This window comes from Eleutherodactylus coqui, chromosome 3 (assembly GCF_035609145.1).
Source record: "Eleutherodactylus coqui strain aEleCoq1 chromosome 3, aEleCoq1.hap1, whole genome shotgun sequence".
Classification (NCBI taxonomy): Eukaryota; Metazoa; Chordata; class Amphibia; order Anura; family Eleutherodactylidae; genus Eleutherodactylus; species Eleutherodactylus coqui.
In genome coordinates, this window is record NC_089839.1 from 290,113,131 (window position 1) to 290,255,496 (window position 142,366).

The window sequence follows — 142,366 nt, forward strand, 5'->3', positions numbered from 1 at the left end:
TACTCCTCTTTTTTTTTTTCAGACATTAAATTTTTTTCAATTATTTCCTGCGGTCATTTTGTGCGCGCGATAACTTTTTTATTTTTGCGTCGACGTAGTTGAGCAAGGTCTCATTTTTTGCGGGATGTCCTGTAGTTTACGTTGGTACCATTTTGGAATACATACGACTTTTTGATCGCTTTTTGTTGCATTTTTTCTGGGAGACAGGGTAACTAAAAAAGTGCATTTCTGGCGTTCTTTATTTTTTTTTCGGACGACGTTCACCGTGCGGGAAAAATAATGCGCTACTTTGATAGTTCGGACGTTTACGGACGCGGAAATACCAAATACATAATTTTAATTTATTATTTAGATTTTTTAATAATAGATATGACAAAAGGGGGTGATTTAAACTTTTACAACTTTTTTTTTTTTTTTCAATTAAAAAAAACTTTATTGATTGTTTTTTTTTTTTACATTACTTTGAAGTCCCCCTGGGGGACTTTAAGATGCGATGCTTTGATCGCTCCTGCAGTATGACGTAATGCTATAGCATTACGTCATACTGCTTTTTGACAGGCAGTCTATCAAGCCACCCTGTGTGGATGGCTTCATAGGCAGTCTGTTAAGGCAGCCCTGGGGCCTTTCATTAGGCCCCTGGCTGCCATGACACCTGCACGGCTCCCCCGATCTCACCACGGGGGGGCCGTGCGGGACCCCCGAACATCGTTCGGGGGATTTTAATGCCGCTGTCAGAATTGACAGCGGCATTTAAATGGTTAATAGCAGCGATCGGCCGCGCGGCCGCTCGCGGCTATTGCCCGCGGGTGTCAGCTGTTATAAACAGCTGACGCCCACACTGTATGAAGAGAAGTTGCATCACAACCTCTTTTCATACATACCCCGCGGCCACAGGACGTACCGGTACGTCCTGGAGCGGGAAGGGGTTAAACTTTATTGAACTTTTATTTTATTTTTTTATAGTTGCGATGCAAAAGTTCAATCGCTAGGATAGTACACTGCATTACTTATGTAGTGCATTCTACTAAGCCTATGACAGCAGTCTGTTAAGGGCAAGGGGCATAACTATAGAGGGTGCAGGGGATGCGGTTGCACCCGGGCCCAGGAGCCTTAGGGGGCCCATAAGGCCTCTCTTCTCCATATAAGCAGCCTAGTACTATGAATAAAGCATTATAGTTGGGGGGGCCCTGTTACAGATTTTGCATTGGGGCCCAGAAGCTTCAAGTTATGTCTCTGTGCAGCATGGTTCAGGTATGGGTACGGGTACAGAAACAGATAGAGGGGGCCCCAGCTCACGTTTTGCCTCAGGGTCCCTGAGCCTTTAGTTACGCCCCTGTTAAGGGCCATTTACACTGGACGATTATCGTGCAAAATTATTTCCATGTGAAGCACTGGGCGAGACGTGACAAGTAGCGGTGACGTCACGCACTCGTGCAGATTGTTTAGACAGCAGTTGTCCTGTGTAAATGGGGCAAGACTCTATGGGCAGGCCTAATACAGTTATATGGCGGACATGGAGGCCTTTGTCAGGCTCCTGGTTGTCATGGGAACCCATTGGTACCTTGCAATCACATTGTGGGGTGCCGATGGGTGACCGAAGGATCCCTCCTGCCATCTGCTTAAATGCTGGCATGCAAGGGCTTAAACTCGCAGGATCTGAGGTTTCTCTGCATCTGGTGGTTAGAGCAGGAGCCTGGCAGTCAGTCAGCCAAGTCGCTGCCACCATTAAAAAGATATATGTGCAGGTTAAAAGTCCATTAATGCGGTCAGTAAAAAAGCGTATCGTCCGTCACAAAGGTGTTTAGGTAGTTATAACCTGAACTGATCAATATCTTGCTCTGCTACCAAAATGCTATTATACAATCCGCAAATCGCGGTCCATGTCCGTGCAGCAGGCCTGTGTGTTAGACGCTACGCCTCAGGCCTCTCACACAGGCGCGTTTTGAACGCCGCTTTAATTGCGGTATAACACTTCCATTAAAATCAATGGGGCCTCATAGACATGCGCTCAATTGCAGCGCTGGACGGCGCTTTCCAATGCCGCGATTTTCGAGCAGTCTGCTCTAGATTTGTCCATTTAGCGCACCTCATCACCAATCACAATGATGGGGTGCGCTAAAACACGCTGTCAGCCGCAGAGAGCAATGTCCGAAAGCAAAGGTAAAATCGCAGCAAAGCGCCATGTTTGAAATTGCGGTGCTTTGCCGCGTTCGTGTGAGAGCGTCCTTACTAAATATTTTTGAAAAGTCAATGGAAGCCGTTTGTTCTGCGGCCCGTCTGCAATTGACATGGCGTACAGGCTGCAGATTCCACGGGAAAGCAGGAGTTGGGCAAAACCTTTTACTGCGCATGTGTGGCGGACGACTCTTCCGCACACATACGTAGTAGAGAAAAAAGACCTGGACAGGTAAGCGGGGTCAGTGCCCGCGGGCAGGGCCGGGTCCTGCAGTGCTCGGGTGAGGATATGGGAGAGCGCTATACATTTCGTAGAGGTGGTGCCCGGCATACCAGCTTAGTCCTATTTATTGGAATTGGACTGAGTTGTTCTCACGTCACGTTACGGACCTGACGAGAAATTGCCGCGCTCGCCAAACGGCGCAAACCACTTTAATCTATCCAAGGCCTCATTCACACGGCTGAGTGCGTAAGACACTGCGTGGATCGCTGCGTTTTACTGGCCTGTGCAGCCGGCTGTCGCTGCGTATGGTGGCGATAGAGCATTGCGCAAGACGGCGTATCTGACGCACGCTGTAATAAGCGTGTGACTCGTTTCAAGCTTTCCTTTCTAATTCCCCGTTCTCTCAAAGCAGCGCTGCGTATGCAGTGTATCGCGTATAGACGGCGCTGCATACGCTACCCGTAAAGTATAGGGCTGTTACTGCGTGATATGCGGTGAAATAAAGCATGCTGCCATCTTTTTCGCGCGGTATCTACACGCTAATGTGAATGGATCAATGACAATTAATGTACTTTCATTGACTCCGATCACTGCGTAATACGCGGTGAAATCACGGCCGTCTGAATGAGCCCTAAAACACAATCGGGACAGAGTTTTTTTAGGCTGTAAACAATGTTCCTATTCGCTGACAGCATGCAGAGGTCTTGAAAATCGTGGTTTTTGGGTTTTTTTGCTTTTTGTTACGTTTCCTAAATTTGATAGGATGATAAAGGTTACGGATATGACCGTGGCGTCTGCACGCTAACGACTAAAGTTTCCGTACGCAGATTACAAATGTGTGTAACGACACAGAAATAGGCTTTATTGATGAAGGTTATCGGCCATGTGGGGTAGAGACACTTCAGCATACTTTTCTCCTGAGGTAAATGTTCAGTCAGGATACACATGGGGAGGATGGGGATTATTTGAGGGACTCCTTTATTTGCCCCTGTGCCCGGTGAGGTGCCCCTGCTCCCCCTCAGCTGAGGTGATTACTCTCTGGGAGCCGCTGACAAGACGCCTCTGTCACTGCCGTGTGTGTTTTCTGTCACACAGCGCAACATACGCAGAGCGCTCAGCCCGCACAATACACGGCCGCACTGCACGCCGGGACTCGTAGTCCCGCGCGCTCCTCCCTCTGATGCCCAGCCTTACCCGCTCAAACTTCAACTCCCATACTGCCCCGCGTGCCGAGTTCCCGGATGTCTACCGCGCCGGAAGAGAAGACAGCCTCTTTCCCAGCCATCTTTTGGCTTCACTAGCAAGCGAGCTCAGCGCTCCAGGCCTCGTAGAATCGGAGGACATCCACCTCTTTAGGGGCCATCATGCCCGGGCATTTGCAGGAAGGCTTCGGCTGCGTCGTCACTAATCGTTTCGACCAGCTATTTGACGACGAATCCGACCCCTTCGAGGTACTGAAGGCGGCGGAGAACAAGAAGAAGGAGGGAGCGGGGGCACCGGGCCAGGGGGCAGGCAAGACGGCAGCCCAGGCCGCCAAGCAGCCCAAGAAGGAGTCTCAGAAGGACCGTAGGAACCCACTGCCCGACAAGAAGGAGGAGGCGGCGCCGCCCGTGGCCCTCAAGAAAGAAGGTAAAGCGGGCGTTCGGGGAGCGCGGGCCTAGTAGGCCTCTGCGGCGCCCCCTGCAGGCGGGGCACAGCGCTCTGCACACCTCCATGTGCGGGCCGCGCTTACAGATTCGGGGCGCCATTATGTTATTAAGGGGTCAGTACTCTCTAGCGCCCCCCAGGTCGGGTAGGAGGCCGGGTGTCGGTGTCCCGGGTCTGCGCCCCGCACGTGTTGCTGTCACCCTGCCCTGCAGGAGGGTGGATGGCGGGAGATGATGGCCGCTCACCACGTGGTTGCTGGAGGGGGGAGGAGGCTCCACTGTCACAACATGGTCGGGGAGCACGTGGTCAGGGCCAAATTGGGGATCCCTGTGGGTGCAAGGTGGGGATCACCTGGGGGGAGGGGCAGGTTTGGGGTCCCACGTGTGCGGCTCTTTTGTAAAAAGTTACATTGGGAGAAGTTTGCTGTGAGTTTTGATACTTTTGTATCAGATGACTGTTGGGTCTACAGGAGGTGCGTGACCGGAGACGACTTGTCCCGATAGTTGTGACACCCCCCACCCCCACCCCCCCCAAAAAAAATACTCGCCGGCCCCGCCCACAAAGAAAGGTTTAACTTCCTGTCTACCCCGGAGTGAGATTGACCTACACCTAGACTTTTCGGGGTAGGCTGCGGCGGCGTCACTGGGGGCTGACCATAGTCGTGCCCTGCGATGTGGGATGTCATCGGCAGAATGTTATCGGTTGGACGTTGCGACTTTAGTGTCGTGGGACAATATTCTGACGCGCCGGCTCCGTTGGTGAAAGCAGCGGGCATTTGTAGGGGGCGTTCACTCTCTGGTGTAGGTGCGTGCAAAATCCGGTAAATGTTTTGAACTGCTGATTTTGGTGCGGGTTCACACCAAAAACTGTCAAAATCCTCGGATGTGGATTTTTTGACACTGGTTTTGCCCCGAATCCACAGCAGAATTCACTATTTCAGATATGAGGCACATTCTGCACCAAAAGTGGTTTTTGCTGTAGAATTCGGGGCCATTTTTCCACTGCTGCAGATACTCTGCGGTTCCGGCCCACGCGAACGCCGCTGGGGCGATATTTTTAAAATTTGTTCTACTTTCCGTTCGATTGTCCACCCGAAAAAATGCAACAAAAATCGCGCAGTTCTAGAATCACATGGACTTTTTTCCTTTACTCGGTCAGAGTGGGAAAAACATATCGGCACATCCAACGTTTGCCCGTTCACGCCAGCGGGCGAGTCTTAAAATGAATGCATTGAGCTGGTGGGATCCGGTAACGGCTGTGATAATAGGGACCAAAAAATAACAGAACCAGGAAATGGAGAGCCGCTCGCTGACCGCCTTGCGTTTTTTGTGCACGTAAAAAGCGAATATGAATTGGGGGGGGGGGGGGTTACAAGAAGCATTGCATCGGTTTTTACGGCGTGCCGCGTGAATACAACCCCGGGGGGGGGGGGGGGGGGGTTACGTGGCAGAATTTTACACCAATATTTTTTCATATAGATTTCGCCTCTAAAAGCGGTGGCTGGAATCGGGCGGCTGGGCTCTGGCTGTGTAGATGGACGGCGGCGGATTTTACACTTTTCAGTGGGCAAATTCGCGTACGGAAAAAGCCTGCACCGTGTAGACTCCAGCTTCCTGTGAGTGGGATGTATAGATTTCTGGGAGAATGCCACTGCAAAAATCTGACTTGTGGATATTCCCCTATTCTGCCAGTGACCTGCAGGGGGCACATCATTATGCATGGGGCACTAGTAGGCCTGGGGATCAAATGTGATTTGATTCGCCACTTTGGAGCCCCGTGACTCTTCTCTTCGCCAAAATTGGTAAATTACCTTTTTTTGCCAATAGAATGGCGGGCGCCACACCAGCTGACTCTGTCCCAGCAGCGTTAAAAAGCTGCATAAATGCAGCCGCGTGCATTCGATGCAACCTGCAGCCAATCATGGAGAAGGAGGCTTAACTTTCTGCCCACCGCCGCTAGGCAAAGCAGGAAGCCGCTCTTCTCCAACATTGTGGCTCTACCCCCGATCCAGCAGACGCTCCAAGGATCTAGAGTGGACTAGCGTAAGCGATGGCGGGGAGAATAGGGTGACGACTCAGCAGCGTGAGAGTTAGTAGCCACCCGGCCCGCGGTTAATTAGTATCCCTGTCGACCGGGCTGTCACATTAGTTAACTTTTTTACATTAACTGGTCGCGTCTATCGGTGTAAGAAATGAACGGACGCTGCCGGCGCATCTACCCTAAAGGATCCTTAATCGGCCTGTAATGAGGTGGAGATGGCGGTAGGACTTGGTTAGTACAGAGCTGGAGGACCTTTCATTGCACCAAGGCTGTCATGTGCTGGGAGGCTCGGCCAGGGCTGGTGTGTGCGGCCGCCTGCAGCGTCGGCTAACTTAATATAGGGAAACTAATATAACCGCTGCCTCGCCCATTTACTTATCACCACTACATGACAGCGCCGGCCGGCGACACAGATCAGCCATCCAGTATGAGGCCGGCTAGCTGCTGATTTCCTGCAATACTCTGCAGGCCTGGAATCCATGATTGCGTCTTTACGTCCCCTTGAGGGACAAAAAGTGTTCAAAAAGTAAATAAAGAGAAAAAAAAAAATTTCCCCTGCAAGCGTATTTTTTAACGAAAAATTGTGTATTGTTACATCCATAATTAGTACTACAAAAATATGCCCGTTACTGCGCATAGTGAATGGCAAAAATGTATTTAAAATGCCACAATTGCTATTTTTTAAATGGTACCGATGTAAGCCAACTCCTGCAAAAAACAGACCTTGTTGGTGGGAAAAATAAAAAACTTGTGTAAGTCCTGGTATGCGGCAATGCAAATGCAAATTTTTTTTTTCCAGGTTTTGTTGCGGAAAAGTCACACATGAAGAAAACTATAACTTGTATCACCGTAATCCTGGCGATCCGCAGAATAAAGGATTTGTCAATCTTTATACTTTTAATGTGAACAAGGTTAAAAAACCTTGACAGAAATAGTTTTGTTCCATTCTCCCCCCCCCCCCGCCCCCCCAAAATTAAGTTTTAATGAAAGTTAAACTATACATGACACGTACCACAATCAAGGCCTCATGCGGCTCCCAGTTCATTTAGCAACCAAAAAAAAAAATCATAAATCAAAATCTCATATTTAAAACTTGTGATAATCGCCTGGGCTCCATCCTGCTGAAGTCCCCATGTAGATACCCCCCCCACCCCCCATTCTGATGTCTAATTTTGTAGTCTGGAGGGGGAGACGGGATCAGATGTGACACGAAGGCTTCCCTCACACAATGCGCTCTTTTTTACCGCAAATTAACGCAACTTTTTTAGCGCCGCGCTACTTATGTTGAACGTTTCAATTGTTTTCAATGGCGCCCCTCAGACAGCCGATCAATTGGGGCGATTGTCGAGCTGAATTTTTCTGTTTTTCGGCGTTTAGCACACCTCGTCAGTTATAAGGAGTGCTAGAAGCTGGTGTCGGCCGCAGCAAAATAAAAGCGATTTGTAGCGATTTGCCTGTGCGAGGAAGGGCCTAAGTGTAGTGCTAGGTGCAGGAGCTGGCGGAGAGCAGTGCAAAGGCAAGGAGGTGCTCTTATCACTATGGGCACTGTAAAAAAAATTATATATATATATTTTTTCCCCTAGAATACCCCTTTAATCCACAGCAATATTCCAAGTATCTTGAGTACTGCTGTGGATTTTCCTGCGGATCCAGCCCCATTCAATAGGGCTAATCCACGTGCGACATGTTTGACATTGTTTCAGTGTCAAGAATTGAGTTGGAATCTTTATTTCGTGACAAGGGTTTAAAAATTCACATGTGGAAAAACTCAAGCTGTATGAACTGTGGCGCAGATTGCTAAAATGTCAAGGGGTTTGGAATCTGCTGTGAAATTACACCATGGCACTTATTCAAAATAATGGGTGAGCCTTAGAGGATCCTTTTGGTCAGGGTTTCTCATCTCCAATCCTCAAGGCCCCCCAACAAGTAATGACTTAAGGGGTTTGTCCAAGTTAAGGGAAACCCCTGTTACTGGGTCCCCCATGGTATAAAATTAATCACTAATCGCTCCTCTGTAGATCAGTTGCCGGCAGCTCCATTCTCTCAGTGACATCACTTGGCAGGCTGAGTCCGTCTAAAAACAAGCTGCAGCAGCCAATGACAGGGGTCAGCAGAGTTCTGTCATTGGCTGCTTCAGCAGGTTTATGGGACATTGCAGCTACAGAGAGAGGCGAGTAACTGTTGATTTATATACCATGGTGATGGGTTTTCCTTAATTCGGACAACCCCTTTAAGGATATTCTACAGAGCGGTCCCGGTGGCTTTCTGAGGCACTGATAATGACATCACCTATGTAACACCTCAAGAAGGGGGACTTAAGAATTGGAGTTTTGAAACACTGCTGTAGAGGGAGGGAGGTCGCTGGGCCAAATACATCCTTAGATCCATAATGCATTGTTCCGATCCGCTAACGGCATGAGTTCATCTTGCGTTTCTTGGCAATATTTTACATTGCAATGGTTCCACCAAAGAGCTGAAGCTCATGGTTGGGGGTTCCTGAATAGGTGAGACAAGACAGCCCCTTTAATATTTTTAGAGCCCCCAAACACCAGTACCGTACGATTCAAGTCATGCGATGCAACTTTTTTGGTTCATGACCTTCATATTCTTCCATGGAAGTTTGTTTCCACTTCATAAACTTTTATGGTAGGTGACTGTTTCACATAAAGTCGGCGTTGCACACGTTGGCTGATGGGCCTTCCATGTCCTCCGATTTCTGCTGACTAGTAGAGCCTTGATGATTTTAGTGCTGCTACTTACCTTTATGTTGCCCAGCCTTGTACATACATGTTCAGGTGAGGTTTAGAGGTTGGATGGTGCATTCTGCATCGGCATAACCAGTAAACTAGGTTGTGGCGCTTATAGTTTTAGCAGACGTGGAGTCTTTTTATACTCAGCCGGTCCCCTATTTCTGCAGCGTCCCAGCGGCGCACAGCAAGCCTGATTTTTCAGATGGCACATTGCTGGGGGTCTCTGCAGGAACAGGGGATCGGGTGCACTGAGTAGGGGGTTGGACCCGATGACCCTGGAGGTCCTTTCGAACTCTATCAGTCTTTGAGTTCCTTGGACTCTATGGCACTGGCCTAAAGCATGAGAACCTTAACCCATGGTGCTTACAGTTAATGGCAGGTTCCCTGTAACTGCGGTACCGCAGGCGCCTCCTCTCATCCGTATAGCACCGATCTTGCAGTGTATTTAGAAATGAAGTATTGCAGTCCTTTAGATACAGTCGTCTCAGGTTTTCCCAGTGTCTGTACGGTGTTGTAGGCCCCTGGCAGTGCTTGCTGGGTGTGGAAGCCATTGTTCAGCTTGCAGCGCGTCTAGTGTTCAGGCCGCCGTTGGTGACCACACCCAAATATGTAACTTTTTTTTTTTTTTAAGGTAATAATTGAGCTCCCTGCATTACACCCTTTTTGGCTTTATTAGTCTGTGACTCTTGCTCATGTGGGACTTGTTCCCAAGTTATAATTGGCACGGCTTGCCTACATTTGCAGCACTTTATAGGCTGCAGCAGCTGTCGTCAGCAGTAGTGGCACCAGGCGGCTATTCTCAGGCCCTTGTGGAAGGCCAGAACACGCTGTCAATCAGGACGGGTTGCTTACCCAGAAGACCTGGCAGCGGGCTGGTGACCTTATTCTGTTCAGATACCTCTGTAACTGTAGTACGGTGGTGTTTAGCTGAAAGCGGCTTGTAATACTACACCGAAACGTGCACAGGCTGCGAGGTCAGGTGGGGGAGGAAACACCATAAACTTATCACTAGTTGTAATGCAGTGGATAATACTTGGTGCCGTGTCTCGTTAGAGACTACCAGCTAATAACCCTGAGACAGCTTTGTAATGTCCCTTTAAGGCTGCTTTACAGCAGCTATGATAACACACTTGGGGGCATTTTACATTAGCAGATGATCGGGGACAAACATTAGTTCACCTGATCATCGCCTCGTGTGAAGCTGCCGGCGATCAGCCGACAAGTGAGCAAAGCTTGTTTGGGGGACGATCTTTTACATTATCTGTTACTGACAACATATCGCTGTGCAAATAACGTACCGGACAATAAAACTGTATAACGATCATAATAAGTCTGGCTGCACACAAACTATGCGTGTTCCTGCAGCGGACCCCGGCCAGAGATTACGCATACTTGCTATTTCTGTACTGCGGATGACCGCAGACTTATGGCATCGGTCATGCGCCGTACAGATTTTTTTCCCCTGAATGTTTGTATTTCCCACGATGATGCGGGTACCTGCAGCCTATCAGCAATGTCAATTGCGGATGGGCTGCGGCTCAGACGGCCTCCATTGACTTCAATGCAGGCCGTCCGCACGGAGTCTGCAGCAAAATAGAGCATTTTGCAATTTTTTTCTCCACTCGCGGAATATGCGATTTGTTTCCGCGAGTGTGAAGGGAAAAGTTGTTTTCTTTTTTTTTAACATACCTTTCCAATGCATGCATTGCGGACTCCGACCGTGAATTCTGCAGTAGATATCCGGTTGTGTGAGACCAGCTTAAAGGTACTTGTACACAGTGCAACTGCCAGGAACATAAGTGCCAGTTCAGTGACGTTCTTATGCTTTTACACAGGCGTGATAGTCTGTTACATAATGGAGGCAGACCGCGCCAGAGATCTCCCCCAGCCACTCGCCTCCATTCACTTTAAACAGTAGATTAAACGGAGACAGAAGCCGCTCAGTAATCGTTGCGTCTCGGTGACTTCTCGCTCAGTGCCCTGTCGGGGCAGTCTGTACTCTGGTCGACAGTCGCCCTTAATCGCTCGATTGAGTAACTATCTGCCCATGTAAAAGTACCTTAACAATTGTTTGGATGCCTACATTGGCGCTGATTACACCATGTCAGACTGCATTCACATGTGCAGTTTTTGTTAAAGTTTTTCAATGTGGGTTTTGAAGCAAAAACCAAGAGGGGAATAAAAAAAGTTGCAGCCGTCCTTTCTTTTCTTTTGTGATCCTAATCTGGCTTTGGCTTCACAAACTGAATCAAAAAAACCTGCTTGTGTGAATGCAGCCTTTATAGAGCTGAGCGAGCACCGCTAAAACATTGATCAGTGCTCGTTCCTGGCACAATATCTGCCAGCGTAAAAGGGCCCTAAGGCTGCGCCGACATTCCCACTAGGATCCTCCGTAGCAGATTGCATCATCACAGTGCCTTTATGTGATAATGATGGGCATCATGAGGGTAAGCTGATGGATTCTGTTAGTCGCAGGTACATTAAGCGCTATTGGTGTCCATCATGTGATCTGGCGCTGCTGTCACTTTCATTTTTCTTATGACCGTAAAAGATGGAGATGCAGACACAGCTGTGAACGAGCCCTGTGGCAGAGTTCACATCTGCGTTTGGCCATTCTGTCTTCCTGCGCCATTATAGGCGCATCATATTGCACCTAGTGGCCAACAAATTTTTGTAGTTTGAGTGATTATTTTAGGGACTTGTCGCTTGAGCTATTCCCCCTTTTTATGTCTACTAATGTTTTAAATGCACAATATTTAACTTTTTTCCCCCCCAATTTTTCACTTTTCAATCTGGCGTGGTCGCCACTGTCCTTTGACACTCATCCACCCACAAATATCTTAACTTTTCCAATAGCCTTTGTATGTGACTTGGCTCTCGGCTCTGTCATTGACGACTTGTTGACATGTGGTGTTTGTGTGTGACAGGGATCAGGAGAGTTGGCAGGAGGCCCGACCAGCAACAGCAGCAAGCACCACAGCAGCAGCAGCCGCCGCCGCCTTCACAGGCCCCACAGGGTGAAGGGAAGCCCACCGACAGAAGACCCGTCGAGAGGCGGCCACCTCGGGAACGCCGCTTTGAGAAGCCAGCTGAAGAAAAGGGTGAAGCAGGGGAATTCTCCGTGGACAGGTAAATCTTGCAGCTTCACAAGCTTTTATGGAGGTAGTTATTATAGGTGCATAGAACAAAAGACATTTACTTGGCAAATAAACATGGGAGCTTCAGAGTATTAAATGTGCGCTGCAATTTTTGTGTGCCTCCATCTAGCTGCATATTTGTATGTTTGTACTTGTGCAGTCTCTTTTGGAGGCCATGTCTATATCGTATTACATGCAATGCTCTAGTCACAGCAGCAGAATTTGTTTTACATGTAACTGCTCAGGGCAACTTAAATCTTAGGCTGTTTGCATCAGCTTTTATGCTCTCAAGCAGTGTCTGTAAACTTTAAATTCATCCTACTGTAGGCCTCTTGGTGAAAGGCCACCCCGTGGTCGTGGTGGTCTAGGAGGAAGAGGACGCGGCCGTGGACGTGGTATCGGCAGGGGCGATGGCTTTGACTCTCGTGGCAAACGTGAATTTGACAGGCACAGTGGTAGCGACCGAGCGTAAGTAGACTTTGCTCTTCATTTCAACTTTCCTTTTGATGATTATTATGTTTTCCCAATTAACTTTCGTCCCCACTGACCATATAACTCATTTTGGTTAGTTCTTCACATTTCAGTGGCACGAAACATGAGGACAAGAGGGGCGGCAGCGGATCCCACAACTGGGGAACTGTGAAGGATGAACTAAGGTTGGTTGGGTTTGTTAATGGAAATGTTTGCCAAAAGTGAGGAAGCAGGGGAGTGGGTGGTGCTTTTACCTTTAGAGGTGTTGGACGTATCAGACAGACAGCACTTGGGTGTATTGAGCGGTTTTGCACTTTAATTGAAGGTCTGATTTACTTTTCTTTGCATGCAAATGGAAGATGGAAAAATGTGTATCTAGCATCACCTATTCCAATACATTGCACTACTTAAGCATTTTTCCATCTCCCATTGGTAAACTTTTTCCCAGGGAACATTGCTTGGCTTATAGTTCACCCTTCGCCATGTTGGTGATCTCCACAAGGAGAAGCAATACCTCCCTAGAACTTGTTGCTTGGAAAGATATGGAGGTTTAAGACTGTGGTTTGCAAATACCTTTGTCAGTAGTGCAGATAAATGACGTTCACATTAAGGCCGGCTGCACATGGGAAGCCGGATTCCGCAGGCGGAAATCCAGTTGTGACTCTGTCCAGCGATCTTGCGAATTCTGTATTGCAGGTGACCGTGGACGCTCACCGTTGGTCATGTGCAGTACAGATTTTTTTAAAAATTAATTTGCATTTCCCGTGCCGTTGCTAGACGATCCAGGTACCCGCAGCCCATCTACAATGATAATTGCGTATGGGCTGTGGGTCTGATGGCCTCTATTGACTTCAATGGAGGCTGTCCGTAACAAAATACTGCAATTTTTTTCCTCTCTGCTCACGGAATATGCAATTAGTTTCTGCGCGTGTGAAGGAAAAAGCGAAGTTATATACCTTTTTAATGGGTGCGATTTGCTAAGAATCCTCCGTTTATACGCTGACCGCGGATTCCCAAATAGGAATTCGGTCATGTAAAGCCGGCCTAAGCCAATGTTATATGGTTTGTGATGTCACCTTCTATATGGATTCTGTGCTGTCTTCATCCTGACTTCTGTGCAGTGTCACACTGATAAGGGCGGTGTGTGCAGCCAACATATTTGATAAGCTCCAGCTTCAGCCTATTTAAGCCAGTCTGTTGCTAGTTGTAGTTAAGATAACAAGACATTAGTAGTTTGCCCTTTTGCCAGGCCGTTTGCGCTTAATAAAATTGTATACAAAATTGCAGAAAAGTCAGTTCTTAGAGCAAGCTTGTTACGTTGCCAAAAAGCTGCACGTTTTACCCTTTTCATTTGATGAAATATCCAGCAGAACCTTCTAAACGTTTTGAAGTTTAGTTTCAGTATTTGCAAACAGCAGCCTATTGCTAAGGATCATTCACCACTTGCAGCTTCGTGGGGTCTGGTATGAGACCAACAACGGTTGGCTAGAATGGATCAATGAAGCACTAGGGCTGCTTCACAATATTTGTGCCGGAACCTGGATGCCCACTGATGGACCCAGACGATCAGCAAGTTATGACATTTACTAGGAATATCTTCACTTGCAAAGACTAGAATACCCTTCAACCATTGTGTCCTGTAGATGCAGGTTTTACCTGTCTGACTCCTATAGTTATGTGCTGCAGAGTCGGGGACAGTGGATCGTAGCCCAGCAGGCTGAACAGTGTGCTTAATGCTATAGGGGAATATGATGACCCCATTTAGAGACGGATCCTTCTAGTAGGCTTTATTCGTAGGGAAGTTCTGACGGTGGATTCTTAGCAAATTGTGGTGTGTGTTTTATACCTATGATTAGACAAACAGGTTTTTAGAAGGGATATGTTTAGATCTGTCCTTTTTAAAGTAAGTTAACCTGCACTTGATTATTACAGACTTGTAGCTCTAATATGTAGGTGCATCTAGTCTCGAATCCTTGGGATGAATTTTATTACAAACCTGTAATACGGTTGTGTAGGTGAGGCAAAAGTTCAACCTGGTGCCAAATAGCTTACAGTTTCACCTTTAAGTGGGATGTATTCCTAGTACAGTAGCTTTCTCTATTATCTTGGCAACGCTTGAGATTCATCTAATGATTAATAGTTGTATCTAATGACTAATCCAAAGATCAGAAAATGCAGTGTTTTCCCTCATTTGTATAATTTTCAGTGAAATGGACCAGTCAACCGTAACGGAGGAGACACCTGAAACCGAAGATCAACCAGCCGCCGACTCTGAAAACAAGTGAGTGTTTACATAAAATGTTTTTGTATGCACAGCAGAAAATGGTTGTTTTTTTTTCTTTTCACAAAAAAGAACAGCCAAATATTAGAAATGTGTAAGACAGTACTTTTTGTTAAAAACAAACACAAAATGGTGTGTGATGGAAGACAAGGTGATTTCACACGGGGCTGAATATTCCATAACAGCATTGTGAAATATGCTGTCTTGGAAATCTGCACATCAAAATGCGGACTTTAATGTCGAACTGCCAGTAGAATTCTGCCATTTTCAGTTCCGCATTGTTGGTAGCGCAGACTTTAATGCTGAATAAAATTTGTTCATAACATTGTTGTAGAATATCTCGACCCATGTTGAAAGTACCCTCAAGGGTGCATTCACATAAACAAAAAAAACGGACAGTTTTTCATGCCCTCTTTTTGGGGATTTGATAAAATATGAGAAATATAAGGGAAGAACTTTTTCCTGCTGGATCCACTTCTGGTTTTGGTTAAAAAGAAAAAAGAAATATTGAAGGAAAAGTTTTTTTTAAATGACCCTAAAGTGACTTATAGCATCACTTGATCGAGCCCCCCAGCGTTCCTGAAAATAAAGGGACTGCAATGCCAATTAAGCTCTGCACTCCCTTCTAAGTGTGCAGCCTGGGTGCTGCTTTGCAGGGCCGTGAATTTCTTTTATGGTTAAGGTTTTTTAAAATGTTTTCTTTAGAGATACATTTCAGAAATTAGTTATGGGTTTCATTATAATCTTGAATGGTTTAGTATAATCTGGCAGTAAAACTAATAAGCATATCAGGATTTATTTTCTTTCTGTTTGCTTTATAAAAACTGAACCTCTCAAAAACTGACCACCTGATGTTTCCGCTCTCTACTAACCAACCTCATCCTGACATCTGCATCTCAATGTGTGGCACCATAACTCCCAGACAGCACGCCCGCTGTCTTGGGGTCATATTTAATCTGGCCTTTACCCCCTACATCCAATCTCTCGCCCGAACATGTCACCTGCATCTCAAGAACATCGCAAGAATCCGCCACCTTCTCACAGTGGACACACTAAAAACTCACTGTTGCCCTCATAGACTCTCAGCTTGATTATTGCAACTCGCTTCGGATCGGGCTCCCTGCACTAGACTCTTCCCTCTTCAATCCATCCTGAATGCGGCAGCCAGGCTCATCTTCCTGTCCAGCCGCTACTGGGACGTCTCTGCCCTGTGCCAGTCACTGCACTGGCTGCCTGTCAAATATAGAATTCAATTCAAACTCTCTGCCTTCATCCATAAAGCTCCCCACAGCTCCGTGCTGTCCTACATTGCCTCCGTCATCTCAATCCACCACCTAGCCTGCACCCTCCACTAATGAAATCCGATTTAGTGCCCCTTTAATTCGAACCTCTCATCCACCTCCAAGACTTCTCCAGAGCAGCACCAGTCCTCTAGAATGCACTACCCCAAACTGCCGGGGCAATCCCCAACACACAAAACTTTAGGCGTGCTCAGAAAATGCACTTCAGGGAGTCATGCCATATCCCCTAAACCAAACCCCTCTGTACCCCGCTTGATAACATGCTCCCTGACCTACTGACTGCAATCCCTGCTAGCCACCATCAACCACCCCCTGCAGTCATACCGATTCAGCCACCACACGGCTTCTTAAGTCTGACCACTGTGTATGTGCATAGCATCCCTCACTCTCTACCTCGCCGTACTGTGTAAATCTCCAGCTCCTTTACCTTCTGTATTACCCCACTATTTGTAGTATGTAATATCATTGGAGCAGGACCCGCACCCCTACGGTTTCCATCAATTGATTACTATGTAACAGTGGTTTTTGTATCTGTTCTCCCTTGTGTTGTAAGCGCGGCAGAATATGTTGGCGCTATATAAAGATTTATTATTGTGTGGTCTGTACCATATATATATATATATATATATATATATATATATATATATATATATATCCTTTTTTTTTTTTTTTTTTTTTTTGATTTCAGTAAGATAGATTTCATATTTAGAAGACATTGATGTGGATTAAGCTTTCTATCAAGTTGTAACCTCTAGTTGGTCATACACCTATTTCTTGATTGTGTAGTATTGACACATCTAAATCTCCTGCTGTTGGTCCTGGCTTCTGTTTTGGTAGCCGGCGATTTATGCTGTCTGAAGCTTTCCATAGCTATGGAAAGCGCAGCCGCGGGATTCAAATCTCAGCATGCTGCGATTTGCCGCAATTCTCTGCGGTGAGTCTATCCGTCAGATAGGCTCAGTGCGGAGTACCATCAGCTGTCTCCTGCTCCCTGGTGGCGGCTCCTTCGACAGAGATCTGCTGCGGGATACTGCTACCCCCTGTGGACAAGGCAGCCTTTTATAGTGTTGTGTATTTTTCTGCCTGATGGTGACTTCAGTACCTTTTTAGGGAAAATGAGGCTGAAGAGGTAAAGGAAGAAGGGCCCAAAGAAATGACCCTGGATGAATGGAAGGCTATGCAAGACAAAGAGCGCGCAAAAGTTGAATTTAACATTCGGAAACCAAACGAAGGTGCTGACGGCCAATGGAAGAAAGGCTTTGTCCTCCACAAATCCAAGAGTGAAGAGGTAATTTATCATGTAATCACCACATTTGCTTGTTTAAATCTTAATGGTTTGGAGGAACATTCAGTTATACCACTAGTAATTTAAAGAGTGGGAAAACCTATTACCACAATCAATCCATTGTGAACGAAGACTGCAAAGACATATTTCGAATCCATTATCTCTGGTTGTGTGCATGTTTCTTGAAATGCTGGCTTTGGTATACAGCAGAGAAAAATCAGACTTGCTTTGGTGGGGTTTGTTAGTTGCATTGCTAATTCCCCCTAATGTCTGATGTCTTGGCACAAAAGGGAAACGCTTGCATACAAGAGCGCTACAAACCCTTTTGCTTACTCATATATGCTGTTACTTCCTGGGCGATGTATATTTGTTATAATTACACAGGGTAACATAAAAGGGTTCACCTATACTAGTTTAATTTTGCTGATAAACTATTAACAGCTCAGAGTATGGGATTGAGATTTTCTGGAGTCTGGTGGTTAAATTCAGCAGTGGTCATGTTATCTTGAAAGCTTATTTTTTTGTGTGTTACTCATGACTCCAGTCCGGAAAATATTGCTTCTGCCACAAAGCATAACATTTAAGCTCCATTTACATGCAAAGATGATCGCTCAAAATACAGTTTGACAGTTTTGAGCGATCATTTTGCATAGCTACTAATGGGCACTAATGCCTATTAGTAGCCATTTAGCTTCATTTGCATTTAAATGAAGCTCCCTTCTCCGTATGCAGATAACAGCAGGATGGTCTGTTATCTGCATACAGTTCCATTGTTCTCCAGTGGGACAGCAGCTGAAAACAATGTTACCAGTGCTCTCGCATGGAATCACAGCGATCAGTCCCTTCTATAAGCTGGCTAACCAAACTATGGTTTTTATGCTGAACTAAAAATCATTGTTTGGTCGAAAAGCTAACAATGGTAACATTTACACGCAACAATTATTGCTCAAAAGACATAATTTGTACACATTTTGAGCAATAATCGTTGTGTGTAAATAGGCTTTTAGACCTTTTCAAGGGCCAGTTCACCAATTTTTAAAAGAGGGTTATTGTATTAGCAAAAACTCAGCTCTCCCCCCACACCTCACTCATCATTCTTTTCAGAAATGAGACCAGTCTTGGCCATGGGAAGTCTCGTATTCCGGTTCCTCCTGACCTTGAAAAGAGCTGTTGCAATACTAGATAGTCCTTGGCTAATAGTGACGGGGAAACAAAAGCAGGCCCTCCTTTTTTAAATTCTATATTGAATATTATAATCTACGAGAAAACCCTTTTAAAGCAACCCTCCGGACCTGGACAAACTGATGACTGCACCAGCTGCTCTGACTACTTGATGCTTCTCCAGTCACATAAGGGATTTTGTTCCAGTTTTTTTTATATGGCTGCGAGTTGGCCAGGAGATAAATAGTTGGACTCAGCCAGCTGTCAACCAAACTGAGACTATAGGGGTACTTGATGACCATTTTGGACCTTTCATAGAATGATGTACAAATGTAGGGTTGCTTTTTATTTTACAGTTTAGCAAATTATCCATGTTTTATTTTGTACTTTTGATAAGAGGAGTTTGGTGAATTATTTTAATAACAACCTACAGAAGTAATATTTATATGGGCTTAAAGGCTTGACGACTTGGGTGGAGTTATCCTTTAAGTGCCACCATCATTACAGTGTGCTTCACCTGACTACACAGATTTTTGATGTATTGGTGACAAACTACTCCATGTGCATCCTGGTTTGTAGTAAATGGCGCAATCTATAATGCATGGTTTGGAGAATCCTGTAATTTTGCCCATGGTTGTCATGAGTTTGGTATTTTGTGTCAGTGAAAAGCATATATAATTTGTAGCGTCGGCAACATTTGTACAATATACAGAACATCAGAAGGGCTTTTTATGTCAAGCTTGGAACTGTGGTTACTTAGACTACTGCACATGGGTGTTTTTAGAGAATGTTCCAGGAAAGAGCAGCTTTTGTGGATGTGAACTAATGGTGCCAGTTGTTGTTTGCATTGGCTGCCCTGCTGCTGTTTGCATGAACTGGAGGAGTGTCTTGCAATAAATCCCTTGTAGATTGTGATTGTTTAGTTGTATCCGCAGCAAGGCGCATGGGCACAGAAACCATCCTGCAGGTGTACGGTTTGTTTGTTCCAGCCTTATCAGGATGTTCAGTTGGGACAGGCCAAATGCCCACGGACGCATTATCGCTGCAAAATTCGCAGTCAGACACCCGCCGCGAATTCCGCAGCAATGTCCTTCCATTCATAGACATGCTGTGTTCAACGATTCTCCCCTGCCCATGAAATCAACTGCGATATTCTGCTCGCAGGGGAGAATCGCAGCATGTTCTATCTTGTGCGGAAAATCGCACGGACAGCTTCCACTGCAGTCAATGGAAACCGTTCGTCCCGCAACTTCAACTGTGAGCACTGCAGAAATATCGCAGGAATCCGCGTCATGCACTGCGCATGCGCGCTGTCTGAGACACTCGTGGCGGATCCATACAGGTGAGTATATAGGGTCGCTGGGGGGGGGGGGTGACGGGTCTTATTCCGCTGCGAGATTTCGCAGTCTGAATGTTAACCGGCCGTGGGCATGAGGCCCTAAATGATCAGACTTGGGGATTCCTCATCTGTGAATGTTGATATTCACAGGGGGGCAAGTTTTAAATATTAATTTTTCTTTTGTCTTTGGTAAATGCTACAGATTTTTTTTTTACCCCTTTATTGCTTTAAGGATACCTTTCAGGAAGCCCTTAAGATGATATTGCTGGGGTATATAACAAGCAGGGATCTAGACATTAAAGCTACTCGCTGGTCCTTGAATGGAGTTTTCTGGTGCCCTCCACTATTGCCATACTGCCATCAAGTTCCATTTTCCTGGGTTCCCATCTACAGTCTTTCAAGAGGTCTGTGCTGCTGCTTGAACCACCTAATGCACACTGAGCTCTCGCTCCGTATTCACCAGTCTAAGACAGTACTAGCTATTCTGATTTAGTTTTGCTCTCGTGAGCAGAGCCGGCCAATCTGAAAGTGGCTTAGTTTAGCACATTGACAGTATGCATCGAGTAATATAACTCTCCCTCCTCCAGTCCGCAAACCGAATCTCCTCTGGGACCAGAAGATTACTTTTTAAATGTATTTATAGGCAGATCTTGGTAATCTTAGGCATATGAACAATGCTATATTGGACCAGTTGTTTGATACCTGACTGCCAAAAGCTCCTCAAAGCTGAAAACTAGGCAGTGTCTTGCTTTTTAAAAACCTTTTTTTTTCTTTGCAGGTTCACGCAGAGTCTGAAGGTTTGGATCATCACTTCCGCAAGCCCGCAAATGACATCACTTCTCAACTTGAGATCAATTTTGGAGACCTTGGACGCCCTGGCCGTGGGCGTGGTGGTGGAAGAGGAGGCCGCGGACGCGGTGGAAGGCCCAGTCGTGGGGGTAGAACTGACAAGGTAAATGCGTTTATCCTGTATTATATTAAGTTTTCAATGTGTTGCAGGTTTTTTTTTCTTTTCTTTTTTTAATTCTAAACCGCCATAATAACATGTCAGATGGGTCTTTATAAGTTGGAAACGCTGGCACTCTTCTGATTACGTCAGAAGTTTCCTAAATGTATTAGAGCTGCTCCCAGTTCTGTCCAATAGGGGGTCCCAAGCTGGGGGCATACTACCTATGTCGCTTCGGATATAGGTTATCTTTGGGAGATAACCCCCCTTTAACCCTCTGCTGCGGATTGTGTCTTGCTGTGATATATATATATATATATATATATATATATATATATATATATATATATATATATATATATATATATATATATATATATACATATACACACACACATACACACATGCATGCTTCTGACCTGGTCACCTTATAACTTGACTTTTTTTTCTTTGTTTCAGTCAAGCGTCTCTGCTCCTGATGTAGACGACCCCGAGGCTTTTCCAGCTCTAGCGTAAACTGGATGACTAAAGTCCCATCCTGGCGCCCTTGTTGGCCCCTCCCTTCTACGAGGCTTGCATGCTTAAGGATCCTAAACAACTACAAAATTAAAGACTGTTGATCATACCATTCACACCTATGGACTGAATTTTATCTGTTTTAAAAGAAAAAAAAAAAAAGGACTTCTCTCGCTACACAGAAGCAACCATACGGTAGTTGAGTTTTGTATTTAGATACGTACTGGTAGCAGGGACGTTTTCATAATTTTTCCAGAGATTATGCATTCTTCATGGATACTTTTTTGTATGGCTGCTTGAAAATATGCGTTTCCAAACTTGAAATATAGGTGTGAAAAGTGTGTACCAGTTAAAGCTTTCACTTCATCTGTGTTTTTATTCTCAAGTGTTTTTTTCCTTAACTTTTTTTTTAAGCTGTAGTTTTATGCTAACACAATAGTGTTTTTTGTTTTTTTTTAAATTTCTTTCAATTTAACCTTTTAGATTTGGCATATAAGCCACATGCCCTGCTTAGTTTGTAAAAGGAAAAGCTGGTTAAATTTTAATTAACTTTTTTTTCTTTTTTATACCTGATTTCAATTTGGAAAGGTATGCAGTGGTGGTAGTGATTTATTTTTTTAGACTTGAACAAAAAAAAAAATTATAGGTTACATGAATTGAGAACACCAGTGTGTGTTTACAAGCAGTCTACTGGAATTTTAGCCTATTTGTGTCAGTCCCATTTTTTCATTTTTTTTATTTTTATTTTTTACTTTTTTTGTCAAAGCGCACAATAGCTTTAAATCTTCAACGTGAAATGTGCAGCTGAATTTCCTCGGGGATGGGACATGAAGAAAACTATTTACATTTGCAAAATCTAAAGTATAATCCAGTAATGAATATTGAGTAATTTGCTGTTTTTGCTGCAACCCTTGTATTAGGAAGGAGGATTTTATAAATGGCAGAGGCTGTTGGTGACTTTCTGTCCTCCCAGACTTGTATTATATTAAAAGGGGTGAAGAAAAAAAAAATGATTCCCCTTCTAAATTTTTACCCCACATTGTCCTATATTTTCAGCTTCCTGGTTTTCACTGGTTGACAAATGAATGTTCCTCTCTTCAGGGGATGTTATACAAATTCCACTCCCTTTTTTTTTAATTTTATTTTTATTTTTAGATTATTTAAATTGCTAATATTGAGGGGGGAAAAATGACCACTTCGAAAACAAAAAAAAAGGACATGAAAGAAAAATACAAAAAAAAAAATATACAAAAAGAATAAAAAGATAAAAAAGTTGTCTACAGTGTTTAAGGATAAGATACTCCTATTATTTAATATTCTTTTTACACTTTTTAGCAGGCTATGAAATTTGTAGGTTCTTATCTGCATAGTTTAATTAAAAACAGATGATATCGCCCTATTTTTATAAAAGCTGTACAGTCGACAAAGTATCCAGAACCGTCGAGCACCACGAAGCGTGATCGTAAATGTTCCTGTGCCCCTTGCGGTTTTCTACTTTGCCGGATGTGCCCGGTCGTTCCAGCGCTGGCAGGGTCAGTGGTATTTTTATTCAACTGGCTTAACTGAAATTATTTTTTAGGAGATTTAATTTACTATGAGGCTACAAACCAGAGGTGTTAAAAATGACAGTGCATTTACTTATAAATGAGATGAGCCTGCATAAAATAGGGCAGTTGCCAGCAGTGACTGCCCTAGGGCGGAGTGGGATATTTTACTGCTTTTGTCTGTACTCCCCTTGGGTATAGTTGTGTGCCCTAAGAGAGGGGTGTTACTCCTAGGGTGCTTCTGGCCGCTCGTCAGGTCTCCCTGGTGTATGTGCTATTCTGTATCCCAATTGCTGCTTAGAACATAGTTAAGGCAAGACTCAGTTCTTTACTATGAGACGGAAGGCTTGAAGATACAATACTGATTAACTCCTTTTGAAGCGATCTCCGGTCCCGGACAAACCAAGATGGTCACACCACTGCTTATTGGTTGTCTTAAGAAATTACACACTGCTCATGTGAGCAGCGCCAGCCAATCAGTAGCGGTGTAGATTCTTGCACTGATTGCAAAACTACCAATGTACTGTACTGCATCAGGTAGTCAAGAGAAGTGGCGTGGCTATCTTGATTTCTCCAGTAACGGAGGGTTGCTTTAAGGCATCATGCACTTGGGTATTGCTCATCTGTAGATGCAGATCAATGGATGTTACACGAAGAGGAAGAGCATAAAAGTAGAGAAATGTGCACTCATTTTTCTGTCTGTCCTGCTGCAACAATACCATGTCTAATGCAAATCACTGTTGCAATTTTTCCATTTTGATACTTTACGGGTGTAGTTCATTACTTGGTATCATAAATGGTGTATAATTTCCGCAGCAGATTTAACGCGCAATTTCCTCTTGTGTACACCATTGAATGATGGCTAAACCCTACTACATGTCCTATACAGGTCCCCCAGCAGCAAGACCCTCGCTAGCAGTTATGAGGAGAGCCGAGCCGTTGCACACTGTCCACTGAAATCAGTCGGCATTTATGTAACGTGCAGAATTGAACGGCCTTCTACTGTGAGATCGGGGGACCCAACTTAAGGGGCTTTTGCTTTTAGGGCACTTGAAGATGAGATGTCCAAAGCGGTCATCCCCTTTACAAATGCGCATAATAAACTTTATATTTCCTCAAAGCAATCTGATCCAGAGGCGGCAGCCAATAATAAAGTAGCTTGTAATATGTTGTGAAGTTTGCCGGTGTGCAGCTCTTTCTGATGTGAATCTTCTTCTGCCTGTCTGCCAAATACTTTACCCTGTGGAAGCACTGATTACTCTATTGTGGTTTCTGTGGCCGCAGCAAATTCACTTTTATTTTTACTTTTTTAGTTTTCTTTTAGAGGTTCTTAAGCTTAAATGCAAACCGGTAGCCCCGATTCTCCCGTGCATAAAAGAAGCCCTTGCTCTACAAAAAAAAAATCTGAAAAAAAAAAAAATCCTATAGCCGACAAAGATTCCATCTGACTTAGTTGATGATGTTTCATAGTTGTAAATTTGCCTCAAGTCCATTTTGTGTGAACTGAAACTGTGAACCAACCTGTCTTTGATGGATGCTTATTGAATTAAAGGTTAATTTTCATGCTCTTGCCAGTCTGACGGGAACTGCTGTGGCAGCGTGATTATTCCTGCACATCGACAACGTGAGGCCTGGTGCGGTCAGCTTCTTGATCCCTATGACAACACTTATGTAGCTTGTTCCAGGACTTGTGTACACAGGCATGAAAGTTTGACTTCAGCTTTTGTAATAAGGCAGAATTTACAAAAATGGAACAGAATAAACCAGTCCAGGTAAGAGGGTTAAAAGAAGCGGGCTACGTTATTTTGTATATCTGTCAATGCTAAGAAAAAATAAAATCGCTCTGTATTTATGGCCATACTCAAGTGTTGAGCTCATTATCTCTGAGATGAGAATTTCCCTGGAAACCTAATTTAATAAATGCTGGTCTGAAGCCTAAAGCTGAAATACCAAGTAGCGGTGACTGAATTTGTTTACCACTGATCTTAACCAGTGTGCGGGAAGTGTCAGCTCATGGCGGCGATCTTCATGTGGACAGGATGATTTATCATCTGTATGACCCGTGAGAGTGTGAAGGGGTGGCCATGATTGATAAGTTAAGGTACCTTTTTAAACGCCCAAATAATTGCTTGAAACGGTGATTTTTGTTAGTATTCTCGTGTACATGAAGCCACCAACGGGGCGCTGAGTGAGAAGTCACTTAGTAGTCGCTTCGTTTTAGCTCCCTGAAATGGCGACTAGCGAGCAACGCTTGACTGGGGAGCTGATCAGTCTTTGAACGACTGCCCGTTTGCAGCGAATGGAGGTACGTGGCCAAAAGAGGACTCTGGCACTCTGCTTCCATTCACTGAGCGACTGTTGCTCGTGTGGGATAGTTGTTGGGGTGGCTGCTGGGCGCTTACGTATCCGATAGTTCCACGTAAAGGTATCTGTAGTTGTTGCAGCTTGAAAATTTAGCTTTTTATCGTTTGGCTGGGTTTGGTTGTTTTTTTAAGTGTTTACATGAATTTTAGGTTTATTCTACATCTCTGCTCACAAGCCACCCTTCTATAGAGCGAGGTGGGAGCTTTAGTTTTTTTGTCTTTTCTTTTGGACGTCAGGCTAGAATCCACCTTGGAGTGGGGGGGGGGGAGGGTGGGCTTCTGTAGCTGCAAAATCTTGAGCCGAGCATCCTGATCTGCTGGGCCGAGTATTCAGCGGCTGTGGTAGGGTCACAGAACTATAGTGGCTGCAGGCGGTTTACAGTTACGCTGTAAGCCCATTTATACCTGGTAAGGATATTGCTTCACTCATTGTGTTCTGTAGGTACATACAATCTAGAAGTCACATGACTGACTAGAAGTGGCAGAAATCAAAGGAATAGAAGTGATTCATTGTTACTACATAAACTTATAAAGTTGTACATTTTTAAAAACATTACTACGTGTGCAAAACAACTTCTGAAATCCGTGCCCCATGAACTTCTTAAAGAAGTGTGAATTTTTTTAGTACATCTGCGTGGAAAAATCTGCAATCTCCCACAAAAATAAAGTCAATTTTAGGATAACCTGCATCCGCTGTAAAAATCCACATGAAATATCTGCACATGGCGTGGACATGAGGCCCAAAGGTCCAAAAAGGGAAAAGTGTGTGTTTTTTGTGGGTGTGGGGTTTGTTGAAGTATATAAATCATGTGATACAAGAACCTGCAGAATTTTATGCAAAAAAAATGAGGATTGTCTAGTTACCCCTCCTGGCTTCCCACAGCTCCAGCACCTCGACTCCTTTCTTCATGTTGGATTTGTTTACAGCAGCAGACAGCCGGTCATAAACCTCAACTTTTGAACGCTGAGGCCTGTGATTGGCTGCTGCAGGCTGTGACTTCCCTGGCTGACTACAGCTTGTAACCACTGGTGGGAGAGCTAGAGAGATGCAACACGGAACTGTGGGGAGAAGAGCTTATACTGTCACTACTTTTAGGCATGGGGAACAGGAAAAAAATGCTAAATTTTGGCAGCCCAAATTTTTTTTCTTTTACACCTGGGTCTGTTTTCTCGTACGCTCTTTTTACTTTAAAAACACATGAGGAAATACTTCTATCACATCGCAAGTCTATTTTTGTAATACAAAATCAAAACTTCAAGTTATTTTTTTTATTGGTCTTAATGTGGAATATATATACTGTGTGTACACACACACACACACACACACACACACACACACACACACACACACACACACACACACACACACACAATGTTAAAAAGTTTTCCTGAATTCATAGTTTTGTTTTTTAATTTGTAACTTTACACTTAGGATTAGCATATCCAGAGTTAGTAACTTTTAAATTTTGTCCATGTATATTGGCTTCTGTGGTACATTGAATATATATATATATTTTCTTTGTGTGGTTTTCAACTTGCCGCAGGATTCAGTAGGACCCCCTGTTATAGGTGAACATGGTGCCCCTGTAGTGACATGAGTTGCTAACAGAGCTGATTGGCTGTGTTCTGCTGGCGGACACCCAGCGATCACATCTTACCTGGGTCCGGTACAAACAGTATTGAGTTCTATATAAACTGCAGTAGAGAAGAGAGAAGTGGGATTTTTTTGGGGATCATTGTTGGCCCTGAATTGACAAGACATTTAAAGGGTTACGTATATATGTGTGTTTATATAATATAAAATATACATACATATATACTGTGTATGTAGCGGGCGTGCGAGCCAAACCCACTGCATGCAGGTGGATATCAGTTCTGTTTGACCTGCTATCAAAGGGAACCATTATCACCATATAGATAGCTGTACGAGTGACATAAAGGGGTTACATTTTGACCATGTTATGGCTGCAATGGCTAGGAGTGCTCTGCTGCTGGTATGTATGGACCAGTTTGCTCTAGGTGCGGTTCATCATTGGTCCATATGCTGGGAAAGTTAGACCGATATCGTGTTTGCAAACCTGCGATTGCGATGCATTTTGCAGGAAATATACATTGCAGCACATGGGAATTTCATGCGTATCATTTTGATAGTAAAAATTTAAAAAATTGCACCCATGAAGATTGCATTTACATGCAAGTGCGATGCGTTTTTTTTTTTCTTTGTTCCCTTAGGAAATGATTGGTGCCATTGCTTCATATATTTTAATTTCAGTACAGTTGTAAGAAAATCACTCCTGTAAATGAGCCCATTGTGAATGTGTTATTACAATGCATGCGTTCTGCGCCTCACAATCGCACACAATTCATGCGTTTTTCTCACCCCTGTAAATACGGCCTTGGTGTTGATACCATTGTAGTTCTGTCTGTAGGCTGAGTTGTCGTTCCCAAGGCTCGCTCTTCACAAACGGCTGAGATTTTGGCCGAGCAGCTTCTCTTGGTGCCTGTACTATCAAACAATATTGGCCGGGAATAACCTGTACATAACGGCCTGTAACCAAATCATGTTTTTATTACACAGATTTAATGTAATGGGTGCAAACATGCAAATCTATTCTTCCTCATCTAGTATGCAAACTGTCTTCTAAATCGGTGACAGATGCGTGGATTCACGAATCCACTCTTAAATTTGATGCTCGGGGCTTATTCACACAAGCAGTATTCTTGTGTGAGTTGTGCGATGCCCACAAAACTCGCATGAATATGAGCGCCATTCTTTTGACTGGATTTATGCACGCATCATGTTTTATCTTTGGGCGTCCCCTTACAACGCCCTGCCCATTTTTTCAATGGGACCTGAACCCCATTGCATGACACTCACAGGCCGGGCGATGGGAGTGTGGTGTGATGCTTCCCATTGAAGTCAGTTACACAGAAGTGATGCTATACTATTGTTTTTAAAATCAAAAAAAGGTTTGCGCTGCCGTGGAAAACGCACGCTGGCAAGCTTCTCGGCCCAAAATTTGGGCCAGTGTAAATGTAGCCTGATAAGTCTGGTCAGGAGACCTACAGTCGGGCTCCGTCACCTATCTGTATTGTGGATGCAGAAATTCAGCTTGACTAGACACATCTAGTCTTGGGCTGACTTCACATGGGCGGAAGCGAATTTGCGTGATGGGTGTTGTGTTTTTGCACTCGCAAAAAAAACGAAAAACATGCAATCATGCTCCAATTGACTTAAGTGAGCAATTAAAGGGGTTGTCCTGCGGCAGCAAGTGGGGTTATGCACTTCTGTATGGCCATATTAATGCACCTTGTAATATACAAGCGCGTCTAATCCAGGCAGAAGAAGGCATTTGGTTGGCGCCATGGAGACGGGGACGCCAACACCGGAGGGGGTAAGTTTATAACTTCTGTATGGCCAATATTTAATGCACGATGTATATTACAAAATGCATTAATATGGCCATACAGAAGTGTATAACCCCACTTGCTGCCGCGGCACAACCCCTTTAAGATACATTTAATGTGCTATGCTTATGCGCAATACACACAAAAATAGAACATGCTACATATTGTTATGAAATGCATGTTGAAAATACGCTCATGTGAATAAGCCATTAAAATGCTATGGCCTCATGTCCACGGGTGGCTCGGATTCTGCATGCGGGAGCCTGTAGCGAAATCCGACCCTGCTTACCCATCCGGGTTTTCTTATTTTCTTCACTGCGGATACGTATGGAAGCGCCGTCCGGCGTGCTGCCGCACGGTCCGTCCACAATTCAGTTGCGCATCAGACGGCTTCCGTTGACTTCAATAGAAGCCGTCTGTGTGGGAACCGCACTGAAATAGAGCGTGCTACCATTTGTTTTCCGGACCAAAAGGTCCACAAAGCAAATCCGCGTGCTTTAATTCATGTGTGGATGCCCATGCTTCCCTATGGGCGGCTTGATTTGCGGATCCTGCAAATCAGATCCGCCCTTGGACATTGGGCCTAAGGCTTATTTTAATTATTGTTACATTGCAATCAAAAAGCAATCGCAGTGTTATGTGTAATCTATGTCTTAAATAGGGCCCTTCACAGATATAGATTTAAAAGGTAAATTTTATTAGAAATTACTTAAAACCGAGGGCAAACATAAAGACGCTTACAAACGTAAAACATTTTATGTTTGTAAGTGTCTTTGTTTGCCCTCGGTTTTATGTAATTTCTAATACAATTTACCTTTTAAATGTATATCTGTGATGGGCTACATTGCAATCAAACTTTTAATTCACCGATTACCCTAAAACATGCGGGTTTTCTTCACTCTGTATTGTGTTGGTGTGAATAAGCCCTTACCCTGGCGTCACATGAGTATATTTGCGCATACAACAGGCAGAGAATTTAACACATTGATTTCATTGGGTTCGTACACGTTTCTGTCTTTTACACATGCATTTCGACAACAAAAGATAAAACTGTCTATCTTTCTGTGTGTATGACCACCCAAGAACCCCATAGAAGTCAATGGGGGTGCGCAAATGTGCCCTCAATACGCAAGGAGATGCGGGAAATAGTGCGTAATTCCACTGGAAAAAAAGCACATCTGGAGCTCATTCGACGAATTAGCCACTTCAGTCCGCGCATGAGAAACCACGCCCTGCAGGCAGAAAAAGCACGCAGAAGAGAGCAAACCCTGTGTGCTGAGGCGTGTGCTCATTGAAAGCAATAGGCGAAGAGAGCCTATTGATTTCAATGGGTTTATTCACATTTCCATATTTTGTGCACGCTGTACTTTCATGTGCATTTGCGCACCAAGGATCCCCATAGTCCCATTTCTAAAAATCCCATGTACTTGTCACCAACACAGGACTATGAAGATTATTAAAATGGATTTTTGGTGATAGAAGTTTGGTGCATGTATAAAGACTTTAGGAGGAAAAAAATTCTGTACACCTAAAGCCATTCAAATGTGTTTTTTTGCAGGGGAAAAGCCCCATTTACACACTACTATTATCGCTCAAAATTTGTTTAAACAATGTCATTTGAGCAATAATCGTTGTGTGTAAATGCTACTACCATCGTCTACCTTTCAGACGAACAATGATGTTTGGTTGAGCTTAAAATCCATTGTTCGGCCGGAGAGCTGATAGCAGGTAGCTTTTTCTCTTATGGGAGCGCTCATAACATTGTATTCAGCTGCAGTCCCTAGGCAGAATAAAAGAGCTGTATGCATGAAACAGACCATCTGCTGTTCTCTGCATACAGCGCAAGGAGGCTCATTTCCATGCAAATGAAGCTAATAAGCTGCTAATGGGTATTGGTGTCCATTAGCAGCTTATGCAAAACAGTTGCTCAAACTGTTAATCATCCTATCTTTTGAATGATCATCTTTGTGTATAAATGGGGCTGAAGGTGAGGAATCTCTCACTTCCTCCTTTTTTTTTTTTATACAGGGACTCGGTGGTAATATAATTACTTGTCAGTAGGTGGCAGTATATTATCAAGGCTTCGGTCACACATAGCTGAAATCCTGCACATGATGATAATCTTTATTTGTATAACACAAACTTATTCCGCAGCATGTCAGATCTGCGGCAAAAACTGCACAACGTCCCTTGCTCTGGATCCACAGACTATTTTAACCTTTCAGCTACAGTGATTATTTAGGCCGGCTGTCCACGGGCCTTGCAAAGTCCCACGGCAGATTGCCGCCGCCCGGGAGCAGGAGCCGCTGCCGAGTCTCCGCCGGTCAGCCCTATCCAATAGGCTGGCCGTGGAGAATCGGGGCAATTTCCAACATGCTGCGAATTGCCCACCGCGAGCGGAGAATCGCAATGATTCTCCGCTCGTGGACAGGGGCCGGCGCTTTCCATAGCAATGCTATGAAAAGCTTCAGATGGCGTGATTCGCCGGCGGCAAACCACTGCCGTGGACAAGGGGGCCTTAAGAGCAGCAAGTACAGATACTTAAAAGCGCTGCTCAGCGCTTGCATACGGAACGACAACTGAGCGCACTTCAGCATCAGGGATTTTTGGGGCTGAATCGGAGTCCAAATCTATACCAGTCATGCGGTTTTGGATGCGGAAATGCTACAAGTGTTTCCGCTGTGTGTGAAATAGTGTGTGAAGTTTGTAGAATATGTTCTTTTCCAATGATAAATAATATATCTATGACATGGGATTCAAACTGTAGAACATAAAAAAATGGCTTTGGCAAAAAAAGTTCCCAATTTTTCCAGGTTTTTACCTTCTCGTCTAAATGGGGGGGGGGGGGGGGCTTCTGGACACTGATCAGCTTATCCCTTATCTAATGGATTGCTTCTGGTAGGACAGCTTCTGATGTAATCTAGGGTGCGCACACTTCTGAAACTTTTTTTTCATGTGTTGTAATACATTGAAGTGTAAATGCGGCGGTTGTCTGTAACCATGGCGCCACATCAATCTGCATAGAAGCTGTATACAGAATGTCTGGATGTCGTTAAATAGTTGCAGTTGCTGTGAAAACAACATTGGTTGTAAAAGTTCACAAGCCTTTGAACCATTTTAAACAAGGCATGGATCTCCTTGCACGGTGCGTGGAAAGTTGATCTCTACGGTGTCCAGTCTAATTGTGTTAGCAGTCCTTTCTCCTGCAGTCAGAAATATTTGGGGATGCAACAGGTCTTTTTCTTTGTCAGGACCCTCCATGATGGTCAGCATATTCGTTGGCAGATAGTCCACTGTATTTTCACAGTTGACCAAGTAGGCTGATGGCTTTACACGGCTGACTATGGCGTTCAGTAATCTAATATCTGTGTGGATCTGGAAGTCTGATGGTTTAATTTCATAATGGGCCAAGTAGTCGGCTGGTGTATCGTGGTGGACCAGGTAATCAAATGGGTTAATATTGCGGTGGATCATAGAGTTGGACAGTCTAATATCTTGGTGGACCTGGCAGTCTGATGGCTTCATTCCATGTTGGGCCAGGTACTCTGCTGCTTTAATATGAGGCAAATAGTCTGATGCTTGCATGTTGTGGTGGAACAGGTAGTCTGGTGGATGATCAGCTTCTAGGAATTTCTGCACCCCACGCTGTTCCCGGTTTAAGGTCTGGGCCGGTGCAATTCCTGCTACGTCCTCCCTGAGGGTTCGGATGTTCTCCTGAGGGATCCCAATGGCTACATTGTTTATTTTATAACTAAATACAGATGCCAGGAACTCCTCTTCTTCATTAGTTATCTCTTCTATTTCTAGTGTCTCTGTTTCATCGCTGTAGTCAGAGATACTTGATGCCACTTTCGTAAGAATCTCCCTTTTTTCCTTCAAGAAATTCAAACAGGACATTAAATTGTGTATGCAGTGTTGATACATAGATTTAAGCTACATCATCGCCCTTCTGTATTACAGGATGCTAGCTAAGCACCTTTGACAAACTCTACGACTGTTTCCAGTAACGACCACCAGAGCTGTGAATGCAGCTGTTATAATACAGTGAAAGACAACATGTCTTATAACCCTTACACTCTTAAAGGGCTTGGATGGAGCAGAAGTGGAAGCCGATCCTGCTCTTTACACGGTGGGTGCCAGCCATCTCAGTAGCTGTTGCAGGTGGGTATCACTCACCCAACATTTTAAATGCCCCCATCAGTGTTTGGGGGTTCTAAACAGTTCCCCTTGTGATGATCACGAGGTGCCCCTGGGATTCTCATAACAGCCCAAGACCTTATGATGGCCCGCATGGCTGCCATGTAGTTCTTCCTCTTTGGACGAGGCTGTGGTCTGTCTTAATACACTTTGAAAAAAAAAAAAAACAAGCACCTAGCTGAGTTACTATTTTGCTGCAAATGTGGCATGCAGTTACATATCCGGCTTCATTCACACGAGAGTATGTTGGCCACGCTTTCACGGCCCGGCCGGCCAAGATAGTGCATATGGTGCGCATTTCAGCTGGGCGCTTTTACGCTGGCTAGGAAAGATAGTTCAGGAACTATCTTCCTGGCTGGAATACTGTGGCAGGAGCTCTCATAGACTCCTATGGTAGCTGCCGGAGAAGGGAGGTGGGAGGGAGTTTAGCAGCGTGTCTCCTAAACTGCTAACCCCTTCCCCCCTCCTCTCCGCCCCTTGCCGGCTGTTTGCAATGGGATGGGGCAGGAGCTAGTTGCTAAGCTCTCGCCCCCTCCCGTTGCTGGCAGCCGACAAGTGGTGAAGCTTAGCACATTAGCTTCCGCCCTGTCTCCTCCCCTTACTGAGAAAGGACGGAAAAGGGTGAGGCAGTTTAGCAGAGCAATCCAGGTTCGGCGTATATGCGCTGGGCCATCTAAACGGGCACACTAACAGGTTTGTGCGCCCCTTCACGCCATTTTCGGTCGCACTGTGGCACAGACTACTGAAAACCGCCTGCGCCCATGTGAATGAGCCCTTAGGCAGAGATGCTTGTGATTAGAGTAGTAGTGTGATTAGATGAACTGTCTTGTCACTTGAGACCCTAAAAGTGGTTCCCCCCTTGACCTATAAGAGGCTCTCGGAGGCTCCTTGTGTGTATTGACCTCTTCTCCTGCTTGTGTGGAGCTTGTTGGCCACTAGACGCCTCTACGATGCAGAGAAGAGATTTCACCCCGTTACCAGAGTCTGAGAGGGGCGCATTATTGGGATGTGAGAAGCTGGATGGTCATATCGATGAACTGCCCCCCACCGGGCTGTTCTGACCAGACTAACCAAACGTGGAGTAATATGCCGCAGGATGTCATACGGCGCCTGCATGCCTCCATCTCTGCTCGTATCACATCTTGCATCCAAGCTATAGGCGGCCCAACAGGGTGCTAGAGTCTCCCTTCAAGGGTTCAGGTTTCTGCAATAACTTGTCCTTTTGGCTCTGATATTGTAATCCGTTATATCAACGTTAGTCCAGCTTCACATGGCTGAGAAAATCGCACAAGATTTTGTGTGTTGCAAGATGCAGAAATATGAACCCCATTCTTTTGAATGTGGTCATGCATATTAGCGATGTTTCCCTGCATGGGGGAAACAAATGACAGGATGTTCTATCTTGTGTGTGCTCTTGTATCGCAGTACCCATTGTTTTCAATGGGGCTGAGTGCAGCATCGTACCATGTGCAAAGTGCGGGCGATGCGATGTGAGATCTTCACATAAAACCCCCTCGCATCCTTGGGGCTTTCACATGGATGGCAAACGCGATTTACGGCCCGATATCGCGCTTGCCCGTGAGAAGTTCGCCTTACAAGTCACACATGCTTGATTTTTTTTTTTTGGACAATAAGTGCAGGGGTATTGCAGTGTATGATGTAAGCCATGAATCTGAAGTTCATGTTCCCTATGGGGACTTAAGATGAAAGTTTTGTTTGTTTTTTTTAATTGTAAAGAAATAAGGATATTAAAGCTTAGATTAAAAAACCCTTTTTCCATATTTATAATAAAAATCAAAACAAACCCAAAACGTCTTCGGTACTGTCATGTCCCTAGAAATTCGATCTGTTAACATCCTCCATGATGATCATTGTTAGAAAGAAACTCACAGCACAATTGATCTTTTTTTTGGTTTGTCACCCTGTCTCCAAGAAGAAAAAAATGTAATAAAAAGGATACCCGTAGAAATGACAGCCCATCCCACAAAGATCAAGACCTCGCACATCCCCATCAACGGAAAGATAAAGCTATGGCCGTCAGAAGATGGGGCAGCAAAAAATCCGAAATCTGGTATCCTTGTAATCAGACTGCCCCCCTGGAAGAAAGCCATGACGTCATTTTTGCCACAATGTGTATAGTATGAAAACATGGTAGAATGGTGGTTTTTGTCTTTTTACGTTTTACTCCACTTTTAAAAATTTCAAAGTGTCTCAGTACATTATATGCTACGTTACATAGTACGATTGTCCAGCAAAGAAACAGGACTCAGATGGCTATGTCAACATATTTATTTTTTTCTAAGTGGGGAGGGGAGGGGAAACAAAAAAGGCAAAAAAAGGATGAGCGAGTATACTCGCTAAGGCACGACTCGGCCGAGTAATGTGCCTTAGACAAGTATCTCCCTGCGTGTCCTTAAAGATTCGGGCACCGCCGCGGAGCGGGGAGGAACGGAGGGGAGATCTCTCCCCTGCTCCCCGCCGCGACTCACCTGTCAGCCGCAGCGGTCCTGAATCTTTAAAGGGGTTGTCTCGAGGAAGCAGTGAATTTTTTTTTTGCCCAGTCCCCCTAATTAAGCATACATTACTAAGCCCCCCTGTAAATGACTTTTCTAGCTGGTTTGTACTTACAGTTCCAGCGTTTCAGCAACTTATAAAAATTTTCCCAAGATGGCCGCCGGCTCTTTTCCCATCGCTTGCTGTAGCCCGACGTGCGCGCTCCCCCAGGCACAGCGGCAGCCCCCCCCCCGGCTCATCACTTACCTGGACGGCGGGACAGCTGCGTGGCTCTGCACCTTCCTCTAACAGAGGATGGTACAGAATGGCCGCTCCAGCGCGCTCCCGAGCTGTAGCGGCGAGCACACTGAAGCGGCTCGTGCTGAAAGGAGAAGACCGGACTGCGCAAGCGCGTCTAAAAAAGCAAGCTGCCAGCGAATTTAGACGGAACCATGGAGACGAGGACGCTAGCAACGGAGCAGGTAAGTGAATAACTTCTGTATGGCTCATATTTAATGCATAATGTATATTACAAAGTGCATTAATATGGCCATACAGAAGTGTATAACCCCACTTGATTTCGCGAGACAACCCCTTTAAGGACGAGCAGGGAGATACTCTCTAAGGCACATTACTCGGACGAGTAGTGCCTTAGCGAGTATACTCGCTCATCCTTAGTCTTAATCCCTAAAGGGCTTTTTCCAGGCAGCGACCGCTACCTGTACCTGGATACACTAGATGCGGAGAAGAAGCCGTTGCGCCAACCCCGGTGTAGTGGTGGGTGCTTGTAATTGTAGGCAGAGCTTCCATTTATTTCAATAAGCGCTGGGCCCACCACTACACCGGGGTCAGAGCAGCGGCTTCTGCTCTGACTTCAGCTCACCTTCCCTACACAATGATCTCCGCCGCGGAGCATGCCCACAACACACTCACAGAAATCATTTTTCGTACTACATTAGTGAGTGCTACAAAGCTACTTATCACCATACCTCACTTGCAATGTACTCCTTGGCCCACTTGCAGTTGGCAGGGTCAGGAACGGGCTTGCTGCACCACTGCGGAAGGATACTTGATAACAAAAACTGAAGCCTAAAAGGGAATATATACATGGATGTAGTGTTTCTTCAGTCGTAAAAATCCCGGCCTGCTCCTCTCAGACTGCAATTAATGTCATAAAGTTGCATAAAACATTTTTTATAACTTTTTCCCCAAACAGCTAAACCTCTTGTAGATGGGCCAACGAGCCTCCCGTTGTGCCGATTGGCGAAGCATCTTGCGTGCCGCTCGTTTACTGCCATTTACATATGGCAGATGACTGCCTGTATATGGACAAATGAACTCCCAGCTAAAGTCAAGCTAATGGGAAAACCTGTTAATGCCTACAGCTATCATTAGTTTGTTTCCTGGACCAACATCGGAAATGTACACTGGCTCCGACCTCCTAAGAAGACCGATCCTGAATAGGGGTCCTGTGTTCCCATTGTCCTCACTGTGGTCTTTTACTGCACCTCCTGCATTGGGAAAAAGAATAGTGCTGGCTACGCAGGCGCGCTAGTGCTCCACTCGCTTTCAATGCAACTGCGGAGATAGCCGGGCAGCACCCACTCCAGTATTTCTATCAGCCCCATTGAAAGGAATGGGGTTCCGATTGTGCATGTTTGGCCTGTATTCCATTCACTTTGATGTCACTGCAGAGGTAAAAGTAACCGCCACATTGACGGTCACAGCGGGACACAGGAGTCCTGTTCTCAAGATGGGCGGGGATCTCAACAGTGAGACTCCTGCCAATCCGCAAGTTATCCCCTATCCTGTGGATTGGGAATAACTTCTAATCTTAGTACAACCCCTTGTAATAATAATGAAAAAAAAACTTCAAAAAACGCAGCAGTGTGAATGGGAAGCAATCCTAAACAGCAGTCGGGATGAATAGCGTAAATGCATCAGGGGTCACTCACACGGCCGTATTTTATCTGTGTATTACCCAGATTTGCATTCAGACCTGGGGGAGAAAAACAAAACACAGCATGTCCTATTTTGGTGCGTATTACGCGTTGGCATAGTTTATGGGTGCATAAAATACGCACGTTACAGGTGTATCTGCTGCGTACTAAGTATCACGCAGACAGTATACGACCGAGTGTTATCTGGATGAGTGAATAATAGGGATGAGCGAGTATACTCGCTAAGGCACTACTCGCTCGAGTAATGTGCCTTAGACGAGTATCTCCCTGCTCGTCCCGAAAGATTCGGGGGCCGGCGGGGAGCTGCGGGGGAGAGCAGGGAGGAACGGAGGGGAGATCTCTCTCTCCCGCCTGTTCTGCCCCGCTCCCCGCCGCAACTCACCTGTCAGCTGCGGCGGTCCCCGAATCTTCAGGGACGAGCAGGGAAATACTCGGCTAAGGCACATTACTCGAGCGAGTAGTGCCTTAGCGAGTATACTCACTCATCCCTAGTGAATAAGGAAGAAATAATATATATATATTTTTATTTTTATGCATTTGTTGCTTTTTCATTCAGACTACTTGGTGGGTTTTTGACACTTGTGTTCTTATGTGTTTTTTGAATATTTCACATTCATGCATTTCTGTGTGTTTTTTGTCATTTGCAGTGATGCATTTTTGTTGCTTTTTTCTAAAATTAATATTGAGATTAAGCTGCGTAACACAATGCCTCAAGAGTATTCCTCTCCCTCATTTCTCGTGTCTGTCGCTGAATGCCTTTCTCTTTCCTTGCACCTCTGTGTGATCTACAAGTAGTATCATCCATGTGCAACTGGTGTGTGTTTGTATGCTGCGCGCAAATGAACATGCCAAGCGTGCAGAAAGAGCACAGTAAAATGCAAGCGCAAAAAAAGCCTAGTTCATAGTGCAAAAATGTTGCGCTAAGGCACACGTACGTAATTACACTTGCGGTCACGTGAAGCCGGCCTTATTAAGTAGATTTTATCTATTTAAATTAGGGGTAAAATTTGCTTTAAAAACTGCATATCACATGCTTATTTTGACGCTGATCTACACCAAAGCCCGCGACATACAGGTGTAGCCTAAAGGTGGTTTCATATGGGTGATAAAATCGCGCGATGCGAGAATGGGAAGAAAAACAGATACATGAGACTTATGCTTTTCAATGCTATCCTTCCCATTAGCGATGTTGTGAGAACAAAAAAAATCTCAGCATGCTCCATCTTTCAGCGATTGTGCGTTTTTGTTTTTTTTATCTACCATGTTTCTCTATGGAGCCTCCTTTTTGTCACATCGCAATGCACAAACTTGCGTTGCAGAGTGTTGCGAATTTAACATTAGAAAAAAAAAAAAGCATCGCTGTTGCTCAAAAATCACAGAAACAAGGATGTGATTTTGCCACGATTTTCTCGCGGCAAAATCACGATCGCCCGTGTGGAGCTAGCCTAGAGGTAGGTCGATCCACATAAGGTCAATTTGTTACCAATTTCTGAAACTACATGAAGTCCTTCCACAAATCTAAATGGAGCGGTTCCTATAATTGGCGGTGTAGTTTCGGCATCGCCGCCTCCAACCTGCAGCTTCCGTGCTTATTACGTTTTCTCGCTAATTTCATGCTGTATTTTTCACTATGGGAAAACCTTGAGATTTGGGTGAGGCTATAATTTTACTGTGAGTCATCAGAGATCGAGTCCTGATGTGTTTGTTTTTCTTTTCTCCAATTAGACGGGTCTTAAAAAAAACTCACACTTACGTGAAAGGAGACTAAAGCCAGCTTCACACAGGTGTAGGTGCATTTGCGCGCTGCTGAGCGCCGTGTATTTGTAGATCGAACGATGCTTTGATGCGCAAGCATCGGCGTATTTTACTATATATATTGGGCTGTGATTACTGATGAGCAAGCATACTCGCTAAGGGCAATTGCTTGAGCGAGCATTGCCCTTAGCAAGTACCTGCCCGCTCGAGAGAAAAGGTTCGGGTGCCGGCGCGGGGGAGCGGTGAGTAGCGGCAGTCAGCAGGAGGGAGCGGGGGGGGGAGGTAGGGAGAGATCTCCCCTCCGTTCCTCCCCGCTCTCCCCCGCAGCTCCCCGCCCGCTGCTGGCACCCGAACCTTTTGTCTCGAGCGGGCAGGTACTTGCTAAGGGCAATGCTCGCTCAAGCAATTGCCCTTAGCGAGTATACTCGCTCATCACTAGCGGTGATTCATAGCCTGATAGCGCGCTTTCCAACGTGTGAATTCCCCGCGAATTCAAGGCGTTTTATGTCAAAACCGCCTCGCATCACTTGTTCAATAGTAGACCTTGCATCGCGTGCACCTAGCATGTGGTGCTATGCTACCGCCGGCCCCATTGTAAGCAATGGGAGATGTGATGCGAAGCAGGGATAAAGAACATGCCACGATAGGTTTCCTGCATAGCAGTGCATTACAGTGCGGGAATACATCGCTCATGTGTATGGCCCCATTCAGAAGAATGGGATTCATATTCGTGTGAGACTTATGTGTCTCGCAACACAAACTCATGCGATTTTTTTTTTTTCTCCCATATGAATCCGGCCTTAGAGTTGATCACACATATACAGCCACTCAGTAGAAATGGGAGTATGGCTAACTGCTCCAGATTTCTTAGCACTGCCAACTCCCCAGGTGAAAATTAGGTTTCTTTTTCTTGGTATGGTTGAGGAACGCTATCTTTTCTCCTTAGGCTTCTTTTCCATGAGCGTATATCGGCCGGCCGTGAAAACGCTATGTTGGGAGAGATAAAATTGGTGAACGGGCGCACAAATCAAACGTTTGTGCACCCGTTCAGATGGCATGGGTCCTGGCACATATGCGCCGAGACTACCATGCCGTTGCCCCTTTTCCCTCCCTCCCTATCGCAGGCTCACTTGTCTTCTTCTCCCCGCTGACTCTCTGCAATGAAAGGAGCCGGGGCAGAGCTAAGCATTGGCCCATCCCGCCCCACCTCCTCCCATTGATGGCTATGGACAAGGGGCGAGGAGAGGGCGGGAGCTTAGCTCCGTCCACGTCCCAGCCCTTGTCCACAGCCAGCAAAAGGAGGAGGTGGGATGGTGCTTAGCTCTGCCCCTCCCACTGCAGAGAGCCAGCGGGGAAGAGAAGACAGGTGAGCCTGCGCGGGGGAAGGAGAGCAGAGGGAGGGGGTTTAGCAGCCACACTGGTAAACTCCCTCCCACCTGTGGCCGCTGCCATGGGCTCCCATAGGAGCCCATGCAGCGGCTGACATATTCTGGCCCAACATATAGCTCCAGGACTATCTTTTGGGCCCGACGTAAAAACACCTGGCGCTATATTGGTCTGGCCGGGCGCTTTTACTTCTTAGGAATACGGCCATGTGATCTGATGCATTGGAATCCAATGCATCAGATCACAGCGTGAAAACAGCCGGCTGATATACACTTGTGGGAAAGAAGCCTTAGAGAGAGCATTTAGAAGGTAAGTGAGTGAGGAGACTCCTATAGGTAAAATGCAAATAAGAGACATGGAACAATACCTCTGCAGCGCCACCTATTGGGAGGCAGTATTCTGATGAGGGGCAAACACCCCGAAACAGCTGTCGGTGTATGGATTCTAACTTGGCTTTCAATTCCCAGTCATTGTTATAAGGCTTGTATAAAGGGTCTAACATAGACTTGCAGGAATGCGGCCTTCCAATAGGTGGTTGATTGATCACTGAGGTTGGACCTTCATCTGTTCTACTTTTTGTCCATTTGAAGTAAAACAAAATCATTTTGCTAATTTAAAAAAAAGCAGAATGATGGAGCAACTGATATTCTCACCTCTGCTTTGCAAACGGAATGCTGAACAGAAAGCCGACAAACAGAAGGACGACTACAAACACAACGACCATCGTGATGTCTTCTGAAACTAGAAAATGAGATGAACAGATAACTGCAAGGAAACCAAACTCCTGGATTGCACACTATGAAAGTATATTTGAAGTGTGAGGAGAAGACGTCAGTAAGTTATGAGACAGTCAAGTAATACAATAAATCTAATGTGTTACTGATCTTTCTTGCCAAGTCAAAATTTCCTTAGGAAGCCTTGATGTAGGGACTTTTATGTCACTATTTCTGAAGAACATTGTTTTTCTTTTCTCGTTTTTCGTTTAAGTGTCTCGCACCTTTTGATTAGGGAGCAGTTTGGAGGTGGAAATACCACCATTGTTGATTGACTTTTGCATAGTTTGAAATTCTATATGATTTGTCTGGTATTTTTGTATATACCAAACTTTTGCAGATGCAGCCAAGCTCAAGAAATTATTCAGATTTTATTTTTCTGTTATTTGCTACATGAATCACTATTTAGTCAATGACGTTGCATAGGCATTAGTGCATTTTATCCTGGTGGTCTAGGGTAGTGAGGAGGGTCATTTCCTGCTTTCTTGTTGGTTCTGGCTAGTGAAGAGGGTTAATGCCTACTACTCTGGTGCTTCAGGGTAGCAAAAGAGGTTAGTGCTGCCTCCCAACACTAACCTGTTTCCCTTGGTGGTTCAGGTTAGTGGATGGAGATAATGCCTGCTTCCCTAGTAGGCCAAGGTAGTGGAGGGGGTTAATGTCTTCTTTTTTTTTATTTAAGTAAAAATATGCATTATGAAATGAATCCCATTAATGGCTACTTACAGAGATACCCCCCCCCCCCCACCTTCATTAAATAACTTGCACTTTCATCCAAGCGTGTGCATGTAACTGTGTGCTGATCAGGAGCGTCTGACACCTAACTAATGTGTCTCGACAGCTTTGTGGCTTCTCCATGATGTGTAAACTGGGCAAAAAGTAAAGATGATTAATACAGAATAGTAAATAGAAGACCTCTGTGCATTCTCACCATCAGCCTGGATGTATGCAGATATTAGAGGACTTCGAGGACTCTCTCCGGCTTCATTCGAGCTCGTCATCTCCAAAGAGTAATGGACGTTTTTCCCAATGTTATCTATCTCATACTGGTAAAAAAGCGATTGGTTGGAAGGTACTGGAAAAAAAACAAAAAAACAAGCAGCATCCATGTGTGTGAGGATTAAAGAGATATTACATCACACCCGCTAAAAGATACAATCCTGGTAATGGAGGAAATTATTACACAACTCAAAGGTTTGATGGGATTTGATCGCATAGAGGCGGAAAGACACAAAGAAGGAGGAGCAAAAAAATTATTTGTGAAATAGAAACCTTTCTTCATCTCCCACTTTACGGATACGGAAATGGCAAACATTGTGACACCTTTATAATATACAGCGTGGTACCCTGGGGAAGACTTAAGGGGTCTCTGGGCAGGTTAAGACTCCTTACAATGAGCGATGGAGAAAGTAGAGATGCTGAGTATGGAGACAGGATCTTTGGAAGTGCTATTCTTTTCTCTCCCCCTACCTCTCTTTTCTTTTTTTTTCTTTCCTTTTTTCCCTCTTACTTACACTCCCCAACTTTTCTGCGAAAGATGAATGTTCAGCTCTGGATTAGAAGATACAATCATAAAGGAACTGTTCTTTTTAAGGTTACCATATGAATATCGGTCCTGAGAGACCAAACTCATATATGTAAATAAAATATTGGTCCTTTGTGGCTTTCACTGATCTTGTGGCATTACATATAAAGTTTTGTATGTTGCCCAAAAATTTTGAAGAAAAATAAATAAAAAGTTTTAAAAACAAAGCAGATACTACCCCAGGATAGGCTATAAAAGTCTGATTGGTGGTGGTCTCACCACTAGCCCCCCCCTCCCCCACTTCCTCCAGAGAGCTCTTCTGCTACCCTCTACTCCTTACCCCCCCCCCCCCAGCAGAGCTTGAGTGAAGCAGTATGTACACTTCTATTCCATTCATTTCAAATGGACTGCCAGACATAGTCGAATACATACTCTCAACTATCCAGCAATCCCGTTGAAGTGAATTCAGCAGCAGCGCTCATGGTTGGCCTCCAGTCCATTTAAGGTCTTCCTCACAGGGGAGCAGTGAGAAGAGGGGAGCACAGGACCCCTGTTCTTAGGATCAGCGGGAGTGTTAGTGCTGAGACCCCACAATTGCCTACTCTGTGGATAGTTGATGAAAATTGATTCTGTTACAACCACTGGATTCCCACCAATCTAAAATTAATGGTCAACCATGAATGTTATAGTTCCAGAAACTATTCTCACCTCTTTCAAGCCAGTTTTATATAACAAACCAGTGGGAAATATAGAAATAATTCTTCTATTTGTGTCCTGTCAGATCATTCTTTCCGTCTAAGGCCGCAAGCACAGTATCGTATTTCGGCTCTATGCCTATGTCTATATTATGGAAATGCGTCCTGGTGTGACTGCAGCTCTCCTGACCAAAACGCCAAGCATCCGTTTTATTATGATGCTTAGAGTTTGGGCCGAGACGCACGTCTTTATTATGGACACAAATAAGGAAGTTGGAACAATACCTCCGCAGCGCCACCTATTGGATGACGGTATTCCTTCAAATCAATGTTCGACTTTTTAACAAGTCTGTAAAATAATGATTGAGAATGGGAAACCAAGCCAGAATCCATACACAGACAGCTGTTTCGGGGTGTTTGCCCCCTCATCGGTGTGCAGTAGGTTTCTGGCTTGGCTGGTGAGAGGCCTGTGACGCGGGTCAAGAGGGGTGTTGTGGACGAAAACACTAAGCCAAAATATAGTAAGTGTGCTCCCGGCCTTAATGCAAGTCAGTTGGCTGCAGCAGGAGCCCTCCCCCAGTTCTCTCCAGTAGACCTAGCCCAACTCGTCCCCAATCTTGCTATATGTCCAGTAGCAGAGTAGATGTGAGGGGACACAAAAAATGAAAACAAAACATTTTATTCAGCATTGTCAATCGTTCTAAGCTCCTCTGTTGTGGAATTTAATTTTATTGGTTACTTACTCTTAAAGACCTGAGTCGTCTGTGCCCTCAGATATATGCTGTAGTGGGTGATACACCCCAGCCGTAGCTCAGCAGAAATCTCCTTCCATGTGACTAGTATAGCATTTTCCTTGTGAACTTCATACTTAAATTGAGGAGCAGTCAGGGGAGCTGTGGACCCAATAGAAACCAGAAGAGCACGGTCATATCATGAAAGTGTTCTGTATGTATCAGTGATCTGGTGAAACCATACAAGCCAGAAGCTATGCAAACAACCCAACTGTAAGAACTTTATTTCCTCCTGTTTCCTGTTGGTCTGTTAGTGACCAGCTACTAGTTAGTTGCCTCAGCATTAACCACTAACGATTTGCCTATAGGCACAGATTGTCTGGGGGCCTTAGCATCCACCCATTAAAGAGGTCTCCAACGTAATATTTTTTTATATAGTTTTGACCCCCTCTGCCCAAAACGATATTTTAGCAATATACTCACCGAAGCATTTTAGCACCACAGCATCCGAAAGGTGGAGTTCTATAAACTGGTATTGCAGGCTTCTTATGTAGAAGCCCTGGTTTGTTTATAAGACATCCCGTGTCGGTGCCTCCTATTGGCTACATGGGTAAGCAACTACCGAACCGCTGCAGCCCAAATAAAAAGACCAACCGGAAGACCAGAGCAGCATATACACTTCATCCCCCCACTGCAATCAATGTTTTTATTCATCTTAAAACCCCTTTAAATAGCCACACCGTTTAGTAATTTACTTGAACCCGAAACATAGAAAATATCCTACTCCCTTAATTGCCTCCTTTTTTTTCAACCCATTTTGTCTTGTATTGCAATTAAAACTAAATATAAATATAATGAGATCCCCCTTATGTAGCTCCGCCTTGTCCCCCTCTAGCCTTCTCACTGCTCTATGCTTTGCTGTGAGACAACAATCTGCAGCAGGAGCCTCCCCCCTACCCTATCTGCAGGAAGATTAAACCCTGCCTTGTCCTGCTGTCAGTTCAGTAGTACATTAGTATAGTTGTCGTTCGTATGTTTTTGTGCAGAGCGATGATTGTCAATTAGTTGTTTGAAATATTGTTCATAAAGGGGATCTTCATTGTTTGCAAGCTGTTCAAATACAAATCACTGTGACCTTACACCACACGTGTCAAATCTGGCCCGCCGCCTCATTTTATGTGGCCCGTCAGCCATGCAACATCCTAACAGCTCTTTCACATGGGCGCAGCGATTTTCTGAATTTGGGATACCATCGGCTAGGGAGAGACAGTTTAGCTCTGGGGTCCACTCTTATTATTGGATCCACTCTGATTACTGTGGTCACTTACTACTGGGGCTCCTGTGGGGGCCACTCTTATTATTGGAGCCACTCTGATTACTGTGGTCAATTACTACTGGGGCTACTATGGGAGTCACTATTATTACTGGGGTCAATATCACTACTGGGCATACTATGGGGTTTCCTATCACTATGGGGGTCACTTACTACTGGGGCCACTATGGGGACCCTATTACTACTGAGGTCACTATTACTACTGCGGCCACTATGGGGGTTGCTATTACTATACTGTCTTACAATTACAATCGGCCCTTTGAAGGCACCCATAATGCTTATGTGGCCCTTTGTGAAAATGAGTTTGACGCTCCTGCCTTACACCAATGACTTCTGATCAACCAGCAGCTATTTTTTGGTAAGCTGAAATCAGACGACTAGCGATTTATGGCTTGGCACCTTTTTTGGCCATGTTTACACTGAATTTGCTCTTTTGAGTGATTAATTCGCTGATAGTCATCGCGTGTACAAGTACCAGGAATCAGCAGAGCAAGAATGAGCATAGAAGAAAGCTCCCAGTATAGTGCCCTCCAGTGACCATACAGGAGAATGCACATAGTCAATCTGCTTATACTGTATATCATGGAAGTTTGTACTGATATAGTCGAACATGTTACTGCTGATGTATAAATGCCATATAATAAGATAATGCCTGCAGTCGTATAGTCACACATACTAATACCTGTCTGCCTTGTTGAACCATGTGCCATTCCAGGAAGCCCAGCTCTTCTTTCCCAAAGCAAGTAGACATAGAGACGATAACATATGTGGGGCTTCAGGTGACCTGCATAGAAAAGAACTTGTAATAAATAATATATCCAAATAATAGGATACAGAGTTCTATGGCCAATCCATTATAAAAGGATGCTGTAAGGTACTAGGAAGAAACTGATTAGAGATGAGCGAGCGTACTCGGAAAAGCACTACTCGCTCGAGTAATTTGCTTTATCCGAGTATCGCTGTGCTCGGGTCTGAAGATTCGGGTGCCGGCACGGAGCGGGGAGCTGCAGGGGAGAGCGGGGAGGAACGGAGGTAAGATCTTTCTCTCCCTCTCTCCCGCCCGCTCTCCCCTGCTCCCCGCTGCGACTCACCCGTCAGCCGCAGCGGCACCCGAATCTTCAGACCCGAGCACAGCGATACTCGGATAAAGCACATTACTCAAGCGAGTAGTGCTTTTCCGAGTACGCTCGCTCATCTCTAAAAATGATCTATATTAAAAGCAACAATACATACAAATGCAGGAAGCATAAAAGACTAAAAGCCCAAAAGAAAAAAAGTAGATTTCAGAATTTTTAAAAATACTTTCAAAATAATATTAGCAATAGTTTTGCATGAAATTAAAGATCAGTGGCGCCTGCTAGTGGTGGCAATGGTTACCTGATATAATTGCTGATCTGTTACTTTTCGGGACTGTGATCCATTTTCGAAGGCTTTCTCCTGTAGGATCCTCCCACGCTACTATTTGATCTTCAGCTGATTCAATTCCAGGGGGCAGTTCCCAGCGGACGGTGATGCTTTCTGAGCCACTGGTTATGGCGCTGACATTTGTTGGAGCTGGTAAACCTTAGGCGTTCATTAAAAGAATACAAAAAATGAAGGTAAGCAGCGATTATACCTATCTAAAAGTGATAAGCAGCAGGGTACATGGCGGACTTACCTGCCAGGCTATGAGAGGTGACTCTGATGGATGTTGGAGGGGAACTTCCCATTGAGTTATGCGCCGACACGGTTATCACACACCCTTCTGGGTCAATGTTTCTGCTCAGCCATGTGTCTGTAGTGTTTTGTATGTATGTAGCATGACGCCCATTATCCTGGAATATCACTTGGTAAAATTGTATCTGACCCCTGAATTCCGATAAATTCATGTACTGGAAGAAAAAAAAAAAGGCAGGGTAATGGCGTCATTATGTAAAGAAATGTGCAATCATAATTACCAATTATATTATGTGAAAGGCAGGGATTAAGGATCAATGGTGTAAGAGCTTGGCAGAAAATAAAAAGCTCATTGGTATCCCATAGTTATGCGGGACCTAATACACCATGTTGACAAAAGTATTTGGACGCCCACCATTCCTGTGCTGTTAGGCGAAGGGGATGTGCAAATCAGATGTGTGCGTATCAGATATAAAGAAGAGTATCACACAGGTATATCCCAGTCCAGAAACCATCAGGAGGTGCAGAGAGCACAATGGGGTCTGGTGGTGGGATGCCACATGAGCAACCAAACAATATGGGACATCGCAGCAATTTCAGACCTTCCAGAGTCCACAGTTGACAATGTTACTCGGAAATGGAAAACATCCAGTGTATGTGGGAGACCTCGTAGACTGACAGAACATGGACACCAAAGCCTTGTACGAGCTGTGAAGGCATCACACACATCGTCTGCTGAAACATGTGAAGGGTTACAATGGACGAGCGGTTGCACACAAGATCAGAGCAGTGAATGCACAGAGACATCTACAATGGTGCTTAGAGCATTGTTCTTGGACTGTATAGGAGTGGAAGCAAGTGTTGTGGACAGCTGAATCACAGTACACCATCTGGGTTTGGCGATTGCTTGGAGAATGGTGCCAACGTGGTGCATCGTCCCAACCTGCTTGGAAGGACCAGGGCTATTGGTTATAGTGAAGTCCATTCTCCATGCCAGTGGGTAGAGAGACATTCTGGATAATGTGGCAGTACGTACCCTCTGGCATTACTTTGGATAGAGGATGACTAGATTTTTTTTTTAACTCCCTAAATACACAGGTAAGGAAGATGGAACAATCTCTGCAGCGCCACCTATTGGAAGGCAGCATTTGTTGCAATCCTTGCAGCACTGTTACCTTCCAATAGGTGGCGCTACAGAGGTATTGTTCCATCTTCCTTATTTGCATATTTCCCAGAGGAGCAAAGATGGCCTTATAAGTCTCCTCACACACCTCCTATGTGTCTCCTCACACCTTCTAGTTGCACGCCTCAGGCTAGTTTCACATGGGCGATCGCAGATTATGAAACCATTGGTTTCCTTCCCGTCTGCGATGTTGAGAGAACAAATAAATTGTGACTGCTCTATCTCTCTGCGATGTGCGATTCTTTATCTCCCATGTTTCCCTATGAAACCTCCTTTTTATTGCATCACAACGCATGAAACATGCATTGCGGTGCGATTTTAGCTTCAGAAAGCCCTATTGACTTTTAAACAATTGTGCGATTTTATCGCGGGCGGCAGCGATGTAAGATTATTCTCATAAATAAAAGGATCACTGACGCTCAAAAATCACGGGAACAAAGACACGATTTTCACGGCAAAATCGCGATCGCCTGTGTAAAACAGCCTGAGGCCTCGGTCACATGGGCATTTTTTCCCGCGATTTGCGGATCGCATAACAGATGCGCATCCGCAAATCGCGTGACCGGGGCCGACGATTCGCTGAAAAAGCTGCACCTAGCAGCGTTTTCAGTTAAACCGCCCCGCACTGCCCGCTATCCTCTGCCACAGCTGTGCCTGTGAAATCTAAGCCCTACCCTGAAAATAATCCATAACTATAGAAAAAAAATTTAAAATAATAATACATCATCTTGGAAGCGCTGTCATCTCCGGTGCGTCTTCTTCAATGAATGGCTAAGCGCTGTCTCTGATTAGTCACGTTGCTCAGTCAATCAGAGGCAGCTCTTTCAGGAGGCGGGGCTTTTTCAATTTCCAGCCAGAAGAGAAGCTGAAGAAGAGTGCCTGGGACCTGCTAGAAGACACGCCGGAAATGACAGTGCTTCCAAGGTGATGTATTATTATAAAAAAATTTTCTCTACAGTTATGGATTATTTTCGGGGTAGGGCTTATATTTCAAGCCTCTCCCCCCCCAAAAAATCCTTTCTGCAGGGAATCCCCTGCCACTGACGTCGGCCCCATTGGAAACAATGGGCGAGATTGCAAAAAGAATGTTCTCTGGACTGGTGTGTTTATACACTGACCTGATTTCTGCAGGAATCGGACAGCTTCCGTCGCACTGCAGTCACCAGACTTGGAATTGCAGGCATTGAAGTGAATGGCAACTTTCCTGATAATACCAAGCCTGGCCACTGCAGTGGGAACAGAGCTGTCCGCTTCCTGCTCAGTGCATAAGTGCATTGACTCAGAGAACAGCTTATTGGTGGTGGTTCCATATGGCGAGCTCCCACAGATCTACTATTGATGACCTGTCCTAAGGATGGACCATCAATAGTTGGCCAACCCCTTTGAGATAACCCAGCTGATGTTATAACACTATGGGCTGACTGGGCAGGGCACAGTGTTTTAGGTTGTACAGTTTTACCTTCCAAAAAATGGTGATTGTTTGATTGATCCTGTACCACATCACAATTTTTTCTTGTGGAGCTGATGTAAAAGAAAAGAAAACAAAATCAGATAGCGGAATCTACATTGCGGGGAAGAGAGAAACAGAAAATTATCTAACGAGGCTAATGAGTAGCATCAGATTTATCCGGCCATGTGCAGAGTTAGGGCTTATTCAGACGACCGTATATTGGCTCGGTTTTCACGCCGAGCCGATATACGGTGTCCTCATCTGCAGGTGGGGGGGAGGATGGAAGAGCCAGGAGCAGGAACTGAGCTTCCTCACCTTCCCCGCCCCTTGCCACTATTTGCAATTGGAGGGGCGGGACAGGGGCGGAGCTAAGCAGTGAGACTTAGCTCCGCCCCCGTCTCGCTCCCTCCTAGGGGGAGGGGGCGGGAGCTCAGTTCCTGCTTCTGGCTCTTCCATCCTCCCCCCCTGCAAACAAGGACACCGTATATCGGCTCGGCATGAAATCTGAGTTGATATACGGTCGTCTAAATAAGCCCTTATGATAAATGGAAGGCAATTTGCACCATTGTCACTGGTTTACTTTGTAAATTTATGATTCCAACCACATTATTGATAAATCTCTGTATGTGGGGATAATAGATACATATAGATAGATGATAGATAGATAGATAGATAGATAGATAGATAGATAGATAGATAGATAGATAGATAGATAGATATGAGATAGATAGATAGACAGACAGACAGATAGATAGATAGATAGATAAGATAGATACTCGCACGTCTCACTCTCACTCCAGTGCGGATGAAGCTGCTAACATCTGCTCCGCTGCAGCGAGTGCCGGGGTGAGATCAGCTGATCGCAATGTGTTCCGACAGACAGACCTCCATCGATCAACTATTGATGACCTATGAATACCCCTTTAAAGGAACCTGTCACCATCGAACAGCACCACAAATTAAGTCATGGTGCTGTTCGGTGAAGTGACAGAGACCAGCGGACATATATATTTTTTCATACTCATATGCTCCCTCGTTCCTGAGGAGTCCACTCTTGAAGTCCATGTCTGAAAATCCGACTTTTCTCAGACCACTGCATGCTCTCCTATAGACTTCTACACACGAGCAGTGTTCGAAAAAAGTCAGCTTTGATTACTGCCTGCAGACTTCAGCAGGACACCACGGGAACAAGGGAAGGGTTGACTATGAAAAATACATCCCTTTAAATCAGTGCTCTCCACCTTTGGCTTTATAGCTGTTGTGAAATTAATCCCTTAGCAGAAGCTCCTGGACCCCAATACAAAATCCTTAACATGGCTTCGATCTACCATGTGCCATTTATAACACTGGCATCTTCATGTGGTTCCTTGGGACCTATTGGGCCTCTACAAGCTTCAGGGGGTGAATGTGACTGCAAGCTCTGCACCCCTTATAATCTCATCATGGCTTGAGGCCCACAATCTACCACCATACTGTGGATGGATGCACGGTCTTCTCTACACTCTGTAGGAGAAGGAGCATCGCAGCATCACACTGCAGTTAAAAAATTTTTTTTTTAAAAGTTGACTTTTTTTCAAATTTAAAGGAAATGTGTAACTCATGAAAATGAAACTGTTCACCCCTAAAATGAATCTCAAAGAATTTGCTGAGTTCAGTTTATGGGTCCATATGACAAGACAAACCGAAAAACCATCTGGATTGCATGAGTTCAGCAATAAATACCGCAGACTTTTACATTTCACACCATGTGAACTCTGTGGGCCGTGTGAAGTCCTTCAACACTTTTATAGCAAGCTTACAAAGGAAATCCAAATGGCGCTAAGTAGAAGCTCATGTTTTATGGTTTCTTCAGCTATCTGTATATATGGTTGCACCTTGGCCTTGCCTAGGGCAGTAGGTTGCAAGGGGTGTAAAGGGAGCTTAGTAACCAATCAGATGGCTGCTCTTATTTCCCATAACGCCTCTGAAAAATAAGAAATGGAACCGGATTGGCTGCCATAAGCAACTTCTCCACTTTGTAGCAGTTTTAAAACATCTTCCTCCAGAGCCTCAAATTGGAAACCACTAATTTAGAGTCTTTACAGTTCTTATTCAATGCCACACATATATTTACCATCCTCTGGGGTCTTGTGTGTGACAATATTGCTCCAATTACTCCATTTTCCTCTGTCGATCTTGTATTTACAAGCTGCCTGTAATTCGTATTGTGATAGCGGACGTAGATGGTGCAGAGTTAGGGTTCTGTTGCTCAGGATTTCTGCCTGTAACTGAGCAGGGTAGAACATTGGTCATAATTATAATATTTTAATCTTTACACCCATTCATACATTTTTATGGGACATGCTGAGGTTATTTTTGATTTTTATAGGATCAGTTGCGGTTTGCTGCCTGGGATCAGCTGTTCACCAGGATCATGCACTGAACTGATTTTTGCAGGAAGCAGACAGCTCTGTTCCCACTGCAGTGGGCAGGCTTGGTATTGCAAGCCAAGTTCCCATTTATGTCAGTGGAAACTTTGCTTGTAATACCAAATAAATGAATCCATTCAAATGAATGGGCTCATTTTCTGTGCGAGTTCTGTCCGTGTCGGAATTGACAGAACTCACACAAGATTGTCGGCCGTGTTATTTCGGCTTTAAAGTGGGAGTGCCAATCATATTACGTATCCGGAGCCACCTCGTATTACTGTACGCACATAATGAATTTCATTTTCAGGTGGAATGTTGTTAAAAATGAGTCATTTCTCACAAAGTTCAGGGTTCTGGTTTTTCCCAGCTCTACTGTCAACAATTAACGGTTGTGGGGCTTTCCAGCTCTAAATGATTGCTGACATATCCTCAGGACAGATTAATAGTTAATTGGTGGGTGCCATTCATCCAGGACCCCCGCTGATGACCGGGAGGCTGTCAGTGTATGGAGCAGGAAGCAGACAGCTCTGCAGTGGCTCGGCATGGTATTGCAGGCGCAGTTCCCATTAGAAAGAATAGGAATTGTGCCTGCAATACCATGTTGTGCCATTGCAGTGTGAATGGAGCTGTCTGTTTCCTGCTCCCTACACAGCAGTCCAGCAAGCAGCTACTCAGTGAAGATCCAGGGTTATGGACCCCTGCCTAAAAATAGGTCATCAATCATGTAGAGCTGCAAAACCCCTTTACACTTTACAGGGGTTTTCTGAGTTTCTTTAAAACTTAAGAGACAATAGAGATAGAGAGGAACCAGCTCACCAGCCCACTCCAGATCCACAGGAGACCATCCAGATAACTAAGCAACTTTGAAAGGAATTCCAGCTCTTCCAAAGTGTCAGGACCGGCGGCTCGGGGGTCCCTCGTGCCCTCACCGCTGGTCCTATCACACGGGTGGCTGCGAGCGGCGCAGTTGAGCCCCAGTCTTCGTCATCTTTCCTGGCTGCAGGGCTCCTCCTCGCCGCCAGGTTGCTAGGGACGCGGTGGGTGTTGCTCCGCGCCGAATTCTCTGCACCATGGCAACCTGGCATGTGTCTCCTTCCCTGCCTCCTGCAGGGCTGGGGGGGGGGGGGGGGGGGTTCCCCAGTGCTGCTGGGTGCTCTCAGCTGCTGTCAGGCTCCCCACCCCAATCAGCTGCTGGGGCGGGAGCTATGAAAGCATTTAAACCTGCTTGTGTCTGCATTCCAGTGCCAGTGTTAGTTTGGTCTTCCTGCTACACCTGCGCACTTCGTGTTTTGACTCCCTGTTTTTTGACCTGATGTTGCCTCTTGCCTGACCCTCTTGTACCGCGTACCCTCTCGTTGCCAACCCGGATAGTCTGACTCGCCTTGCTGTTGTTTGTTCCAGTGTCTGTCTGTACGTTAGTCCCAGTGTTCCCCTTCCTTAGTGAGTGTAGGGACCGTCGCCCAGTTGTCGCCCTGTTGCTTAGACCAGGGGGGCAAGTAGGTAGGGACAGGGGTTGCGGGTATTTTCAGGGACCTCCAGTTTCCCGGACCCCAAGTCCTGACACAAGGACCCAGAAAAATATTAAAAATCCACTTTATTTCATAGATATTAAAAAGTGAAAAACTTTTTTTGTAGTGGTGGTCATTAGAGATGAGCGAGTATACTCGCTAAGGCTAAGTACTCGAGCGAGTAGTGCCTTAGCCGAGTATCCTCCCGCTCGTCTCTAAAGATTCGAGGGCCGGCGGGGGCGGGGGAGGAACGGAGGGGAGAGATCTCTCTCCCTTTCTCCCCCCCGCTCCCCCCTGCTCACCGCCGCAACTCACCTGTCACCTGCGCCGGCAGCCGAATCTTTAGAGACGAGCGGGAGGATACTCGGCTAAGGCACTACTCGCTCATCTCTAGTGGTCATCTTTCACTTTTGAACATTTATGAAATAAAGTGGATTTTTAATATTTTTCTGAGTCTCTGGCTGAGCTGGAATTCCTTTTCAAAGTTGCTATTAAAAACTTACCAGGGAGCAGATAATGAGTTAAAATAAAGAAGAAAAAAAACAGTTCCCACCTCTTAAATGTCATGTTGCTCCAACTCTTGCCGCTTCGGTCCTGGAAGCTCCTGCAGTTGTTACGTGCCAGTCATTGATCCCATGACTGCTGCAGCCAATCACAGGCCTCGGCGACCATGTCTACATGGCACCACTGCTGGAGTTTCCAGGAGCAGAGCCGTGGCCATGGTTTTTTCTTTATAGTATCCTGGTAATCACTCCCTGGTAAGTTTTTGACAATCACGAATCTTAATATTTATTGTATAGCTGTATTATTTAGACATGATATAGTACTGTTATTAGATTTATGCATGAAGCTGTTATATGGTCATTGTATGGCAGGATTTACATTGTTTAGCACAGCCACTTATACGCTGTACTACGGTATATTAGTTTTTCAGTGTATGGTAGTGGCACTTTATAGCTTTGTTCTGTAAAGAGACCCTGTCACTTACTTTAAACCCATTAAAATAAAAATATGGGCTGAAAGTTAGTGACCCTCTGAGTCAGGGGACTATAAAATTAGAGTGGGAGGACTGCTTAGCATTGTGCTACGGTTTTCAGCACACACACAGGGGGGACGACGCGGGAGGTAAGTACAGCACACCCTCGGACTCAGCGGTGTCACCTAATTTCAGCCCATAAGCTTATAGGATTCCCTTTAAGAAACGCTATCTTTTCTCCTTAGGGAGAGCACCTAGACGGCGAGTGAGGAGACTCAAAAGGCCATTCATGCTCCTCTGGGTAATATGCAAATAACGGAGATGGAATTATACCTCCACAGTGCCACCTACTGGAAAGCAGCATTCCTTCAAGCCAAAGTTAGACTCTTTATACAAACCTTGTAACAATGACTGGGAATTAAAAGCAAGCCAGACTCCATGCACAGACTTAATTCCCGGTCATTGTTACAAGGCTTGTATAAAGAGTCTAACTTTGGCTTGAAGAAATGCTGCCTTCCAGTAGGTGGCACTGTGGAGGTATTATTCTATTAAGCAAATGTTGTATGGGTATGTACGGTGCTATTATTACTTATTATTACACTATGGTTATTTGTACACTACATGGACAGGAGTCGCACAAAAGTTGCCACACAGGCATCAAACAAGAACATAAACCGAACATTACCTGCTCCCAAACGCTCTCATTGGTGATGCGATACCGTAGCCGAAAGTGTTGCACATCCTGATAGGTGTGGATGCTCACAGTACAGTCATGCGATGTATTACAGGTCACTGTCATATCACTTGGTGGAGAGGGCTTCACTATGACACAGGAGGAACATTTTTAGGGTATAATGGCTCATATAAAGAGTCGCTAAACCTTAGCAGCTTATAGGGGCGTTGCTATAGGGGGTGCAGAGGTAGCAGTCAAAATGATGTCCTGGTGCTTGACAGATGCAAATAAAGCATAACTGAACAGGCTTTCAATAACTACATAGAATAGAATGATGACTTAAGGATGATTAGAAGCTTATTCCATGAGACCACTGAAGAGATACCAGGACCCCTAGTAGCATTATCATCAGTCATAGGCATATAATCTCATTCCATGTAACAGTGTTACAATGACAGATACCGGTCATGAAGACTGCAGGAAGTCATGCTCAGGTCTCACACTCAGAACCGCATTCATTTTTCCTGTCTCTGACCACAACACATTCAGATACAGAGATATCTAATGATGTTGTAGGATGCGCACAATGTATATTGTAGTACAAATGACTCTTTCTAACAAGAAGCTTCATCATTTTAGAAAAAACATTTTCAGATACCCTATTTGCAAGCTGGACAGCGGAATGGGGAATGGGCCCTCACTTAGAATTATCTGTTAAAGTAGTTGTTCCACAGAATATATTGTTTAGAGTTAAATGCAGCCCATAATTATAATTAAATTGTTTTTAATTTATACTTATTGAAAAAATGTTTCTATCTCCAGATATTCCAGGGCTAATTTTGAATTGCTCCCCCTGCTGTTTCTATCCACAGATAGTCCAAGACTAATGTTAGAATAGTGCCACCAGCTGTTTCTATCTTTGGGTATTCCAGGACTAATGTTAGAATAGTGCCACCAGCTGTTTCTATCTTTGGGTATTCCAGGACTAATGTTAGAATAGCGCCACCAGCTGTTTCTATATCCTCAGATATACCAGGACTAATGTTAGAATAGTGCCACCTGCTGCTTCTATCTTTGGGTATTCCAGGACTAATGTTAGAATAGCGCCACCAGCTGTTTCTATATCCTCAGATATACCAGGACTAATGTTAGAATAGCGCCACCTGCTGTTTCTATATCCTCAGCTATACCAGGACTAATGTTAGAATAGCGCCACCAGCTGTTTCTATATCCTCAGATATACCAGGACTAATGTTAGAATAGTGCCACCTGCTGTTTCTATCTTTGTGTATTCCAGGACTAATGTTAGAATAGCGCCACCAGCTGTTTCTATATCCTCAGATATACCAGGACTAAAGTTAGAATAGCGCCACCTGCTGTTTCTATATCCTCAGATATACCAGGACTAATGTTAGAATAGTGCCACCTGCTGTTTCTATATCCCCAGATATACCAGGACTAATGTTAGAATAGCGCCACCTGCTGTTTCTATTCTGTGTCCATCTCAGTGAATGTTCCAAGGTGGTCATACATGCTTAGTCCTGCCTCTTTCTTTACTCCACTGGGTACATGGAGGCATCCCTGGCTTGGAGAGTCATTGCTTCCAAAGCTGCAGTGTGTTCTCTGCTTGTCAGAGGAGACATCGAGCGATTGCAGTAACGCTGTATCACTCTCTAATCACTGGCTCAGCATTTCTTTTCAGAGAGGATACAGCAACTTCAGAAGCAGCTACTCACCAAATAGGGGATCCTTTCACATACTCAGTGGTGCAGAAAGAGAAGCAAGACTGAGCAGGTGTGACCACCTTGGAGCAGTTACTAAGGTGGTCATGGAATAGAAAAAGCAGGTGGCATTATTCTAGCATTAGACTAGAAATATCTGGGGATAAAAAAAATGTTATACATTATGGGCTGCATTTAACTTTTAAACAATATTTTTCATGGGACAACCCCTTTAACCCCTTAATGACATGGCCTATTTTGGCCTTAAGGACGTAATGATTTTTGGCTGATTTTAATCTCCATTTTTTAAAAGCCATAACTTTTCTATTTTTCCGTGGACGCAGCCCTATAAGAGCTTGCGTTTTGCGTGGCGAACTGTAGTTTTTGATGGTGCCATTTTTGGTACATAGACTATATTGTAAAACTTTTATTATTTTTTTTATGATCGCATAATATATTTTTTTAGGTTTTTATACTTTTCTGCAATAAAAACCCTTTTTTTGAAAATCTTTTTTTTTCTGAATCACTGCATTCAAAGCCTTATAACCATTTTTTCATAGATGAAGCTCTGTGATGGCTTTTTTTTTGCAAGATGAGCTGTAGTTTTTATCGGTGCCATTTTGGGGTACATACGGCGTTTTTGATCACCTTTATTGTGTTTTTTGGGAGGCAAAATGCTAAAAATTAGCATTTTGCGTCAGTTTTATGAGCGTTTTTTTAAATGCTTTTTGCTGTGCAGGATAAAAAGCATGTTCAAATAATTGTACATGTTATTATGGACACGACAATACCAAATATGTGGATTTTTTTTTATCCGTTTTTTATGCTAATATGAGAAAAAGCACAAAAAGTTTTTGTTTTTTTACATGTTTATTTTTTGTACATTATTTTGATCCCTTTTTTTTTTACACCATTTGTGTCCCTCAGAGGGACTTACTTCATAGCACTGATGATCGCTGTGATAAGGCATTGCAGGACTTCTCTCCTGCAATGCCTTATCTTTTCTTACAGCAATCATAGGCAGTGGTAATATATGACGCCTGTAGGTGGGGTCCTGTTACCATGGCAACCGGCCAGGCTCTCTGCGATTACATCGCGAGAGTCGGATGACGTCACAGAGGGAGCGTGCTCCCTCTGTGAACCCTTCCTATGCCGCGATCTACATAGTGGTAGGGCAGCTATCAGTGACACACAGCTCCCACTGCCGGATAGCGCAATATCTCTTCTGATCTTGCGCTATCCACAGGATGTAAGGGTATGTCCAGTTGGGGGAACTACCCCGCTGCCATGACGTACCCTTACATCATGTGGAAGGAAGGTGTTAAGAGCCGCTACAAACAGAGTCTGTAGCTTTAGAGGACCCAATGTAGCCATGCATGATATACAGGCCATTGATTTTAATGTGCATCATGCGATACTTCATTTCTCCTGGGGTGGCGCTGCAGTGGTATTTGCAGGCTGCCCTTCAGAGTACAATTGATCAATGATTTTTGCAGCAAGCCTTTTAACAATATAGGAATATCCAGACCAAATAACCACTTAAAGAATTTCTGATTTTTGCTCTATATAAGTGGTTGTAATGGGCCAGTGGCCCAGGCATCTCTCAGTCCCTCCCTGGTATACATTGACTGTATACATTGGATTTTTAGATACAGTCTGCTGGGTCATGAAAAATTTGTAACAGGCTATCCATATGCCATTTACAATATTGGCGCCGTCATACGTGGCACAAGACCTGTTATGGCTGCTACTTCTGAACTCCCATCAGCTTTGACCCTAACTGGATTGTCTATATCTAATGAAGCCATATTTGTTCTGTAGTCCCTGTAGTCAAACTACTCACCGACATCAAAGTAAGTGAAAGTGTATGGCATCGAGACATTTTCTCCCAGTTCATTTGATGCCTGCACCAGCACCGTGTATTCACCACCCACACTGATACTGAGCGGCAGCATGAGGGTCTGATGCGCTTGTGAGCTGCATTTGCTGGAAGCATTCACATTATGTGATTTATGCAACAACCTGGAAGATACAACTGGAAAACGTTAGTAAATCATCTTAAAGTATATACATTGTGTAAGGAGGTGGGTAATTAGGGAGCGCTCCTTGTTCCCTCCACAGAGGTTGAGTGGCCAGCGCTGCTCCAAAGGCTGCTGGTGTTAGGCCCCATCCGGAACAGGTGATGCGACCAGGGGAGAGAGAATGACAGGTGCCCAGTGGAGCACCTGTGGCTCTAGGCACCAGATGGGCGCCAAGTTTATATAGAAAGAGTAGTGTGACGCCGTAAAAATTAATTAGTTCTGGAAGTGGCGGTCGCCAGTTGCAGGTTGGCCATATCCCAATGCTGAAGAAGGGCCACAAAACAGGTGAGCAAACCCAGACAACCCGGGCGAAGGTGATGTGTAAGCACCTTAGAGGAGAGGGAGTCTCCCAACCTGTCATTTCCTGCATGCACAGACCAAGGAGGCGTTGTAAAGCAACTACTGCTGTGCAAACAAAGAAGAAGCAAAATGCGTGTAAGTCATGACAAGCGAGCCAAGATTTGGTGAGCTCTCACAAACAGCTTCTCATGTCTCAGCTTCCTGGGGCCCTTTATGCTGATTCATATTTATAGCAGTCAGACCTCCAAATCCACAGTGGAGATATATAGTCAAATGATAAAATGTTGACTGCCTTAGCCAACAGTAGAGGGGGCTGAGGAGCTAACTGTATATACATTGCACTCAATAAGAGAGTATACAGAGTATACCCCGAAAATAAGACCGACTCCCATTTTTGGCTATTTTCAGAGAGACTTGAAATATAAGCCGTACCTAGACAACATAAAAAAAGAATACAATACCTAGCAGGCGCGGTCCAGGTCCCTCACGTTGCTCTTCGAAGTTCTGTAGCTCTGCCACATATCCTACACTCCTCGGCCACTGACAGAAGATCACTTCCTAGTTGCGGGGTTCATAAATCTCAGTCAATCACAACCGTCGCGTTGGTTCAGCGAGCGCTGCATTGATTGACTTAGAGCAGCACTCGCTGAACCAATAAGAGCCCTCACTTCCTGGAGGCAGGATTTACAAACCCTGCAAGCAGGAAGTGATCTTCTGTTGGCGGCCAAAGAGTGTAGGATGTACGGTTGAGCTACGGAACTTTGGAGAGCAGCGGGAGGGACCCGGACCATGGCTACTAGATAAGTAAAATAAGACCTGGTGCCTCTTTTGGGGCAAAAATTAATATAAGACGGGGTCTTATTTTCAGGGGCAACATAGTACATCAAATTTCTAAGCTTCTCCTAGTGGTGATTGCAGGAAATTTGGAGCTTTGTATGAGAAAACAGACACCCTGACCTCTATACTGATATTCTAAGAAAGTTATCAGCACAAATGGTTTTTGAAAGATTGTAAGGTCAAACACTCAACTGCAAAGTGCAGGTTGTTTCAATGAAGGTTTCTCTTCCAGATTCCCACGAGCAGGACATATTTCCCACTTCTCCCTCCTGTTCACATGTGACAGACCTCGGCTGACCTGGGGGAACTGAAAGAAAAAGTATTTGATTAGACAAGATAACGTCTTCCAAAGAGAACAGACAACACAAAACATGGACCCTATTAAGACACCTGGGATCTGTCCAAAGAGATTTGTCTTTTAAGGCCCTTTTACACTCAACGATTATAGCTCAAAGGCCATCTTTTGAGCGATAATTGTTGTGTGTAAATGCGTGCCCATCATGCACTTACCATGCACTGTTCGTCCATCACTGACTTCAGGTCCGCATGAAATCCTCGTCCCTCAGGACGATGAGATAGGACGGACCACGTGCTATGTTCCTCGCAGACAGTGCTGATAACATTCTTTAACAGTTGTTAACAGCTACTGTACCGCTGGAGAACAATATTGATGTATTTAGAGAACAGACCACCAGCTGTTCTCTAAATACATGCAATAAAGTACTAAAGTTTCTGCCGATTTTTGAACAATCATCTGTGTAAATGCACCTTAAGAATCATTTGTAGGAGGCTGTACAGCTGCAGATAGAATAATAACATGTTCTTCCCTACTGTATATAACGGAGTACACTATGATTTCTTCTTTGTCAGATTTGTATGGAATTGGATAGAAAAAAACCTCCACATGCGTCTGTATGAAATTGGTGGAATATGGAGATACAATAGGGTCTCACATGACTGGATTTGAATTTCGGATTCCGTGATCGCATGAGCCACAGTAATATGCAGTTCAATCAAATACATGGGATTGCACAGTTCCACTCACATTAACGGGTCAGAATTGTGTAATTCACTGTCGATAAATAAAACACAGCATGTTCTAGTTTGTTAGTACCCGCATCATTGCTAAGTGAAGGTGCGGGAAATACAAACGAAATTTAAAAAAAAACTATACTGCGCATGACCGCCTGCGTGCATACGCGGTCATATGCAATACAAGTACATGTCGTACGCAGAGTCACTGTCTGGGCTCACAGCCGAAATCCGCTGTGGGCCTGATGCATGCAGAATGCGCCCCGTTATGTGAGCCTGGCCTTAGATCTAGGTATTCATCAGATAAGGTTCACCTAGATGTGGCGATTGGGCCCACATGTTTTGATCAAAATGTGCACTAAGAACTCTGCATTTTTATACAATTATTATAAACAACAGTTGTGCAATTTTATTCATATATTTAATATGCGGAAGTTTGTGTTTCTGTTACAGTTATTACTTGTTGGAAGTGTTGACTTTGTTCTTTGTATGCTATGCCAACGATAGTCTTACTGTATTCACTGACAGATACTTACATCCACTAAACACTGATATCATACAGAGCACTTTACATTTCTCACAGCGGTACTTTGTTTCACCAGGAAGGGGTAGGAGGTCTTGTACCATTACTGACTCTGTATTTAATGTCCCCGGCAATAATGTACTGTCTCTATAAATTTTCACATCTTTAGATCTCGAGCGGCAGTGTTTGGCGTTACTGGTTAAAGTGCATGTGAGGTTAATAGGATGACCGTGTTGTATCACTGTGCCAGGGGTGGCCTTCATTTCAGCATCTCTACAGGTCTCTGTGGATAAAGATCATAGTATGTTTAGTTTTGGAATTTATTAAAACTTCTTATCGTTTTGTGTATTCAGCTCCTGTGCAAGCTTATGCATTTCCACATAAACCTTGGGTATAGTCATGTGTTACTTTCTTTCATCTGTCTACTCTTCTACTTTCTATTAATTAGCAAGAAGAGGAGGCAGAGAGAGAGGAGTAACACATGACTACAGGAACAGGTTTTGTTTGTAGTCTGTCACCATGGAGACATATAGTTGTGCATAGGAGCTGTATACAGAAAACAATATAAGATTTTTAATCAAGTCTATTTGATAAGTGGCTTCCTTTTTTCATTACACTGTAGATACATTTATTTTCAAAGAAAGCAAATAAATGTATCTACAGTTAACAACAACGTTAAAGGAAGTCTCTCCCCAAACTTTGGGCAACCAGCTAAATACACAGGTGGTTGATTAATAATATGAAGATTATAATGGTACTTTTTTTTAATTTTCCAGTGTAACTCCACTGGCCTAATATAGCCTGATCTTTGGGTCACACGCTATATGCAGATGAGAGTAGCACCGTCCAAAGGGCGTTCTGGCTGTGCCTACGGTCCGGCTCTATTCCTGACTATCCTGCTCTATTCCTGCCCATTTAAGTACTTTGTGATGCCTCCAGCTCCGCCTGCAAGTAGGCGAATGCGCTGTTACTATATCCCGGCCAGACTGACATCACGTGCGTTCCATATCTTCCCGGAGACTGTAATAATCTATGACATATCTATCAATTGACTCCCATTCATTGCAGCTGCCATAAAGGACACCCTGCTCCACTGTCTATAAAGACAATACAAGAAGGAAGTGCGTGTCTCCAATATGGCCGCCTACAGGGAAAAGTTTTAAGAATCCAAAAAAAAAAATAGCTACAACATTTTATACCAAACGAGGAAACATTACTACAGATATCTAATGCACGAAACAGAAATTACACACATGAGACGTTCCCGAAACACTGGTTTTTGTTTTATTTCTACTTTTACCTTATAAATTTACAGTTTCATTGTTACATGGTAAACATAAATAAATTCAAAGAGATTGAAAGTTTTACTAACCTACACTTGGTTTCATTGGCATCCACGCAATAGTGATATTAACAGTCATCCACAGATTCCACAATCTTCTCTCCATAAGCTGAAAAGAAGGAACAAATAACTGGAGAACGAATGCAAATCATTCTTAGGGCTCAGTCAGGCGAGTGGTTTTTCCCCGCATCTATAGATGCGAAAAAACGCTGTTTCTATTAGAGCCAATGAAAGCTGTCATAGGTCTGTTTTTTTTTACAAACAAATAAAATTTGCCCCGGGGAATAAATAGGACAGGGTTTTGCGATTTGCACAAAAACACAGTTTTCGTACCAATTGATGCAACTTTAACAATAGAAAAATTTACTGTTAAAGCCCTTAAATAAGCCCTAGCTTCAGGTAAAAAAATAATAATACATCAGCTAGATGTGCTGTCTGCTCTAGCGTGTCTTCTCTCCGGGTCTCCGGCACTCTTCTTCTTCATGTTCTCCTTGCCGGGGATTGAAAAATCCCTGCCTCTGATTGGCTGAGCGCTATGATCAACATAGCTTTAAGAGATTCCTCAGATACTGGCTTGAGGAAGGAGGACAGAGAGTGATCATACTGAAGGAAGCTTAGCTGAATAATGGGTTGCTGATCGGATACAAGATATAGGGCTCATACCCACTGGCGATAGACTTTCCTGCGATGCGAGAGTGAGTGAAAATGCATGATTATGAAACCAATGATATTCAATGGTTTCATTCCCATTCGCGATGTCTTCACTTAAGGCTCGCAGCGCTAAGAAAAATTTGCGCTATCGCCGGTTGCTTTCAAAGGGGCCAATGGCATCAGCGTCGGCCCCATTGGAAACATAGGGAGTATATCACAATCCCCTGCTACAGCTGTGGCAGGGGTCCGCGATGCTATCCCATTGCGTTCAATGAGGCCAGTGCTGCTGCGACCCTATTGAAAGCAATGGGATGAAGGCATCCCCTGCGGAGATGATTATTTTGTGTGTGTGTGGGGGGGGGGGGGGATACTTGAAATATAAGCCCTACCTCGAAAATCATTCCTAGCTGTAAAAAAAAAGTAAAACAAAAAATTAACTCACCTAGAAGAGCACTCCGGCTCTTCTCTCCATCCCGTCAGTCTTCATCTGTCTTCTGGTGGGCGGGGCTTGAAAAATCCTTGCCTCCAGAAGGCGCTGCCTCTGATTGGCTGAGCGCTGTGACCAATGAGGGACAGCACTCAGCCGTCATTGAATGACAGCTGAGTGCTGCCTGTGATTGGTCACAGTGCTCAGCCAATCAGAGGCAGCGCTTAGCCATTCATTGACTGCCATGTCAGGTGCAGTGCTTTCTGGAAGTGGGAATTGAAAAATCCACGCCCACCAGAAGACAGATGAAGACTGATGGGGACAGAGAGAAGAGCTGGACTGCTCTTCTAGGTGAGTTAATTTTTGTTTTTGTTTTTTTTTACAGCTAGGGATGATTTTTGGGGTAGGGCTTATATTTTAACATTCCCCCCACCTGAAAATCATCAGAGCAGGGGGATGGCTTTATCCCATTGCTTTCAATGTGGCAGTAACCCGGCCCCATTGAAAGCAATGGAATAGCATCGCAGACCTCTACCACAGCTGTAGCAGGGGAACGCGATGTACTCCCTATGTTTTCAATGGGGTCAACGCTGCTGCCGGCTCCATTGAAAACAATGTGTGATATCACAGATTTATCTTAGCGCTGCGAGCCTTGAGTGAAGACATCACAAATGGGAATGAAATCATCTAAAATCATTGGTTTTATAATCAGCGTTTTCACTCACTCTCACATCGCAGGAAATTCTATTGCCAGTGGGTATAAGTCCTATATGTTGTATCTGACCAGCAACACATCATTCAGCTAAGCTTGCTTCAGTATGATCACTCTCTGTCCTCCTTCCTCAAGCCAGTGTCTGATTAAATATGCTATTCCAACGATACTACTCCCCAAACCGGGTAAAGACCAGACAGATCCAAAATCCTACAGACCAATAGCACTGTTAAACTGCGACTATAAATTCCTGTCCAAAATACTAGCCGATAGACTCCAGCTAATTCTCCCGTCCATACTAGACCCAGCACAGAAAGGCTTTACACAAGGGAGAAGTGCTTTAAAAAACATCAGAGCCGCCATAGCGGCGACGGTCCTAGCACAAAACCCTGAGAGCCAAACCACGATGCTGCTGAGCCTGGACGCAGAAAAGGCTTTCGATAAAATGGCCTGGCCATATTTAAACAGATTGCTGGAAAGAAGGGGTTTTGGACAGATCTTTATGAACTACATAGACACAACACACACAGGGGCCACTACGATTCTCACAGTTAATGGCCTTAATACTCCCAACATAGACTTATTTAGAGGGGCTAGACAAGGCTGCCCCCTTTCACCACTGTTGTTTAATCTATCAATTGACCCACTGCTTAGGCACCTGACACAAACAACGCTATTTACAGGAGTTACCTGCGGAGGGACAAAGATAAAAGTAGAAGCCTTTGCAGATGATCTTCTACTGGTGATAGACAACCCTAGGGAAACACTAACACCCTTACTACAGGACGTGGAAAAAATTGGCAAACTCTCGGGTTACACGTTAAACCTAGACAAAACAGAAGCCTTACTTCTAAGAGGGCAGGCCAAACCCCCATGGGCAACGCAGTATCCATTCAAGTGGGAAAAACACGCAATACAGTACTTGGGAGTACAAATCACGAGAAATCCCTCCAAATTATATAACACAAACATAGACCCCCACATCAAAAAACTAGAAACGACTTTAAACACGTGGAAAAACTTCACGATCTCTTTCCTGGGAAGGATAAGCTTATTAAAAATGATAGAATTCCCGCGTCTACTATACATACTACACTCATTACCTGTCTTCTTAAAATTAAAAGACATAAAGAAGATAAACTATTTATACAGAAAATTCATATGGGAAGGGAAAAGACCACGCATCGCGCTCAAAATATTACATAAACACAGAGAGAACGGAGGAACCAACTTACCCAATATACGAGACTACAACCTAGCGGCACAGGCACGAATTATTCATGACTGGATTCATTCCAAGTCACACTTCACAAATAAATCACTTGAACAAGAAATGGCAGGCCCAATACGACTCCAAAACATTCTCCACTGTCCATACGCAGAACTCCCAGGAAAAATCAAAAAGAATCCCCTGATATTAACGGCCTGGAAAACGTGGAACAAGCTGCGCAAAGATAACCAAACATCACCACAAGTATCGCCATACTTGTCGATAATAAATAACCCCAACTTCCAAGATGGTAATCCCCATAATATATTCGCGGAATGGGAGACCAAAGGCATACACACAATAGACAAATTGCTGCACACAGGGGAAAAACGAATCCTAACATATGACGAAACGAAACAAAAATACCCTGAGATCCAAATCCCACTATTTTCATACCTACAAGTAAGACACTACATCACAGAACTTATACCACGACTTCAAGAACCCGACTGGACACAAACAAACGACATATGGACGGCTAGGAAAACAGGTCCACAGGGAATGATCTCCAGGCTGTACAGGACAATAAGAAATATGAGGGAACAAGATGACATTGACCCGGGGGTAGGTAAATGGGCCAGGGACAATCCTGACTTCACACCTATATTGTTAATGAAGTCTCTGACTTCAGCACACAGATACCTACCATCGGCCAGATTTCTGGAGATGAGACTGCAAATCGTCCACAGATCATACATAACCCCAAGCAGGGGATTCCAAATAGGAATTTATGACACCCCAAAATGCCTTAAATGCCAGGCCCCATATGCGAATTTATACCACAACCTATGGACCTGCCCCCCAATACAGGACTTCTGGACACGAATAGGAGAATACACAAAAACGCACCTGACAAATTTCTGCCCTCAAGAACCAAAATGGGCAATATTTGGCTACTTAGACCCTGAAGTTTATCACTGCTCGAGAGGCGTAAGAAAACTGCTGCACTTTATAGCAGCAGCAGGACAAAAAGCCATCTTACAAACATGGATACAACCAACAGGACCCCCGTTCAGACTGTTCCTGGACAAGCTAGCGTTCCTGTTCCAGATGGATTGGGCGGAAACCTCACTTTTCAAAGAAAAGAAAGTACAAGCTTTCTTTGAGACCTGGGGGAGCTTCATTCAATTATTACCGCAAAGGGTAAAAGACAAATTGAGAAACTGCTTTTACTACACTTGCTGGTTCCAGGAACAGATAGCAATAGGAGACACACCGATCTAGGGTGACACACAGGTCGTGCCATAGCCCGCGGGGACTCCGAAAACTTAGAAGATCCTCAACATACAGGTCAGTAGACCAAAAATATCCGTGGTCAAAATGGGTCAAAGGTTAGATTTCATGCAGATAATCTGTCTGATTCAATGTTTTATTTGATTTTGTTTAGTTTAATATAATTAATACAAAAAATGCAGGTTGGGACAATATGGGAAAAAAAGAATATGCAAGAACACTGTAATGTTATATGTTTGTCTAAACCTGCTTAATAAAGACAAAGTCAAAAAAAAAAATATGCTATTCCGTGACATACCTGAAACAGTAAAGCAGAGCAGCTTGCAAAATATCTTACAGATTTCTTTGTTTTGGTCCTTCCAGATAAACCTCAAATTGATTTGTTAATAGACAGAGTACACTGAATACCAAACCCTAAGGGCTCATGTCCACGGGCAAAATGAGATTTAAAATCCGCAGCGGATCTCCCGCGCGCGGATCCGCATCCCATAGGGATGCATTGACCACCCGCGGGTAGATAAATACCCGCGGATCGTCAATAAAAGGGATTTTTAAAAAAATGGAGCATGAAAAAATCTGGACCATGCTCCATTTTCGTGCGGGTCTCCCGCGGGGACGGCTCCCGCGGGCTTCTATTGAAGCCTATGGAAGCCGTCCGGATCCGCGGGAGACCAAAAATAGGAATTTAAAGAATTTACTCACCCGCAGCGGACCGGGAAGCTCTTCTCTTCCTCACGGCCGCATCTCCCTTGCTTCGGCTCGGCGGATGTGCCCGGCGCATGCGCGCGGCACGTCGACGACGTGCCGGCGACGTGCCGCCGGCGTAAGGAATTCATTCGCCGGCCGAAAAAGAAGATCCGGCCGTGAGGAAGAGCAGAGCTTCGCCGCCCGCTACGGATAGGTAAATTCTTATTTATTGTTATTTTCAGCGCTCACGTCCGCGGGGCAGGAGGGACCCGCTGCAGATTCTACATGTAGAATCCGTAGCGGGCCCGATTTTCCCCGTGGACATGAGGCCTAAATCTCTGCCTGCATCAACTCGGAGAGATGTATATTTCTACCGTTTTAACCCCTTAACGACCGCCTATACATCTTTTGACAGCAGCTGTTAAGGGATTTTATTCTGCAGTGCTGTCTTCTGACGGCACTGCATTGGAAGCCCGCTTTGAGTCTCTCATACCAGGGATAGTGGGTGCTCAGCTATTGGATGACAGCTGAGCACTTGCTCTAACACCAGGCAGCGAACAAACCTTGGATCTCCCAGTGTTTAACCCTTTACATGCCATGGTCAGTGCAACCGTGGCATGTAAAAGGCTGAGAGTGGGATGAAGGCCAACACTGGATTGGAAAGGGTTGAGGGGCATGCATAACTATTTCTTACCTTGCATTGTCATTTGTTGTGGTTACATTTTGTTCATCTTTTTGATATTTACTTTGAGTATCCTTGCCAGGATGCCTTACATATTACGTGCATCATAGCCCAGGAGTGGCATACACACACATTTTGGTTAGATTTTCTTAACTTCTAAACCCCCCCTTTGCATCATGACGAAAGGGTCATTGCATACTCACATATATGTTTGATGTTAATTCACATTACTATCAGTTTTTGAATTGTGCTTGCAATTTATTAGGCTTCTACAGAACATTCTATACCCACATATTGTTACAAGGTGCTTCATTGCATTTCTATAAACTCTAGAAATGGTCTTCCACATAATTTCGCTCAATGTAAAAGGACTTAACAGTCTTATTAAAAAGGTCTGTACTTTGGTAAAAAGGCTAAAAACGTGATGCAGACATCACACCATAATCAGGCAGACATTCTCCAGCAATTAACAAAAAAGGAGGAGATGTTATTGGGATGAAAAATACTTTAGCTTTTTCTGCAATTCAGACCTTTATCAACCCAATGGTACGGTATACTTTTTTGGTTTGTACAATAAATAATATTAATTATTCTATAGGAGTCATTTATGCTCCAAACAAAAAACAAACTAAATTTTCTCTGGCTTCTTTCAAGAAAATGAACTATTATACAAATGGGTCTGTCCTTAATGCAAGAGATTTTAACAGCACTATGTGGCCATCTCTAGACACATAGTTTGACAGATAAACCCACTGATTTATATCAGTTGACACAAAAGACAATTTTCTTGATGTATGAAGGTTGCAACACCTTATGCAGAGAGATTGCACCTTTTTTTCACACATGCACAAGATCAACACTCACATAGATAAGTTCTTCACTGGAAATCTATTGTTTCAACATGCAGTGTCTTCTAAAATTGGTATAATTGCTTGGTCGGATCACAAGCCAATCTCTCTAATTACAAGCCAATCTCTCTAATTATTTTTGAAACACATAATAATCCCCCTACAATTCCTTGGTAATTGAACAATTACTTGTTACATTCCTCGAAATACTTGACCAAAACATCCTCATCACTTTCCATAACAAATGTGCGCCTGATATACAGTCCTCCATAATATGGCGTGCTCATAAAGCTTACATTAGGAGACACTCTATAAGCTTAGTGGTGCAGATAAAAGAGAGAAGAGTGAGTTAAGTTTACATCTCTCAAATAATATTATTCACTTGAGTCAATTAAACAAAGCAAAATACTGCCCAGTTAGATCAGACATGATCCGTAGCCTCCAAATTCAGTTACAGCAACTAGCTTTACTGCGAAAAATTAAATCCAGGCATTATAGTCAAAATAATAAAGCTTGTGCATTATCAGCATTGTATCTGAAATCTAGACCTGCTAACTAAAATATCTTATATCTTAAATGTGCAAAATGAAAAAATAATCAACCCTTAAATATAGAGAATACTATAGCTGATTATTATGCTTTACTTTATATTGTAGAGGAACGACCCATCAAGTTCCCAACCCACTACTATGGAGATATCTAACTTTTTAAATTCTGTATTGCTCCGCAAGATGTGAGCACAGCAGTTAGAAACATTATCTGCCCCTATATCTCTAGCAAAAAATAAATAGTGTTATCAAGTCACTTGAACCACAAGAAACTCCTGGCCCTGATTGTTTAACAAAGGATTACTTTAATGTTTGTCGATCGGCCTTATCCTCTCATATTCCTTCTCTTTTTAACAAAATACAAACAACTGGTAGAATCCCCAAAGAAATGTTACACACCACGAGTATTACTTTCCCTAAACCAGGAAAATCCCAGATAGACCTGGGGATTTACGCCCTATAGCATTACTTAGCACAGACTTAAAAATATATTCAAATATTTTAGCTACTAGATTGGCGAATATTTTACCCACTCTGGTTTATCAAGATCAGGTAGGATTAGTTAAGGGTAGATACTTGATTGATGGAACTCGTAGATTTGTAAACATTAACTTTATCGAAAAAACTCGGACACCTTCTCTGCTTCTTTCCCTTGATGCAGAGAAGGCATTTGACAGAGTCCATTGGGGATACCTAAGTGAAATTCTGTTCAAATTGGGATATCTGGAGTAGCATATGACTCAATTATGGCACTATACTGCCTTTCATCTGGTGTAACATCAAGATACACCTCTAAATATTTTATATCTCCAATGGTAGGATGTCCATTATTACTTTGGTCATAGAGCCCTTAGTGGAATGGGTAAGGAATGCAAAAGATGTAACTGGAATTAGTATAGAGGAAAGACTTAGCACTATGTGTCCTTAGCGTCCCCGCTAACATGACTACCTGGTCATGTGTTACTTGTGCGGGGTGTGACTGTCAGTGCACTGACATCCTTGATTGGTGTAAATAGGTTGGACCCACATAAGCGCAGGTACTAGAGGATAGTATAAAAGGCTCTACTGACTTAGCTGTTAGTTACTCCCCAGCAACCTGCCATCAAGTTGCTGGATGCTGCTATCTCCGCTGTTTCTATTTTTCTGCTAGGTAGGGTCCTCTCATGCTGAGATCTGTCCTAAATCTGGAAGCTATATTATTTATTACTAGTTTCCCACAGTCTAGACCTGGTTGTCTTAGACTCATTTTTGTGCTATTATGCTACATTATTCTAGCTTATAGCTAGGTAGGCTTCTCTTGTACCTGAGTAATCTGAACCTTGTTGTCCTAGAGATAGAAGAGCTATTTTGAGTCCTGACCCCCCCCCCTTTTTTGTTGGCATTTATTATCTGCCACTGGGCCACCAGCTAGTAATACTGTTTGGTCCGTATTAATCTGGACCTTGTTGTCCCTACTAGCTGTTTCTAACGAATTACAGCTCAGACTTAAGGCCCATTTGGACGCAACAATGATCTCTCAAAATTCACTCAAACATCAGTTTGAGTGACAATTTTGAGCGATCATTTTGCATAAACTCTTAAATAGTTTATTAGTGTGCAAATGAAGCCTTTCGCTGAATGCAGATAACAGCTGGAGGTCTGTTATCTGCATTCAGCTCCTTTGTTCTTGAGCAGGATAGCAGCTGAAGGAATACTATCAGCACAATCCTGTTGAGAACTCAGCGTGCTTGAAGTCAGCGATGAACGAATAGTGCATGATGGGTAGGTGTTTAGACGCAGTGATTATCGCTTAAAAGATGGCTTTTGAGCGATTTTTTTTTTTTTTTGCGATAATCGTTGTGTCTAAATGGGCCTCTAGTCAGTAAGAATCTATTATAGCTGACTATGGGCTATTTGCTCTAAACACTGGTAGTCAACCTTGAGGATTCTATGTATCATTCTTTATCTTATTCTGTTGGAACTAAGCTTTTGTTTAGTTTTCCAAATACATGATTCTATTGAGATAGAGATACTTGGTTCCTAATGAACTATGTGAATAGGGAACGTGTCAAACCTTGAAATGAACCACGAAACTAATTATGAAACTGAAGCACTTAACGAATCATGTTCTGAAATCTAATATCGAAGTATAATTTTTAGAGTGGATTGAACTATTAAAACATAATTAATTATGAAATGAACCATGAAAATAATTAGAAATGAATCATGTTGTTCAAATAATTATTTTATTAGTCACAGTGGAGTTTTTGGCGAAGGGAATTCTCTTCACATCTTTGAACTAGGGCATTACCAATCACTCATATTGTCCCACCATTAGTAGCCTCAGTCTATTGGAGAGCTCCAATCACCCTGTTTTCATTAGAGGGATGTCTTCTGTAATGAGAGATTAGGTTTATCACAGCTTTCCTATTACTACTATGTGACCATAATTGATCAAGCCAGACATTGGAAAGCCATCACAACGCATTGGGTGAATATGGCAAAATCGTTTCCAAACACTAAACCTACCAATGTTTTGGTATAGCCAATAACTCTGGAGGTTTCTGTACCTAAATCTCCATATATTGCCATAGAAGCTGGGATCACAGCATGAAAACACATAATTTCCAAATCTATTATTATGATATAGAGACTGGTAGGCCGTCAGCCACTTTGGCAGTGTGTGTCAGGCTTTAGACCTATATTCAGCATCCATTTTTGTATCCGCTGTATAATCCCATTCAGGCCTGTGGCTGTTTAATAATATTCGCATTTAGAAAGGCAACTGATCTCCCCTTACCCTGGACCAGAGCTGTGATGTAAATAACCCCCTTCCTTTCTTCTTTGCCAACTGTCCCTGTGGTTTAGAATTAACATGAGGATACCAAATTGTGTGACCATTTACTTGTTAATGAAGTCTAAGGAAAATCATTCACCTAGGAACTGGTTTCTCACAGACATTCCAGCTCCAAGATTCAAATTAGGGAAAAATCTTTTAATAAGGATTATTGGTTGTGTGAACGTCCTAGCCTGATATGAATTATATTTTCAGAATCCGACAGGCCAGCTGACTAAAACACATCTAATCTCATTGAGCTGGGGGCCCCAGAACACTAACAAATGGCGAATCCACATACCTGGTTATAATTTACGTGTCATGTTTGATATTGCTGAATTGATAAAATCATGACCAGAAATATGCCAGGCATATATTCCTGATTGGAGGATCCCCTGAGGAAATATGGTTGAAATGGTTGAAATGGGGAATTATGGTTTTTCACAGGTATGTACACAATTACCCCACCCTTCTCTGAATGACCTCAGAGGGGGTAGGGGAGATGTGTTCTGGGGAAACTTTAAAAACTGGGACTCAGAGAGACAGGTTGTCAGACCTTCAGAGATACGCCACAGAATGAGGACTTTCCCGTTTACTTCCAGTGACTCCATACAATCAAAACCTTGAGCCGAACATCCCACATCTGGTATCTTTCTTGTATTCCCTCCTTGTTTATTTTAAATACTGTTTGTTGTGTATACCCGTAAACCTTATCTTCACTGTCACATCTTTTTATGTATATTTTTGTATATACATCAATATTTAGCACTGCAAGTCTTTTTCAGAATAAATCTGCAATTTATTAACCAAACATTGTCCATTTTAAATCGAACCATAACTCCAAAGATTGTGTTACTAATTCATAAGTGTGGGTATTGTAGAGTGCTGAAGCCGCTAGACTGGATCAGGTTGTAGTTTGAGCTTTTGTTTTGCATGCGTGCAGAAGACTGGGAAAGCTGGGTACAAATCTGCCTGTATTCTAACGACTCCGCGTTTGCAATCCCGCTAGAGTAATCGATCAAGGCTTTGCCATGACAAGTGTTCACAGTGTGAGAGTGCTCGAAATAGTCGATCCGTGACAATAGTCAATCCGGTGATGTAGGCGGGATCGATCTGGGTCTCCCTATCTCTCCCCTCTCCTATCCATGACCATTATCTCTTTTACAGGTGATACCCTTTATAATCCCAGATATCTCAATTAGTAACCGAATTACTGCAGGGATAGTTTCAATCTCAGATATATGGGAAGGTAATCACCTAATGTCCTTTAATGACATTTCTGCATTCCTAACAAAGATTGTTATAAATTCCTCAGAATATGCCATTTTATTACTCAGACTCCTAATTTGTATTCTCTTCCCAAAACTTCTTGTGAATTGGCGTTCTCTAATTTAAATAAAGTTGCCAAAGGCATCTCAAGACCTTTACAGTAATTTTGGATGGATCTCTAGAGAAAGAGGCCCCCCTTGCTTACTTAATTGGGAAAGAGATCTAGGTATCTCTCAAGGCACAGACATCTGAAATAAAACGTTTACATTAGCAAGCTCACTTTCAAAATGTAGATCTCATTTGGAGTTGACAAGGAAGCTTCTCTATGGTTGGTATCTCACTCCTATACTCCTTGTTGCTATTTATCCTACGAGTTCAGAGAAATGCTGGCGATGCTCTAATGGCAAAGGAACCTTGAAACACATTTTTTCAAATTGCCTAAGTATTAACTATTTTTTGAATGAAACTAAATTCCTTCTTCAAAATACTTAAAGTATTCCAATAATATGGAGCTGCTCCTTAGCACTGCTGCACTTAGGGATTGCAAGTTTAGCCCCTGCTGATAAGACCATAGTCTTCCATGTTGTTAGGTCTGGTAGACGTTGGCATCGTTCTCTGAATCTGTGATTGCCTTTTTCCCAGCACATCCATGGTTAAATTGGTTCTGCCTCTCCCACCCAGCTGCAGATTGTTTGCCATCTATTCCCCACTATATAGATGCCTAAGACCTGACAGCCTGTGCTGCAGTGTTATTGTGAGTTCTCTCATGAATGCAGGTGTCGCAGTTGCTCCTGCTGTTCCTCTGTTTCAAGTTGGTGCTAAGTCTGCTGTCAGCTTGGTACTTCCAGTTGAGATCTGAACTTGCTCGCTCACTCCTAGGATCTTCAGACAGCTTGGTGTTATTCAGTTCCTGGCTTCCTGGTGACTAGTCCTGACAGGGTTAATCAGCACCCAGGTTCCCACACAGGGCCACCCTTGTCAGGGCGAATTCTCTGCTGTTGATAGGCAGAGACTTTCCACCTCCTGCTACCAGCATAGGGCTAGATCCCCTAGTCACCTTCACTTTCCAAGTCACGTCTTCAGCTGTGAGCATTTGGGTTTCCAGAGTCGGCTGTCAGCCCTGCCGGTCTGATCCATCTACTGGTTGGGCGACACAGTGGATCCACATTATCCGTAAAATCCCTAACACATGTACTAGTAGCAGCCAAGGCTTTGATTGTCAAATTTTGGAAAAGGTATAGGGTTCCTGTGATGTCTGAGCTTACCACCTATGTTAGCAACATTTGCAAGTTGGAGGGTACATGAGTAAGGGCTCCTTTCCACTGGCGATAGCGATATCTCTGCGAAAAAAATCGCAATGTTAAAATTGTATCACAACGCTGCAAAATTGCAAGCTTTTGCGTTGCGATGCGAGAATCTGTTTTGCCATTGCACTGTAAGGGCGATGGAAAAATGCAAAACGCTGAAACAATCCTTCTGCTGCGATTTTTAATCCTCGCATCGCAGCTTGCCCTTAAACATCGCTAGTGGAAAGGGTGTCATAGAACAACACGTGTGGGACTTTCTTGCGAGAGCTCACACTGTCGCATCGCACTGAAAATGTGCGATTACCTCGCCAGTGGAAAGGAGCCCTAAGGGCTCCCACACACTTGTGATTGCGTTTTTTGTTAGCGCGATTGTCAATGGGACTTTCTATAGTAAAAAAACGCAATGCAACGCACGCAACTGCGTTTTTGGTGCATTGCGTTTTTAACATTAGAAAGTCCCATTGACAATCGCCTTAAAAAACGCAATCGCAAGTGTGTGGGAGCCCTAAGTATGCATGGGCACTATGCAAAATATACTGTTATTAGTGGAAGTGCATAAATTTACCACTTTAAGGTGAAGTCACACGAACGTATATAGGCTCGGTTTTTACGCCGAGCCGATATACGTTGTCCTCGTGTGCAGGGGGGGGAGGATGGAAGAGCCAGGAGCAGGAACTGAGCTCCCGCCCCCCTCTCCGCCTCCTCTCCGCCCCTCTGCACTATTTGCAATGGGAAGAGGCGGGGCGGGGCTACGCTCCGGGAATTAGCCCCGCCCCCGTCCCGCCTCTCCCCATTGCAAATAGTGCAGAGGGGGGGAGAGGAGGCAGAGAGGGGGGCGGGAGCTCAGTTCCTGCTCCTGGCTCTTCCATCCTCCCCCCCTGCACACGAGGCCAACGTATATCGGCTCGGCGTGAAAACCGAGCCGATATACGTTCGTGTGACTTCACCCTTATTCTTCTATCTTGTGTTAACATTTCATAAGCTCATTGAGTTTTTAGACAAAACCTATTGGAGATATTCCATATCAGCTACAGTTATCTTTTGATGAGACTTTGTATCATTATTCAAAATTGTGACATTGTAACAATCCTTTCTTGCTCAATAAAATGTATCAAAAAAAAAAAGGAAATGTCAGCCACAAACAAACAGGCACGCTGATACATGTCTGGTGGTTGGTGATTTGCTCAGGCCTCTATGGGAGCAAATACATCTATCACTCTGCTCCTTTCTACAGATTAACTTTAATTAAAGCGCAAGCGTGGCTCTCCTATCACTAGGCATAGAACAGTGCAATCCCCCTGACCTTGTGATCTTATCCCATGTACTGACGGCAACTAGATCAGCAATTGCTAGAAGATGGAAATGCTCTGATATCCCCTCCTTATCCAAAATTTTCTTAATGGTCCAACACAACTGCGTAATGGAACATTTAATTACCACTAAACTAGACCAGGTGGGAAAATTCAAAAACAACCGGGCAAAGTGGCTTAAATTCTTAGGTTATTTTTATTAAGTCTTTTTCCCCGCACTATGATCATTGGGTTTAGGAAGGAGGACGATAGGTGGTGTGTTGTAGCATTTGGCGTGTATCTTACATAACTGACCACACTCAGCAGTATGGCCTTTCTTGGTGGCGCTTAACCCAGACCAACAGTTCTTAACTTTAAAATGTTGTTCTTAACCCTTTGCAATTCAATATTGGATTCAGGGTTTCCTAGGGGGCTTTCTCTTACTGCCATTATACAATGGCGCCATCTGTTGGCTAGAGCCAGTACTGCAGTATGTGACATGCCGGAGAGGCCCCGCGAACAACAGAGCGACCAGTAATATACAGTAAGAATACCCTGACAGACGTCCTCCGACATCAAAGCTGTACAGCCTTTAATCAGAATGTCTTCAGACGTCAGACAGTGGATTGGAAAGGGTTAATAGTAATTGTTGTTACTGCTTTCCACAGGAGTTGTACTCTTGCATGGTGATTTCTCATCAAGCTTTATGTCCACAACTGATAGGAACTTGCCATTATGGCTACCCTATAAGTGGTTATGCATATATGATATCCAAATGGATATGAGAACCCTAACAAGACATTTTTCATGTCTTGTCACAACTGGGTAAATGTTAGACCCACCTTTAAGTACATAGTTATAATGGAAATGTTCATTCCATGTTGATCAATATTGTGGACAGATATGCACATCTGTATGTATCGGAAGCTCTATGCTTGTTTATAATGTACTTTATTTCCACTGTGAAAATTAATAAAATATTTGTTTAAAAAAAAAAAAGAAATGTCCGTAGTGGAAAACTGTGCATAATATATATAAGTGTAGCATACAGTACTGTACTTTGCAAAAGTTTTAGGCAGGTATGGGAAAACGCCACAAAGTAAGGCTGCATTCCCACGAACGTATATTGGCTCGGTTTCCACCTCTCCTCATTGCAAATAGTGCAGAGGGGCGGAGAGGAGGCAGTTCCTGCTCCTGGCTCTTCCATCCTCCCCCCCTGCACACGAGGACAACGTATATCGGCTCGGCGTGAAAACCGAGCCGATATACGTTAGTGGGAATGCAGCCTAAGAATGCTTTCAAAAGTATTAATAGCTTATTTTTTCAATTAACCAAATGCAAAGTGAATGATAAAACGAGAATTCTAAACAAAATCAATACTTCAACCATTTGCCTTCAAAACTGCATCAATTCTTCTAGGCACACTAAGGCTGGATTCACACAAACGTATATCGGCTCGGTTTTCACGCCAGCCGATATACGTCGTCTCTCTCTGCAGGGGGGAGCCTGGAAGAGCCAGGAGCAGTGCTCTGAGCTCCCACCCCCTCTCTGCCTCCTCTCCGCCCCTCTGCACTATTTGCAATGAGGAGAGGCGGGACGGGGGCGGGACTAATTCTCAAAACTTAGCCCTGCCCCCGTCTCGCTCCTTTTCATTACAAATAGTGCAGAGGGGCGGAGAGGAGGCAGAGAGGGGGCGGGAGCTCAGTTCCTGCTCCTGGCTCTTCCATCCCCCCCCCCCCCCTCTGCAGATGAGGACACTGTATATTGGCTCGGCGTGAAAACTGAGCCGATATACGTTCGTGTGAATCCAGCCTTACACAAAGTCTGGGATTTTGCAGGATTACAGTCAGGTGTGTGATTAACCAATTATACAAGAGAGTTGATAATGATTATGATTTTTATATGTAGGTTGAAACACAGTCATTAACTGAAACAGAAACAGCTGTGTAGGAGGCTTAAAACTGGGTGAGGAGCAGCTAACTCTGATATAAAGGTGAGGTTGTGGAAGACAGTTTTATGTCACAGGTCATAAACCATGGGAAGCCTGAGCTCAGCAACAAGACACAAGGTAGTTACACTACATCAGCAAGGTCTCTTCCAGGCAAAGATTTTAAAGCAGACTGGGGCTTTAAAATGTGCTGTCTAAGCTCTTTTGAATATTGATTTGATTACGCTTTCTCTTTTGTTCGTTCACTTTGTATTTTGTTAATTGACATTGATAAACTATTAACACTTTGGAAAGCATTTTTACTTTGCAGCATTTTGTTTTCACACCTGCCTAAAACTTTTGCACAGTAATGTATATAACAGCCAATATGTCCGATACAATAATACAACTTTATGGGAGGAGCTCAGTGGTCCCCGGCGGTAATGCCACTTTATATTTGTTCTTTATCAGTTTATATTAATTATGTTATCAGTGGTAGTTTGTTCTCGCATTGCAAGAAATAACTTAGTGCTTGAGATATGTTTTCTTTTTTTCACAGTATGGGGAAGGGTTGACCGTGACATTTTAGATTTTGAGGTTTCACTAAAATATTTTTTTCAATGTACTTTTTGTACTATTTCTCCTATTTTATGCTTTATGTAAGGCCCGCACATTACATAAACGAGCTGCAAAGTTCCCCGTTTGTGGCTATGTGGCTATCATATGAAACATATGTATATGTCTTAGTCACCAATATAGCGTGCATACTGAAGATGCCATTAAGCTCCTGTCTTCCTGTTAGTCATGTGATTTGACAGAACAATTCCCTCATTGAAAAACACCATAGTCAGGTTTTCCTCCATTGCAAATAATTGCTAACAGAAGAACCTTACACTGAATTCTATACTGTACTGCAGAGTTAGGAGGGAGCTGATGTCTAGTTGTTACTATGTGCATCATTTAGTTTTAAACTCTGTGCTGATTGGTTTTATGAGATATCCTCATAGGGAATAGAGCTTTGTATTTCTGGTATTTAGCCCCAAATCCCATTTTCCCTTGTATAGAAGTTCTGGTTACGTGAAGTCAAAACTAGAGGGAGCTCACTGAAGGGGGATTTATAAATCACCCTTTAAAGGGGCTTTCTGGGACTTTGGGCATTTTTTTTATTGATTGGCGGGGACTGATGCTTATGATCCCCACCTAACAACTGATCTGTACTGACAGAAATATTGTGAATCAGCTGATCTGCAGAGATCCCAAGTGGTGGACCCTTGCCAATGATCTATTGATATCCTATCCTAAGGATGGATCATCAAAGGCAAAAAAAGGCCAAAAGGCCCGGAAAACCCATTTAAACTCAATAATACAATAATATATAATGAGCTCCCTCTAGTGGCAGCTGCTGGAAGCCAGAATTTTATCATTCACCTCTATATCTATGCAGGGGATTTGGAGCTCAGTATTACAATAAATGGAGCTCCGACCATTACATGGAGATAGCATAAAATTAATTAGGATATAGTTTCAGAATTACCCTATTTTTTAAATAAATTGGGAAATATCATAATTTCTGACTAAATTTTTTAAAATAGTGTTAAGGGGGTTTGCAGAGCAAGTAAATTGATGGCCTAACCTTACGATTGGTCATCAATATCAGATCGGTGGGGTCCAATTCACTGCACAAGCACTGAGCTTCACAACGCAAAGCAATTCAGTACCATTCAAGTGAATAGGACTAAACTGCAGTACCAGAAACCACCACTAGTAAAATTCTGGAGCTGTCCCTGGTAACCAATGAATGGAACACAGTGTTTGCTGGAGCATCATAGCCATTTCAATCAGATAATCTGTGGGGGATGCCTAGAGCCAAACCCCAATAGAAATGATATTGATAACATTGAAATGATATAAATTGTCCTGGATAAGCCCTTGAATTCCTTTAGTGATTCATTCAGTGTCGATACAGTTCACATTCTGAGCATAGATGAGTGTGTATATTTACAGTATGTACCCGGGTTCAGTCATCCTATAAATTCCACATCTGAATGATGATCGTCTCAAACTGAAACTCATTCATTCTGCAAATCTCTAGAACAACCCACAATGAACAGCCGCTCTGTCTTTGATTAATATGGACTATGTAGTCAGCAGAATGTAAAATCCAGCATTTTTGCAGTTGATCTTCATTATTTTTCTTGCTTTTCACTTATTTCTCAGTTAAGATTTTATACAAAACTATCATAGAAACCATCTCCAAGCTGCTGTTGATGGATCTGCTCTTTTTATATATGCCTACATTCACAATATAATGGTGACCTGCGCTGCGTAAGCCATAATAAGACCTAACTAGACTCAAGTTTGGAGGAAGAAGAGTGCAACCCTAATTATCACTATAAAACGGATGCTCTTGGGATTGTCACCATTTTAACTCGTTATTTATTTGTGGAGCTCATCCTGCAGCTTATAAACAGCAATTTAGGGTGGAATTGTGAATATATTGAATACTCAGGACAGTTATTGGGTGATAGACACTAGCTTATGTGGTCTATGGTTATAGCTAGGTCTTATTTATAGTGAGCATATAATGAATATACAGTTGAAGCAGTTTCAAAATGTATTATAAGTATCAAAATTATGACTTTTTGTCCCCATTTTTTTCTAAAGAAACCTAGGATTAGTGGGAGTGGCCTGTCAAATTTACTATAGGTTATGCCAGAAGCTGGTGTAAAGTATAGCTGAAACCTCTGCTGGCCTGGAGTTGGCATAGATATCAACTTTGGCAAACAGACAGCCCAAAAGTTGCAACAAATATATGAAAGTGCTTCTATTACAGAGAGGCGATAATAGTCTGATTTGTGGGAGTCTCACCACTGAAACCCCTACGATCCTGAGAACCGGCGTCTTGTGTCCCGCTTTTCTTGTCACTGTAGGGTCATTTCTCCCACCCACAGTGATGTCAGATTGAATGGAGATGTGGCCACCACTCCGTTCATTGCAATGAGGCTGACAGTAGTAGCGCTTGTACTCTTCTATCCCTGGCAGTCCAATTGATAATGAATGGAGCGGTACCTCACATGCACAGCTATTCAATCTCCTCCTGCGAGGGGTGTGCAGAGAGCCTGCAGTAAGGAGGGCAGGGGAAACAGGTGAGACCCCTGTAATTAAACTTTCATCACCTTTTAATACATCTAGTGCACTTCACTGCAGTGCCACCTGTACCTAGATCAGAACATGAAACAGCGGTCTAAGTAAATAAGAACTACTTTTCTTGTATTGTGTAATTATATAGAATTCTATCTATCTAATATCTCTCTCATATCTATCTATCTAATATCTATCTATCTGATATATCTCTCATATCTATCTATCTATCTATCTAATATCTCTCTCATATCTATCTATCTATCTATCTATCTATCTATCTCATATCTATCTATCTATCTATCTATCTATCTCATATCTATCTCATATCTATCTATCTATCTATCTATCTATCTATCTATCTCATATCTCTCTCTCTCTCTCTCTATCTATCTCATATCTATTTCATATCTATCTAATATTTATTTAATATCTATCTATCTAATATCTGTCTATCTCTCTATCAGAGCAGGATTCCAGCCTCTTACCTTTCTCCGCATTGTACAGATGCAATGTCCCAATCATATGAGGTCCCCTCTTGTGTCGTTGTATTTCACGTACATTTTCATCCATAGAAGACGCTCAGAGACGGCAGTAACGTCTTGGGTCTGAGCAGGAGCAGTGCTGAATATCAGTTTCATGCTCAACATACAAACCACAAGTCATAAATGAAAGTCTCCACCTTTGTGATAAGCAGAACAGACAGTGATGCACCCGCGTGTCGCCTCCAGCTCTATACACTTCTACAGACACCGCCTGGCTCTTTCCTGGAGGATCCCAGCATTTCCCAAAAGAGAACTGCTTAAAGTACAATTCCTGCATGTGTTCCTGATGAAGAGGGAATGAGCTGCTGCCAGACTCCTCCTGCAAGAACAAACTATCCAGAATATTGAAATGTGACATGTCGGATTCTTCTTTCCCAAAAAACAGCGGAGAAAGGAACACATCTGGACCTCAGGAGGCTGGGAAGGGGGTTGCATGTGCATATGAACATGTCCAGTGTGTGCAAAAAAACGATAGTACAATCTGCAGATATGCGCGCAAATCAGTCTTGTTCATAGTAAACATTGCGTGCACAAAATGCGGAGAATAGAACCGGTTCATTGATTTCAATGGGTTTATTCATATTCCCTTTTTGCATGTGCAAAAAGTAGAACATGCTCTATTTCGTGCACATTTGCGCACAAAAGGGCCCCATAAAAGTTAAAGGTGGTGCGATAAGGTGCATGCAATACGCAACAGTATGTGTGAAATACAGCGCAAAACCAAGGGGAAAAGAACACATGTGGGTCTCATTAGGATTACTAGCCTTTTAAATAGTTTCGGCCCAGGGTCCTGGGACACAGCCGCTCACTGATGTAGATAACTATTTAGCCTAGTTTGTTCTAGATGTGTTCCCTTCCCCGCTATATTGTGCAACGTAATGCGCAATCGCGTGATTATTGCGTGTATTTGTGCACCTCTCATAGACTTCTATGGTCCTTTGGTGCGCAAATGCATACAAAAATAGAGCGAGTAATGGGAAGGCATCCGTTGACATCAATGGGTTCTATTCTCTGCATATTGCACGCACCGACTTTGCGGGCGCCAACACGCTTGTGTGAGTCCGCCCTTAGGGCTTATTTACACGTCCGTATATTGGTCGGGTTTTCACGCCCGGCCGATATACGCTGTCCCTCTCTGCATGGGGAGGAGGTGGGCCTGGCTGGGAGCAGTGCACTGAGCTCCCGCCCCCTCTCCCTGTCCCTCACCACTGTTTGCAATGGGAGGGGGTGGGATGGGCGGAACTTAGCTACGCCCCTGTCCCAACCCTCCCATTGCAGACAGTGGCGAGGGGCGGAGAGGGGGCGGGAGCTCAGTGCACTGCTCCCGGCCAGGCCCGCCTCCTCCCCTTGCAGAGAGGGACAGCATATATCGGCCGGGCGTGAAAACCGAACCGATATACACCTGTCTGAATAAGCCGTCAATCACAAGTTGTTTTTAGTAAAACGAAGACCAGGGCTTCAGGTTTTGGTCTCCATTTTGGCAGGCTTCTGTTTGATTCTGGCATAGTGGACTACGCTATTCTGGCCAAATGGAAAGCTACTAGAACAGCCAAAGCTTCATTTTACTTACAGCAATCTATGATTCCGTCTGGGTACCATAGTTGGCCATCCAGTTGACGCTTTGGGACATAATCCTCGAATGGGGTTGAAAACACCATGTGACTGCAAACTAAGGATGCTTTCACACAGTGATGGAATATTCCGCGGACGCTGAAGAATATTCAACTTTTTGGAAAAATCTGCGCCAAAATCTGCATGTCTAACTGCACACTGGACATGCCGATTTTGGTGCAGATTTTGATGCAGAATTGAAAATGGTTAAATTCTGCTTACACTTTCATGTCAAAATCCTCATTTAGGGCAATTTCAGACAGCCGTATGCACAACCACCCTCATTGGTACGGAGCATAGTTGCACATAAACAAGGGTTTTTCTCCTTGCCGGCTGTTGAAACTCTGTGCTATAGTGTAGGAGTTTGAAAAAAATAGTAGGAAGATATATGCTGCCCTATCCTCCCAGCACAAAGTATTAAATAGCCTACATGCAGGAAAGATGGGCGGGTACTATCTGTTCTCGCTCGTACTATTAGCGAGCGAGAATGCTGATAGTGAAAACGAAATCACTGAAATCCATCGAAATCAATGGTTTTGCTTTATCTTGTTGTAAGGGGAGAAAAACACGTTCATGTATTTAAGCCCCTAGACATGCAGATTTAGGTGCGGGTTTTGAGAGACCAGTGGAATATTCCGCAGCATATTGCAGAATATTCAGATGTGCATGAAAGTGCCCGGAATCTTATCAAATTCCATTCTAGAATGCCGTTTCGTTCTGCTAACAGGTTCTGGATAATCAGACCTTCTGGATTTTAGGATGACGGATTAGGGAATTAAAGAGGACAGAAACCCTATAGGGAGCTTCACACAGAATGGAATATTCTACAACAGCCCTCCCAGAATTCCGCACCAAAATCCGCACGCAATGATGTGGAATCGCTGCAGAATTCTGCTATTTTCAATTCCCCATCGAAATGGTGCTGAATATCATGCATGTGGAATATTCCGTATTCCAAGAGTTAATAGCATTGTTTTAGTGAAGCCGGGTAGCTTGCAGTTATCAGACGCGTTGCGTTGGCAGAGCACGTGGCCCCAGCGTGGGGTTGTTTTTTTCAGCTTTTTTTTTTAACTCCATGAGCAAAAGAGGAAATGTTTCAAGGTGAGAAACAACAAGTGTTTGAGATGCTTGTAAGATGCCTAAAGTAGGTACTGAAACGTGGGGGATGGGCAGAAGTGACAAAAAAAAAAAAAGTCACAAAGTGAAGCTTCGGAAAAAAATAAAAATCATTAGTAAATATGATAGCGCCAAGAAAAAAAAATAATTCTGCATTTATTGTGATTCGACATCTTCTTAAAGGGGATTGTTTGCATCAAAATTCCGCTGTTGCTCTAACGCATCCGAAATAGAAAAAAGGTCAACTTTGAAAAAAAAAGATTTTATTTTTTTTAACAATGTTGAATTGAATCCTGGTTCCCATTGATCCCTTGAAGCCACTGGTCCGAAGAGCGACTCGGACGCACTCTCATCGGAACATGTTTCCCCTTTTGATTTTTGCTGGCGCAGTGACTCCATGTTTGCTGTCAGTGACTGGGAACACTTCTTGTTTAATTTGGGAATCTTTGCAGGCCAAATAAGTTTGGAGCTGAAGGTTTACTGCAGTTGTAGTGAGTCTAGGTCACATGTTTCAAACTCAAGGCCCGCCACAGGCTTGTGTGTCGCCCTAGGTGAGGTCCGGACGCAGAAGGCCTGGCTCTCCACTTTGCTCAGTTCAACAGCTCATAGGTGATGGCACAGCTCTGACAGCCCTACCCGGGCACCCTACCCACCTCCCAGGTAGGAAGCTCGGTGCAGGAGGGTAGAAACCTCATCATAGTGCATAGAGTCGTTACATTTAGGGTTCATTCACACGGGTGTATGCAGTTTTGGTTCATGAAACATTCAGCGGTTTCACAGACTAAGGCTGCCGGTCCACAGGCGTTTTAGCATTGTGTTCCCCGCGGGGAACGCAGTGCACGCTTTCCATAGTGTTGCTATGGAAAGCGCAGCCCCCTGTCCACGAGTGGAGAATCATAGCGATTCTCCGCTTGTGGGCGACAAATTGCAGCATGCTGCGAATTGCCGCTATTCTCCGCGGTGAGCCTATCTGTTACATAGGCTCACCAAGAGGATCCGTCTGCTGGCTCCTGCTCCCGGGTGGCGTCTCCCGCGGCAGAGATCTGCCGTCGGATATTGCAATGCCCGTGGACAGGCTGTTTTCAATGGGAGTTGGCAGGACAGAGCGGAACTTAGCTCTGCCTCCGTCCCACCCCCTCCCATTGCAAACGCCAAAGTGGAGGAGAGAGGCAGAGAGCTGGTGAGGGGGGAGGACTGCTCAGATGGAAGCGTATAGCGGCCGGCCGTGAAAACGCTGCCTGAAATACGCTCGAGTAAATAAGCCCTGAGACCATTTGAGAAAATCGTGCGAGATTTGTGCGTTACGAGACACACGAATATGAACCTCATTCAATGAATGGGGTCAAACACAAGAAGGATTTTTTTCTTGCTTCGCGGTGTGGGAAGAAATTGCTGCATGTCCTATCCTTGGGTGTTCCCTCGGAACACCGCGCATCGGCCATTGTTTTCAATGAGGCCAGCGCAGCATAGTGCACGTGAGTGTGATACAGGGTGTATCCATTGAAAACAATGGGAAACACTTCACGATCCTCCGCCGTGACAGATCACTACTTTCCTGAAGTGATCCGAGGCGGTTTTAGCATAAAAACACCTGGTATCCACAGGGACATCGCACGTTGGCGAGCGCAATATCACGCCTGTGTGAAATGACCTTGAAACTGTGTATTCACTGCATATTTGGACCTTCTTGGGTTCTTTTTTTGTTTTGCAAGAAGGCCCCATTGATTTCCCCTGCCTTCATGCATATAAATAGGAAAACGGTAAAACTGCAGTTTTGTTTGCTTGCGTAAAAAAATATACATGTGAAAAACATAATAATAATAATAATCTTTATTTGTATAGCGCCAACATATTCCGCAGCGCTTACATAGACAGGGGGAATACAGAAAGACAAAAGTACAAAAAAATTACAGAACCACGGTTACAATCGTAATCAGTTGGTGGAAACAATAGGGGTGCGGGTCCTGCTCCAACGAGCTTACATACTACAAGTAATGGGGGGATACAGAAGGTAAAGGGCTGGAGATGTGCACAGTATGGCGAGGTGGAGAGTGAGGGATTCTATACACAAACAATGGTCAGATGTTTGGCCTTGTGACGGCAGAAACAGTATGACTGCAGGAGCGGTTTATGACAGCTAGCAGGGATTGCAGTCAGTAGGTCAGGGAGCATGTTATCAGGTGGCATACAGAGGAGTCGGTTTAGGGTATGCGGTATGCCTCCCTGAAAAGGTGCGTTTTTAGAGCACGCCTGAAGTTTTTCGAGTCCTGGATTGCCCGGGTATCCTTTGGTAATGCGTTCCAGAGGGCTGGTGCTGCTCTGGAGAAGTCTTGGAGGCGGGAGTGAGAAGTTCGACTTAGAGGGGTGTGCAGTCTAGTTTCGTTTGCCGAGCGGAGAGCCCGGGCTGGGTGATGGATTGAGATGAGGGAGGCAATATAGGGGGGCACTGCACTGTGGAGGGCTTTGTGGATTAGGGTAGCGAGTTTGAATTGAATTCTGTATTTAACGGGCAGCCAGTGCAGTGACTGGCACAGGGCAGAGGCGTCCGAGTAGCGGCTGGACAGGAAGATGAGCCTGGCTGCGGCATTCAGGATAGATTGGAGAGGGTAGAGTCTGGTGCAGGGGAGGCCAATCAGCAATGAGTTGCAATAATCGAGTCGTGAGTGGATGAGGGCAACAACAAGTGTTTTCAGCGTGTCTATGGTGAGAAAAGAGCGGATTCTTGTGATATTCTTGAGGTGCAGCTGACATGTTCGGGCGAGAGATTGGATGTAGGGGGTAAATGAGAGATCGGAGTCGAATATGACCCCAAGGCAGAGGGCATGCTGTTTGGGAATTATGGTGGTGCCACACACTGAGATGGAAATGTTAGGATGAGGTCGGTTTGTGGAGGGTGGAAATACCAGTAAGTCAGTTTTAGAGAGGTTTAGTTTTAGGTAGAGAGAGGACATGGTGTTAGAGACAGCGGAAAGACAGTTAGTGATGTTTTGGAGGAAAGGTGCAGAGATGTCACGGGAAGAGGTGTATAGCTGGGTGTCATCAGCATAGAGGTGGTATTGGAGGCCAAAACTCCTGATGGTTTGTCCAATAGGGGCTGTGTAAATAGAGAAAAGGAGGGGGCTGAGGACTGAGCCTTGGGGGACCCCAACAGCAAGGGGAAGAGGAGGGGAGGTAGAGCCAGCAAAGGAGACACTGAAGTAGCGGTCAGATAGGTAGGAGGAGAACCAGGAGAGAGCAGTGTCCTTTAGGCCGATGGAGCGAAGCATACTGAGGAGGAGTTTATGGTCGACAGTGTCAAATGCTGCGGAGAGGTCGAGGAGGATCAGTAGGGAATAGTCGCCCCTCGATTTGGCTGTCAGTAGGTCGTTTGATACCCTTGTAAGGGCAGTTTCTGTAGAGTGTTGGGGTCGGAAGCCAGACTGTAGGGGGTCGAGAAGAGAGTTCTCTGATAGATAGCTTACAAGGCGGGAGTAAACCAGCCGTTCAAGTAGTTTGGAGATAAAGGGGAGGTTTGAGATGGGTCGGTAATTGGCAACGTCAGTCGCGTCAAGAGTCGGCTTCTTTAGCAGTGGGGATATGATGGCATGTTTGAAAGAAGAGGGAAAGATGCCAGAGGTCAGAGAGAGGTTGAATATAGTGGTGAGATGGGAGATGACCACTGGGGAGAGGGGTCGGAGGAGGTGTGAGGGGAGAGGGTCGCTAGCGCAGTTGGTGGGGCGAGCAGAGAAGAGCAGTTTGGAGACTTCTTCCTCTGTCGCTGGTCTGAGTACAGACAGTGAGCAGGAGCTAGATGCAGTGCTGACAAGACTAGGGTCAGGGCTAGTCTGGGATTGGGACGTTATTTCCTGACGGATGTCATCAATTTTCTTTTTGAAATAGGCAGCCAGCTCTACAGCACTGAGATCCATCACAGGGGGCTGCGGTTTAGGGCCGAGAAGGGAGTGAAAAGTATCAAAGAGCCGTTTAGGGTTGTGGGATAATGAGGAGACGAGAGAGGTGAAATAGACTTGTTTGGCGTGATGGAGGACGAGGTTGTAGGTTCTGAGCATGAATTTGTAGTGGAGAAAGTCTGCGGATGTTTGCGACTTCCTCCACAGCCGTTCAGCACTTCTAGAGCACCGCCGGATGAAGCGCGTTTGAGGCGTGAGCCAGGGTTGCCGCAATCTACATCAGATGGCTTGGATCCTGGGGGGAGCCGCTTCATCCAGGGCATGTTTGAGAGCGGTGTTGTAGCGATCGGCAGCCAGGTTGGGGCAGGAGAGGAGAGAGATAGGGGACAGAGAGGACTGTAGGGACTCAGCAAAATCTTGGGTGTGTATGGCCTCAAAGTTCCTATAGGTACGGTAGGTAGGTGGGTGTGGAGAGATGTTAGGGAGCGTGACAGAGAAAGAGAGGATGTTATGATCTGAGAGCAGGAGAGGGGAGTTAGTGAAGTTGGAAGCAGAGCAGAGACGGAGGAAGACCAGATCAAGAGTGTTGCAATCCCTGTGAGTGGGAGAGGCTGAGAGTTGAGAGAGACCAAGGGAGGAGGTGAGCGAAAGAAGCTGAGAGGCAGATGGGGAGATAGGGTCATTAGTGGGGATGTTAAAATCGCCTAAGATGAGGGTTGGGATTTCGCAGGATAGGAAATGGGGGAGCCAGGCAGCAAAGTGGTCCAAAAACAGGCGAGCAGCACCTGGGGGGCGATAGATAACTGCTACTCGCATGGACAGCGGGCGGAAAAGCCGTAACGTATGTACCTCAAATGATGGAAAGGTGAGTGAGGGTACAGGGGGGATGACCTGGTAGGTACAATTTGGGGAGAGAAGAGCACCTACTCCTCCACCACGCCTGTCATCTGGTCTCGGGGTATGGGAGAACTGCAGGCCATTGTAAGACAGTGCAGCAGGGGAGGCCGTGTCAGACTGCTGGATCCACGTTTCTGTGAGAGCGAGCAGATTAAAAGAATGGGCAGTAAAATAGTCGTGGATGGTGGGGAGTTTATTACATGCTGACTGGCAATTCCAGAGGGCACATTGAAAGGAGTCAGGGTAGGGTTCACGTGGGCTAGCAGTTGGGCTTGAGGGGTGTCTTAGTGAGTCAGGTAGGGGGTAGTAGTTAGGAGCAGTGGAGGGTGGGCCAGGATTGAATACCCATGTCTGAATACCCCGATGCCAATCAATGGGGATTATGCTATGCATATTACACCTATAAAAAAATACATGCAATGTGGAGCGCAGATGCGCCCGTGTGAATGAGCCCCTATGAACGTCCCTATGAAGGCAGTCATAATGCTGATGTGGCCCTCGGTGAAAATGAGTTGGACTCCCCTTGCCTTGACAATCCTCAATCAGGGCCCCTTCACACAGATATAGGTGAAAAAACACTTATGTAAGCGCAGCGCAATTGCACCATAAACAATGCACTTTGTGCGCATTACTGGACTTTTTGCACTCGCAGGACCAGTTCACATGAGCGCAGGACACCCCCACACCATGGTTGTAAAGGCTAGCACAGGCAAGTCCTATCTTTCTTGTATGTAGTTAATAGCGCAGAGTTTGAAAAGTCCAAGAAATAAAAGGAAAACCTCGGTTCATGCGCAACTATGCTTCGTAGCAACCAAGGTCGTTGCGCTCACGCCCATCTGTTTAAGCGGTACTGAACTGCGAACGAATAGAGAGCGTTTTTTTTTTAAATTTACACTGCACAATTATTGCTCAAATTCGTTTGTTTGAGCGAATTTTGAGTGATAACCGTCCCCTGTAAATGGCCATGTTGGCACTGTGCGATAAATAAGTGGGCTTCGGGTTGCAGTTTAGGCACACGGTCTCTAAAAGGTTCGCCACCGCTGCAAATTTGCCCTATGTTAAAATGTCTGCTTTTTAGGTTGATACAAAAACTGTAACGGTGCCTTTACACCGGCGATCGCGATATTGGTGCGTTGTTTTGAACGCGAATTTCAATAGGACTTTCTAATCTTAAAAACACATCGCACAAAAATCGCAAGTTGCGTAAAAAAAATGCAGCAATATCGCAATCGCAAGTGTGAAGGCACTGGAGATGAGTGAGCACGGTCGGTAAGGTGAGTTACTTGAGCGAGCCTCGCTCATCTCAAGTAACTGCCTTCTCCTTCGAGCATGCTCGCTCATCTCTAGAAGACACCTTAAAGACAATGTGGTCCAGTAACTGGACAACCCCTTTAAGGGCTAATGCCCACAGCCGTATTTCTGTCGCATGAAACGCAGTGGAAATCCGCACCGTTATCCCACAGCTGTTAGGTTCTATTGAACCTAATAGCTCAATGTTCACACTGTGGAATTCTACTTCGGAATTCCACAGCATGAAAGAAACCGCAACATGTTCTAATTAGAACGTGCCACGGAAAAATGCGTGACCGGCTTCCATTGTAGTCAATAGAAGCCGGCTGTCATGTGATACTTCCACTGTGAGCACAGTGTTCATATCGCGTAATTAGGCGTCACCGCCCACCGCGTCATTGCCCACTGCTGGTGTGTCATGCGCTGTACTGCACATGCGCACCAGGCTCGCCGTCCCGGGATTGAGCGGCCGGATCTGGAGAGGGGAGTATGGGGTTTTTTGGGGGGGGCGCCGTGACATTCCGCTGGCGGAGTCCGTCACAGCCGTGGGCATGAGGCCTTAGGCATCCCCAGTTATTAGTGGGGTGCATTAGTCTGAATAGGCTCCATGTAATACTCCTTGTCACCTGGGGTGGTGCCGCTGTGAAACTGAACAGATTATAACCGATTTCAGCAGAATACCCCTTTAATGCAATATTTTGAAATGCTGTTTCTACACCGGGCAACCCCTTTAAGCATTATTTGCAGTGCGAAAAAAAAATTAAAAATTACCAACATAAGCCCCACTGGAGAGTCCTTGGTAGACTGGAGAGATTTCTAGTAATTGCCTGCACAGTTCTTAGAACCGGTGGCGGTTTATTAGAATCTGCTCTTGCAGTTTTGCTGTGCACAGATCCGGCACAGTAGTGACTACATTTACACTGAATGACACTAGTACTGCATCGTCTGATGTTAGATATGTATCTTATTGTATGCTGAACCGCTTCCTTCCTGAGCTGTCCAAATGAAGTCACTAAATTAAGATCTTTCTATAAGCCCCACAAAGCATTCTGTTCCCATTTCATTGGTATCACGACCACAAAGCTTTCGTTTTCACTTGCGTATTTACATGGTATTCATAGCAGTTGCTGCAGTTTGGTTTCCTGCAAACTGGTGAGATACTCATTAATAAGTTAGGTGTGTAGTATAGATTACCCATCATGCCCAACGACGCTCTTGTACTCACATGAACTTGGCACGAGGATGTCATTTTTGTGCACAGAATAACATTTCCTACAAGTTTTGGCGTGTTTTAGTCGAGCGTATTACGGATACATTTATATGCTCTTAATATGGACAAGTGTCCTGGCCTGACCACGGGTCTACTGACCTGAACTCACAGCATCATAGGAATCCATGGCGTAATGATTTTGGGTCAGTTACTGTACAGTTGGGCTCGCCACATAAAAATGCAAGGTTCTTAGCACGCACCTTGATCAAAACATGTGGGCCCATCCACCACATTTGGGGGAAGCTTATGGAATTGGGTTCCTTCAAATGAATGGGAAAGCTGGATTCCTTGCAGCCACTGCATCACCAATGCAACAAAGTCAAGGTAACCAATAGTTGTGCATTTTTATTCAGATATTCAATGTGTATCGGTGCTAAGGCATGTGTTTCTATTTCCATATTTGTCGCAACCATGGCTTACATGCATCTTCACATTTATTTGGTGGATGGTCTGACTGTTTTGTTATCTTGCATTGGTGGAGCAGTGGCTGACTTTACTTTTCTTGTGCACTCCACTTACCCATCTGTGCTTCAATTAAAATTTATAGCCAGGTGTCCAGCTTACCCATTCATTTGGAAGCTTTTTGCCCAAGCAGAGGTGTCTTTAAAGGTAGGATCTCATCCAATAAGATTCACATGGATGCGGCAGATGGGCCCACATGCTATGATCAAGGTGTGCGCTAAGAACCTATGATACCTTTTAACGGTTAACAAAAATACATGATGTTACAGCAAGCTTTCAGGTTCTTCTATCGACCCTTCATCAGGCTTTATCAGAAGAACCCAAAAGCTTGCTGTAACATCATGTACTTTTGTTAGCCATTGAAAGGTATCATATCTAGAGGATTACTTGGTTTCTCTCACTGAGAACAATCACACTTTGCTCTACTGGCTAACACCGTACCAAACCTTTTTAAATAAGGGAGATGGAATAAATCCTCCACAGTGCCACCAACTGAAAGGCAGCATTCCTTCAAGCCAAAGTCAGACTTTTTATACAAGCCTTGTTACAATTACAATGACCGGGAATTAAAAGCAAAGCCAGACTCCATGTACATACAGCTGTTTCAGGGTTTTCGCCCTTCATCAGTGTGCCACCTATTGGCACACCTACAGGGCAAAAACCCTGAAACAGCTGTATGTACATGGAGTCTGGCTTTGCTTTTAATTCACGGTCATTGTAATGAGGCTTGTATAAGAAGTCTGACTTTGGCTTGAAGAAACCTTTTTATTCCTATTACTGTATTTGTCGCAGTCATGGCTTACACACACCTTCACATTATATTTACTTGGTGGAAGTGCTGACTGTTTTTTGTTGCATGGGCCGGGATACTCATCCGTATTACAGGTATCGATATTATGCTTGTATGAGAACAGGTCTCTGAATGGCAAACCTTGCTGGCTATGTAGCAATATGGGGGTACATTATAGCTGCATAACTTGACAGGTTCCAAGCAGGGCCAGCATCAGATTTAAATGGGCCCTTAGATGGTAGAGCCACTGTGAACCTTCTTATGCCTCAAAGTTGTCATCCACCCAGTGTGTCATGCACCACTGATGACCATATGCCAACATGGTCTGTAAAAATGCTATATCAATACACACTAATGGGGAAAGCGGAAGCAGTATGCTGCATAATGTGCAATATAACCCTTTCCCTGCTGGTCAGTTCGGTACTGTATTTGTTTCTTTGTTTTTGCCATCCCACATTTCACCAGATGTGGATAATTCTTCCAGAAACTACTATACCTGTGCATGGGTTATTTTTTGGTAGCTAAGCCCCATTCACTTCATTGGAGCTGAGCTGCAAAAGCAGATATAACCTATGGAAAGGTGTGGCTCTGGAAGACAGAAGCCATGTTTTTTCCAATCTGGAGCAACCGCTTTAAATGGGGTTTTCCAATATAAAAATCATTGTAGTAGTGAGGGGACAAAATCATATATAACACAATACATCCTGTAAACCTGCTGGGGCCACGTGTCAGGTTTATGGGATGTCATGTCACCATACCGGAAGACATGATGAGGTCACCTGTCAGATGCCATGGTGCCAGAAATCCAAAGCTTTTATATAGTTTTGGCCACGGGAAACCCAAAACGATGTAAAGAAATTAAGATGGACAACCCCTTTGAAAAGGGATTGTCAAATCAAATGAACACTCCTCATTGACGATCAATGCTAGAATCGTGGCTCACCATGAAGAGCCAACTGATGGCCATAACCATAAAACTAAATGTTTGCACCCACAGATGATCAGGGTTTGCCCTCATGCCAACTTCCTTTATATAAAAATGTGCAATTTTAAATTTTCCAAAACATTTAATAATTACACAAGTATGACAAAACTCTAGTGCTTACAAAACAGGACCCATAATATGTTCCATGTGCTACAACTTCCATTAGGTTCAGCAGCCATAATAAAATCCATTTAGGATCCTGAGTCAGAGATGGACTGAGCCAAGTGATCCATTCCAAGATGAGAATCAGGCTCTGAAATAACAACTATAATCCTCCGGTGAAGATTTGCGGAAAGTAGGACTTTGTATCATCAAATTCCTCAAGAGTTGGAGTACAGATCACCTGGTCACCGGGAACAACCGGCATTACTAACCTATCTATGAACGTCTGATTTTCCCATAGGCTCTGCAGTGTAAGGTCGGTGGTTGACTGTAGAGGTTCATCATCCAGATTAACATCACTTGTGACCATCAGGTTCATCTGCTTGAAAATATCATCTGTAGTGTTCGATAGGAACATGTTGTTGATTGGGATCACTGGGTTTCCGGGTGCTACTGTGGTCCTTTGTAGATCCAACATGTGAGAGTGGCTGAAGTAGGAATTATGCTCTTGGGAAGTGAAATTTGCAGTCTGCGGCCTGTATCCCAACGTGTGTTCAGAGACCTCGATATCCACGGTTGGGGTTAGAGGCTCATCCACTTTCATCATAGTGGCGATTTCTTGGGCGGGATCTGTAGACGAGATTGGGTGACTTGTCTCTTCCTTCAACAGTACTTCAAGCTCTACAATCTCTGGGTCATTAGGCAACAGACTGACTAGAGGCTCCAGATTCTCTTGTGCTGCCTGCTTGAAGTATAATATCAGTGGTTTAGTCTGTGCGTTGAAATGTGCTTTGTAAAAGTTGAATATGCAGAATATATGGATTCTGACACTTTGCAATTTTCTTTAATTCTAGAGTTTGAACCCTTTTTTGCCCTTCTTGTCAGTCAATGACCATAAAGTTGTTTAAAGGGATTATGACTTCTAATTAAAGCAATCCTCTAGTTTTGGGACAAAGTTTTGTCCAGAGATCGTCGAGCGTGCACATTACTTGCAGTCATTGTTCTCTGCTGGTCCTCTGATCCACCAGCTCCAGGTCTTGTTCTCAACCATCCAAGATGGCCGACCCAGTCTTCAGACTACCTAATCCGCATAGTGCACGTGTAGTGTCAGACTACCAATGCACTTTACATGCTCTCTGATTGGCCAGGGTTGCTTATGTGGTCAGTGCTGGCCAATCAGAGAGCAGTGCACAGTGTGCCTTAGGTGGTTGGAAAATTGCGACTGCCATTGTGGACGACTGAAAACCAGGACTGGAAATGGCAGATTAGAGGGCCACCAAAAAAACGAATATTTCAGGAAATATACAGTCCTCTTCCTCTAGTCCCCTTACAGAATTTTGTCCCAAAACCAGAGGGTCGCTTTAAGGGTCCACGCAAAAGACAAAGAGTTCCTTATGGGTCTGCATTAGAGATCAGAAGGCATACTGTATATCGCCATATGCTAAGGCAGGCGTCCCCAACCATCGGGGCCGGGCCGTTGGTTGTTTAGCGCCGGTCCGCAGCACCGCCTGGAACTTTTGCTCTAAACACAAGGCCCGTGGGCCGAATCCGGCCCGCTGCCTTGTGTTATGTGGCCGGGCGGCGTGCCGACGCCGCTCACGACTGAAGCGATTACCAGCGGGGGCGCCGCAGCTCCCCGCTGGTGATCGCGCTGATCCCGGCTCACACTGACGTGTGCAGCCAGGAACTCTTCCTCCCTGAGTCCCCTGCTCATTAGTTCCGCAGGAGAGGACTCGGGGAGGAAGCGTTCCGGGCTGCACAGTGACGTCAGGGCAGAGAGCGACGCTGACAGCAGGGAGGAGGTAAGTATATGGGTTGGGGGGCTGCTTACTACTGGGGGGGGTTCTGCATATTATGGGGGGGCTGCATATTACGGGGGCTGCCTATTACTGGGGGGGGGGCTACTTATTACAGGGGAAGGGGCTGCCTATTACTGGGGGGGGGCTGGTTATTACTGGGGGGTGGGCTACTTATTACAGGGGAAGGGGCTGCCTATTACTGGGGGGGCTGCCTATTACGCGGGGCTGCCTATTACTAGGGGGGTGGACCTGCTTATTACTGGGGGGGTTTCTTACTGGGGGGGCTGCTTATTACTGGGGGGGTGGGGGCTACTTATTACAGGGGAAGGGGATGCTTATTACTGGGGGGGCTGGTTATTACTGGGGGGCTACTTATTACAGAGGAAGGGGCTGCCTATTACTGGGGGGGGGCTGCTTATTACTGGGGGGGCTGCATATTACTGGGGGGGCTACTTATTACAGGGGAAGGGGCTGCTTATTACTGGGGGGGCTGGTTATTACTGGGGGGGCTGCATATTACTGGGGGGGGCTACTTATTACAGGGGAAGGGGCTGCCTATTACTGGGGGGGCTGCTTATTACTGGGGGGGCTGCTTATTACTGGGGGGTGCTTATTACTAGGGGAGGGGGTGCTTATTACTGGAGGGGACCTGCCTATTACTGGGGAGATTGCTTACTGGGGGGGGGCTGCTTATTACTGGGGGGGGCTACTTATTACAGTGGGGGGGGGCTGCCTATTACTGGGGGGAACCTGCCTATTACTGGGGGTGGGGGCTACTTATTACAGGGGGAGGGGCTGCTAATTACTGAGAGGTGGGGGCTGTCTATTACTGAGGGGTGGGGGCTGTCTATTAATGGGGGGGGGGGGAATTAAATTATATGCTGCCCTATGTGTGTGCTGGGGAGGGGGGGATAGATTATATACTGCCCTATGTGTGTGCTGCCAGGTGGGGGGGGGGGAATATTATACTGCCCTATGTGTGTACTGCCAGGACATTCTAAATGTCATAATTAAATAAGAATGCAGTAAACGCCAACCCCCTTCATAGCCCCGCCCCATATAACCAAAGCCCCACCCATGTCCCGCCCAACCCTGCCGGGCCTTGTAAAAATGGTCTTGCTTGAAGCCGGTCCCTGGTGCCAAAAAGGTTGGGGACCACTGCTCTAAGGCACATGGAGGTACGGTAAGAGCTTATTGCAGTCTATGTGCCGTGTCATTCAGCCATACAACTATGACCTGGCACTGGACCCTCTATGTTGCCCATGGATGGGCTACGGTGGCACACAGTGTACCTACTAGTCTTTGCCTGTGAGGCAAATGGAAGTGTAACGTGGACCTCTAAATGCCTTATTATGGAACGCTATAACCTACCGTAGATCCGTAAAACGGCCATGTGCATAAAGCGCAAGCCTCTAGCCATCACTGTCTTATTGAATGCACTTTAGCATTTACCTGCAGAGACTTCACTGCTGGGCTCCTCCCCACGTGGGGATATTCTTCATACAGGCATTTGGGTAACAATAGGATCAATCCTTTTTTCACCCTAAAATGAAGAAAAACGACTCTGTTTGCATTTTCACTGTTTAAAGGGCCAATATTATCAGCTTTTCACATATATAAAAAGTTCCATCCCACTTTAGATTCCATAACCGTGTTCGCACTTGACACGAAAGTCAATGTTTTTTCTATAATGAAAGCTTTAGGTAGTTTGAACTTTCATTGGAGTCTCGGGCTGCTATTTGATTTCTCCCCCATGCTTTACATTGCAGGTCTGCTTGTTCAGCTTGTCTATGTATAAGCCGTTTCCAATAAATATTTTTTGTTTATCGACATGTCATACCATTAGATCTCCTGTATGTTAGAAATCCGCAGCGACAATTCTGCAAGCGGATTTTAACAGGTGTGGGTTGCAAGCTCCATAGGGATAACACCGTGACGCAGGAATGCCCGTATTTTGTCCCCTGTGAAAGGCCCCAAAAGGGAACTTATAATTTAACTTTAATTTTCCAGTGAACACACAAGTAGGAAACAATACCGGCAGTGCTGTAGATGAGGAATATCTGCACTTTATCTGTATGGAATATGTATCGTATCATAACGCCCACCTTACGATTTCAGAAAGTCATGGATTAAAAAGCAGATAACACTCAAAATTAAAATAAAAAGTTTCTAAAACTCTTTTCTTGCATGCAGCATCAGTTTGGTTTTATTAACCCTTCTCCCACTCTGTACTTTTACTGACGTCAATGTGAAACCTCGATCGCGTCACTGTGTTAAAAAGACTATACAGCACGTAGCCAGGGAAAGGGAGCATTGTCTCCCTCTGCTGGCTGAACACTGGTAATGCATCCATGTTGGACTATTCATGGGAAAACAGTTGAAAAGGCTGAAATGTTCCCAGAGCAAAAAGTCCACGCACAAAAAAGAAACACAAGATTTCTGCAAAATGCGATTGTGCATCCTGTTTGGTAGAAAGCAGAACATCCCTTGTAGCGGGCAGTTTATGTACCTTCTCCGTATTCTTGATAAAGTCATAATGATTGCAGAGAAAACAAGGACTCCAAAAGCCATTCCCACCAGGAGGCCGATGTAGCCGTTAAGATCGTTATCTAAAATATAAAGCCTGAATTATGTTGCTGTTGCCATAAATCAAACATGAAAGTGCGGAACATAATATAATGTAGAGGTCATCAACATCATGCAACAATTGAAGGAAGGGGTTAAAGGGGTTGTCCCGCGCCGAAACGGGTTTTTTTTTTTTTTTTTTTTAACCCCCCCCCCCCCCGTTCGGCGCGAGACAACCCCGATGCAGGGGTTAAAAAAAACAAACGGAGAGTGCTTACCTGAATCCCGGCGGTCCGGCGTCTTCATACTTACCTGCTGAAGATGGCCGCCGGGGTCTGCTCCCTCCGTGGACCGCAGCTCTTCTGTGCGGTCCATTGCCGATTCCAGCCTCCTGATTGGCTGAAATCGGCACGTGACGGGGCGGAGCTACACGGAGCCGGCATTCTGCACGAGCTGCTCCATTGAAGAGAGCAGAAGACCCGGACTGCGCAAGCGCGGCTAATTTGGCCATCGGAGGGCGAAAATTAGTTGGCTCCATGGGAACGAGGACGCTAGCAACGGAGCAGGTAAGTAAAAAACTTTTTATAACTTCTGTATGGCTCATAATTAATGCACAATGTACATTACAAAGTGCATTAATATGGCCATACAGAAGTGTATAGACCCACTTGCTGCCGCGGGACAACCCCTTTAAATGATAACCTATCCTCAGGACAGGTCATGAATAGATGATCGTGGGGGTCCATCACTCAGGATCCATGCGGACAGTGCAGGAAGCAGATTACGTTGACCATGGCCTGGGTTTGTATTGTGCGCACAGTTCCCATTTAATTTAATAAGAGCCGTGCTTGCAGTACCAACCTGATACTGCAGGTCAGTGACAGCCCTAGCGATCCGGCAATTTTCCTTTCTCCTGAAGGGGTTTTCAAGGAAGAATACTATTGATGAGCTATCCTCGGGACAGGTCATCAATAGTTGATCGGCCGGGGTCCATCGCTCAGGACCTCGACCGATCAGCTGATTGTTCGCCCGCTGACAGCGCCGCAAATACATAGGGGTCGGAGCGGAAGCAATGAAAGTCTCTGCTCCAGCCTCTGTGAAGTGACCCGTACTTGTAAATGCAAGTGCTGCTCTCATTTAAATCAATGGATAAATCATCAATAGTATTCTCCCTGGAAAACCCCTTTAAGGTTTGGGAAAAACCCTTTAAAATCAAAGTATTTATATTCTGTATACTTTATTTGCTTCCCTTTTAACAAACACTTTGAGAAATGTTACATGCAATTACAATGAGGTGAAGCTGCTGACAAATAATCCAAGTTATGCAGATCTTTGGGTATATTCACACGTGCAGATTTGGTGCAGATTGAAAATCACTTCCAATCATCTGAATTAATTGTTTTGCTGCATTTCTGCCAGCTCATTTACATGAAAGGGAAAGCTGAACTCATCCGCATGTGAATTCACCCCAAGACTTCTTACCTTGATGAAAGTTAGTGCAGTGATCATCCGGCCCTTCTCCGGCCCTCGTAGACGCAGAAATACATACAGAATACTGCTCATCCGGATTAAACTTATCGAACAGTAAATGCGTTGTTGATCCAGCGACCTCTGTAGAGAGAAGTGAATATGTAAAATGGCTTGACAGCCTACTGAGATCTCAATAAACCTGCCATTCTTGTATATTCTTGTTCTTGTGTTTCCATTTTAATGGACAAAACGTCACAGTATATACATATTAGCTCATTAAGGACAAAATAATGATGTTTTGTATTAATTGATGTTATATACTCTTGTATACTCTTAGAATATAAGAATAGTCGTATACAAGAGTATTTATCAGGCTATTTGTGCTGCATATTGTTCTGTATTACAAATTCAAGAGATTGTAGATGCTGCCACCTAGTGTTCATATTGCAGAATACACCTAAAACGTATAGCTCATTTCTCATAATAATCTATATTCATATTGTGCCAACATATTCTGCAGAGAAAAACAGATATGTTACATACAATATTAAACTAATGTGAACAATAGGGGCGAAGGCCCTGCTTACAATCCATGAGGAAATCAGGGTGACACAAGGGGTACAAGTGCTTGTTCTGTTGAATGGTCCAGCCATATTTTATATAAATATGGTAATTATACATAAAACTATATGAGCCGCTCACCAGTCTGTAACTGTGCATGTACAGATATGAGGTGTATTAGGGTATATGCGTTGTGGGTGATGATACTGTATAATAAAGGGATTGGGTTCTAAATTGGGGATATAGAAGCAGGGTAAATGGAGAGAAGTTACATTAGGGAATGTGATAGGTCTCCCCAAAGAGATGTGTTTTTTTAGGGCACGCTTAAAATGTGGGTGTTGGGGATTACCCTAATTGTCTGGGGTAGCGCATTCCAGAGAACTGGTGCAGCTCCGGAAAAGTCTTGGAGCCGGAATAGGGAGGTTCAAATTAGAGAGGAACTTAAGGTACCTTTACACCAATTGACTGTCGGGTGCATAAGTGCCTGACCGCTATCCCACAGACTGTCGCTTATGTGCTTTTACATAGGAGCAATAGTCATTCAGAGAATGGAGGTGGAGATCTTTTCTGGCCACACACCTCCATTCACTTCAAACAGGCAGCTGTTCATGAATGGACGACTGCCTGTTTACACAAGCTGATAATTGCTTGGTTTTGAAGTAAGCTAAAAACCAAGCAGCTCTGACAAGTGAGCGATTTTGTTGCTCAATGCCCTGTCGGTGGCCGCGGGTACACAGGAAACTATCATCTGAATTCACTGATTCCAGCACTGATTTGGGGCAAATTATCACCCCTTGCAAAGGTACCTTTTAGTTTCACAGGTTGGAGGCATCAGTATAGGCAATGGCACAGGGTGCAGGCATCAGTGAAGTGACTAGCGGAGAATGGAGGCGTCAGTGCAGTGACTGGCCCAGGGTGGAGGCATCGGTATAGTAACTGGCACAGGGTGGAGGCATGAGTTAAGAAACTGGCACAGGGTGGAGGTATCAGTGTAGTGACTGGCACAGGGTGGAGGCATCAGTGTAGTGACTGGCACAGGGTGGAGGCATCAGTGTAGTGACTGGCACAGGGTGGAGGCATCAGTGTAGTGACTGGCACAGGGTGGAGGCATCAGTGTAGTGACAGGACAGAAAGATGAGCCTGGCTGCTGCATTCAGGATAGAATGGAAAGGGTGAGCGTTCAGTGAGGGGCAGGCGATTAGTAGCGAGTTACAGATGTCAAAATGCGAACGCATCAGGGCAACAATAAGAATTTTTGCTGTTTCTACAGTAAGAAAAGGATGGATTTGGGAGATGTTTTCGAGCTGCGGGTGGCACGAATGTTCAGGTGATTGGCTATATGGAGTGAAGGAAAGATTGGAGTTAAATATGACCCTGCCTGGGACCTATAGTACCCCACACTGGGAATGGAAGGTCTTGCTGGATTACATGGCAGAAACATTTACTTACCATACTTGAACTTTGATTCGGTTTGGTATTGCCTTGTTATATACACCGTATATCTAGTGATGAATCCTCCTCTGTCACACAAGGGGATCTCAGTCCATTCAATACGTCTTTCATTCAACGAGGTTGCGAGTATCTTTATAGAACTGGGACCTGTTTTAGGTTCTGTAGTGGATTTTGGTAAAAATGATGTCAATGTTTATATATTTGTTGCAGAAAACATCGTAGAAACTTAATTTTGATGAATATGTAAAAGTTATATTAAAAAAGCTCTCTGCCCCAAAAATCAGTGATATACTAGTGGTGTAACTTGAGTCCCAATTCAAACTCTGTTACAGGCCCCCCAAACTATAATGTTTCATATATAGTCCTGGTCTTCTCATATGGGGAAAACAAACCTTATGGGCCACTAAAGGCTTCCAGACCCTGCTGAGACCAAGCCCTCTGCACCCCCTATTGCAGTATTACCCAACTCCAGTCCTCAGGGCACCCCTACTAGGCTTACCAGGGTCCGGTCATATAAACAAAATCAAAATAAATCTTGTTATTTGTATAGCCCCAACTTATTCCGCAGCGCTTTTAGGTAATTTATTTAATCCCCCCCACCACCACCACCACCACCAAGCTTGGTACTCATTTTACCGAACTCAGAAGGATGGAAGACTGAGTCAACCTTGAGCCGGCTACCTCAACCATGCTGGGTTTGGATTGAACTCACAACCTTGAGGTCGTGAGCGAGAGCTTAGCTACTTCTAAGCTTTAGAAAGTATCCCTCAATGTGCCTAATAAAACAGACATAGCCATGATTTCCGTCAACCGGGGCAAAGAATCAGTTTGGTGAAGATGCACAAGTCAGAGCAGGTGAAGGAAACCACTGGGAGCTCAGAGAGATCTTGATCACTCTCACTTCCTGAGACAGGAAGACAATTCTTCACTATCGCTGCCGCATGTCGCTGCTGCCTTCACTAATACTTCTAGAAATGCAACAGAACTGTCTTCATCACAAATATGAGACGACCAGAACTTATCCTGACACTTATAGCGATGTCTTACTGTGCAAGTATACCCAAAGAGATAAAAGAACACGAAATATGGAGCTCAATGAGGCATATATGGAGTAAATGTAAGAACGTCATATAGAGGAGTCTATAAAGGCATGGTATATCACAGGGCAATAAGTCATGCACAATATATCAGAGGACAATATACAATGATACAGAGGTGGATATAAAGGCAAAACACTGTATTTTAGACATACCGCCATATACTGCTTAACCCCTCAAAGGGGTTATATTAAGATTGCAAGTTATTCCCTATCCATAGGATAGGGGATAACTTGCTGATCGTGGATGTCTCACTGCTGAGAGCCCTGCCGATCTTAAGAATGGGACCGTTCCGTTCTGCCTGTAACTGCAGGGATCGCTTCTCATTTTGCAGTGACGTCGCATGAAGGGAGCTCTAGCCAAGCATGCATGGTCAGCACTCCATGCATTTCAGTGGGACTGACAGAAATACCCTGTTTCCCAGAAAATAAGACATACCCTGAAAATAAGACATAGCATGATTTTCCAGAATTTTTGAGGATGCAAAATGATTTTTCAGGCTTTTTGAGGATGCTTGAAATATAAGCCCTACTCCAAAATTAAGCCCTGCTAACAGTTAATTTAAAAAGTCAATTAAAATAGTGTCCAGGCAGCTATACATGTAAAAAAGTTAAACCTTTTTGAACAAAAATTAATATAAGACACTGTCTTATTTTCGGGGAAACACAGTAGTCGAGTGGCACCTGCTCGGTATCTCCGCAGTCCCATTCAAAGTGAATACAGCACTGGTGCGTTTGTGCAATCAGCACGCCATTCAATCTCCTCGTCACTGAGGGAGTGCAGTAACCTCACAGTGAGGATCTCGATCTCGAGATCAGCACTGGTCTCAGAAGTGAGACCCCCACCGATCAGCAAGCTATCCCCTATCTTGTAGATAACTTGCACTCTTGGTGCAGCCCCAAGAACGCGGCCCTTTTATTTTAGAGTTTAAATTTATCTTGCCCACTTTTAAAAAATTCTAACTCTTTCTTTACCCTTCGATGTGACTGTCTGAGGGCTTGTTTTTCGCGGCATGAGTTGTATATTTCAAATGGTACCATATACCGAAGTGAAAAACATAAACATTTCAAAGTGGAGTGAAATAGAAAAAAATACACAATTCCACCATCTTTGGGGGAGTTTTATCTTAATGGTGTACACACTGCAGCAAAAACAACCTGCTAACTGTATTTCATTAGTCAGTACGATTAGTTTTTTTGCCATATTATATATAAAACATATGTAAAATTAAAAAAATATATTTTCTGTCGCCATCTTCTCACCACCATATATATCTTGGTTATACGAGGGCTCGTTCTTTGTGGGCCGGCCTGTGGTTTCTATTGGTACCACTTTAGGGCTTATTCAGATGAACGTATATCGGACAGGTATTTACGCCGGCCGATATACGGCGTCTCTCTCTGCAGGGGAAGGAGGCTGGAAGAGTCGGGAGCAGTGCTCTGAGCTCCCGCCCCCTCTTCGCCTCCTCTCCACCCCTCGGCACTATTTGCAATGAGAGGAGGCAGGTCGGAGCTAAGTTACGGGACTTAGCTCCGCCCCGGTCTCACTCCCTCCCATTGCAAATAGTGCCGAGGGGCGGAGAGGAGGCGGATAGGGGGCGGCGCACAGCGCAGAGAGGAGATGCTGGTAGCGGGTAAAGACGCAGGCCTCTGCCGGGGCACGGGACCACATCCCGCTGCAAGGATTCTCGTGGCGGGATCCGACCCGGCCATCAGCACGCGGCCATAGTGAGGAACACATGAAGATGCAGTATATCAGAAAACACTGTTATCATCCTGGACTCACTGAGTTCTTGACTGTACCCATAGACAGTGCTGGGGCCGCTGACTCCAGTGCGGTACACTGCATATAGAGAAATAGTGATACGATGTCCCGGAGGGATATTATCTATGGAAGCAGAAGAGGTAACATTATAGTATGCTCTGGATGTGCAATGTATGAAGAAAAGACGATCTAGGTGTAAGAAAATGACATTGTTTAGTTCTAGAAAATCCTGGAGAATCCGCCTGTATGACATGCGTACGGCTAATTGCGGATTTTTATGCAGAATTGGCAGCAGAATTCTGCTATTTTCAAGAACAATTAGACAGTGCTATACAAAGCTCATATAATACTGCCATATAGTGCTTGCACTGAGCCATACAGTGCTTACAAAATACTGCCATAAAGTGCTTACATAATACTGCCATATAGTGCTTACATAATACTGCCATATAGTGCTTGCACTGAGCCATACAGTGCTTACAAAATACTGCCATACAGTGCTCACATAATACTGCCATATAGTGCTTACATTCTACAGCCTTAGGACTTATTCACATGGGCCTATATCGGGCTAATATACGTTTCCCCCTGATGCATTGGCTTAGACCCCTTTCACATGGCCGTAGGCGTTTTTACATGCACCCGCCGGCGACGTAAAAACGCGTGAACGGGCTCATAAATTTAACGTTTGTGCGCCCGTTCAGACAGCAAAGGCCGCGGCGCATATACACCGAGGCTTCAATGCCGTTGCCTCCCCTTCGCCTCGCCAGCTCACCTCCTCTCTCCTTCCGTCTGGCTATTTGCAATGGGAGTGGGCAGGACAGGCGCAAAGCTAAACATCCGCCCCCTCCCTTTGTCCGCAGCCAGAAATGGAACAAGGCGACGCTTAGCCCCACCCCTGTCCCGCCCCCTCCCATTGCAAACAGCGGAGGGGAGGATAGAGGGAGAGAGAAGAGGGAGGGAGTTTAGCAGTCACGCAGCTAAACTCCCTCCCACCTCTGGTCGCTGTCTTAGCTCCCATAGGAGCCCATGTAGCCGCCGATGTATTCCAGCCAGAAAGATAGTTCCAGGACTATCTCTTCGGTCCGGTACGAAAGCGCTCAGCACTATATTGGCTTTTACGCCACGGGAGTACAGCCATGTGATCTGATGCATTGGAATCCAATCCGTGAAAACGGCGGCTGATATATAGTCGTGTGAAAAAGCCCCTGCAATGCATTAGTGTACGGGGCATATTTCTGTGGCATGAAAGCGCCCGACTGGGCGCCCCCCATGCTGGTGGTAGCAGCTGCATAGTTTCCTATGGGAGCCTATGCTAGCTGCCGGAAAAGGGAGGTGGGAGGGAATTTAGCAGCGGGACTGCTGAACTCCCTCCCCCTTCTTTTCTCCTCTCCGCCCCTTGTAGCTGTTTGCAATGGAAGGGGGTGGGACGGGGGCGCTCACATAATACCAACATATAGTGCTTACATATCAGGGCAAAATTGTGCTTATATAATGCTGCCATGTAGTGCGTGCATATTACAGCAGGCATAAACTGTGGCAGAGGGAGGCTGTTGCAAATGCCCAAATGGCCCAGACCAATTGCTATATCCTGACCCTGTCCACACTACCCCCCTGAATCTGCAGTACTCTCTTCTTACCACAACTGTAGTTTTGAAGACCGTTTCTTGCCATCAAAAAACTTTTTTTAACAATTTACCTTTTATAGTAAAATTGGTTTGCTCCTTTTCTGTTTTCTGCCATGACACATCTCTAGGTTTTCCATCACAAGAATTAGACGTCCACTGAAGAACGTACCCTATTGGCTCTGCGGAGCTGACGGGAGGCTGCCATTGTACTGACATGGATGTTGGAGGTACAGATTGCACTGCCACATTTTGGGGTCCTAGGCGACATCAGCAGAGATTGAGCAATTACCTGCAAAATGCTAAGTAGTAAAGTTTTACTCCCCTCTGTGTATAGTATGCAGTAAGCTCCTGAGCACCCCCTAGAGGGGACTGCAGGCAGACAGAATTTTATCTTGTAGCTCTATGTCTGTGCAGGGGATCTGGAGCAATGGCCAGTATAAAGATATAGTAACAGGATTTTGGGCCTATTTAGCTAAAGAAATAAAATTACATTCAAGGTTGGACATTTGCAAACGCCATTGAGCTTGACAGTATATAAACGTGGGTCTCATGGTGCTCTGCTCAGTACTGAAATTAATAGGATTTTAAGACAGAAGTGGTAACTGCATAACCAAAAACGTGTCTTATTTAAACATCCCATTCTCACCAGAAGCGTCTCCCTCCTGGATTGGCAGGTGACTTGCTGGAGAGAAGCCATAGGGATTATAAGCTGCGACGGATACCGTCTGTACCTCCTTTGGTACCAGAGCGACACACTGTAACCCAGATGAGGGGCACTGCTTCACACCAGTTCGTACTCCTTCATTATAGTAATACACTTCATAACCGGAGACATTTATCCGTGGTGAATCATCAGGATCTGACTGGAACACAAAAACGTTGAATTCATTAAAAAAAAGAGAAAAATCTAATAAATTACAGGAGATTGTCCAGCTCTGAGGACTGATGGGCTATATCGTTGGGATAGCTGTTTGGCGCAGTTCTCATCTAAGTGAATATCAGCTGTGCCTGCAATACCATGTCTGGCCACTGCAAAGTTTACGGAGCTGTGTGTGCTTCTGGCTCCATACACCGATACAGCGGTCTGGCAGGGATCCTGGGCAACGTAACCCCAATAATCAGTTATTGATGACCCATCCTAAGTACAGGACATCAATCTTCAGAGCTGGACAACCCCTTTAAGTAAATATGATAAAACTACATTAAAATAAACATAAAAATTCCCATAAATGGCCTATTGTAGATCAGTTCTAGACGTATTATTTGGGCCATGTAGGAATAGCCCAGGGATCTTCTGCTATAGGTCATGATCAAATCAAGGTTAGTGTAGGTAGGCCCTGGGCACACGAAGGTTTGCCCAGGGACTACCTGGCGGTAGGCGGGGAAGCGGTTTCACATTATTTTCCGCTGTGCTACTGCAGAAGATAGCGTGGCGAAAGGCTTTCATTGACTGCAATGGAAACTGTCTGCGCGTACACCCGCGGCAAATAGAGCATGCCGCGGGTGAGGACGGGTGATTTTACGGTGCGGAATTCCGCACCGTAAGCATTGTGCTATTGGGTTCAATAGAACCTAATAGCTGCGGGCAACGCAGCGGATTTCCGCAGCGTGTTACGCGCGGGAAATCCGCCCGTGGGAAGGAGCCCTAAAGGCTCCCTCCCTCCGTGTTTTTCGGTTTTGCACTGCTTCTTTCAGTTGTCTGATATCCATGCCAGCATTATCTTTGGCAGTATCAAATATTAGTCCAATGCATTGCTTAAATAATACCGCCATATAGTGCTTTACATACAGGTAAGTGTAATACAGTACCCAAATAACAGTTCAGTATAGTTCAATATAATGCCAAAACATACCTAAATCACTTAAAGGGGTTGTCCCGCGAAAGAAAGTGGGGTTATACACTTCTGTATGGCCATATTAATGCACTTTGTAATGTACATCGTGCATTAATTATGAGCCATGCAGAAGTTATTCACTTACCTGTTCTGTTGCTAGCGTCCCCGTCGCCATGGTGCCGTCTAATTTCAGCGTCTAATCGCCCGATTAGACGCACTTGCACAGTCCGGTCTTCTCCGTGGTGAATGGGGCCGCTCATGCCGGAGAGCTGGTCCTCGTAGCTCCGCCACGTCACGTGTGCCGATTCCAGCCAATCAGGAGGCTGGAATCGGCAATGGACCGCACAGAACTCACGGTGCACCATGGGAGAAGACCCGCGGTGCATCGTGGGTGAAGATCCCGGCGGCCATCTTGGTAAGGTAAGTAAGAAGTTGCCGCAGAGCGGGGATTCGGGTAAGTACTAAACTGTTTTTTTTTTTTTTTAACCCATCCCTTGTGTTTGTCTCGCGCCGAACGGGGGGCCTATTGAAAAAAAAACAAAACGTTTCAGCGCGGGACAACCCCTTTAAGGACAAAATAATACCACCATACTGTGTCTAGGCAGCTTTCTTCTCATGGTATCAGTTCAGTTCCAAATGTCTGAGAGTCACGAGACTTCCCTTTAATATCTAGGCCTATCTGTCACCTGTTTGGTACCCCATTTAGACTACCTACACATGGGCGAGAGTAATATCGGTACTTGAAACTGTCCCATTGAAAACAATGGGCGATGTGTTCTGAGGAACGCGAAAAGATAGGACATACCGCCATTTTTTCCCGCACCCAATGCTTGAAAACATTGCTCATTTATATGACTCCATTCAAAAGAATAGCGTTCATATTTGTGTGAGATTTGTGCGTCTTGCAACGGAGAAACCTGGCGTGAGTTTCACGGACATGTGAAAACGTCCTTAGACCTATGCAAGTTACCCCTGGGCCCCCAGAAGTCATCTTATTTATAAAGATCCACATAAGTGCCATACATTTATTTCCTACATGTTCATTACCGCAATTAGGATGATGACCTCCTGGACTCCACCAGGGAGCTGCCGACCAAGAAGTCTCCATACTTCAGGAGCTGCGAGGAAATGAAACGTATTAGGAAAGTTATTGGTAACTTCTGAAAAGTTTCTCAGTTAAAGGGAACCTGTCAGTTATTTGGGGGCGGCTAGACAGCAAAAAAAATTAAAGAGCATTTCAAAGGTTTTTAGGGCATGTTCACACAGGTAAGATTTGCCATGTGGACCCTCCGCACAGGAAATCTGTGGCATTTACATTAGCAAAGACATTGCAGAAATTGCTACGCAGTGCGGAATTAAAATCCACAGAATGTCAATGTTAGCACCTTAGAAGAGTTAATGCACATAGGTGATATAATAATCCTCTGCAGCGCCACCTATTGGAATAATAGCTACCCTTTGAGTCAATATCCAACCTTGGCTACCATTCCAATAGGTGGCGCTGTGGAGGATAATTCCATCACCCATTTGTATGACATACATTGAGAACTAATTTTCCCAAGCATTGTTAAACACATCACAGTGTTTTGAGCGATAAACGTTTTTTCCGACGGGCGCAGCAAATACATTTTAATATCGTGAACATTATTAAATTGTTCACCTGGTCACCTGGGATTTTTAAGGACCGAAACCACCGATTCTAATGGGACCTGACAACAATCTGTCTACGGGGCTTGTCACATTCTTGGTCAAGGGTTGCTGTCAGAGAAAACAAGATACATTTTTTCTTGTCCAATCCTTTTGCTTCCTCCACAGATAAGCAGCGGCAGAGCAGTATGGTGGCCACTTATCTCTGCTCAGGCGGAATTTGCATGTCAATGGGGAAAGTGAGTTCAAAATTCTTACTGATACATTTTATAATACAGTAAACCCTTGAGTAGCATTGCTCTTAAGTAAAGCTGTTTTCAACTTAAGTCGATGTGTCAGGGCAGCAGCGGTCCCTCAAATAAAGTTGCATTCCACAGATAAGGGCGCCGACCACTCCTTGACCCCGGGCGCCGCTCAGTGAGCCAGCGCGTAGCCGATGCCAGTCACTTCCTGCTTCTCCTGCATCAGCGCGCGCCTACTCCTCCCCCTCCTCTCTCCACAGTGCACAGTGCCGGCTGAACGTTGCTGTGTCTGCCTGCCTCCTGACACAGTACAGCAGCTGAATCCCCAAAGTGCCGGCTGAACGCTGCCTGCCTCCTGAATCCCCACTGTACTGCAAAATGTAAGTACTGTACCGATGAGTACAGTACAGTAAAGAAACGTTTGCAAATAAATACTGCAGTCCTATGTCAAAGCACAGATAACACAGTGATATGTACTGCAGTCCTATGTCAAAGCACAGATAACACAGTGATACATACTACTATAATGATGTCCCTGCAGTCCTATGTCAAACCACAGATAGCACAGTGATACGTACTGCTATAATGATGTACATGCAGTCCTATGTCAAAGCATAGATAACACAGTGATACATACTGCTATAATGATGTCCCTGCAATGTTAAAGGGGTTGTCCCGCAGCAGCAAGTGGGTCTATACACTTCTGTATGGCCATAATAATGCACTTTGTAATATACATTGTGCATTAATTATGAGCCATACAGAAGTTATAAAAAGTTTTTTACTTACCTGCTCCGTTGCTGGCGTCCTCGTTCCCATGGAGCCGACTAATTTTCGCCCTCCGATGGCCAAATTAGCCGCGCTTGCGCAGTCCGGGTCTTCTGCTTTCTTCTATGGAGCCTCTCGTGCAGAATGCCGGCTCCGTGTAGCTCCGCCCCGTCACGTGCCGATTCCAGCCAATCAGGAGGCTGGAATCGGCAATGGACCGCACAGAAGAGCTGCGGTCCACGGAGGAAGAGGATCCCGGCGGCCATCTTCACCGGTAAGTATAGAAGTCACCGGAGCGTGGGGATTCAGGTAAGCGCTCCGGTAAGCTTTCTTTAGGTCCCTGCATCGGGGTTGTCTCGCGCCGACCGGGGGGGGGGGGGTTGAAAAAAAAAAAAACCCGTTTCGGCGCGGGACAACCCCTTTAATTTATTCTTTACAGTTGTGTTTTATATTCATTTAGTATTGTTATTGTTTTTGGTATTAAAGACCAGAGTTATTCTCTATTAAATGGGGTTTGGTGTGTTTTTTTGGAACGCCTAGAACCAATTAATTGGATTTACATTAATTCCTATGGAAATAATGTCCTCAACTAACATTGATTTCTACTAAAGTCCATTGCTTCCAGACGGATTAATGACATTAGTTGAGGTTCTACTGTTATTGCATCTCATAAATAATAAAATGCTGTCCATATGCAGCCACCACTAGGGGTAGCACACAGCTACCTAAAACAAGCTCCTCTGCTCCACCTGGTGGTGGCAGACAGAAATGGCACTTATAGAGGAACATTCACATTACTTTTCATCAAAACTTAAAAATTCTCTTGTATCTGCAGTTATCCTAATAACACAACCTGTGTCACACTACAGGAAGCTGAGATAGAAGAACTACCAGTCAATTTATCAGCTGTGTGATATAGGCTGCAGAAACAAATACACTACAGTGATATAGCATTATCACAACTTACCTGCTCCAGAGGTTTGTCTAAACTGAGACACAAGTCATGTTAGGGAGCCCCCTAGGGGCAATACAGAATATCTGAGGTGGAAGCACATACCTGAAGGTGGCATCTGATGAAGGTTACTCCATGCACTCCAGTAACCCTTTCCAATTTCCTCTCTGCATCGAACACGTAAGGAATCTGCGTTACAGATGTTCTTTAATGAAACAGTATTGTTTATGTTCATTTCCTTCCCGGCCTGTATGATGGATGCAAGAACTCCCATTAGAACATAGCATCCCCCAGAATCAGTAATACATGGTGCCTACTCATGTATAGTCTTAGAGTGGACACCAATCTTAGGGGGCATTCACCTCACATGTATGGAACCATTCACTAGTAATGCTGAAACGGAGACCAATGGATTGTTGTCTCAATAGGGTTCCATTTGTTTCTGGCATTCTGTGCTGGAAAGATCAACATGTTGGACCGTTGGGTTCCTTCTAGACGAACCGATTCTCGTTTGAGTAAGCGATTGACGTCACCACTAACTCGTTCACACTAGTGCAGCCATTTAGACCGGCAGATTCATCGTTGGCTCTTTCAAATGAGAATTGCTCAGCCTTTCATATTCGCTATATAAGTAGAGATGAGCGAGTATACTCACTAAGGACAATGACTCGATCGAGCATTGCCTTAGAGAGTATCTCCCCGCTCGGCAGAGAAGGTTCGGGTGCCGGTGCGGGTGACAGGTGAGTTGCGGCAGTGAGCAGGGGGGAGAGAGGGAGAGAGAGATCTCCCCTCTGTTCCTCCCCGCTCTCCTCCGCCGCTCCCTGCCCGCTGCCGGCAGCCGAACCTTTTCTCTCGAGCGGGCAGGTACTCGCTAAGGGCAATGCTCGCTCATCACTATATATAAGCTTAATCTGAACGAGAAGTAAATGAACCAACGATTACGCTGTGCAACAAATTCTTAAAAATTTTTTGTAACTGAAAGGAATTGATATGTTTCTTTAAAAGTAAAACCTGCTGATTCCACTGGTAAAACTGAATAATAGCGGCACGTCTCATTTTCAAGTTATTTAACCCCTTAGTGACCAAACTTTTTTTTTCGTTTTAAACAATCGTAAATCCTTTATTTATGAATCAACGTCGCCGTATAAAGGCTTGTTTTTTGTGGGACGAGTTGTGTTTTTTCAATGGTGCTATTTAATGTACTGAAAGTGGAGTAAAATGAAAAAACAAACAAACAAAAAACCCCCCACAAAATTCCGCCATCCTTCGGTGCGTCTTGTTTCTACGGCCCATAAACTGCAACAAAAATGACATGATAACTTTATTCTATGGGTCAGTATGATTACTGCGATACCAAACTTATGTTGGTTTTTTTGCTGTACTACTTTTATTTTTTTTCAAAGATATTTAATTTTTGGAAATTATTTTCTGCCGCCATCTTCTGCGCGCAATAACTTCTTTAGTTTTCTGTCCACATAGTAGTGCGAGGGCTCATTTCTTGTGGGACGTCTTGTAGTTTGCGTTAGTACCATTTTGGAATACATAGGACTTTTTGATCCCTTTTAATTGCATTTTGTAGAAGGGAGAAGGGAGAGACAAAAAATGCGTATTTCTGCCGTTCTTACTTTTTTTTTTTCAGACGACGTTCACCGTGCGGCGTAAATAATGCATTGCTTTCATAGATCGGACACTTAAGGACGTAGCGTTACCAAACATGTATTTTTGTTTTAGGATTTTGGTTCTTTTATTTGGTCTAACCAATGACCTGTAAAAACACAGTTCATTAATTACAACTCGGGATGAGCGAGCGTACTCGGAAAAGCACTACTCGCTCGAGTAATTTGCTTTATCCGAGTATCGCTGTGCTCGTCCCTGAAGATTCGGGTGCCGGCACGGAGCGGGGAGCTGCAGGGGAGAGCGGGGAGGGAGCTGCAGGGGAGAGCGGGGAGGAACGGAGGGGAGATCTTTCTCTCCCTCTCTCCCGCCCGCTCTCCCCTGCTCCCCGCTGCGACTCACCTGTCAGCCGCAGCGGCACCCGAATCTTCAGACCCGAGCACAGAGATACTCGGATAAAGCACATTACTCGAGCGAGTAGTGCTTTTCCGAGTATGCTCACTCATCCCTAATTACAACTTATTGGTGGATGATCCGCAGTGTTTACGCCACGTGGAAACACACCCTATATGTTACATAAACCTACCCTTATAGTGCTCAGTCAGCGCGCGGTGTGTAACAGTGATTGCGAAATAGCTGCACAATCACTTTTGTTATTCTTTTGATTAAGCAAGGTTAATGGCGAGCCGACTGGATTAATTGTATCGGCAGATTTCCAAAAAATACAATACAAAAACAAGTGGATTACCTTATTCCCCTTAATTGGAAAACCTTACGTGGCCGAAAAAAAGGGATGTCATATTTGAATTCAGCGCACTAACGTTACTACAAGCCGCCTATCTGCTTATCGGTTACAAAAATTGTGTTGCACAGTGTTATTTTTATGCCTGCAAAAAGTGAACGACGAATGGGGAGCGAATGATTCTCATTAGTCGTTCAGTCGTTGGCTCACGTTTAGGCTGAACGATCGTCGTTCACCTTCACCTATTTGAACGGTTTTTTTGAATGATAATCGTTCCGCCTAAACACAACATTATTTTTTGTGGCACTGAATCCTGGAAACAAACTGAACCCTTTTGAGACGTATTGGTCTCCATTTCAGCAATACTAGTGAATGGTTCCGTTGCAACCCGTGATGTAAATCTGGATGTAGACCATAAATGTGATGTGAATGCCCCGTTAAGTCTACTAGGGGAAAGTCCTGGGTGATGTATCCCCCCACCCCACTATGACGCCCTTATCACATATAGGCAGGGGTTGTCTTACTCAATAATAATAATATAATAATAATCTTTATTTGTATAGCGCCAACTTATTCCGCAGCGCTCAATGCCTACAAGTAATGAGCACTGGACATACACAATACAATCTGGTGACAACTTGTCACTATGTTTGCTTCCCTTCCCTGCTGTACATCTCAAAACGTTAGAAGAAACAGGCAACATAAATCATTTTGAGCATTTTCCGAATATACTTGCTACAGCCACATTGCTCTGTTTTTTAATACTGGTGTCATTTCACTGCTTTTACCACTAGGGGTTGATCTGCATACAGCTGTATATGACTACCAGTATCATTGATTTGAATAGAAGATTATACAGGTCTGCCCCTAGTGGTGACAATATGCAGGTGGGGAGAATGGAGTAGCAGCACTGGAGCTGCAGGAAGCCAGGAGAGGTGCGTATATAATTATTATTTTTATACATGGGATGCAGGAATAAAAAAAAAATCTGACAACTCCTTTAAGTGGCACAAAGGGACGAGTGCATAATATAGTATGGCATAGTATTATTACTTCTCTAGGGCACAATGTGAGCATTATTACTTTGTGGGGGACACAGAGAAGAATTACTGTTATGTGGGGCATAAACTCGTATTACAGTGTGGTGGCACAAAGGAAACAATATGCCTTGTAGTGATCAATACGGGGGAATTATTACAGTGTTACTTTGTGGGGCACAGGAAGGGCATTTTTACTGTAGGAGACATTGTGAGGGCAATGGGGGCAACAAGATGGGAAGAGTGTAGAGAGACAAGTTGTAGCTTTAAGAAATCTTCATGGCGGTCTGGCAAGATATTGAAAAAAGTGAAAGTGGACATCACAAATAGGAGATGTCACTGGAGGTAACTGCACTGTAATCACTATCACTGTGCAGATGTAGAACTGATATCTATTATGGTGACTGCATTATAAAGAGGTTACTGGAGCTGAGTATCTAAGTCACACGTGTTACAGATGTTCTCTTATTGACATGCTTTCTGATTTTATATAACAGTGATGGCGAACCTTTTAGACACCGAGTGCCCAAACTGCAACCCAAAACCAACGTATTTATCTCAAAGTGCCAATACGTAAGGGGGCGGGGCTTATCACCACGTATGATTTTACCTCTGAAGAGAGATATAGGTTTCCCAGCAGCGCTCCTCAGTACCAGGAACTGCAGGACCATTAAGATGCAACGGCTACCGAGGAACAAGAACTGGTTCCCAGATGTAGACCAAAATGCAGAGAAAGTGGCAGCATCAGGGGGGCAAAAATAGAAAAAGATTTGATTCTCTCATGACGGACAAAAGACAGCGACGTTTCGACCTGTTGGTCTTTATCAAGCTTGATAGGTCGAAACGTCGCTGACTTTTGTCCATCATGAGACAATAAAATCTTTTTCTATTTTTGCACCCCTGATGCTGCCGCGTTCTCTGTATGATTTCACCTCCGTTGTTATAAAATGGACAGGGCTTTTTCAAAATAGACAGCATGCAGATTTTGATGGCATTTTGGATGCGGAAACGCTGCAGAATTTGCCACGGAAATTTCCGCTGAGGACATTCTGCTGCATTTCCGCCACATGTAAACATACCCGAGCGGTAATAGTGACCCCCACGGCAGCCCCAGGAGTAAAAGTGACCCTCCACGGCGGCCCCAGAGTAACAGTGACCCCCCACAGCGGCCACAGCGGTAACAGTGATTCCCCCCTCAGCAGCCCCAGCGGTAACAGTGACCTCCCATGGCAGCCCCAGCGGTAACAGTGACCCCCCCATGGCGGCCCCAGCGGTAACAGTGACCCCCCCCCATGGCAGCCCCAGCGGTAACAGTGACCCCCCCATGGCGGCCCCAGCTGTAACAGTTACCCCCCATGGCGGTCCCAGTGGTAACAGTGACCCCCCATGGCGGCCACAGCAGTAACAGCGAACCCCCCTCGGTGGCCCTAGCGTTAACAGTGACATCCCTCGGCAGCCCCAGCGGTAACAGTGACATCCCACGGCTGCCCCAGCAATAATAGTGACATCCCATAGCAGCCCCAATTAGTAATAGTGACATCTCACAGCAGCCCCCAGTAGTAATAGTGACATCTCACAGTGGCCCACAGTAGTAATAGTGACATCCCACAGTGGCCCCCAGTATAATAGTGACATCCCACAGTGGCCCCTAGTAGTAATCGTGACATCCCACAGCGGCCCCTGTAGTAATCATGACATCGTATAGTGGTCGCATATACTTACCTCGTCTTCATGGAAGCTGCTCCTCTGCCCGGTGCTGCTAGCGGTGCTGATCCCTGGTGCACACTGTGATGTCAGTGTGTGCCGCCGGACGCCTCCTCCCCTTGCTCTCGCGGAACCTAAAAGGGGACATCAGGGGAGGGGGGAAGAGGATCCCGGCTGCGCATTAAAGTCACCGTTTGCGCTGGTACCAATAACGTGGTAAGCGGCCGACGGCAGCACATGCCAGCAGGTGGGGGGGGGGGGGGCTCTGTGTGCCGCCTCAGGCACGCGTGCTATAGGTTCACCACCACTGTTATATAATTTTGGTAATTTTTGGGGCGAATCCTAGCTGATAACAATGCAAATGAATTGGGGGGGGTTCGGAGTTGGGGAAACCAAGACAAACTTTTGCACCCGGGACCATGTGCCTATAGCTAAGCCTCTGGGGTTCATCTAGCTTCCAGAGGGCACAAAAAAGACGCCATATGCTGCATCATTTCATCGAAGGATTATATGCAGGGACTGCACCAAACTCGGCCTCAGGGCAAGTGTGAACAGGGCCTAATTTCAACCTCTGATAACTCAACTCTAAAATAAGGCACAATTAGATTTCATTCCAATATTTCTTACAAACCCTAAAAGGGGCTTCAATCTAATAGAGAACTTCCCCTTTAAATAGATGATGCATATATAGATGCACATTTGATAACATAATTCTACCTACCAACTCCCAACGCAGCTCCTTCGGGGTCTTATACGCCACTTCACAGTAACGCTGGCTCTCTGAGGTTTGGTTCCTCCAGTTTATGTAAATCATGAGGTTGGTACCTGAGATGTTAATCTTCGTGATCGCTGGTGTGGGGGGAACCACTGATGTGGGACACACAATTATACACATTAATAGATGGAAGCCTCTCATATATCGCTGTTACCGCAGAAAATCAAGCAACATCAAAGAAAAGATAAGATGGGAAAACTCGTAAACCGCTGACACTGGGTTAAGAAAAGTTGGGGGGCCCCAAGATAAACTTTTGCACCCGGGCCCATGAGCCTTTAGCTCCGCCCCAGCACGCTATACTGTTTCTGTAGACTCTGGTCCGGTGGCTGATAACGATATCGGCGGTTTCCTATCTCAGCTATGAAAAGCCAAGATGGAAATACACCTTATATACGGCTCAGGCTGCTTACTTGCCAGTATGTGTATCCTTCAATGTGGTGGAGGACCAATCAGCATAAGATTATTCAGAAATGGTTTGAAAGGGGATTTACAGGATAAGGGCTTATTCACAGAAGCGTAAATCGGCCGCTGTTTTTTATGGCCGGCCAGACGATATACGGAACCATCTGAGCTGTCTTCCCCCTTCTCTCCCCCTCACGGCGCTCTGCCTCTCTCCTCGTCTCCAGCTGTTTGCAATGGGAGGGGCAGGATGGGGGTGGAGCTAAGCTCCCCCCCCCCCCCCCCGTTGTCTGCAGCCAGCAAGGGGAGCGGGCGGGACAGAGTGTAGTTTAGCTTCGCCCCCTCGCATTGCAAACAGCCTGAGGGGAGGAGAGAGGCAGAGAGCCCGTGAGGGGGAGGGAAGGGGGAATACAGCTCAGATGGTAGCATATATCGTCTGGCCGTGAAAACGGCGTCCAATATATGCTCGTGTGAAAAAGCCCTTAAAAAAACATGGCTGCTATGTTCCAAGCAACAGCGCCACAAGTATCCAAAGTTTGTGAGTGGTATTGCATCTCAGTATCATTTACTTCAATGAAACTGTGCTGCAATACCAGACATCACCTTTTGGCCTCCTTCACACAGGCGTCAACGTTGCGTGATTTTGTAGCTTTGCTACAATGCTCCTTCACACATGCGATGTTTTGTAGCAATATGCCTGCGACTTGTGAGGTTTTGTAGCCCATGTATCCCTATGGAGCCTTCCTCTCTGTTGCATTGCATCGCACGAAAACACGGTTTTCGTGCGGTGCGATGCAATTTTGACAGTAACAAATGCTACTGTTAAAGCTATAATCTAAGCGAGCGCTGGCTGTGATTGGTTAAGCATCAGCCAATCACAGCCAGCGCTTCCAGGAGGCGGGGATTTTTGAATCCCCGGCCAGAAGAGAAGAAGATGATCAGTGCCGGGGACCCGGGGAGAAGATGCGGCCGGGCTGACAGCGCGGGACAGGTGATGTGTGTGTATTTTTTTTTCTTCTTCAGCTACGGCTTATTTTCGGGGAAGGGCTTATATTTCAAGCCTCCCCCGAAAATCCTCGCATGTGGTGCTACAAAATCGCGGTATTGCCGCGAGAAGACGCAGCGATATTACACAGACCAGCGATGCAACATTGCTGCGATTTTCACGTGTCGTCCGTGTGAAGAAGACCTTTTTCTTAGTATAGTGGAGCTACAAAACTTCCACTACCCCATGCACTAAGGGGATGTGCAAACCACCATGAGCTACAGTAGGTGTCTAGTAGATGTCACTTGCATTGGAGATAGAAGGGATGAATAGTTATCTGGTTGCATCCTATAGGTCAGTGTTCCCCAACTCCAGTCCTCAGGGACCCCAACAGGTCATGTTTTCAGGATTTCCTCAGTATTACACAGGGGATGTAATTATTGTCGGTCCTCAGACATTGCCACAGGTGTTCTTACCATAGGAGATCCTGAAAACATGACCTGTTGGTGGTCCCTGAGGACTGGAGTTGGGGACCCCTGCTATAAGTGGAATTGATCTGATGAAGCTGCTGGGAACATGATTCATAAATGACAGTTACCTATATCAGCCAGCTGGAATTTTACAACTTCCGATTCACTTTGATTTAGTTGGTTTTCAGCCAAAATCTGAATCTGCTGCACCTCATTCTGAGTCATATCCAGAGGGAAACTCACAACAGCCTCAGTCGTACTCACAGTGGTGTTTTTTCCTGTCTGTAGGCTGCAGAATGTACAAGGTTTTATATATTTTTTTAAAGCTTTTCTACTTTTATGCAATAAGAAACATTTTTATAACATTTGCCATGCAGGATAAAAAAGTATGTTTCCAATTACTCTCAGGCTAGTTACAGATGTGACAATACCAAACACATGGATTTTTTATCTCTTGTTAAACAAAAAGGGTGAAATGCACAAAAAAAGAGGGTTTTTTTCTTTACTATATTTTGCATGTTACTTTTTTGACAATTTTTAAAATCTTTTAACATTTTTTAGGTCTCTGTAGGGGACTTAAACCTGCGAAAACAATATACGTGCCCCAGGCTCAGGGGGGCATACTCTTAACCACTTCATGCCCCAGGGCGTATATGTATGTCCTAAGTGTGTGGGGTTTATATGGCACAAACTTGGAAGCTGAGCCTGATCCATACGCGGCTTCCAAGCCTGTGGTTGTTAACTAGAGATGAGCGAGTATACTCGCTAAGGCACATTACTCGAGCGAGCAGTGCCTTAGCCGAGCATCTCCCCGCTCGTCTCTAAAGATTCGGGGGCCGGCGGGGAGCGGCGGGGGAGAGCGGGGAGGAACGGAGGGGAGATCTCTCTCTCCCTTGTGGACAACACAATGGCCACCCATGGGTGCCTAATGATCACGACTGGTGGTGTCTAGCTAAAGCTGTGTGTCTGAATAGTCAAACAACTATGGCAGAAAGGGCCCGCACGTATATCCTACAGGTCAGTGCAGCTTCTTTAGCTTCCATGGGATATGGCGGTAGAAGACCCACCAGAGTGGTTCTGTTATCACCATGACACCAGGCACAGCACCTCGCCTGGGCACGTGAGGTTGCTAAATGGACCATTGAGGACTGGCAACATGTGGTGTGGTCCAATGAAGCTGTGGATCCCAGTTGCCAACAAAGCACTGCGCAGGCTGGTGGTGTTTCCCTACTGGTGTCCAATGGCATAGGTTGCATCCAGTGGTCCACCTAAGCATATCATTGATTGGTGCCCGCTATGGTTCACTGATCGGTGACCATTTTCAGTCCTTCATGGATTTCATGTACCACCACAATGATGGAATATTCCAGCAGCATAATGCACTGTGCTTTCAGACCCAAGTTGTCCAAAATCGTGGAGTATTCTAGAGATTTCCTACGAATAGTGTGTTCTGTACTTTCCCTTGACATGAGCCCAATCAAGCATTTATGGGATATGGTGGAAAAGTTCATTTGCACCAGAGATCCTGCACTTACAAATACCACGGGGCTGTGTGTGGCTATTCAGACGATACAACTCAACTTTCCTCCAGACGTCTTTAGTCCATTTGTGGAATTTATGCTACGTTGAGTTGCTGCACTTCTCTGGGCTAGAGGGGTTCCACACCATATTAGTCCCGTGACTTTTGGCACATCAGTATATATAATAGCTTGTAGAAATAAGTAAATACGCGAAGTGCTTCTTGTATTGCACATTTGCTGTTATGAGGTGGACATATTAGAAGATGGCAATGGCAAATACTATTTATGCACATTATGGTTTGTGGCAGCCGCTCCTGTGACCACAGCGTGATGCTGAAAGTTACTGCTGTAGTAGTACAGAGAAATCCTAACCATTGTAACCATAGAAGACTGTTACACCTTTACCGCAGGTGGGTATTCTACTGACATACATGACGTATGCATTCTGTTGGCTCAGAGCAATGTCTGTCTGTCTATATCTATTGCAGAAATGGAAGTTTTGAGTCCTGATTTCATAAGAGAAGTGCCATAAGTGCCGATACATCTGCAGTGAATGGGTGATATGGAGTCCATATGGTGCGGCATAGGCTCTGTGCTCTTGGCTCTCGTGTGCAGTAGCTAATGAAGGTTTCCTTACAGGCTTATTTATAGAACATACTGAGGTCACATCACATCCTGCTTCCCAGAAATTCATTATCGCGGTATCATATTAGATCGCTTGATTTGCTGTAAATTTCTGTGTTCTGATGGAGAACGATAACTTTTAGCTGTTATTGCTGAATATTAAAAGTTTGTTTGCTCCGGAGATCTAATCACTATTATGACAAACAAAACTTGAAAGACTGAGATCAATGTATAAGATGATATGTAGGGAGAATATAGTGCTAATGACCACAACATGACAGTAATTGCTACATTTAGTGTGTGCAATACTGCAACAGTGATGGGAAAATTGTAGTTATTTTCTGTGCTGTTGACATTACATGCAAATTCCTGTTGTATCGATTGGAGAATCCCCTTTTTTCCATTAGAGGGTCTCAAGGCAACAAGCTGTTCATCCGGTCTATTGCTTTCCAGCACACATACTAAAATGAGTACAATAGACAGGAGGACAGCGCTAAGAGTCAGTCCTCTGAAGATGTGTCTGCAACAGAGAGTGGTCCCGGTGGATAGAAGGACACAGTCAGAGGGAACACTATAGCTTTGAATGGCACTATCAGATGGGGCACAGTCAATGGCACAATATAAATTTTAGGGTCATAGAGGAGAAACCATTGCTTTGTGAGACAACTATAACTTAGTGGAGCCACAGAAGGGGCACTAATACTTTGTGGAGCTACAGAGTGGGAACTATTACTCTGTGGCGCCACAGAGGGGGAAGTATTATTTTGTGGGACTATAGAAGGGGGAACTATTACTTTGTGGGATTAAGGAGGCTAACCATTACTTTGTAGGGCTACAGAAAGGGCCCATTTTTTTACTTTGTGGAGCCACAGACAAAGGACCTTAATGTTTTGGGACCACAGAGGCAGTACTATTACTTTGTTTGTCCACCAAAGGAGCACTATTACTTTACGAGGTCAGAAAAGGGGCACTATTACTTTGCAGGGCCACAGAAGGGTTCAATTTACACTTTTTGGAGCCACAGAGGGGGTACTATTACTTTTTGGGGCCACAGAAGCTGCACTATTTGTGGGGCCACAGAAGAGGCACTATTATTTGGTGGATCCACAGAGGGGGAACTATTACTTTGTATGGCCACAGAAGGGGCCCAATTTTTACTTCGTGGAGCCAAAGAGAAGGGACTACCGTGTTTACCCAAAAATAAGCCCTACCCTTATTTTCAGGGGAGCTTGAAATATAAGCCCTACCTGGAAAATAAGCCCTAGCTATATTATCTTTAAAAAAAGCCCCAATACATTACCTAGCAGGCACAGTCCGCTGCATTGATTGGTTCTTCGATCGCTGCTCAACCAATCACAGCCATTGCGTTGTGTAGGCGGGATTTATGAATTTGCTGAGTCGTGGAATTGATTGGCCAATTCATAAATCCTACCTCGACAATGCAATGGCTGTTATTGGTTCTCGAGCTCAGCCAATCAATGCAGCGCTCGATGACCTAATCAAGTGCTGCTTTGATTTGCTGACCAGAGCTCAAGAACCAATCAGAGCCATTGCTTTCTGGAGGTAGGAATTATGAATCCTGTAACCAGGAAGCGATCTTCTGTCGTGGCCGAGGACTGAAGCAAGTGCGCCGGAGACCAGCGGGAGGACCCGCATTGCGCCTGCTAGGTAAGTATTATAAGACATCCCCAAAAATAAGACCTCTTTTGAGGCAAAAATTAACATAAGACAGGGTCTTATTTAGGGGGAAACACTGTATTACTTTTTGGGGCCACAAAAGCAGCACTATTACTTTGTAAAACAACACAGGAGGCACTAATACTTTGAGGGGGCACTGAAAGGAGGGTAGCAGCAGGATAGGAACAGTGCACAGAGGCAAGTCATGACTAGAAAAAGTCTTCATAGCGGTCTGGGCACAGAGAGAAAAGAAAAATTAAACCAGACACATCAGTAATCAAAGGCAAATTCACCAATTATCACTGGGAAGTAGCTGCATTGTAATCACTAACACTGTGTAGAATTAGTATCTCATCAGTATATGTATGATGCATTATTAAGAGGTATATTTACAGTTCTGCTATGGGGCCTCCTACGTTCTATGGGTATTAGTGTATCTTGACGCCACCGGAAGCTAGGGGTTTGACAGGAGGAACACCCCTCAAACCCCTCTAGCTCCCGATAGGGTCAAGTGTCGCAGGTCCTTGTAGCACAGTGTGTGTGGGGGCAGGGGAGGGGGCTATGGCGGTGGCATGTGCTGAAGCACTGGGCAGCCACCGCATACAAGTCTGTGTGTCCCCCTGGGCTGTCGCCTCCCTGCAGCTGCCGGTATGTGCAAAGTACATGGCTTGAGGGTGCCTTTTACTGTTTTGGAGCATTGCCGCCGGCAGAAAACCAGGCTCAGTACGCTTTTGCCACAGTGCAAAAACCTACAGGCATGTTGCGGCTTCTGACTCGGTGGGCAGGAAGGATTTGTGAGCTCTGGCATTGCCTTTGCACCACGCACCAATGCATGTATTTTCAAGGCAACTTTTAGTGCCCTTCCAGGACCTATGTGCCAGGCTGCTGTGCAGCCAATCAGGAACAGGGGGCGTCGACCCCCTGTCAATCTTGACTCCACCAGGACTTCATGGTGGCGTCAAGATACACTAATATCAGTTTTATGTACTGTATAACCCTATCTGGGCCCAAGACAAAATCTGTAAAAGGGCAGCCATCTACCATGTGTCATTTAGAATAACGGTGCCTTACTGCGTGTCAGAAGGGCAGGATTTCACAAGTGCTTTGTCTATAACTACATACCTGCCCACTTCCACATCTAAGCAAGAAAATCCAACAGGATAAGTGGCACTGACATAAGTCTATTTCAACAACTCCCAGTAATGTAAACGTCTTCAAGTCGATTACAGACACTTACTTCATTAAATGGACTGTATAATCTGTGGGTAAGCCCGTACTCCGTCCTCTATCCCACTTACAGGTCATCGCTGTAGAAAACTCTTCCAAACGACACTCAATAGCTGTTGGCCGGTCGGGAGGGTCTAGTTTGGAGAAATAGTAGAAGGATTATAAAATATATATATTATACATATACTAATAAAGTGCAGACTGCGCTATTTTCCCATCCAAAAAAACAAAAACTTGACAGAATGGAAGCAAACGGAAGCCTTTCCGTTCGCTTTCTGTTATTCTGAAACCCCATTGAAATCAATGGGGGGAAAAAATGGATCAGTGTTTTTCAGTTTTTCCCCTCAAAAAACGAAGGAGAACGATGGAAACCCTGAACTGGAGAGAAGGAGAACGGAGCAGAGAGATGGAAACACAGGACGAGCTGTCAGGCTCCATTCACTGTCAACAGGCAGTCATTCAGAAGTGAACGACCGCTGACACAGGGCATTTATCGTTCAGATTTCTGCGGGAATTCCACATGGACGATATTTATTCACTGCGATTTGTGAGCGTAAGCGATGCCTTTTTTAGAATAATCTTGCATTGCATCGCTGCTGTTTGCGATAAAGCTGCGTGATTTTTTATTGCAAAAGTCAATGGGGCTTTGTTGAAATTGCATCGCAACGCGCGTTTGTAGTGTTGCGATAAAAAGAAGCCTCCATAGGAATACATGAGAGATTAAAAAAAAATAAAAAATAAAAAAAATGGCACATCGCATAAAGATAGAGCACAGCACGATTTTTTATCTTCTCAACATCATATCCGTGAAATCATCGCAGATGGGAATGAAACCGGTTAGATTTTCTAATCTGTTTTTTAACTGATCTTCACAGCAGGCGAAAATCGCACGATTTTCTCACCCATGTGAAACCACCCTTTGGGCTCCTTCACACTAACGATTAAATCACGCCGTTATCACGCAATGCAAGAGTGAGTGAAAACGCAGAATAATGAACCCCATGCTTTTCAATGGTTTCCTTCACATCTGCAATGTTTTCACTCATACAATGTTGCGAGAAAAAAAAAAATTGCCACATGCTCTATCTTTCTGTGTTTTGCGTTTTTTAAAAATCTCCCACGCTTCCTTATGGAGCCTCCTTTTTATCACATCGCAAAGCACGAACATGCGATTTCCATGCAATGCGACGTGTTTTTAACATTAGAAAGTCCTATTGACTTTCACATAAAAAAAAAAAACGCTGCAAAATCATGTAAAAAAGTCGTGAAAAAAAAGTATACAATGATGTTTTAGTGAGAAAAAGCAGCAGTGATGCTTAAAAATTGCAGGAAAAAATTTTGGCGCAATTTTATTTCACAGCGATATCGTGATCTCCAGTGTGAAGAAGTCCTGAATGCAGGTGTCAATCTCACTAAGGGCTTAGGCCTCTTTCACATGGGAAGACAGCGATATCGCTGTGAGAAAATCACAGCAATATCACAGCTAAGTTCCGTGTGATATATCGCTGCATTTGCATGTGGTGATATCGCGATTTTCTGGAGCTACAAAGTCACGTGATTTTGTAGCACTTTTTTCCTGGGATTTTCAGGGGAACTTGAAATAAGCCCTGGCTGCATAAAAAGCAAAAAGACAAACCAATACATTACCTAACAGGCGCTGTCCGCTCCACCGCACTTCTCCTTCTGAAGCTCCACGGCACTTCTTTGTAGTCTTCAGCCAGTGCTTCCTGGTCAGGGGGTCCAAAAATCCCTCCTCCAGGAAGCGCTGGCTCTGATTGGTTCTCAAGCGCCGCGGCTCAGCCAATCACTGAAGCGCTCGATGAACCAATCACAGTCTTTTTTTTTAGAATATGAACCTCATTTTTTTTAACGGGGTCATGCATGAGCATCCTATCTTTGGGTGTGCCCTGACATTGCCCATTGTTTTTAAAGGGTCATATTCATGAGCGGCATATCCTATCTTTGGGCATTCCATCGGAATGATTTTTTGTGTGCAATTTCTGTATGTTGCGAGATACACATAAATCGTAATTCTAAAAAAAAAAAAACTTTCTTTTTATGGGTGATTTAGATGAGGGAGATGCACTTGGCGACATCTTCACTTAACTTTCCTATAATGCATATAAAGTTCCTTTAAAGGGTTATCCAGGAAGCGCCTGCTGGGATACACAGGGGTCGGAGTGGAAGCACTGCCCCGACCCCTGTGTAGTGGCTGGCGCTTGTAATTGCAGGCGCAGCTCTCATAGAAGTCAGTGTGATTTCAATGAGAGCTACGCCTGAAATTATGAGCGCCGGCCACTATGCAGGGGTCGGAGCAGCACTTCAGCTTCGACTTCTGTGTATCCCAGGTGGCCGCTGCCTGGATAACCCATTTAATCAAAGGGGAAATAACTGCTGATATGTCAAATAGATTGGATTACCAGAAGGTTATAGCATGGGAAAGGGAAGAAAATGTACCCAAGTAGACCAAAATTGCGATATAATTATGTGTCACCCTAGTTATTGACAACCATTATACCCATCATGTCACCACAATGACCCTACAGCCACTGCATAGTATGTGATAGCTAAAGAGCCCCCAAACCAACACGTACTACACAGAACACTTACATCCCACCTGTAACTGTGTCATGTTAATGACATGCAGGAAGCCGTGACATTCTATGTAGCAAACAACATGGTGGCGTGCGCTCACGCGAATGAGTCGAATCACGGATGTCGTCTGGTTCTGCCACTCAGGTTTTCTCTTAGTTTCATTCACGTCAAATAAGAATTTAATGTTTCCGTCGCAGACCTTCAGTTTATTGATGCAGATTATCGTAAGGTTGCTTCCTACTGCCACCAGCAAGGCCGGTCTGACGATCAGTTCTCCCTTAGTTGATACTATACCTGCAAAATGAAGTGAGAGGAAAAGTAAGGGATAAGTATTATATAACGCCTCGTCTTTAGCCCCCTTGTGTGGTGTAGTACAGAGGAGCTCTGCATCATAAACGCACAGCCCAAACGGATATAATGACATACAGTTGCAATCAAAATTATTCAGCCCCCATTGTAAATTAGGTTTATTTGCCAAATTTTTGCAAGCTTTCAGTTGTTTGAAAAAAAATGAAACAAAAACAACTTAGAGACCTCAACACAAAAGTGATGTATCCAAATTTATCACAAAATGCCATTTTTATGACTTCTGCACTCTCAGAGTTATTCACCCCTTCTTGACGAGCTTCTTTAGTACTTAGTAGAGGACCTTTTGCTGTTACGACCTGCTGCAGACATGATGCATCACCAGACAGCGGCTTCTGACAGCGTTCCTGAGGAGTCTTAGCCCAATCGTCATGGACAATGGCCTCCAGTTCGCTTGTATTCTTGGGATTGCGTGCTGCAACCGCATTCTTCACATCCCACCAAAGATTTTATATGGGACTCAAGTAAGATGACTGTGATGACCACTGCAGAGTCTTTAGGACTTCTTCTGAAACCAGGCCTTGGTGGACTTTGAGGTCTGCTTGGGATCATTGTCCTGTTGGAAGGTCCAGTGACGCCCAAGCTTCAGCTTCCTCACAGAAGACATAAAATCTACTCCTAGGACTTCCTGCAGGTTTCCAGCCCCAGAGGAAGCATAGCAGCCCCAGAGGCTCCCCGAGCCACCGCCATGCTTCACTGTAGGCAGGGTGTTCTTTTCAGCATGTGCTTCATTCTTCCTCCTCCAGACATCCTGCTGATCCATAGGCCTTAAAAATTCCAGTTTTGTTTCATCGCTCCACTGAACAGAATCCCAAAATTTCTGTGGCTTATTTATATGGTTTTTAGCATATTGAGTCTGATTTGTCTTGTGCTTTTGGGTCAGTGGAGGTGTCTGTCTTGGAGTTCAGGCATGAAGACCTTCAGCATTTAGTATGCACCTTATTGTGCAAATGGAAACCAAAGTGCCTGTTGCCACCACCAAATTGTGCAGTCACTCGAGGATTCTTGACCACCTGCCTCTCATCTGGTAGCGGCTGGTGATAGCTTCTTCTCTCTGCCACAGCCAGGTGGTGTAGCTAGTGTTCCTTTAACTTGCTAACTATACTTCCAGAAGTATCTCTAGGGACATTCAGTGCCTTTGTTATCTTATTGCATCCTTTTCCTTCTTTGGCAGTGATCTGTTCTCTTCGGTTTCTGGACCACTCTCTTGCCTTAGCCATTTTTCTAACATGCAATCAAACGTCACACTCAACAAAGCCATAGCCACTCTCCAGGTATTTGATGTGCTTTATCTCAAGCACACCTGGTACAACTAATGAAACCCTTGATTAGACACATCAGGTGTGCTTGAGACAACAGCTGATTTAGGGTTGCTTCACACGGGCGTATTAGCATGTGTTTTTGCGTGCGTAAAATTTATGCACACAATACACAGAGAATAGAACCCATTGATCTCTCGTTTCCTGATTTAGCATGCCCAATTCTCATTCATCATTCAATCATTGGTTGTATTTACATTGAATGATTATCCAAATTCGCCAGATCCAGCAATTTTTTGGACCAATATGCATTCTGTGTAAAAGTGCCCTTACAAATGTGTACTCTTATGAGGGATTATGTTCAGGGAGTTTGAATAAGGGCTTATTCAGACGTGCGTACATCGTCTGGGTTTTCACACCTGGCTGATATATGCTGTTCCTCTCTGCAGGGGAAGGAGGCGGGACGGGAGCAGTGCAATGAGCTAAGCTCCCCCATTGCAAACAGAGGCAAGGGAAAGCGTATATCGGCCGAGCGTGAAAACCTGGCCATATATACGGACGTCTGGATAGGCCCTAATTCTGAGAGAGCAGCAGTCATTAAAAGTGGAATTTTGTGTTGAAGTTAGAGAAACCACTTGTTATATCAGTTGTATTCAGCTATATTAATTATTCTCATTTGTTTTGTTTTTTTGCAAACAGCTGAAAATTTGCAAATGTGGCAAATAAACCTAATTTGCAGTTGGGGTTGTATAATTTTAATTGCAACTGCATTAGGAAATGAATCAACACGAAATAGTGAAACTAAACTTGACCTTTTAAAAGGTGGAGATTCATTGTAAGATACTTTTAAAAGTGGAATTATCCCTTACAGTAAATGAGTAATAATCACCTTCTGATGATTTCATGATGAATACTTGGAAAATCCAAATCATACTCCATGAAGAAAGCTTAACTTCCATAGCTGAATGTCACATGTCACATCATGAAACGGCCTGATGACATCTGCCACAAAAAAGGACATCTTAACAAATATTCCAAAAGACGTCATCTACATCGAATCTTCATTACAATCATTTATTTGTGAAATCCTAAATTGTACCCTAGAGGTGAGTTCAATCCCTCTGAGCTTCCAGCAGGTTCTCTGGTGTAGATTTCACACTACTAATCCACAGCCATTTACAATACATGTGGATGGGGCTTTTGAAAATACATAGTGGAATAAATCCATGCAGGAAAAGAAACATGCCCATTATGGTGCAGATTTGCCTTATGGACGCACAACATAGAACAAGTTTGATTCAGTCATTACATTTATTCTTCTGATTGCTTTCCTAAATTATACGTCGGGAGCCCTTCCAGTGAATGTTCACCATTGAACACCATTTTTTCTATCTGAATAGGTCTAAAATTTTGTACTGTTCAAGTTCTGAGTATATATATATATATATAAATATATATACGAAAGCCCTCACTGACTCACTCACTCACTCACTGACTCGCCACTAATTCTCTCACTTCCCGATGTCGTAGAAACATGACATTTGGCACGCGTATTGATTATATCATAAGTAGGAAAAGCTAATTGGTCCCAACTTGATTATTCAATTCTAGCGCAAAAGAATTAGCGTCCAAATTTTACGTACGTAATCTAATTCTCCAACTTCCCGATGTCATAGAAACTTGAAATTTGGCACGATCATTGATTATGTCATAAATAGGAAAAGTTAATGGGTCCCAACTCGATTATTCAATTCTAAGCGCAAAAGAATTAGCGTCCAAATTTTACGTACGTAATCTAATTCTCTCACTTCCCGATGTCATTTTATATAAAGGAAACGTCGCATGGTTACCTCCACGTGGTGTTTCCTGGGTAACGCAAAGAACCATGCAAAATGGTAAACATATTTTTTTCCTCGGTATCTCTAAAGTAACCACGACTTCATAAGATTTTCCCTGTGAACACCAGATAAACACCAGTACCAAATTAACTCAGGCGAAGCCGGGTATATCAGCTAGTATATATATAATAGTTGGAGTGTAGTTTTTTGATGCAGAGCTCCAAATCCCTCACAAAGACAGGTAAGTGATAAATTGCAGGACACCTACAGCCACCACTAGGGGGAACTTAATGTATACCGCCACTATGTGGGACTCAATTACAAAAAAAAACTGTATGTACCTGGCTCCGCTTAGTTGTAACTACAGGTATCCATAAATTTACCATCAAATGAGAAAAAAGTGATTGCTGACTACTATAAAGATATATTGAGAAATTAATCAGTTCAGAATGAGGAACCTAAAAACGCTGTGAAGTTAAAAAGACGATATCTAGTTATCTTCATACTAGGTCACATACACATTTCTTTCCATTTCCTGTGTAACCTACTATTGCAGCGAGACTTGATACGAAAGAACAAAAAGTTCATGATGGGCGGAGAAGATGCTTCTAGTAATCTTATCTACATATATATCACATACACGGAAACGGTCAAAAATAGAAAAAGTAATTTACATTGTTACTTTGCATTCGATGAAAAAAGCATGTCATAAAGTTTTACATCATATCCAGCCTCATTCTTCAGATTGATGGTGATTCCTAAACTTTTTATGGAGCCTATCTGGATTATACACATCTAGAATAACTGTGATGGTCTGGGGGGCATCAGATATGACAGTCGGTCACCCCTACTAGTGGTACGAGGGAGAATGACAGCTCAGCCACATGTGTTCCTCTCATGGCTTCCAAGAGGCTTCCAGCAGGATAATGCTCGGCCGCACACACAGGGAGGTCACAGGAGCCCCCACAACATTGTCACACTTCAGTGGCTGCCCGGTTATCAATAGAACATATACGGGACCATATACTATGCCAACTCTGACTGCCTATGAGTTTGCACAATCTAGAGGTTCCATTACAGCAAATGTGGAGAGATAAGCTGCACCGGCGCCGCCGGTCCCTCGCTGTTTCCCGCCACTGCGCAGTGCAGGCAGCCCGCCGGGGAAAACGCTCTCTCGCCGCCGTTCACTCACTCACTCTCCCTCCCACAATGCAGACGGGCTGCCGGGAAACCAACTCTGCCGCCGCCGGTCCCTCACTGTCCGGGTCTGCAGAAAATCAGCTGCAGCGCCGGGTAAGGTGCTGTTAGTGAGTGCCAGGACCTAAGAGGAGGGAGTGGCCGGCCTGTCAAGCAGCCTGTATCTTGTCACCACCCACACTTCTGGTGGCGACAAGATACAAGAACACTATGCCGCCGTTCACTCACTCTCCCCCGCACAATGCAGGCGGGCTGCCGGGAAAGCCACTCTGCCGCTGCGGTCCCTCACTGTTTGCCGCCACTGCGCAGTGCAGGCCGCCCGCTGGGGAAAACGCTCTCTCGCCGCCGTTCACTCACTCACTCTCCCTCCCACAATGCAGACGGGCTGCCGGGAAACCAACTCTGCCGCCGCCGGTCCCTCACTGTCCGGGTCTGCAGAAAATCAGCTGCAGCGCCGGGTAAGGTGCTGTTAGTGAGTGCCAGGACCTAAGAGGAGGGAGTGGCCGGCCTGTCAAGCAGCCTGTATCTTGTCACCACCCACACTTCTGGTGGCGACAAGATACAAGAACACTATGCCGCAGGATACCATACAGAACCTGTATGCCTCTATGCCATCCCATATCACATCTTGTATCCATGCTAGAGATGGTACAACAGGGTACTAGAGCCTTCATGCCTACCTGTATCACATCTTGTATCCAAGCTAGAGACAGGACAGCAGGGTACTAGAGCCTCCATGCCCGTCCATTTCACATCTTGTATCCAAGCTAGAGACGGTACAACAGGGTACTAGAGCCTCCATGCCCACCTGTATCACATCTTGTATCCAAGCTAGAAGCAGTACAACAGGGTACTAGAGCCTTCATGCCTACCTGTATCACATCTTGTATCCAAGCTAGAGACAGGACAGCAGGGTACTAGAGCCTCCATGCCCGTCCATTTCACATCTTGTATCCAAGCTAGAGACGGTACAACAGGGTACTAGAGCCTCCATGCCCACCTGTATCACATCTTGTATCCAAGCTAGAAGCAGTACAACAGGGTACTAGAGCCTCCATGCCCACCTGTATCACATCTTGTATCCAAGCTAGAAGCAGTACAACAGGGTACTCGAGTCTATATGCCTGTCAATTTCACATCTTGTATCCACGCTAGTTGTGGTACAACAGGGTACTAGAGCCTCCATGCCCACTCCTTTCACATCTTGTACTCAAGCTAGAGCCGGTACAACAGGGTACTAGAGCCTCCATGCCTGCCCATTTCACATCTTGTATCCAAGCTAGAGACGGTACAACAGGGTACTAAAGCCTCCATGCCCACCCATATCACATCTTGTATCCAAGCTAGAGATGGTACAACAGGGTACTAAAGCCTCCATGCCCACCCATATCACATCTTGTATCCAAGCTAGAGACGGTACAACAGGGTACTAGAGCCTATATGCCTGTCAATTTCACATCTTGTATCCACGCTAGTTGTGGTACAACAGGGTACTAGAGCCTCCATGCCCACTCCTTTCACATCTTGTACTCAAGCTAGAGCCGGTACAACAGGGTACTAGAGCCTCCATGCCTGCCCATTTCACATCTTGTATCCAAGCTAGAGACGGTACAACAGGGTACTAAAGCCTCCATGCCCACCCATATCACATCTTGTATCCAAGCTAGAGATGGTACAACAGGGTACTAAAGCCTCCATGCCCACCCATATCATATCTTGTATCCAAGCTAGAGACGGTACAACAGGGTACTAGAGCCTATATGCCTGTCAATTTCACATCTTGTATCCACGCTAGTTGTGGTACAACAGGGTACTAGAGCCTCCATGCCCACTCCTTTCACATCTTGTACTCAAGCTAGAGCCGGTACAACAGGGTACTAGAGCCTCCATGCCTGCCCATTTCACATCTTGTATCCAAGCTAGAGACGGTACAACAGGGTACTAAAGCCTCCATGCCCACCCATATCACATCTTGTATCCAAGCTAGAGACGGTACAACAGGGTACTAAAGCCTCCATGCCCGCCCGTATCACATCTTGTATCCAAGCTAGAGTTGGCACAACAGGGCACTAGAGCCTCCCTTCAAGTGGTCAGTTTTCTGCAATACATTTTCCTTCGGCTCTGATATTGTAATCACTCACTTATATCAGCGTTACAATCACATACATAAAGCTTCATTCCTTTCTGATAATTCCTTTTAGGGAAGGGATGTTTTTTGACAATTAAATTGATAAGAAACTGCGCTGAACTGAAGCACTGCAGTTGCTACTGATATCAATGGAAGCTGATGCTATACGCACAAGAGCGTTTTTCCATGAGATTTTAGACTGATTTTCCAAACCAAAAAAGTGGACAGAAAACGAACTAATTCATTTGAATTGGTGTAGTCACATGGGCGAACGTGATTCTGGATGCACACACAATGTGTTTTTGCACATTTTTCATGTGTGTGAAAAGATCGCAAGTGCTTCCAGTAGATTTCAATGGTAAAAAAAACGCATCGTACTCGCATGCAAACCACATGACATGCGATTGGGATGCAATTTTTTTTTAAAGATTTTATAGCAAATAATGGGCGATTCCTTACTAGAAATCACCCAAAAATATTGCACGCCACATTTTTTAATCTCGCAGCATCGAAAAATCGCTCATGTCAATTAACACTTTGAAACAATGTTATTAACTCACACAAATTCCGTCCATATTGCTATCGGACGGTACTCGCTCGTGTGAATACACCCTGAGGGCTTCTTCGCACGAACGTGTTTGCACGGGTATTTGTGCACGCAAAATTTGCGCACGCTACACACAGATTTCAATGGCTTTATTCCCATGAGCGCATGGAAAAAAATAAGGACCTGCTCTATCTTAACACGTTTTGCACAGCAAATGCTTCCATAGAAGTCTAGGGGAGATGCGCAGATATGCAAGGGGAAGCGTGAAACACTGTGCAAAATGTGGGGAGAATAACGGATTTCATTAGGCTAATTAACCTTTTAATCCATGGAAATAGTGTTGCACACGCTAAACAGATAACAAATGCGCAGATGTGAACGCGCTTTTACTCACCAGCCCCTGGCACCGATCGCTGGATCCGCCAAACCTGCCAGTGACCAATATCCCAGGCGATCATCAGCTGATTGGGTCAACCATTGCGGCTACAATTTTACCTTGAACCCTTTACATAACCCCGGACATCGGCAATTTCGCTTTTATACACCTTTTTTCTGCAATGGAGAGAAGACAACAAATATAGTAGTTATATAAGTCAACATCTTCTGTATATTCCACCCTCGTTATCTATGTTACTTATTATATAAGATCTGCATCTACAGTGACCAGTCATCTAATGGATACATCGATAAATGCTTGACTGGCAGTTCCCTAGTAGCTTAATCTGAAAGATCTTCTATCTGTATTGTCCATTCATATTACCAGTGGATACATGGACAAATGCTCAGAAGCAGAGGCGTAACTTGAAGCTCTTGGGCCCCAATGCAAAACCTGTAATGGGGCCCCCAACTATAATGCTTTATTCATAGTCCTGGGCTCCCTATATGGAGAAGAGAGGCCTTATGAGCTCCCAAAGGCTCTTGGGCCCGGGTGCAACCGCATCCCCTGCATCCTCTATAGTTACGCCCCTGCTCAGAAGGCAGTTCCTTGGCATGTATGTAGGGCTGTGAGAATGATAGCTGGTCTCCGGTTTCATGACTTCCTGTATGGTATCGATTGGCACTTGTCTTTAAACGGACATTTTCACTACCAAACATTATTACAGATTCCCGGGGTGCTTCTGGAAATACTCGTTCACAAAAGTACGTCAAGAAAATCAATGGGGTTTTCCATTATTTAAAGGAAACCTGTCAGTACTTAAAGGCCATTTTCACATCTGCATTGGAGGTTCTGCCACAAATCTGGCTCAAAATCAAGGCACTTGAGCAGAAACAGAATGGACTCCATTATAGTCAATGAGGCCCATTCGGTGCTGTTCGGTTCCATTCTGAGTCGGAGATGTTTATGCAGGGATTCCTCTTTATTGCTCCCCGAACAGAGCAGGAAAGCGGAACCCCGAGTGCAGGTGTGAAATCCCCATAAGGCCCTATTCACACGAGCGTTTTTATGCGGCTAATTTAGCCGTGATAAAAAATTGCGACCATCTGAATGAAGCATTGGTTTCCAACGTATTCATTCAGATGAGTGATTTTTAGCCACGTAAAAACGCTGCGCCCGAAATAACAGGGCATCGCGACCGCATACGGCGGCCGATTATTTTACGGTAAAGATAGGTCTTGCCTCAACTTTTGGCCAAGATGCGCTGGAAGCTCCCATAGGCTTCTATGAGAGCTGAAAAAAAAGGGATGGGGAGTTTAGCTGCGTCCAACGCTGCGAAAAGATTACAGCTGGCTCTAGTTAACCCTTAGACATCATTCGGAGAATTTATGCTGACTGAGGGATTTCCATGCTACGGCATATATTTTCACTAATACGCTGCAGCCGCTCGTGTGAATGGACGAGAAAACGCAAATTTTGACCAGGACTTGAACATAGCTTTTTCTTTGTCACATGTTTTTTGTCCGCGATGCGGGGAAAGGGTGGGACTTTGAAATGTTTCAAACGCCACAGGAAAAGGAACCCAAACCTTTGTTTCCTCAACAGAACTGCATGCGTAAAAAAGAGGTCCGTGGCAGGATAAAAGTGGCGCAAAACAAATGTCCAAAGATTTTATTTCTCCATAGGCTACGTTTCAACCAACAATTGGTCTTTACCAAGCTCTTTTATCAAGCTTTTTTACGCAAACAACTGAGAAATCGACCTGCTTCTGCTTGATTGCAGAAGCAGGGGCTTTAATCCTGCGACGTATTTTTACTATTGGTCGGGATTAAAGCCCAGGACCATGCGCCGTAAATTTACAGCGCTTGGTCCTTAACGGGTTAAAAAACAGATTGCACTTGCATAATGCAACTGAGATCCATTTTAAAGGCATGTAACCGTGTGACCATAAACTATTTAAAAAAAAGGGGGGGGGGGAATTAGGGAGTGTTTCTTTTTTTTTTTTTTTTTTTTTTTTAAATGCATGCAGAAAAGATGGAAATCGCAAGAAAATGGGGCCTTACTGTGGGATCCACTTCTGGCTTTAGCTCATACAACTCCATTGAGTACTGCATGTGTGATTGCAGCCTACAAGGGTCTTACTTTGAAATCAATGGGACAGGTTTTATGAACCCCATAACTTAAGCCTTATAGGAGAGGGCCTACTGAATCCATGGATGTGGCTGTCATACTCCTCTGTCTCCTTACTCCCTTGTTGTGTACCCAGGAAGCTGACACTCTGTTCATGAGTAGTAAGTATATCCCTATGATCCTAGTGGAGGATACTATTCCTCAGGAATCCTACAGTTTGCATGCTATCTGCTATCTCTACACGGTGTTTCGGGGTAAAATTTTAACCCTGTTACGGCAAAAATATATCGCTGTTTAGGGAAAGCGGAGTGTACCTTGTGAATGACGTCATATGACCCATGTTACGGCGATAGCCTGATGAGGGACAGCAGAGTGTACCCTGTGACTGAAGTCCAGGTGGCCCGTGCAGGAGGGCTGCCACACCAACACTTCAGTACGTCATATGACGGAGGAATTAAATGACAGAGCCCACACAGTTATGGATTCATCAAAGAATTCTCACCCGACCTGGGTCAGGCGGCTTTTACTTATAGCCCCCTTACATTGGGGTGTCACAACATCATTGGACAATTAACCATGCAAGTTTATTGGCTAGTTTTCAATCCAACATTTTTCATAGGTCAACTTAACCCTTCTTCATGTCCATTGGTTACATCTCATTATTCCAAGAAATATCATAGTTCTTTGGACAGTTCTCAATCCGACCTTTGATTGGTTACTTCTTAGACAATACATGGCATTCATTGGATACATTCTGATTCTTCATTTGCATACCTTCAAGAAACTATTAAGTTGCAGTGAATAACCTCTTGACTGAGTGCCAAGAGGCCAAGTAGCTCAAAGTTCTTATCTCATCTTAGCATATGTGTCCCTGTACATAGCTAAGAACATGGTCACGTGATTTATCTAATACATTTCATGATTATCCTGTGGCGTATGTATTAATTCAAAACTCACTTGTATATACATATATATACATACACACATACATATCTAGTCCATGAGTACTCTATATGTTAATATTACATTAAAGGCATCAATGCTGCCTATTAACCTTCTTGATAGTCTTATCTTATCTTGACATATGTCTCTCGGTATATACAGAAATTAGACAAGTTCTTTTCTGGTATATGCGACGGTGTCTGCTACTGCGTAGTTTAAATTCATACTATATATATATATATATATATATATATATATATATATATATATATAATTTGTCCATAATCAAATATTTTCCGTTACAACCCTTAAAGGGAACTTGCCAGGTCATTTATGGGCCATAAACTACGTTTTTTGGGCTCCTAGTCAAGGGACACTGAGTCTAGAGCATGGGGGGGGGGGGGGGGCTTTACACTTACTTGCCTTCTTGTTCCCTTGCTGTCCCACTGTCCTTGATTGGGAACATATATCTACATGCCGGTCTTAGATAACTGATGATAGAGTAAGATAAGCCAAATGTAATCAGAGGTGTAAGCCTCTTATTACATGCGGTGTATTTGGGGCTGCCTGTGTACTTTTTGAGCGCTATGTACTAAGAAGTGAAAGTGTTTCTTCCACTAAGCGAGCCGGCGGTCACGTGACCGCCGGTATCCCCTGTTACAGCAGAGCTGTAGGGTCCTATCAGTCCCTGATCAGCTCTATTAGTGACTATTGTTACTACAGGGGATGCTTTACCATGTAATTGGGGCTCCTATGGATGCCCCAGCTACATTGGAAAAGTGTCAAATAAAGAAAACAAAAAACATATGAATGTCCCCCAGAGGTCTTATATGATGTCATGTGGAACATAGATGGTAAAAAAAAGTAATTACATAAAGAAGTAAAAAAATGTTACAAAATAAAACAAAAATATATACAAAAGGGCTTACTCACACAAGTGTAGGCGTTTTGATGTTCGCCCACCGGCACCATAAAACACGTGAACAGGTGCACAAATCTGCCATTAGTGCGTCCGTTCAGGCGTTTCGGGTCCAGCGCATATACGTTGCAGCCTGGAATACCGTTGGGTGGAGAGAGTATTTAGCTCTGTTGAACTCCCTCCCCTTCTCCGCCCCTTGCCGGCTGACGGCAATGGGAGAGGATGGGCAGGAGCTAGTGTGCGGGAAGGGGGTTGTAGTTTAGCAAACAAGCTGCTAAACTCTCTCCCACCTCCCTTTTCTGGCAGCTACCATAGGCTCCCATAGGAGTCTATAGGAGCCGCCGCAGTCGTAAAAGGGCCCTGCTGAAATGCACACCGCATGCGCTATCTTGGCCAGCCGGGCGCTTTTACACCGCGGAAATACGTCCGTAATACGCCGCGGAAATACGACCAATGCATCAGATGGGCAGCGTATATCAGCCGGCCGTGAAAGAGCGGCCAATAAACGCTCCTGTGAATAAGCCCTAAAAAAGAAAATAATCCAAAGCCGACGCCAACCAAAACCATTACCGTGTGCGTCCTGTAATCCAATACCATACATATTATATATCAAAACGTCCAAAATATATGAATTTTAAAAAATATATAAATGTTAAAAAAATCATTCTTTTTAGCTTTTTACCCCAATAAAACTAAAAAATGGGGGGGGGGGGGAAGTCAGTGAAAAAGATATTTAAAAAATAGCACTATATGTCACAAAAAAATGCAGCAAAAATAATTTTGGTAGTTAAAGGAAAAAAAAAATAGGGCAGCAAAACCACCACATGGGTAAAATCCCTAAAAAGTGTTTGGTCCTTGAGGGGTTAAACATACCCATAGGACATATTGAAATTTTTTTTCAGTCGGACTGTTCAAAGCCATATATTTCTATGGAAATTAATCTATTTTATTGCCGTCTAATTTTTGCCTTTTTTGGTCGGAAATTAGTACGGAAAAATCGCTCATGTGAAAATATCCCGTGACTTTAAGGGATTTTTTTAGAAAAAAAATTCAGGTTTTGCTGTAATTCTGAAGATTAGGGAAAAAACACAAAACATACTGAAGAAAGTTTTCTTATGTGAATGCAGCCTGCGGTAAATCCCTCTAACTTCACCCCAGTCCTGGCATATATAATGAAAGTCAAAGTCTACTTTTAGGACTCTTCAGATATTCTGTATCGTTGCATGAGTATCAGGTCCATAGCAATACAGAGTGCAGAGGTCTATGGCCCATCATTCTAGTGACGGATGGCGGTCCCAGCTCATGGACTAATGACAGTTTGAGGAGTCTTTTAGATATATCAGACGATACGAGTCTTCAGGCTAAGACTTCCTTCCTATTGTCCATGTACTGGATCCATTCTTATCTCATCACGTAGTATATTACCTTAAAAAGCAGAAGTATGGAGCAGACCTACCTCACCCGTGAGAGTCGGTGGAGATGTGCCAGTTCTTGTAATACAGAAGTGAAAGCCCCTTTATCTGCTCACATCTACATCCCGCCTACCTAAGTCTTATATCGTGAATCTAGGGCATAGATGCAAATGCAGCGGTAACCTCAATACTTAAAATGTAACCTTTACCGACAGCTCAGATAACTCTAGCTGACCTTAATATCAGCAGTCCTGGAAGGGGAACTGGGACATACTGACTATTCATGCTCATCTATGAGTGATCGCCTTATTGCACAAGGGAGATTCCAACATTACAGACACATCCATTGATACATTGTGTTGGATGGAACTACTAAGGACTCGTTCACAACAGCATGGGACGTTAGTCGCTGAACTCCGTTAGGTCTCCTGCACACTGGCGAGAGCGATATCGGGATGTGATTGACGCCCGGATATCGCTCTCACAATCCTTCTGAAGCCCTGGATGTGAGGCTTTTCAGCAGGGCAACAGCCACCCATCCCAGCAGGGCTGAAGGAATCTCCTGCTGTGGCTGTCAGAGATAGTGATCTTCTCCCATTGATTTCAATGGGGCCAGCGGCAGCAGCACCAGCCCCGTTGAAATCAATGGGAGATACCTGCCATCCTCTGCCACTGCAGGGGACTCCCCCGTGGCGAGGTGTTTCGGAGGTGGCTTGAAATATAAGCCCCCTCCCCAAATATAATCCATGAACTGTAGAAAAAAATATATATATATTAATACATCACCTTGGAAGCACAGTCTTCTAGCAGGTCCCCGGCACTCTTATTCTCCTTCTCTTCTCGCCGGGGATTTAAAAATCCCCGCCTCTTGAAAGCACTGCCTCTGATTGGCTGAGTGCTGTGACTAATCAGAGGCAAAACATGACCTGTTGGGGTGCCTTGAGGACCGGAGTTGGGAAACACTGATTTAAGGCCTTATTCACACAAGCGGTTTTACGCGGCTAGTCTAGCCGCAATAAAAAATCGCGACCGTCTGAAGCATTGGTTTGCAATGTATTCATTCAGATGAGCGATTTTTAGCCGTGTAAAAACGTTGCGCCAGGAATAATAGGTCATCAGCAACCGAAAACAGCAACCGATTTTATACGCAGCCGGACAAGATAGGTCCTACCCTATCTTTTGGGCATGATACGATGGAAGCTCCCATAGGCTTCTA

General features: G+C 44.6%; 3 protein-coding genes across 5 annotated transcripts; 1 reads left to right on the top strand and 2 right to left on the bottom strand.

Moving 5' to 3' along the window:
* The first annotated feature begins 3,647 nt into the window (after positions 1 to 3,647).
* On the top strand, positions 3,648 to 24,402 carry SERBP1 (SERPINE1 mRNA binding protein 1). 2 transcript variants are annotated; one of them, XM_066597651.1, is made up of 8 exons: positions 3,648 to 4,027; positions 11,763 to 11,964; positions 12,300 to 12,440; positions 12,557 to 12,628; positions 14,650 to 14,724; positions 17,136 to 17,313; positions 20,589 to 20,762; positions 21,216 to 24,402. In XM_066597651.1, exons 1-8 carry the CDS (start codon positions 3,763 to 3,765, stop codon positions 21,270 to 21,272), a joined length of 1,164 nt encoding a protein of 387 aa, XP_066453748.1. In that variant the 5' UTR covers positions 3,648 to 3,762; the 3' UTR covers positions 21,273 to 24,402. The 2 variants fall into 2 exon arrangements, with proteins under 2 accessions (XP_066453748.1, XP_066453747.1); XM_066597650.1 differs by having other exon boundaries at positions 3,649 to 4,027; positions 12,542 to 12,628.
* A 7,097-nt stretch (positions 24,403 to 31,499) lies between these two features.
* IL12RB2 (interleukin 12 receptor subunit beta 2) lies at positions 31,500 to 82,625 on the bottom strand. Its single transcript, XM_066597652.1, has 16 exons — positions 82,418 to 82,625; positions 63,154 to 63,232; positions 61,795 to 62,064; positions 60,419 to 60,533; positions 58,852 to 59,030; positions 55,300 to 55,436; positions 51,836 to 51,989; positions 49,732 to 49,793; positions 47,091 to 47,304; positions 46,811 to 46,996; positions 46,116 to 46,217; positions 44,113 to 44,262; positions 42,081 to 42,224; positions 41,033 to 41,120; positions 36,267 to 36,366; positions 31,500 to 32,460 (listed from the first exon to the last, which is right to left on the bottom strand). Exons 1-16 carry the CDS (start codon positions 82,427 to 82,429, stop codon positions 31,705 to 31,707), a joined length of 2,748 nt encoding a protein of 915 aa, XP_066453749.1. The 5' UTR covers positions 82,430 to 82,625; the 3' UTR covers positions 31,500 to 31,704.
* A 12,199-nt stretch (positions 82,626 to 94,824) lies between these two features.
* IL23R (interleukin 23 receptor) lies at positions 94,825 to 135,890 on the bottom strand. Of its 2 annotated transcripts, XM_066597653.1 has the most exons (16): positions 135,766 to 135,890; positions 130,551 to 130,663; positions 128,052 to 128,330; positions 125,452 to 125,575; positions 120,522 to 120,682; positions 118,486 to 118,631; positions 112,773 to 112,914; positions 110,106 to 110,176; positions 107,870 to 108,086; positions 107,295 to 107,480; positions 105,617 to 105,718; positions 102,732 to 102,893; positions 100,734 to 100,862; positions 99,196 to 99,295; positions 98,139 to 98,229; positions 94,825 to 95,629 (listed from the first exon to the last, which is right to left on the bottom strand). In XM_066597653.1, exons 2-16 carry the CDS (start codon positions 130,618 to 130,620, stop codon positions 95,051 to 95,053), a joined length of 2,559 nt encoding a protein of 852 aa, XP_066453750.1. In that variant the 5' UTR covers positions 130,621 to 130,663; positions 135,766 to 135,890; the 3' UTR covers positions 94,825 to 95,050. The 2 variants fall into 2 exon arrangements, with proteins under 2 accessions (XP_066453750.1, XP_066453751.1); XM_066597654.1 differs by lacking the exons at positions 130,551 to 130,663; positions 135,766 to 135,890 and having other exon boundaries at positions 94,825 to 95,632; positions 128,059 to 128,191.
* Between the last annotated feature and the right edge of the window lie 6,476 nt (positions 135,891 to 142,366).

Bases quoted from the DNA above. Each gene is read 5' to 3' on its own strand.
- SERBP1 (XM_066597650.1), top strand. From the start codon at position 3,763: ATGCCCGGGCATTTGCAGGAAGGCTTCGGCTGCGTCGTCACTAATCGT. The intron at 12,629-14,649 runs GTTGGTTGGGTT...TATAATTTTCAG, and splicing joins ACTGTGAAGGATGAACTAAG to TGAAATGGACCAGTCAACCG. The intron at 20,763-21,215 runs GTAAATGCGTTT...TCTTTGTTTCAG, and splicing joins GTGGGGGTAGAACTGACAAG to TCAAGCGTCTCTGCTCCTGA.
- IL12RB2 (XM_066597652.1), bottom strand. The intron at 49,794-51,835 runs GTAAATATATGT...CTTTTACATCAG, and splicing joins ACACAAGACCCCAGAGGATG to CTCCACAAGAAAAAATTGTG. The intron at 36,367-41,032 runs GTGAGAATATCA...ATTCCCTTTTAG, and splicing joins ATTCCGTTTGCAAAGCAGAG to GCTTCAGTTTTTGTTATCAA.
- IL23R (XM_066597653.1), bottom strand. From the start codon at position 130,620: ATGGAAGTTAAGCTTTCTTCATGGAGTATGATTTGGATTTTCCAAGTA. The intron at 128,331-130,550 runs GTGATTATTACT...TTCATTTTGCAG, and splicing joins CATCATGAAATCATCAGAAG to GTATAGTATCAACTAAGGGA. The intron at 98,230-99,195 runs GTACATAAACTG...TCTTCATTTTAG, and splicing joins TTATCAAGAATACGGAGAAG to GGTGAAAAAAGGATTGATCC.